Below are 126,560 nucleotides of genomic sequence, written 5' to 3'. Positions count from 1 at the left end.
GGTGACAGAAATATTGTTAAACAGTTTTTTCAAATCTCAAACCCAGCTTATTTATTATATTTAAATAAGAACAGATTTTTCCAAATTTGCAAGCATGTCTTGGTAATAACCCACAGTGCATTAATAAAACATGTTTTGTTGCTTGCAGTCACTGTATGTTTTCCAGAGGTTGTTCCAGTAACAAAAGCATATCCAATGTGTTCTTTAAGTGAAGTAAAGAAAAACGAGATCAGCCCAGCAGAGAGATTTCAGCTGCACTCCTCAATGTGTACAGCTTTCAATTCTGATCATTGTTGATTCCCCTAGTTCAGCTGAGGAAATGCACTCTGTGCCTTTGTTAAGGTTTATTGAGAAGAGGTCAATGCAGTACCCACAGAGCTCAGGTTTTGTAGAGCCAAGGTGATGACCTGCCTCAAAACCTTCCTGGGTCTGACCCCTACATTCATTGCCCTGTGGTCCCCAGCAGAAGATGCTGCAGTCTGTGGAGGAGCAAATCCATGATGTTACTCAGCACCCTTCTTTCCTTGTGCTGGGACCAGGATGTAGGTCACCAAGAACATGGGACCTCAGACAGTTTGGTGGCCAATTCTCAAGTTACTGGGTCCTTGTGCCATAACTGTGCTGTGTGATACATGACACAGGTAATGTATACTGAATTTGGTGGTGTAAGTGCTGCAGTCAGTGACACGTCCCATTGACTTCATTTGGTTAGGGCTTTCATTTGGAAAGAAGAATAAATAATCCAATTTTCTGATTAAAAAAGAAAATAAAAAATTAAGCTTAGATGCTAATAAAAATTTACATAAACAAATGCCATGTTGAGTCCAGGCAACCTAAGCAAAGTCATTGTGTTGCAACCAAGAAAAATTCATTTTTATAAATGGTAGAGCCTGGGTTGTTGTCATTGTTATCACTGAAAGAAAGAGGGAATAAAAAGAAGAAAAGATTCCATTGTATTTCTTAATGTTCTAATGAGTCCTGAGTCACAGGTTTTTTCTTCTCAGGTTAGGTCATTAATAAGATGGTAATTTTCTAGCTGGCTGTGTGTCAGGAATATAATCTTCATACTGCTTTTTAGAACACTTAACACTTATAAGACTGTGATTATGCTATGTGCTAATCCACAGTAATTATTGCAGGAATTTGCAGAGACAATATCCTCAAAGCCCCATTGCTGCATTTAACTAACTTAGAATGATACAGCCAAAAAATCATATCCTCAGAACTCAGGCCATTGTGGATATGGTCCTTCTGAACAATAGAAAACCTCAAGTACTCTATTTGCAGGTATTTGCAATATTGTGGTGATTTAAATAAACAATTTCTCAGTAATAAAGACTCAGTCTATAGCACTGTCAGGCATTAAGCAGAATGAGATCAGACACTGAAAGTATTTTTCATTGGAAAAGAGATCTCATTTCACATTTTAGAGCTGAATTTTCCTTTTTTATTAACATAAAAAAATCAAACAGTTGATTATTGTGCGAGTAATACCATAGAAATCAGTAGAATCGGTCCTGTGTTCAACAGGAACACAAATTTCTGTTGTTCTGCTTGTTTTCAGATGTAAAATGACAGCTCTGCAAAGAAGACCATTTTGAAGAGGGTATTGACGAACACTTCAACTATGAATGAGAGCAAAGAGAGTAGCTCTCAGAATGATGTATGGAAATATAATTTCTTCCGTTTTTATTTTTTTTATATAGTTGTACTTGTCCTTTAAGTTTTACATCAAACTTTGAAAATTTTGACCATACACCTGACTTTATTCCTTTCATTCTTCATGCAAGTCAAGGTTTAGAAATGTGTATGGTATGTTACAAAGAAACATATATGAAATGTATATGGGGAGGTGTTATGTACCAGTACAAAACCAAAAGTAAGTATAATGTAATTGATTATGGAAAATGGTGTTGGAAGGGGAGAGGAAGTTGCACCAATAGGTTGGGATAAATAAAGGAGAGTGGGAGGAAAAAAGAGGAGAATGGCAAGAGCACAATGAGCTGTATTATTTTCTTAAGATATGGGAACATCCCCGAGCCTTGATCTCTAGGCGGTGTAAATCTGTGGATGTATATTGATTCCAGCTCAGCAATGCCAGCACAGATAACTGAGTATTCCCCTTGCAGACTCTCAGCAAGTCCCTCACCAGCTCTGCCACGCTTCAGGAATTTTCCTTAAGGGACTGGGAACGGGCCTGTGACAGCAGCAAGGGGTGATAAATGTTAGGGTTTGGGGGTTCGTTGATTTAAGTTCCCTGGCCAGTGCGGAGAAAGCACTTTGCAGGCCTTCATTTGGATAATCTGGCTCTTTGGAAAGTTATTTTAAGAATCTGAGGAAAATCGAGCCTATCATTTTGGAGTGGCATGCAACAGTTGCCTTTGCAGGCTGGAGAAAATTACCTTGTTGAGGCTCCCAGCCACAACACAGGGAGATTTTCCTTAGTGGCATCAGCTGGTGTTGGCAAATACCCTGCGCATGCCAAGGTGAAGAGCTCACACAATTTGGAGTGAGACAAATACAAGAAAGAGACCAGCTGCAGGCTAGGGACCTGTCCTGGGCTGTGCGGCAGAGCCCGAGCAGCAATGAAGTTGACTTTTTGTTCCACTTTATCAATGGTGTCCAGCGCAACATGATGGCAACTGGAATTGTGACAGTGTCTTTTGTCTGTACCTTTTGCTTCACCTATACAGCTAGTACTCAACTACTACTTGACAAAATTTGTACCCGTTTCCTTCTAAACTATCAGGATCAGCCTCATTCTGCTTCCTTAAACTCAGCAGAAATGAAGACGTTCTTGGAATAATGAGGCAAAATAATACCATATTTTATAAAGACAGTTCCAGTCCTGCCATCCACAAAATGATATCATTATGTAACTGGACAAGTGCTGGATTTTTAATAGAAACTGTAATAAATACATTAAATGAAAACATGTGGTGCTAATTTGTTCAAGACCTGCTCTGTTTTCTTGCACTGGCAGTTCCTCCCCCTTTAACTCAGCATAGGTTTGGTATTTCCTAAGAGTCTCAGGTGCTGGAACAACAAATGCATTTTTATTTACATAGCATTTGTCATGGTAAAAGCATAGAAAAGCCTTGTTTTAAGGTCAAAAGTACAAGTAGAATCTCATGTGAAAATAGATGAATGCAGATACCTGACCTTTGAGGAACACTACCTGTCCAGTAACCCACTCACCTGCAGCAATGAGGCCAAGCCATGGACTTGTGCTCACTGCGTAGGCTTCCAGCGTTTGCCTTGACCCTGGAAGAGGGCTGGAGGTCAGCCATCCACCCGAGAGCAAGGCACACCAAGTACTCGTAGCAGCCAGCCCATGAAGAGCAGCACCTCACACACTGTACCACTGAGGAAAGGTTTTATTACAAGTCACCTGGTAATGAATATTTTCTTTAGAGGTCCATTAGCTAAACTGATTTAATGTGCAAGAGTCTCAACTTTCTTTTTAAAAGTTCATTTCTAGCCCACATGGCTGGGAAGGCAAACATGAAAACGAAATAGGAAACCCATGGATAACAGGGAAACACGAGCTTCAGAGAAAGCTCAAATGTTTTACTTTAATTAATCTCACGTTTCTTGGGATTGGACTCATTTTTTTCAATACATGGGATTAGCAGCAGCTCACACGCAATAGATTTTTTTTTTTTTTTTTTTGCTTTTAATTAAATGTCAATTAGCTGAAAAGATAGGATTTCTTATGTGACCAAATGTTCTGTAGAGATTTTTCTCTTTTCTTGCAGATACACCACGGTCCAAAGTTGGAAATCCCCCACCTTACCCAGGAGCACCCAGCAGCACTGACACGTACCAGAGGTCTGAAGCAGTACCTTTGCAGAATGAAGCATCCTACTGATGCTTTGGCTGGACCATATCTTTTTTAAAAGTTAAGATGCTTTCCTGGATTTTCGCACACAGACCCAGCAGCGCTGTCTGATAGTAAGGACTGCTAGGAGCTGAGGATTAGTAAGAGATATGTAATAATGTCAATTAAAAACAGTATTTTGGATGGATTACTAGAATCAGTCTAGTATCAGTAATCCCAAGTTAACTTTCAAAGACATTTTTTAATTTGGATCTGTGTACAGTCCACTTAGAAGCAGCAAAATAATTCACATTTGATTCATCTAGTTAAAATTCTAGTTGGATTTTCTTCCACAAGCAATGGATTAAACTGGATTTCCTCTCAATCACTTAGCATGGAGATCTAGTATGATAAATTGCCCTTGAAAATAAAACTGTGAGTCTCTTATTAATGGTAAAAAAGAACATATGCAGAGCGTGACTCTTTCTTAGCTGAAAAGGCACAGCATTCAGTAGATGAAAACCAAGATTATTAGAGGAGAAAGTTGAATCGATAAGTCTCAAGATGCAGAATGTGCACGGTTGTGGTGGAAGTTCTCTCCTCTTTCCCACTCAGAAGACCCAGAAGTTGGCACAGTGTTTCAGCTAGGTCACACACCGAGGTCATTTGCAGACCTATTGCTGTTGACATCTGAAAAATACTTGTTCGATATAATAAGTAAGTATAACTCCTCCCACTAATGACTAGTACATTGATGACGAGCAGCACAATTACAATGAAGAAAATGACATTTGGAAGCAGTATCAAACAGTACTTAACCACAATGAAGCTAAACATGGGGTGGTTCTCAGATAACCTGGGGAGACTTCAGAGTTAAATAGAAACAAGACCAAATCTAAACGAAGCAATAATGAGCTAGAAAAGGTGCTTCATTAGAAAAGAAAACTGAAAAGCTGGCTGTGATGCTTATTAAGACAGAGACCAGCGGCAAATTTCTGCATGGAGTGAGATTTCAGCAGGAATGTATCCCTTGGCTTGCAGGTTTCCCTGGTTCCAACCAGTTTCATAAACAGTTGGACAGTTTCATAAACAAATGGTCCATTTTTAGTTTTAGCACAATAGTTTGTGCAGCAGTTAGTTATAGTAGCTAATTAGCATAACAGTTTGGAGCCAAAAAAAGAACATCTTACAAACAGACTGAGAAATGTAGTTTAAATTTAGTAGGCAAAATGCCAGAAATAAGCAGAGAGGAACTGATAGAAAATGAACTTCCAGTGTGGCTGAAACAAATATTGGCTTCAAATACTTTTAAACAGCAAGACCACAAATTCAGCCAAACAGGTGGAAAACATTTGGATGCTCATTCTCTCAGACATTTCTGATACTTTAAGAAAGGGAAGGGGGATTTTAGTGGCTGAAAATATAACTCAGTATTTAGGGTTGTGGTATAAGGTTTAGTAAAGAAAAGAAACCATTATAGTGACCTTGCCATGAAAATTATGCTGTTCATATTGCTGTGAAATGGAGGAGAAACTCAATATGTTGGTATATCGTGCTCTGTTATCCCAAAGTTTACAAGAGAAGAGCTCCCACACAAAAGTAATTCAATCATTTTTAATCTGCCATTTAAAAAGCGGGGAGGGGAGGCTGTCATTAGCCTCATCTTTCAGCCCTAAGGTGCTGAGACCTCCAGCTGTGTTGTAGCCATGTCAGCTGAGCTATACTGCAGAACCGGGAAGGGTGGGGGGGCTGCTTTGTTTACCATGACTACATGTGCCACCCAAATGACCAGGGTGCCAAGCCCACACTGGCATGGGCATGCTGCTGAGGTGCAGAAGGTCCAGCAAGAAATTTATTAAAATTGTCCACTAACATCAGGCCAGAAAAAAGGAGAGATATTTTTTATTCCCTCATCTATATTGACTAACCCAGAATATTTTGGATCTTCGAAAAGCCTTCAGTCACGGATACTCACGGCTGATAGTTTTTTCTGTTAAGACATTCTATATTTGGGTGTGAAATTGCCATAAAATACTTTTTTGATATATTGAAAGTACTCTGATCTCCATGCTGGCTGTTTATTTTATCCCACACACTGGGATGAGGTATGGATAGGCTACGGGAAGGAGGCCATGGGGTGTCTGACCCTTCACAGGGCATCACTTGTGCTCTGGCTGCAGGACCAACCACCAGCGCTGCAGAGACAAGGACCAGGAAAGGGTCAGATACATCTGTCCGGCTCCTGCCTGCTCCTGTCTCCTTATCCTCCAGTCTGACCCGGCTGCCTGCTGGGGGCCATGTTCAAGTGAAAGGTTGAAGTGTTCCACACTTCCCGTCAGAAAGCTCTTCTTACTCTCTGTCAGCTCTGCTTGCAGCTTAGCTCTACTCCCCCCACGGGAAACACAGAGCTATATCCTGCTTGGGACTCTTGGAAGTCTCCCTGAGTACCTACACGTCTTCGAAAATCTTGAGAGTCAAAGACTCCAAGTGAGAAAAAAAAAAATTTAGCACTAGACCTTGGACTTGTCAATCACAAATATTTGTGGCTTCTTTCTGATGAGCCATCCTGGGCCAGCGGTTTCAAAATCTCTTCTGACCCCATATGACATCTCTACAAATCTGAAGGGCTTAGACTGCCAAAGGACTCAGACCATTGCTGGCACTGAACAACCCCAACCTACATGCAAGGCAATGGGTTTCCAACACACACAAATCTCGTAGTCATAAAGAAATTATATTCCTGTTGACTTACATGATGCTGGGTTAACTCCTGACAAGGTGCTGAGGTGTACCCTCCATCCACTCACACGACGTAAAACATTCTGCAAAGGAACCGGTGACTGGGGCTGGATACCAGGCATCTTCAGGGAGAAGTTATCACACCAGGCTTTCTGCTGCAATAGGTATATGGGTATATATATATGGTATCTATACCAATATACAGCCATGGTATCCCACTGCCCCTTTTTGATTTCCAGTCTCCTAGCAGAGGGGACCCAGAAGGGTGCTACGACTCAGGCTCAGGTGCTGAACCGCAAAGGATGCCCTCACAGAGCCAGCAACCCCCGAAGGACCCGCTCTGGGTCTGTAAATGCCGTCCATCATGGTTCCCTAAGCACAGAGGCAAGCAGCAAGCATGCGCTTGGCAGCCACCCTCCGTTTTAGGGAGAGCTTTTGTCAGGGAGGTGAGGGCAATTTTTTGCAGATGGTTTTATTTATTTATATCTCAGCAGCCCTTTCTCGGCTTTATTTATATTTATTGCAGGGGTTCTGTTTGTGGTTCAGGGATTGCACCGGCGCTGGGCTGGTACATTATAATTAGTGCTGATCGTTTTGCTTGTTGAACAAATGACAACTGGCAGCCTTTGTGGTGTTTCCATGTTGTAAGCACTTACCGCTGTGCCTCTCCGTGATGAAACACATGTCAGCTCCCAGCAGTGTAGGACCACCTGGAGCACATTAGCATCAGAGTGATTTAACAACCTGATCAGACCTTTTCCAAACAAATGGCATGTGGAGGAAGCAGGACATGGAAACTTTACCCGGTTGTCCCAAGCAAGCACACTTCCAAGCATTTCCCTGGTTTTTAGCCCTCCGTAACTTCCAGGTTCACTAGGTAGCTGTGTGGCATACAGTGTATCAGAGGCTCTGAAAGCTGCCAGAACTGCAATCTTGCTGCCAGAAGAGCAATTGTACCTGTCAAATACTACCAGAGCTGAGCCAAAGAGGGGAGCAGCGTCTCACCCATCGGCACGAGGAGTGGGTTGCTCACAGGAGTCAAGGGTCCTGTTCTTCTAAAAGGAAGACAGACTCTTCCAGAACCTGCAACGATCTTTTGATCAGGTTCTTCATACAACAAACAGCCTGCCAAGGATAATGTGGCTATAGCAGACCAAAGCCCATTCTGAAATGGCACCGTCATTAAAACCTCTCAGAAGGTAAAAAATGTCAGCATCAGCCCATGTGTGTCTGTGTGCATGAGTGTGGGTGTGCAGAGCCTGTGGGACACCCTAACCTGGGGCTGGCCTCTACCACTCCGTGTTAGCACAACAACTAGCACTGCGGGTCCTTACTCCTCCCCTAGCATCCCCTATTATGCCCCTAGAATAATACACAATGGAGGAAGCAATCTGAATCATTACAAGGATTTTCGGGAAGGATGGAAAGAGTTGCAAAGGAATTAATGCAGCATTTTAAAGACCCTAGAGATCTTTAGCAATAGCTAAAGCCCAAAGATCTCTTATTCTTTTCTTAAAGACTCAAAATACATTTTGTAGCTTTGGAAAATGACTTTTTGTACAGCTGGACTGGAAAAAATTCAGCACAAATAGTAAGCTTTTCTTCGGTTTATTTTTCATGTAAAGGCAAAACGTTATTTTCACTGGGGAGGCAGATGATAGGAACAAAGAGATAAAACCTTCTTTTAGCATAACGGTATTACAACTGGTATAATCTTTACTGCATGAAGGCTTCCTCATGGCAACGAAAAAGATCCCTAGAACAGCAAACATTTCTTTCACTAATTTTCTTTAATGGGAAGCTGGAAGGGACCACTTGGGTCATCAAGTCCCGTCCCATGTAACGCCAGGTAGCCATATAAATGGATGTTTAGTTTAGAAGGGTCCCTAAAACCCCACCTGAGATGACCTACACCCTGCACCACCTATCCCAGCAACACATTCAGGACCTCAGCTCAAAGGTGATGTTATAAAGTACACCAGGGAGAAAGAAGGAACCATGTAGGAAATTCCGAGTTACTCTAGTTTCCTGAAAAAGCAACAGTATTGCTGTTGGATAAAACTCCCAAATGTGTATCTAGATTTCCATATATTTTAAGTAAATTCCTGAGTTTTAATTTCTTCCTTTGTTTTTTTTTTTTTCCCACACAAGCAATTTGTGATATTCCAGTCTTTTCTTATTTATGCATCTGGAAATGCCTTGTTTATAAAACAGCAAGATCCCAAGGCCATATAAAATTTTGATGAGACATGTTCTCCTGGGGGTGAGAAGATTCAACATTTCACCTGAAAGTGCCTCTTCTATTAAAACTAGGCCACTTCAGCCTATCGACTCACATGGCCGAGACAGCAGCCCAGGCTTCTGGTGGGACTTGCTGGCTGGTAAGAGCAAGCTTCTGCTGTGAGAAGTGTCCCTCCAGCAATGGCCAAACACCTTCCCACTCACCAGATGGCTCCCAGCAGATGTGCTGGATGCACATCTGTTTGCTCAGGACCTGCTGAGCTGTGACCTGCCCTCGACATGTGGCGGGACCACCAGGGAAACACCTCCCACAGCTGGGACCTTCTGCTTCTGCAAACAGCCAGGTTGCTGCAGACCGAGGGAGTGGGCTTCATGCCATCCCACCCTCATACATAAACAGAGAGGAAAGAAAGTCTCTTTGTACCACAAGAAATACCCAGAGGAGGCCCAGGTCAGACCTTTGGAGAGCTTCCCAGGAGCTTCTGTTGTTCTCTGCATGGATGACTTTGGTGCTGCCCCACCTTCTCCTGCTGTCCCTGTGCAGCCACCCCACATACCCCATGGTGCACACCTGGGGTTTATCCCCCAGAGGGATGTCCATGCTGATGAGAAGCAACGCAGTGGCACCATCTCTTACCCATCATGGGACTGGTGTATATAACATGCAGGCTGACAGCCATGAAGGAGTGATACAGCTCCTGCTCCTAGTCCTTGGAAAGCCACTCTCTGGTCCTGCCTGCTAGGTTTTACTGACCCGCACTCAGAAGGCACAGAGGGGGACTTCATACTTGTCCGTGGATTGCCAGTAGAATTATTTCCTAAGCAATAATTACAGGGCCAAGAAGATACATCTCCACAAAGTGCACCCCAGCGTGCATAAATGTATCAGAGGGCACAAACAGATCCTGCAGGTCCTGGAGCTTCACTGCTGCTTGTGTCGGTAGGGGTGGCGTATAGAGGAATCTTCTTTTTCCTTCTTTTACTGTGACTGTATTGCATCTTTTCATTTCTTGCTGCTAGTCTGCAATGTTATTTTGTGTAGCCTTTATTTTCAGAGCGGAACTTCAAGCGGCTGCAGTTGAAATACTGTCTTGTGATTTTGTTTGGATTTTTGATTAATCCTTAGCCAGTAAGAAATCCTTTGAAGCAGCAGAACTATGCTTCTCTGCAGGTTGATCTGGACACACAATAATCAGAGATAGACAGCAGGCAAATGTACCGGAGCAGAAATCACGGGTTTGCTGCTCAGTCCCTGACAGCTCCAGGTAGATACTCTGCTTTAGTTTTACTCACTTCCCCTTGCACCAAAGAGAGAAGCAACAGTGAGAGGACATTGCCCCATTAAGTCCCCCTTACTACTGGCCTTAGACCAAGCAACTAATCCTTACTATAGGGGCTGCCAACAGGCTGAGTAGGTGTTTTGTCTGCACAGAGCCCTGCTCCAAAGCAGCTCATCACTGTCGGAGACCTTCCTGCTACTCTCCCCCTCCCCAGTAGAGCTTCAGGCTGGGACCACCACGGTAAGAACCAGCTCACGTTTAGGCGAGGGAGGGGATAGCTGATGTGGAGCCCCTCACTTCTCCTCAGCCCTCGTTGTTCCCAGGTCCCCCTCCTCTCTCTGCCAGTGGGGGTGGTGGGTGGCGAGCATTTAACTGGAGCAGCACGTGCAAATGGAAGAGGAAAAAATTAGCTCAAGGTGCATAAGTCTCAGCTGCGGCTGCACAGCGGCAGCTAACGTGGTTATGAACCAAGAGGGGATCGACCGGTGGCATGCTCTGTGTCCGCCGCCTCTCCTAAGAGCGCCTTAAAACCCAACTGCCCATTACACAAGTGCCATAAAGCCTGCAAAGGCAGAAGCACGACAAATGGCTGGCGCTCTCAGGAAATGACGCCAGCCAAATGGATTTTCCCTTTGCTGAGAAAAAACTGGCAGCAAAGGGGCTGCTTGGATGAGAGGGGCAGCCTGAAAGTAATGCCTCTTCTCTCGTTTCCATCCCTCGCTGAGGAGCATGGTGCCCATCACGTGGGTGGATGCAAGACAGTTTTGCCCTTCCCTTGGGCTGCTTTGCACACTTCAAGAAGGTGAAAATTTCCTACTTGCAAACCAGATCGGTGCAATGCAGAGGATAAGTGCAGGGCTTCGGCTCCGCTTCAACTCTGGGTGTGTTTCACCTCATTTTCATGCTGGTACAACCTGAAAACAATTCTTCTCCCGAATTTCTTCAATAAATTATAAAAAGCAGATAGTACATGCTGGAAATAAGTGTTGCTGCCCCTTGCCGTCCTATTCAAATTGACTTTAAGCATGTGAAATGATTTTTAAACTGCAATGAACGTAACTACATGTACATTTTAAGCATCTAAGTTTGCAATTGTGACCCACTCAGAGATGCTTTTCTTGTGTAATATCCTCTAGGCTTGCATCTCAGCGTATACATTTTCTTTATCATGGAAGAACTTTGAAAGACTGTAATTCAGGGAAAAAATATTTATACTTCAATATTCTTCCTGTTGTGTTACAGAGTACAGGAAAAGACTTTGGCATCAAAACACTCTGTGAGGTAGCAGCTCCAAGTTCCTCTCCAGGCATCCAGCCTGGCTCTTTTGCAGCTGTGCTGGCACTGTTGGGAGTGTTCATATTCACCTTTGGCCTCAATAACCTTGCATTTGTGTTTAAAGAAAATTTGCACTTTATTTGGGCGACACTTGTTCTACTGAAGATTTCTTCAAGTGGCACCTTGAAGAAAGGCATGGTGCAAGTATCTGCATCAACCCGACCTGCAAACCCGAGCCCATGTTAATTTTCTTACATCTGCTCTTTAATACTGGGCTAGTGTGAAAATGCTTTCAGGATAACCAGGAACCAGCTCAGCTTATTCTGGGTACTTGTGTGAGCTGTAGAGCAGAAAATCTGCAGCATGTGTCTAGAAATCTGTTGCTCTGGGGAAAAGTAGGACAAACATGTTAGGAAAACCAGGCCTGAATGGGGCTATATAAAAACAGGGTATTTCTGCATGGTAAGACTACCAACATATTATAAAATCCTCTAATAAATTCAGAATTTTTTTCTTCTTAGGCACCTGGTAGATATCATATCATCATGTTAATTGGAAGGCCTTCTAAAAACGTGCATAATGTAAGGCTGAAAGCTCCTGTATCTATGTGAATATTGCAAAGTATCTATGTCAATATTGCAAAGATCTCACAGAGAAAACTTGAGGTGGTGCACTGGCAACCGGTGTGGTTAATCACAGCACTAACTATGCTGTCTAAAAGCCTGGAACTTGGTATTTGCTGTGGAAATGGGAAATGTTTCACAGCTTTGCCTCCTTTAAAGATAGCTGGTCTTCTGTACTATTCATATAGACAACTCCCCTCTTTTTTGCTATAGACCCAGTGTAACAGCAGATATTTCTTTTTGAAATGCAGTGAGGATCTAGTTTAACTGTTGATCAGCCGTAAGGAGAAGAGGGGAGGGAATGGCTGCAGGGGAGAAGCACACAAAATTGCAGTTCCTGAACAATGTGCATGTTTACAGGTATAGAAAATAATAAAAAAATCCCAATTGTTTGGGGTTTTTTTCTTGGTTCTTGGATTTAGAGATAACCAGGTTTCGGCTACCTTCACAAAGCTTTGTAAAAAGCTATACATATTAAAAAAATCTCAGGATATTGTTCAAGCTACATATTCTAATCAGTTATATTCCTCATATTCCCTTTTGCCTTGTTCTTTTAAAGCTACCTGTCAAGAAAATACCAGGCTGGTTCCCTGCAGCAGAGGAATTTCTCCTCGTGCCTTTACGCAAGCCCTGCCAAGCTCTCTAGACTCTCCTTCACTCTTCCCACCTGGAGCTACTCCTGCCCATCCACAAGCCAGGTTTCCTAAGTAGCTTTCTATTTTTCTTCCCGTGCCAGGTTATCTCATGAGACAAGGGATGTTTGGTGATGTTTTACACTCAGGGGGAATATTAGTTTAGGCACAAGGCCAAGCCAAGGCGGCCGGTTTGCCTCCTGATGTTAGCCAGCCTTGAGGGCAGGCAAGGCGAGCCCCCCCGGTCTGTCCTGTTAGAGGCTCCCCTGAAGTCGGACGGGGGTCTAGGAATGACACGGTCACGGAAATCCTCTGAGTCCCAAGGAAGTACATTAGCTGCAAGATCATCTTCCTTTCCTTTAGGTTCGATGGCTACAACCATGAGCTGGGTATTTTATTGTCTGGGGCAAACCCTTGATGCTGCGCTCTGGAAAGTAAAGTAAATGTGAACAACGAAGAATATGCAGCTCTTCGAAAAGGTAGTCCTAAGAGCAGCAACATATTTTTTAAATGCCCACAGCTGAGGGCACTTCAAAGTTTAAAGATCTACAGTCTAAAATTTCTTAGATAGCTGCCAAGACAACAGTGAGCAGTGCACGTTTCTCACTAGCTGCTTCCCTTTACGGTTGCAGGACCAAATCACTCGCACAAGCCAGTTTCTCTAAAAAAAAATCAACTTATCCCCACTCCTGCTAGGGCTGCACTGAGAGCTGTTCATCTCTTTCTGCCCTGACTTCTCCCAGTCTCCAGCACTTCAGTTCCTGAACTTCAGAGTGTTAAAATTCCCAATTTCCTGGCTCTGCCAGCAGTTAACTTCAGCAAATCCTGCCTCCCACGGTGCTGGACACCTACAGTTTCTGCCTCCCGAGGTTTTATCGTACTCATGCTAGTACACTTCTGCTAGCCCAAGTGCTTTGAACCCTCTGGCTTCAGAAGCTCAGGATTTTGACTGTTTGCTGAGTTGTTCTGTTTCAAATACCTGTCTTAGCTCATGCTGTGCTGCCTTCAGCCCCCCAGCCTTTAATTACGCAGCAATACGTACCTACCGAGGTGTTCGTTAATTAATGTACACTTCTGTAGCACATACAGAAGAAAGGAAAACTACTGAAAAGCAGCTTAACGTAAATGTATAAATTCAGTACTTCCCAAATACAGTATTACAAAAGCTCAGCCACAGTTGGAAGGGCAGGACTGCTCTGCAGCACCGCCTGCTGAAACCAAATACACTGAGTAATCCGGTTTCAGAAAAGCACACATTAACTTTAATTAATCAGTCCAGACATTATGCACACTTGGCTTTGGGTTGGGAACAAGCATTCCAGGATTCACTCTGAACTGTCTGACACAGTACCGTCAAGGACTGACTCATGCACGCCTGTTTGGAAGGTGTTATTTAAATGTAGAGGGTGTTTTTTCTCTCTATGAAACTTTTTTTTCACGTGTCAATAGTAGTACCAAAGCAAAAGATGCTTCTACACCACTCAGTTTGGTAATATCACTGTGAAGCAACAGAGCATTATTATTGTTTACACCTATAAATATATATATATGTAAAAATATGTATGGTTATATATTTTAAATTTTTATATATATAGGAAATATGTGTTTTATATATTGGAATTTCATTTATACATATTAAAATACATATTTTTATATATATATTAAAACTGTTTAATGATTCAATAACTACTGAGCTACTGCTTAGTGTGCAACTGTCACAGAAGGATTTTTCCGTGGAGATGAACTGTTCATATGTCCTTTTCCTGATATATATTGTGCTACAGGACAACTACGTAACGCACTGAAATAATAAACTCATAGAAGCTGGGCTTATGTTTGCCAGTCACAATGAGGAAATGGGATTTTTATTTGGTACCTTCAAAATCCATATTAGTTGCATCGAGGTTTGAGAAGGGATTTGCATTTGACAGCATGAATCAGCGTGAATGTGAAGGTGTGGGGACACCCCAGCCCCGACAGGCTCACGCAGGAGAGAGAAGGTGCAGGGTGATGCCAGTGCTTCTGCATGCACAGCATCCATGCCGTACGGTTGGACCCAGTGACCTTAACGGTCTTTTCCAAGCTAAACGACTCTACGATTCAGTGATTCTGCGCTGCATGTAAATTGCCCTGCTGTGCGTGTTTCAGAACTGTTGCATAGTTCTCCCCGTGCTTTCTGTGTTATGTTGAGTTATGTAGGAGTTACGTACAAGTTCTATCAAATTAGCTGAGTTACGTATGCACGTATGTTATGTAGCACGAGAACCACTTTCCCTTCGCTGCTTGGTGCGATGCTGGGGAACTCTTTTTCTGATAAAAGCTTTTTGTGAGTGAACCTCTCGCCAGGGCAGGAGGCTTTGCTCACCTGGCTGCAGTCATCATCAGACTTGTCCCTTCTCTTGCTGCCTCCTGGGTGGCCTTCGCTGTGGCTGCGCTGCAGGGCAGTGGCCCTGGGTCTGACCACGGCAGCCAGCCTTCCCAGCTGCAGCTGCGTTCCCAGCTATGCCCTGCCCTCTCGTGGTGTGCTGCTGGCCTCATTTCTTGCTGGGAGAGCACCGCTGGAAAAGAAATGCCTGGTGACGTCCCAAAGCTGCAGCTGGGGGGGATGCGGGGGGCAATGTGCAAACACGCTCCAGGCAGCTGGGGTTTGGCAAGTGTCGTGCTGCACCCCTCCTCTCTGCCCCTGCCCCACATTGCCTCCGTCAGCAGCATCGCACCCTGCCACCTAAAATCATCACTACAGTTTCCCACAAACACAGGCTACAATAAAAGGCGTATTGTATTTTTGCAATCTGTTACATACCCTCCGGACCAGAGTCCTGCCCTTGCATGGGTCCTCCCATCTCCAGCCTGCACGCAGGGACCTGAGAAACCTCCTAACGCCAACCTTTTTCACTTCCCAGCTATAAATGCAGCGGTTAGCTTCTCTTCGGAATCTTAATCCAGTCAAGTAGCTCCTGTTCTTATTTTAGCTCCCCCCCCCCCCCCCCCCAATAAATTATCTGATCCCTTTAATAGAGTTCAGTCCTTTGCAACCCTAAATGAAGGGTTGGACTGTGCTGTACGCGCTGGGCAGAAGAAGGTGAAGGACTCACATTTCTGCGGATCCCATCCCTGTTCCTCCTGACTCGGAGGTTAGACCTCCCAGTGCAACATGCAACAAAAGCCAAGTCTGCAGTGGGCTCAGCCGATCCCTTTCCAGTCAAGCCAGCATAGTTTCCCCAGGTTATACCATGATTTTCCCTCCCTAAGTCTTTTCAGATAGTCAAAAAAACCCACCTTTTCTTTTCATCTGACAGCCGTACATCTCCTTCTGCTTATTTCTGTCTGATTTCTTCTATTTTTTGGCTACCTTGCTTGGGTTTACCTTCTTCCACGCAATTTTGCCCAATCGATTTGTCGCATTTGTCCAGGATCTCATTTGACCCAACTGCAGCATTTCTTTCTTATTTCCCCCCTCCTTCCACCCCTTTCTGTAGCTGTTGTATCGCAGCCTTTGCCTCCTCGCCCTGCTGCAGGGCCACACTGCCTGGGGTGCCCTGTTTGCATCAGTGATCAGCATTTTGCATTGCTTTCTGTTTCTGAATTCAACAAACTAGAGGAAAAGTTACCATGTGTAGATCCAATTAACCACCCAGGTAACTGGGGCCACGCAGGCAGGACAGCACAGAAGGCAACCCTTGGCGTCTTCCAGGTCTGGGATAACTTGGCTGGAGATATCCAAGTGTATTTCTGCTTGAAATGCCTATTTAACGGCAGTGTGATTGTTCTCCAAGTGCGGGGTTGGTAATTGCTCTTCTCATAGAAGACCTGAGAAAGCAGCAGTCACTTAAACGAAGTCAATTCAGGCCCCGAGTACTGTGTATAAATAAATCTGCGCACGCCATGTGTCACCACGAGAGCTGAGCTGGGAAGACAGAAAAGCTGGGCATGACCTAAATTATATTGTGTGCTTGTCTGACTTACAGATGTGTTCGACAAGTCTATAGACCAAGGAAAAATAAACACCGAAGTTTTAAACATAAGGGTTTTTTTCTACAAGCTCTTTTTTCAAGATTTCGCTGTGGAAGAAGACCCAGCTTGGTTGGCTAAACTGTGACATCTCACTACAGGTATGATGCAGGCAGCCCCAAATCTTTGGTCTCTGAGAAACCCAAAATGTTCAATAATCAGGATGCACTGCTTTTAGCTTCATCAAAAGCTGAACGCCACGTTATTTGCAAGTCATCTGTGGCTTAGGCCTCTGTAGCCTAAAATAAATAGTTTTGGGAGCTGCTGTGAGGCTTTTCTTCTACTGCAGGGCTGAGTACCAGCACAACCCTTCCCTTTCCTCGTTCCCATTCATTAGTAGAGGAAGAGATCGTTCTGTAAGTGTGCAAGACGTACACAGACTGAGGGAAGTGCTGTGAATTATTCTGCCCCTCTTTTTGAGAGCAAAAGGCAATGTTTGCCCGTGTTCTTCTTGGGAAGATGCCCCATGCAGCAGCTTTGCAATGCCACCACTTCCACACAGTAAGTTGTTACTGCAGCAACTGCTACTTCAGCAACTAAACAGTATTTTTAAAGCTCTTAGAGTTGTATTTTCAGCATTTTTCCTCTAGATCTTCCACAGCTGTGAGCCATAGCCAAAGGAGAGCAAGCAAGTGGGGAGGCAGGGAAGGAGGGTGTTATGGTGTGGGGGGGGGGACCCTGCTGCTGGGCTGGGGATACAAACTGAAGCCAAAGGGCATGGCTTTTCTTCACTGGGGCCAGTGCTGGGCTTTCCAGTTCAGGAGAGACAGAGAACTACTGGAGAGGAGCCAGCAGAGTTACCAAGATGATGAGGGGACTGGAGCATCCCGGATATGAGGAAAAGCTGAGAGGGCTGGGCCTGTTCAGCCTGGAGAAGAGAAGGCTGAGGGGGGGTCTCACCAATGTCTATTAAATATCTTAAGGGCGAGTGCCAAGAGGACGGGGCCAGGCTCCTTTCAGTGGTTCCCAGCGACAGGACAAGGGGCAACGGGCAAAACTGCAACAACGGGGAGTTCCAGCTGAATATGAGGAAGAACTTCTTTACCTTGAGGGTGAGGGAACACTGGCACAGGCCACCCAGAGAGGCTGTGGGGTCTCCTCTGGAGACATACCAAACCCACCTGGACGTGGTTCTGTGCAGCCTGCCCTAGCTGAACCTGCTGTTAAAGGGAGCTGGACTACCTGATCTCCAGAGGTCCCTTCCAACCCCAACCATTCTGTGATTCTGTGATTCTGGGGGAAAGCAGCCAGGTACCAGCTGCACTCACATCACCCACTGGGGCTTTTTACTCCAGGAAGCAGAGGTGATGAACCAGTCACATCATGGGTTTGGGGCTTCTCACCACTGCGAGCATCAGAGGAGTCAAACCACAGTCATCATGATACAGATGTGCACACAAATCTTACTCCCTTTTCCTGCAGCCATCATTGGAGAAAAGTACATTTGGTGGGTGATACCAGGAGCAGGCACACGGACACCCAGGGAGCCTGACGTGCCCAGGGGTGAGAGCAGCCCCTGCCCCTGCCAGCCCACATGCAAAGACACCAACGCACCTACACCTGCTTGGAGGAGCAGCTTTTCCACCCAGAAGACGGGTGCTCAGCAATGACACAGGTGACGGACGGAAAGTGTGTCTTTCCTCTGAAATGCAATGCGTTGATTACTATTCGTGTCTCTTCCAAACCTTCTTTTCTGCTAATTGTGCCTTAATATGTACACAGCAGGCCTCTAATTTTCAACGGCAGCTTTCAGCCCGGCAGTCCATTAAGCTCCTGCCATGCTGGCAATCATTTTAAGGGCCTTTCTATTGATTGAGGCAATGCAGAGAGCTGGCAGAGTTTCCACAGGAGCTGTGACTTAAAAGCAGGGGTCCCTAGCAGGACACAGCCGAAAGTGTGGAGGCGAGCATCTCCCTGGCCTCACCCACTTGATGACATCTTTCCCTTGATATAGGCAAAGAGCCTTTATGGACAGAAGTGTGGATCAACGCCCTTAGCAGCATCTTTGCAAACCGGGATTCCCAGGCCACAGCCCAACAGCAGTTTGGTACCTGCTCTGAGCTGACTACTCATTAATAACTAGAAGTACTACTACGATAACACAATCTAACAAATTCCTTCCGTGCAGAGGTAGGTGCTGCACGATGGTCTGCACTGGTGTCGGCAGGTCCCTGTGGGAGGCTGCAGCAGTGCAGGCAGGCAGGACCCTGCGGCAGCTCCCCAGGAGGGACCGCAGGGATGAGGTTGTGGCGAGGTGGGGTCGGTCTCTGCTCCCAGGGAACCAGCGACAGGACGAGAGGGAATGGCCTCAAGTTGTGCCAGGGGAGGGTTAGGTTGGATATTTGGAAGAATTTCTTCACCAAAAGCATCATCAAGCCCTGGCGCAGGCTGCCCAGGGAGGTGGTGGGGTCACCATCCCTGGAGGTGTCTAAAAGGTGTGTAGGTGTGGCAGTTAGGGACACAGGTTAGCGGTGGGCTTGGCAGTGTTAGGTTTACGGTTCGACTCAAGTGATCTTAAAGGTATTTTTGAACCTTGATTCCATAATTCTATGATGCTGGGGGCTGTGCGGAGTCAGTGCTTCTCCGTAGGCTCCCCATCTCCTGGGCTGCGCTGCAAGTTTTATTCCTGTGCACATCTGAAAAGAACTGAAAATTATTTTTTCTTTTTGCACACGCCTTTTTAAAATGTAGAAAAAAAAAAAAAAAGAAAAAAAAAAGAAAAATCATGTATGTCCACGGCACGAAGTATTGCCTACCTAGACCACAAGATGGTACTGCAACACAAGCATTTCTGTTAGAAAACACTGCTCGTGAAATGCCCCCTTTAACATGCCTGCGTTAGGAGCATGTATAGCATGTAGCAGGAGGAACTTTTGGTGACACCGTTGTGCCTTGTCTTTAATAAATGAGCGTCTGGCTTAGTTGGAAGATGGATTAATTTCTTGGCAGAAAGATATGTTCAGAACGGTGACAACGTCACTGTTTATCTTCAGTTCATTAAGCTGAAGCATACAAGCCTATGGACCGGACTCTACAGGTAACAACAGACTATTTCCCATGTAAACCGGTGCCTGTTTTTCTTAGCAGGAGATCTTCTGACTGTGCTTTTTCCAGCCAGCCAAGATGTTTGGCCCGAAGATGCAAGGTCTTACAGAAAACACATTTCACATTCATCTGCAGTAGCAGCAAGAATATTTGGAAGCGACCCTTCCCTCCGTGCCCTTGCGCTCAGGAAAGCTGCATCTTTGCCCAATTACTTTTGTTCAGCAGAGACATAGTATGAGAGACACATTTTCTGATATCTTTGCGAAGAGCCACTGCTATGCTTTGGCAAACGTGAAAATATATTGTGTTGATAATAAATCTGATTTCTGAGCAAATTACTGTTCTGGGAACGTAGGCAGCTCAGTGCTTCTGTGAATAATACTACTACTACTACTGAATTCTTTCACAAGTAGAATTGTCAAGAGGGGTAAAGGGAACTGGAAGAACTTGGGGTGAGCCTTACCCTATGTAGAGCTTGGCTGTGAGGCTGGAGCGAAGCCACTGAATGGCAGTGGCACGCCGTCTGCTCTGCAGCTGAAGACCACGGGGTCTGACACCCAGTGCTGTCATATCACTCAGGAAAATCAAATGCCGTTTTATTATATTCTGAGTCACCAGATCAACACTATTTTTATAGTCTGGACTAGAGAGCAACATCCTTACCTCCAAGATGTCCCCTTGACAGTTAATTTGCTATTTTATGATACTTAGTCATGCCACAACCCAACAGTATAAAGTTGCAATGTGCTACACCAAGAGATCATATTTTGGAGCTCATGAAAGAGATGACTTTTATAAAAGCAGCCTCGTTGGAGACTTCACTTTCAGAAGGACCACAGGCTCCTAAGCGATGATCTATAGCCCCTTCCCTATGTGTTACTGCGCTACACACGGCATGAGGACACTCCCTGTTGATTTTATCCACACTTGGACACACGTGTCCGCCACCATACAGAAAACATCCAACTTTCTCCTGCCACCGAGTCAGAACTAGGCAAGACCTCCATTTAGCAGGGTGCTGGGTATGATTCAGCCTAAAGCAGAAATTCTGACCATGAAGGACGCTTTGATTTAGATTATATACGTAGGCAAAGGGCAGAGAGAATCTCCCCGACCACCGGTGGACTGCATGTGGCTGCTGGCCAAGACGAAGAGTTCCGTGCCACACACCAGTGTGTGTGTCATTTGGTCATGGGATTAATGCTCACGCTAAATGATAATGACAGGTACATTCATTAGCTTTTAGGTAAGATAATATCGTTAGGTCATGGTTCTAGCTGACAACTACGTGGAAATATTTGACCATGGCAGACCAGGTTAGCAAACATTTTGTATAGTTATCCCGACCACAGAGTGTTGACTCTAATTCCGAGCACAGCTGGCAGAAATCCTTAGTGTAAATAAATTGTTGACTGAAAATTTTACATTTGCAAACACTGGTGAATTCATTCTAGTTTTCTGATTCATGCTGCCATGCTACTATTTTTTACACTGCTAAAACATGTCATGCTCAGTCAGTTCTCTAAGCATTTCTGGTCTGTAAGCATTTCTGAACCAGAACTAATCTGTTACGGTTGTCTAGAACTACTTCCCTAAACTACTTACGTTGGGCTTTCCAAATGCCAGACCCAATCCTTTTTAAACAGCACGTTACCAGTCGGCAAAGAACCTAGAAATGGGCTTCTATTGCAAAAAATGTCACGTCATCGATCATATTCATGTGTGAAATGTTCAGGATTCATTAAGTTTTCAGCATTAATTCTCAACTGGGAAAAATCTGTCCCTGTGGAGCAGGACGGTGAATAGTTACCCTTAGTACTTTTAAATGTATCTGCGACTCCATAGTAAGCTCTGCTGTGGGGCTCAGCGTAGAGGTTGAAAGGGCACATGAAGGCAATTAGAGATAAGTCTTTGGGCTTTTGATACCTGCTAGCTAAATATCAGTTTCATTTGACCCACCCAAGATGCACTCTGGGAAGAAACAATTATTTTAGCCCTTGACAGCAAATTATCCCCAGGCAGCATTTTCATTTGTCCTCAAGAGTCCCCAGCTCAGGTACACCACGCTGGCCAGTTCCACCTGCAGGAAGACTGCAGCTAGCAGTGACCCTAACCAGGTGTGTTGGAAATCAAATATTGAACTACTGTGCATTTATATAGAAATCCAGCCATTTTAGTCAAATAAAAAACTTTCAGATAGTCCAAAGTTTCTCCATAACTTACTTTTTTTTTTTTTTTCTTAAGTGTGCATACCTCAACCTTTTTAACTAGATATAGACGTTTTTCCTGAAGAGGGAAACACATAACGTGCAACTAATTTATTAGGTAACACATCCTTGCTATAGGATGCATTTAATAACAAGATCTCATACTGATTTTAAACTACATTTTTCTTGGTAGTGGAGAAGAGTAATTGTGTAGAACCTAACAGAAAACTCCATAAAAGTTCTCCACGGCCAGCGATGGACTTCACATCCAGCCCATTAGTGCTTTCCTGGGAAAACATGTGAATGATATGATTAAATGATAGGTATTCATATTTACATGAACAAAATATGGAAGACAACGGATTTGTTATACTAAATGCTAAATGTGCCCTGTTGTTTAGATTTCAGTCATCCATTCTTACCTGGAATATACGATTTTCTTTTGCAAGAACTGTGACTAGGAAAGTCCATTTATCTTGAAGATATAAATTAGACTTGGAAATTTATGTAAATGCAATTATCCCTTATCTTTGTTTCAGAATTAAGGAAACATAAAAACCTGAGTGCAAGCGAAGACCATTTGTGAATGTGCTGACAAAAAGAAATGAAATTTTAGGTTGAATTCAATTAAAAATTTTAATGACTAAATGACATTGATAGTTTGAAAAAATGAATGAATAACATATATTGAAAATGAGATTATAAGCGTAATTGTAGGAAACTGATGCTATTTCTGTGTTGCAGCATCTTAAAGAAGGTTAAACTTCAACATCCCCGTGGAGAGTTTAAGAAACCACCTTTGTACTAATGTTTTTCCACTCCATTCTTTTGCCAGGGTAAAAGAAGTTGCAATAAACTGATAAGCAAAATGCTTTACATTCTCACAAGGAAAACGTGGTATAACTGTTGTGAAGTGTGCTGACTGAAGGTGAGAGTCTCAGCTCATCAATCGGCTTCTCTTTGGAATGGGAAAAATGTAAATATCCACACACAAAAATAGAATTTAAAAAAATAAAAACTCCTTTAAGCAGTGTATTTGTGGCACTAAATTTACATATTATGTCCTCTTCCATAAAAAAGCATCATCAAAAAGAACTTGTGCCAGTTTTGTATTAAAAGGCCTATAGAAATCTCTTAAAATTGCCTTCGTTGTTGGTAGCATAGGTCCCAGACTTCTGTCTTCAGGTCGCCTAGTGTTTGATGCAGGACTCTTCGTAATCAGAGCTTCTTGCTTCTCACTTAGAGGTTCTGTGGAAAATAGAATTTTTTCTCAAAATATTTCACAAAAAATGGCCATGGTAAAGAAGCCAAACAAGAAGACAAATGACTAACTCAGAAGGCTTGCCAGGGGAAGACAAATGGAATTTGCCTTAGCAGCAATGATGTTTCAGAATATTGAATAAAGTCTTAGATTAGCAAAATAAATCACTGTTAGTAAATATGGATATAATATCTTTTCCTTTCACGTTAATTAATCATCTCTAAAACAAGCAGCATAAATCATTTCTGGAGGGAAAAAATCTGTTTTCAGAAAACAACTATGACATTGAAAACAACTGCCTCTCCATTCTAGAGTTGCAATTTTTTATACTGCTATTTCATTTGATGATGTGACTTATCTAATACCTGGTAGAAACGCTACAAGCCTCACTCACGTAAGCCTTCTTTTTGTTTGTTTTGGAGGCCGTCAATGAGATCAAAGTGGTACACAGGTATAGTGATGCCCCCCTTCCAGAAAGAAATGTAAGCCCTTGACAATGTACTTCAGCAAGATAGAATCCCACAGACTTTTCCAGTGTAAACCATATTCAGGAAGAAGATGCCAAGCTCTTCATCTGTTCAGTCTGCTACACTCGAACTTTCTCATCATCTAGACCAGTGTTTGGACCAGCCAGACTATTTTGCAGCCACATTTTCATCCTCTCGCTACTGTCGAATCAACATTGGGCAACATTTTGTCTGCCAGCGTTTCTCTGAGGATTAGCAACAGATGTCTCAATCAACACAGCAAAAACACAATTTCCCCCTTCTCTCTGGCTAGAAACACAACCTTTCATCATATTCAGATTTAGAGTCTGGATTGGTGCATGCTGGCAACAGCATGCACACCGTGGTAGCGTTTCGATTTAAATTGCGTGGGATAGATCTTGCACCTATGTAATCCCATGACAAACAAGCCCTGACTGCCTTCAGAAGCAGGACTGGCTTCTGTATGGTGAGATATATCCCTACATTCTGAATGGTTTTGATTTTTTTTCTTTATAGAGTCTTACTAAGATCTTCCAGCACCAGCCTTTCTATGGGAATTTTAATTTTGCTTGCCTCCAGGCAACAAGATTAATGCATCCTTCAAGACAGATTCCCATGCTTCTGTTTTGTCTCTTAATAAAGCAAAACTGACCTAGAAGAGGGATACTAATGATTTTCTTCACTTGTCTCAAAACAGCCAGAAGACACCTACCGAGATCCAGAAACTGGAACACCATGTGCATGGTGTATTTCACATTTGATGCATGGTCCTCCAAGCGAAGAACGAGTATCTGATCTTTGTCAAAAACCGTCAGCCAGTCCAAAAGATACACAACATAGAGCCCAACCTGTAACCTTACCTGTAAGCACACCAAAAAAAAAAAAAAAAAACAAACACCAAAAAACACAAATGAAAATCAATTCATGTACCAACGCTTCTAGCAGTAAGAAACCAACACCCACCTCCGTCTTCTGAGCAAAAATCCCAAATACCTGCTTTTGAAGCACCATGAAAAGACAGCATATCCAAAAATTTTTAAATTTTTTTTCTTAGTTTTAGTGCAGCTTAAGGAAATCTTTGCAAATGACCTTTCTTTTGGTGAAAGGTCATTTCAGTAAGGGCTTGGATGGGCACTTGCTGCTTCAGTCACAGGTCTGCATGAAAGCGCTGCACAGAGACAACCGTGTGCAGAAGGATGTTTGACCACCTCAAGCTCCATGCTCCTCCGTGCTTGGGATGACCCAGCCTTCATGGAGACACTGAGGGCTTTCATCCCTCGAGAGGCACAGCAGAGGAAGGGAAGATGCTTATTCCTGCTACCTTCTCCAGGTTTTAGGGCTGCTTAATTCACCTTGAATATCAGCTGCACTGGATCATGCTGCCACCAATAGTACAAACATTCTGATTTGGTGTCAGGAATTAGATTTGGGTGTGTTTGCATGTATTCTCTGATTGCAATAATTAGGTTTAGATCCAAGCTGCAGTAGCAGCGGCGGCTAGACAGTGTTAATGGTGCATTGTCTGAGAGGCGAGGGGAGCACCAGGCTGGGTTAGACCAGAGATGCGAAAAGGCAGTTTTTCAGCCTGTCCTGACTTAATCTCTGTTTTTCTTCCCTCCTCAATTTTACATAACAAGTTGAAATATAAAAAGGGTAGTCTGGTGTTCTTAAAAGTCCAACCTCCAACTGTGCTTATAAATATTTTTCTAAATCCCTCCAGGCTCAGAGGAGAGAAACATGAATCCCAAGTCATAAGTATCTTTCATAAAGGAGACTTAACATCTTCAAGTCGCGTTACCGCAGAACCCATGAAGTCAGATAACAATAGTCTCTTTCGCTCCTTACACTGACTCATACCCTAAATTGATACCTAAATTCCAGTAAAATAAGCCATATTTTGCATTATTGCCAAGTCGTTATTATCATAATGTATGATTCTGATGTGTGTCTTTAGCTGCTTGTAACAGTAACCCCCCATATTTAGCAGACTTGTTTACGTAAGTGCTACACAATAATTCAAAACATCATATTTGTTTAACACATCAGCCTAATACATGTTAATCCTGGCAGGGCAGCACTCCAGACCTCAGCAACACCCCACTTCACTGAACACGGGGGCAAACACACGGCTCTGTGATGGGTTTTGCTTTTCTTTTTCCCGGGAGATGGAGGTGAGCGAAGGGCAAGCATCGGCTGCGTGGTATCATTTGGGACTAAAGTGCTTTCCCACACGGGCTTAGAACCTTGTTTAAAGCATTTCACCAGAAAGAGGATTTTAACTAATTTTACTTAATATTATGGAGGCATACGAGTTAAAATTATGGGGAATATGTTCCCCCGATTTTCAGTTTTCTTGGGATCAGCAAGAACCTTGATTTTCTTCCCTACACAGTGTGTTGTACTGACTTCTTTTTCATCTGGCTGGTCTTCTCAGCCTGACAGTCTCTTTTCCATAAAGCCCCAGTGTTTCCCCTATACATCAAAGGCAACAGTAGAGTTCCCCGAGACATTCCTCCCTCCACAGAACCCATTTCTGCACGTTCAGTTTGATCGCCCTGGCTCGGCATGCCTCTCTCCGAGTAACACGCTTTTCACTGATTCTAAGTGAGGATAAGGTGACAAACACCCTTTTCTTTCCAGGTTAGCGTCTATCAGCAGCAACGATGTCTATGATGCCTCCCTTGTTTCAGGAATACACTAACAAATGGCAAAACAAAATCCTTCTAGCCTCATCACCCTATCAGCAATCTAATGATCTCACCGGGGAAAACGATATCTACTTTTTCAATATGTAGCAAACCACGCACATAACAAACTTCAGCAACTTGGCTGAAGAAGCAGCAGCTCAAAAAGCCCACTGAGGAGCACAGGGAGCATTTGTGGTTTATTACAAACACCTGCCTGTGGCTCTTTGGCAAGAGGCATCCTCTGTTCATTCTCAAAAACATCTTCTCCAGAAGGCTGCCTAAGACAACAAATGAAGATTGGTTCTGCATCCCGAGGAAGACAAGAGGAAAATCTTTCCTTCTGGATCTCTCTCTGCCTTTCTGTCCCCACGCTGGAAGAAATGCATTTGTGCAAGCAGGCGGCTGGAAAATCGCACCTCCGTGAGGTCCTGGAGGCTATCATCAAAGCCCAGCAGCTCCAGCCTACCTGCCAAGGTAGGAAGAATGTCCTTCTTGCCCTCCTGCTGCAGGCTCAAGCCTGTACAACACACTCTTTTATGGTTATTTTATCGAGTGGAAGCAGCAGTAACTTCACCCTGGAGACAAAGGAGGGAAGTACTCCCTCAGAGTCCTTTACAGCCTCAGCAAATAAAATAGGATCGAGTGGCAAACCAGCCAGACGTGACGCTTCCAAGTCAATCTCTTCCCTATTATTCTCCCCCCTGAAGAAAAACTTGAAGTCAGTTCTACACTAAAAATGTGAATTTTGGAATACTGAGCCTGTAATACTTACCCATTCTCCAGCCAGAAGTTTCTGTATTTCCCGTTATCATTTTCTGATGTGCACAATTACAAAAAAAATTAAAGTTTTATCTAGTTATTGGTAGCCCTTTCTTGAGAAAGAATAGATAATTTATTCTGATTTTGAGGCAATTTCATACCACAAAGATCCTTGCCAGAGCTACTTTTTGGAGACATCTGCAAAAAGCTTACACATTAAACTGTAATCTTCACTGAATGTGCTCCCCATACGCTTGCACAATAGAAAGACCATATTATTGCTGTTGGCATTCATCGGGGAACAGACTGAGGAGACAGCTGAGCCAGTACATCAGCTTTTACATGTTTACATATATATTTGTCATCCGCTTTAGAAATGAAAAGGGAGAAAGTTTTATTTCTTGACGCTGATCTGCACCGTATTTCAGTATTTTAATAACCTCGACACAACGTCCCGTTAAACAAGCAAGGAATCAAATGTTCTTGGAAATACGTACGGGCATGGCATTGTTCAGGGTGTTGTTGTAGACGCAGGCTCTCAGTGAGTAATCCAGCACGCAATTCTCAAACAGCTGCAGTGATTCTGCCACTTTTTCATGAAAATCTTCCGCAGATTTATTAGCGCTTGCAAAGTACAGATAATCCGAGTACAATCTGCAAATGAGATACATGTAAGTAAATGACAGAGGAAGTGAAAGAAGATTTGTTTTCGTGGCAATGGCTAACAGTTACATGAATTGAGGGGAAGGGTGGATATGGGTAACATTGCCCCACCGACAGCCTGCTCAGCCACTCAGTGCTTTTCTATTTTTTCTATTCACTTCAATGGGTTTTGGCTCAAAGTAACACCCACTCCAGGGAGGTGCTAAACATCCTCCCCGCTTTCAAGGTCAGCATCCCTTAAGAACCTGTGTCGCGGCACTCTCCAAACTAGCCAGCTGCAACAAGGTCTTTTACTATCACATACCAAGATACTCTTCACACTAGTTCCTCTGCTGCCTTCTCCTCGTCTCTCCTCATCCAGGACATGTGCTTTCTCTCTGCTTCTTCCTCCTCTCTCTTCCTTGGCTGTCCCTCTTCGTTGGCTCTCAGCCACTTAACTTAACCAGCCACAGCTGCACCTTATCTACATCGGGCCAACCCCCCAACCCTGAAGCCACCGCACAGCTGTATATTACCAATGTTAATTAAGCCAGCTTCATTCCTCTACAAACCTGACCCTAGTAAACGTGTGAGCAAGTGTTTTATCCTGAAAGCAATTTTTTTCAAATATATGTACTTTAATCTAGTATCACCTATGAACAGCAGAACTGGTCGTGGCTGGCATCGGTGCCCCTCTGAATCTAGTGCTCCACACTCCCATGGACAGAATTGGCCCTCACTGCAAAAGCTTAAAGTTGATTTCGAAACCGACACAGGAACGGGATGGGTTAGAAAGAGTGATTTTTATACAATTCCCTAAGCTTGGTACCATCAAGAGGAGAAAAGAGTCCAGATACGCTAGTTTTTGGCAGAAAGCTCCACCTCCAATCCTACATTGACTTTCCATCCCCAAAAAATCCAATTTCCAGCATTCCAACTCCTGGGTTTTTTTAAGCTGAAGAATTACAGCTAGGTGAATGGCTCACGATTGCACCCAAGCAGTCCCACCGCTGCTCCGTGGGCAGCAGGACACCCGCGCATGCCTGCAGGCCAGCAGCGCCCCTGCACCTGCTGCTGCAGCCAGCAGAAGCAGCAGCAACAGGAATTCCCCCAAGTTACAGCACAGGAGTATCCCCTCACTTCTTATTTTTAGCACAAGTTTTACAATTGCTTAATAGAACTTAAAAGAGATTATCTAAGTCTTTTTTAAGGGTGATGGTGGTGAAACAACCCCAAACCCACAGACAAGTTAAAGACCTACTTTAGCGTTAATCCCTGAAATCCTGACTAAACTTTTACAAGATAAACGTGGCTCAAAGGGACAAAGGAAATGCTCTGACGTGGCATAAGTATTAGATCTGCTGAATGTGATATTTTAACTTTATTTTGTCTTTAGGCTTAGAGTCTATGACCAGAACCCCAACAATACTGCAGGATTTTGTAGACAATTAACACTTGAGAAGGAGTCCCTTCCCTGAAAGTGCAGCACAAACATTACACCTCCATAGCACCCACCTCTCGACAAAATTCCAGAAATCCTACATATCTTTCAGCCCCTTTCAAAAAAACACAGGTGACTAAGAAATGACCTAAAAAAATCAATCTATTTAGGTTTCATTTTATTGCTGTAGTAACCTGTTGTATTGCACTTCATTTATTTTTCAACTTCCCTAGATTTCCACAGGTACTTAAAAATTCATCATTTAATTTAGAAAGTTTAGGTCCTAATCCAGCAAAGCACTTAAGCACAGGAATAGCCCCTCTACACTCATTATTTATGTTACTGTTTTGCAAGAACGGGATTTTATTTACCATATGAAAAAAATGAAGACTCTCTGATCATTTAAAAAGGAAGAAAAAGGATAATTTGTTGCAGGACGCTTTTAATTCAACTTTTATGCATATTTTTTTATGCATTATGTTTTATAATGAGGCAGAGGCACCCAATACTACCTATAGGAGTCCCCAGCTAAGAAAGACAAAGATTCCGATTTTTGTCCAGTTCTTCCCAGCCTGGCAAATGCATTTCAGACAGTTTTCTTTAAATGAAAAAATTCCCTCTCAGACCAGAGGGAGGGTACCGGGATTGGACTAGACTGGCTGGGCAGCCTGTTTCAAAGTGATGCCCACCGGTGCTTGAGGACCACAACCACAGCATCACGTTTTTCCTCTCCCTCTGCAGTGGCAGACCTGGGGTCCCTCATGCTGCACCCACCCAAGAGCCACCCCACCAGCACAGGGTGCGAAGGCGAGCTGGGGAGAAGCTAAGGGACAAAGCCAGCCGACTACAACTAATTTAGGCACACAACAGTACCTCCTGCTTGCGGAAAAACATGTACCTCAACCAGACTCGGGCTTGCTCAGCTCGTCCCATGGATGGCAGGACGGACTGCTCCTGGCAGAGCAGGTGAAAAGCTTCCTGCTGGGGGAAGTCAGCCAGCAGGCATCATGTACAGCATGGGCCTGGCTGCAATTTTATTTAAAAGGTTTAAAATGCCTGATTAGTATTTCTAATCATTCATTAACATAAACGCATCATTTTTAAGGCTTGCTGACATCTTATGGAAAACTAAGTTCTTGAAGACAAGTTCTCTCTCTGCAGGGTAGTTGAGATTTTCTGTTTCTTTCCATCTGTTTTTAATTCTGGGGACATCTGCCTTGAAATAAAACCTTTGCTGATTTAGGATTTCAGCTGTTCCAGCTACTTGAAGTCCTTACCTTCAATTGCCATCCATTACAAAGAAATAATGATGCCACTGACACTCAACATCACGAAAATTAACATCTTCCACATATCCCCCGTTGGGGGACAACCCAGACCCCATGCAGTTTAGATCAGACCCTGTCCCAGAGCCCGTGCAGCACCCACGTCCTCCTGGCTACGGCAAGGCAACTGCCCTGCTGACCTGCATCGCTGATGGGGCTGCCTGGGCTGCCCTTCTGCCGCGGCTGCTTTTGCTCCTGCGGTTCAGATGAGCTATCAGCAACAAGGGCATAGGGGATCGTAAACAAAAAGAAACCGATTTATTGTAAATACAGCGAGGGAGAAGAAGCTGACTTTTTATGTCACCCTTATTAAAGCTGGCAAAGAGCTACACCCACATTACACAGGGCGGTTAAAGCAATCAGGGAATTTGTCGGTAATTTACATGAGGAAGCCACTTCTGCCAGCTCTCTCGCATAAAATTACCATCTGTTAAATCCTGAGGTCAGGAGATGCCATTAGAAGTTGAGAGCTGTGCTTTCTGACACAGGAGATGGGAAGCGCTCTCACAGCTCTGCCTCTCACCAGGAGCCACGTCCTACCCCCAGGGCACCCAGCCCTTCCCACTGCCAGGTTGCTCCAGGCAGCTGCTGGGCAGCAGGGTACATGCTGCCTGCACAAGCACCCTGTACCCACTCTTCTCCCAGTGCCTGAGCTTACACCAGGTCCCCGTCATCATCTGCATCTCCTTCTCTCTCCTTGCCCTTGCGCACTGACCTAGCCCCAGGTATCCTGAAGATCCCCATGGAGCTACAGAGAGAAGGAATTCACACCCCCTCGGTCTGATCCTTTCGGACTCTGCCTTCATCCCTTCCACCCTCCCCGTTACCCTCATCATTATCATCACCTTCCACAGTGGAAAGAAATGTCCCAGGAATCTGGAGGAAGACTGGAGAGAAAAAGTGAAACACAATGCTAAAAGTGAAAAAGCTAACGCAATGGAGAACCACTCCGGAACAGCCCATGCCTTTGCAAAAGCACAGCCCTTCCCTGCAGGCAAAGTCAGGAAGACCAAGGTGGACTCCTGTGTAGCTGCTGGCTGTGCAAGCTACAAGCGCCTAGCAAAGCCTTGTATGAATGTTGCACCAAGCGTTTTTTAGATCAAAAATAATTTGTATCATTTGCTGGCTCTGGAGCTATTTGCGATCTTTCAACCATTTTGAACAGTATACCCCCTGAAGACATAAACTTTATTATTTAACGTGAATTGGAGCACTTCATAGGACCACTTATGGTGCAACCTGTAACTACAGTGCCATACTCAGTCTAGTGAGCCCTGCCAAGGACCAGGGCATGCGTATCAGCTCAGGTAATAATCACATTTGGCAATGTATAAATTATCTTTTACAAAGTAGCTCAGGTATCTATGTATGGCACTCAACTGTGGCATTTACACTCATGTGCCCCTCTTTAAAACACTATCACAATTACATATGCCAAAATATGCGGAATAAACCCCCTCATCATAAACCAAGTAACTGTGAAATAAGTTGTAAACATGTATTTGCATCCAAGACAGCAAGAGCAAATACAATTATTATAATAAGAAAATTTTCTTGTGTACTTTAGCAATGTGATCCTTGCTCACCTTTCAACAGGGTCTCTCAACATGATGATGAGTTTGGCATTCGGCTGGAAGGCATGGATAAAATCTTGGATTAAGAAGGGAGGTTCTCCTTCAGTACTGTTGTCATAAAAGAAAATCCAAGCGTTGTTGTCCCACATTGTTGAGGCACTGGCCTCCCCTGGAAATCAAAAGCATCTCTGCTAATAACTCATTTCATTCTTTGTATTGGAGTGGAAATTGGCTGAATTATGAACTGGTGTAGGCTGATTAAAATTGACTCTATTAATTTCAACAAACCTTGGTTCCTGCAAATTGATCAGGCCAATGTGCCCCAGAGCCAGAGCAATCACACCGCCTTGAACCTTTGTGAATGCAGTGATGGTTGAGGCAGTTTTTATGTAATTGCACCAGAAATATTACTGTCCACTAACCACACTGCTTCCTGTTAGTGACTGACACATGCAAATTTGATCTGGGCTGCAACAGACTGCTCAGGTTTGGGCATCCCCTCCAGAGCGGAGGCAGGAGCTCGCTGCTGCTGAAGACCTGCTGTGCTCTCCATAGCACCCCAAAGGTCCGTTCTAATGCTCCCGATGTCAGAGAAGTAACTTGCTAACAAATTGTATAATTTGACACAAACTAAAGAAAAAAGTGGAAACGACCACTCCAGTGGATCGATATTATTTAGAACACAAAGAGGAGACGTTGGTGAGCACATGGGAAATATTAAAAAATAAATGCACTAACCAGCTGAATTGTGCCACTGCAGTTTGAAATAACCCTTTTAGAGAATTATCCATTATCAGAGATTTTTTATATAACTACAATTATTCATGTAGATTAAGTTAAATATAACTATTCACTATTAGACAAAAGGTCTATAGAATAAATAACACATTGGGTTAAATGCCAGATTCGGATACCCTTAGTTGCTGAAGCAGCTTGCTCTCAATGGAATGCTACAGAGAGATACACAATCAGTAACGTCTCTGTGAGAAAAAGGTAAATGATGCTTCAGCTGCTAAATAAATTATCTGATACGATGTTTTGAACTGTTTAATCTTCCCTGTCTTTTAAAGTAATGCTGGCATTTATGTGGCACACTGCTGTTTAATAAAACATAGAGAGAAACTTTTTGGAAACTTCCACTCTTTGACAGTCTAATGAGAGCTAATTCTTGTTAATTAGATTTTTCAAATCAAAAGGAATGAGATGAAAAAATAATAATGTTGTAGGCTTACAGACTTGCACATGATTTCCCTCTTTTTATTTTTTCCCTTCTCCTGGGAATGTCCAATAAAGATTTTAAAAGATGGCCAAAACACAACATGAAAAAGATACTGGCTCCAAACTTCAGCTTAACATAATGTGATTCATTAATAAAGTCTGGGAGTTGTTAGAAAACACATTAATCTTCTGTCATGTTCATTTTGCCTCTTTTCAGAGCAGGAGATCAGGTCCATTGGCTAAAGCTGGGTGTCCACAACAGCTCTGCTTTTTCATTCTAAATTAATTAGCCAAAGCACTGCCTAATCATCGGTGGGCTTTGACTTGTCAATTAAAACTCAGTTAGCCCAGCTCCCACGCTGGGTGAAGCAGAAACACAAAAGACTAAATATAGACAAGAGCTGAGAGAGCCGTACCACAAAACCACCACGCAGCTACTCCTGCGCTACCAGAAGGCGCTACAATGCAGATGGCACGAGCACTTCCATCCACGGACGGGCAGAATGGTGGTGCCAGGGACGACAGCGACCTCGGAAAGGCACTGCTACATCTCTGTTACAGGCACGGCTAGGCTTAACGGCTCCCTCCAAAAGGTTTGCCTAAATCACGCCAAAGATTGAAGTTTATGACCTCGCCAAGCCATCTAGTCCTCTCTAGAATCAATTTTCTGGTCTTCTTTCATACTTCTCTCCCCTAGAGACCTCTGGGCATATTTGATGCTCTATTGGAGTTATTCCAATTAGCGCATACATAGCGACCAAACCTAAGAACATCTGCTTACATGTGTGCCACCTGAACTAAATGAAACCAGTGCATTTACAGAAAAATGGGCAGATTCTCCTATCACAGACCCAACCGCTCCACAGAAATTGCTCCAGCTGCATCAGCTGCCACCACCACAGATCTGCAGGCAGCACCAGGGAAGAGCACAGGCACACGACCGAATCATGCTAAAGCATTAACAGGGACTCAGGGTGCTGCTCTAAGGCACTCAGTCCGGGATAGCCTGGGTTCAACAAGGCAAATCTTCCCAAAACAACATGGCTGTCAAGAATTAAAAGGGGGCGGGGGGGGGGGGGGGGGTAGGATTTAAAAAAAAATCATCATCCTGGTCTCTGCAGACTCTTATAATTTTAATTTCCCGAGGCAGCCAAAAATACTCCTGACAGTTTGACAGTGTTCCTTTCTGTTTCATAATACGGATTTAATATCTGGAAAGAGAACAAGCCATACTAAACCTGAGATAAATTAATCACTGCTATAGTAATTATGTAAAATTACTGCAGTGCAACCAAAAATATATTGTTTTTTCTTATGGACTGAAAGAACATATGAATTACTAAATTGCCTGAAGAATGGATATGTAAGCTGTTTATTCAATCATGAATGAATTAGCATCATACTGTGTTTTCACAAGACATTCCTCTGAATTTATCATATTAATGATCACAAATAAACAAGTCCAGCTCAGAATGCCTCAGGCTAGATCAGTGCTGTCCTCTTTGGTTCATCTCTAAGCAGATGTTGGATTTTATGGGAAAATGCAATTATTATCCCCTAAGTACAATAACCACAGAAGCCTAACTTTTCAAAATAACGTAACATGACGGACTACTGAAATGTTTATAGTTCTAATTCAATTTTTCTTTCTAGTCATCCGATATAAGAAAATGAAGAATTCTAAGCAAACTTGATATTCATACAGATTAATTTCCAACTAGGTAGCCTTGGTTTGTTTTATACCAAGGTCATAAAAGACTGACTTAATAAGTATAATCATTCAGGACTTTTCCCGTAAACTTAATAAGAAAAGTGAACAGATCCTTAATGAAACAAGAAATGAGATTACAGGAAAAAGAAACACAAAGTGAACTCTAGAAAAAGCTGTAACAGGAGGTAAGTAATCAAAGATGTACATTGCCGATTAGATTAGTGAATTTAATTAGTATAAGCATTTCACCCATGAAAGGACAGGAGATATTATCATAAGCAGGAGGAAAATATGCAGGTGTCCTTGATGGCAACATTTCTTAAGACCCCATCTTGCAAATTTTTCTCAGTGTTGAATATTTAATAAAGCGAATGACAGACTTAAATGGAGGCTGAGGAAAGTGACTACAGCCAAGTCTCTGGTTTAAACAACGTAAGACCACCACTATTTTATCAAGCCAACAATAGGTTAAACTTTTTTGGTTAGAATGAGACCCCAAAAAATTATTCTGAGGGTAGGCAGCAAAAACCTTGTCTCTATTTTGTGCAGAATAATGACTTCGGGCCTACTTGAATTCTTTTTCCGACAGGGAACTGTCTCTTGCACAACTAGTACTGTCATGGAATGTGTCTAGTTTCCTTGGGAAACTTTGAGGTGACAGTGTAAGACTGGTAAAACTCTCTACCCCTCACTTTTCTGGTTTTAGCAGGCAGCAAAAGCAGAATTTAGAAATCCCTGCTGCTGTTCCTCATGGGCACTGCAAACAGATGGCACCACGGACCACAGTGGGCGAGCGCAGTGGATTGAGCACTGTGTGCCACGGAAAGCAATCCAAGGTGCCCTCCCTAGAGCCCGGTCCTAACCATGGACTGCCACAAGGTACAGTACAACAGCACTTCTAAACCATCTTTAATGCTAATCAGGTAATTTAGCATCAACTGAAACTGTAAGATTATCTCCAAATAGTGTCCTGTACTGTGCCTCTGGGTTCCACGCCTGAAAAGAAATACCGGGCAGGAGAGTTTCAACTTGACTCTGTATATTCCTGCTCTTGAAACTTCCATTGTCTTTGCTGTTAATGAAGCATCTCAGGCTACATAGGCATGATGACACAAAAAATAGTGGTCCTTCTTCCTACATGTATCTTATGTTGCATCTTGAGAAGAGAGAGACACTTGGAGCTATCATTGTCATCAAAACTGTCCCCGGTCAGGTACAGGATCTCTACAGCACCTATTTTACGTCATCATACCTGAATTAGTGCGTTATCCCAGACACATTGCTACAGCATTTGACCCTGAAGTTACAATCCCATCACTACAGGCAAACCCCTCATAGTGGAATCAATGCTTGAAGGAGTCACCAAGGTCATTCTCCCTTTTTTTTTTTTTTAAAAAAAAAAAGATTTCATTAAATCCTAATGTTCATCAGACATCCATCACTTGCTCAGGCATTTTCTAAAGATCATCACAACATTTTAACAAAGCAAGTAACCACCCTCCACGAAAAGGGAAGAACTTCTGCACTATCCATGCACAGCAGAGAAAACCAATGTCACGGGCTCAGTGCTGGGAACTGTTCACACGTGGGAAAATGCCCCTCTCGTGCCTCAGCTACCAATGTTGCCCACCTGGAGCTACAGGGACATATTTCAGAGGCTGTATTTGCCCTACCAATTATAATGTTGTTCATCTGGCCACGCTCATTTGCTGCTTCGCTCTGCAGCACACCCTGGATCTGATGTGCCGCTAAGTCAAACAGATCAAGGTAATCTTCCACCGGGTAACGATCATGAAATCCATCCCTCAGACGAATGATTCCTACAAACAGTGAAAAAAGAGAAGTTAAAAAAAAAGGGAAAAAAAAATCACAATGGCATGCTGGTGTAAACCAAGACAGCTTCATTGACATGGCTGGCACTGAGCCAGCCAACATCAGCACAAAATTAGACCGATGAAGTGTAACACTCAGATAAAAGTGCCAATAACAAAGTAGCTGAGATTCAAGATACTATACAATCCAGCTATAAATCCACAGCGATAGCAAATATCTTAAGTGTTCTGGTTTATAGTTCCTGCATGAATAGCTTGCATTTATTTTCTTCTAAATTTAGCTTTTGGAACGAATAGAAAAGACCAGATTCTGCTTTCATTTGCACCAATATAAATCAAAGTAATATTGGACTCCCACTAGATTTACTGTATTGAGACTGAGAACAGGCTCTGATGCCAAATATGCAAATCAACATAACTTATCAAAATTAGAAAACTGGGAAATCATTCATGTATTTGTCTTTCACAAGTATGAAAACAAAGCTCCACGAGAGTGTCTTATTTTAATCCCCTCCTTCCCTACGCCCCAGGGTCTGTTTCAGTATCACCTTCTCACTGCATTTCTCAGCATCTTGAGTCCCATTTATGATTTTTATGCTCCTTCTCCCACACTTCTTTCCAAATCTAGTCTCACTTCTCCATTTTCTGCACACGCTCCCCAGGCCTGTCTGCATTCTTGTTTCTTACTATGCCACAAAAACAGTTTCTCAAGTGGGCAGTGGTCAAGGACAGCCTTGGGAAGGCAACAGAGTAGGAGCAAAGCTAAGAGCATAGAGCAGGGCTTCTCAGCTCTCCCGTTCTTGTTCCTGCAAGGCCAATAATTATCAATTATGTGAGAGGAAAGCTCAGCAAGGGAGTTCTTTTTTCCATTCCCTCTGATGTTCCCCTCTAGGAAAGTGGAATTTAATGAGGGTAGAAGAAAGATCAGCAGTATATTTTGACATGTTTTGAGGGGGGAAAAAAAAAAAAGCACAAGCATGGTGATACAGGCTGCCTTGGTTTGTTGCCACCCCACTCACGGGAATAGAAATTGTGGCTAAGAGCCAGGAAAGAGAGACAGTCAAGCTGGGACAAAGTCCTGTAGAGCATCAACCACCCCAGCAGAACGGGAAAGTGGTGATTTGTGAAATGGGGCGTCCCCAGGAGGGCTGTTTAGCTTCAAATGAAATTAGTCAGTCTCATAAAAATCCACTGAATTAGAGGATGCCATAGAACAAAGAGAATTTCTTGTCTAGATAAGTGTTACAAACTAAACAAAGTTAATAGCCAGGAGCATAGCAGCCATATCCACTAGCGGACTCATAAAGGCGGCTGTCTCAGTTTCACTTGTTAGTCTATTTGTCATATTCTCCTTTTTTCTTTTTTTTTCTTTTTTTTTTTTTTTTTCAGTAGTAACCATTAGCTAATGAACTGTTGAGGTAAAATGAAAGGACTGAGCCACGAGGAGCAAACTTAATCTTTCATTCTCAATGGCAGACAGCTTGAGACGATCGGAAAGTCATCGCTACAGATCTCCCTCCCATGAGTTCCCAAGTGCCGCAATCTTTCCTCATTCTTCAGCTATACAAAGTAACTTTAAAAAATTTAATTATGCAAAGAACGTTCTCTTCAAGGATCTGCACTTGATCCCCAGTGGCTGGCCAAAAGAACGTGCAAGTGGAGGGTTTGCAAATGCCAGCACAGAGAGAGGAATTCATCCTTGTTCTCAAATTATTTCTTACACTCCTCTGACTGTGCGGTAGGTCCACTTCTGAGCTTTAGCGAGTTCAGTCTTGCTTTAATAAGGATGGGTGCACTACCTCCTCCAACATTAATTCCAAATTTATTTTATTTATGCTTCATTTATTAATTTATTTATTTATTTATTTGTGTTGAGGCTAATGTAGATGTTGAGAACTATTAAGTATAAAGGATTTTAGCTTAATGAATCAGTTCAGTTCAGCCTTCCCTGCCAGCACCCTCATGGAAGACAAAAATCTTCTACAGAGGGTCCCTGTAGCTACACACCCAGGGACAAGCAGCACAGTATTCGCACTGGGAGGTGTCCACGTCTAAAATCCCCTTTCTTCACTGATCTGACTTTTCACCTTCGGGTCAGGAAGTAATTCTTATCATTTGTCTTCAGCCACCTGCTGACTGTGATGAACGAGTGCCTTCTCAGGGGGCTTCAGGGGGCACCACCATGCTTCTCTTGTTTGACCTTTTTTGATTCCTCCATCCACACTGGTACCTCTAGTGTCTCCTAAACTGGACCAAATTATTGTAAAAGCAAAACCGTACTTTCATCATACCGCTTTAACTCTTTGTTTGTAACAAACATGTAGAAAACGTCTAAAATACTTATTTTAGCCACTTCCTTACGGCATTTTCAGAGGAAGAAAATACCAGCTCTAGGAACACAGCAAGACCATGAAATCCTGGCTCTGGGTCTAAGCCTTCCTCCTCACTGAGCAGCAAGGAACAAAGCCCCATCTGCAGGAGCTCAGAGGTTCTTCTGGGCTCCAGGGCATGAGGAAGGGAGATGGAAGTGGCAACACCACGTGCAGGAGAAATAAAGAATTTAAAGTACAACCCCAAAATTAAGAACTGAAGCAACACTGCAGGTGTCCCACTCAGAAAGTGTCTTTCCTTGCCTTTAGCCACAGGAGATCATTAGAAGAGGTAGTTTCCCATTTCAAGGAAGCTTAGAAAAGCACCAAGGGAAAGCAGTGATGCAAAGCCGTTATCAAATGATCTACCCACAGAGCTAGGTTTTCCCCTGCTCCAAAGGCAGCGTCTGCAGTAAAGCAAAAGCAAATGAGAAACAGAAGCGAAGATGTCACCGTAAAATAGCCACTATCTTCCTCCTGAAAATAGTAATGTCACTGAAAAGCCTGTGATCTGTGATACCAAAGTCATATAAAGCAAGGACATACCAGTACTTAACAGCTAGACCCAATGGTGGGAAAACCCAGAGCCTGGGTGGAGTACAGCGAGCGTTACATGCATCAGCATCTAGAGGAAGGCACTAAGCACACAGCAGACAGGACCAGAAGTCTGTCTTCTCTGCCTCATCTACTCTCTAACCACGAGTCTGACCTTCCTTGGCACCCAGGGAAGACACAACAAGAAGAACATAAACACCTCAGACAGATAAAACGATGTGCTCAGCCCCACCACCCTCAGACACCCTTTGAAGGTGCAGCCACGATGGCAGGGGGGTGCATTTCGCTCCAGCAGGCCGTAACCTCAACTTATCAAGTCTGCCTTCAGAGCCAAAGGGTCACTTCATGAAATATTGATGTCACCCAGGAAAAGAGCATCAAAAGTATGTGCAGGTTCCTCAGCGTGAGAGCTTTCTCCTGCAGAGCATCTACTGTTCAGTGCTTTACTAGAGCTGCAATACTAACAAAGCTCCTACCACAAAGCAGATTTGTATTTATTGAACCATAAGAACCAAAGCCACTCACGTTTCAAACATGGACCCATCATTTATTCATGTAGGAAAGGCTTTACAGAATTTTGCAATGCAAAACTGTCACTGCTATTCTTTAAAATTTTCCATCACGACCTAATAGTTCCTCTTCCTGCTCCTACAAATTCACAGGGTTGGTTTTATCTAGTGTTTTTATTTTTTTACTAGATTTTTCCAAACCACTGCAAATAAATGAGATGTGCATCATCTTGAAAAGTTTAACCCAAAACACCATTAAACAAAAGCAGGCTGAAACCCACTGAGCATCCATCACCTGGATCTTTCAAAACTGAACTCCAGTGGTTTCAAGATAAGCTAGTATGGCGCAAATCCATAAACTTCATCCCAAATGTATACAAGAAATGTCAAAGTTTAATAGAGACAACTTGCTTGGATACCCGAGGACACGTTTACTCACCAAACCGTTTTCTTGTCCACCAGTGTGGCTCTTTGATCGCTGAGAACCGAACGTCGGGGTGCAGCCTGAGCCGGTCATACAGGTCTGTCGTCCCACACTTGGGCTGGCCAATGATGTAGAAATGGGGGAGGCAGCGCAGGCGGTAGTGTTTGTCCTTATAATGGTACAAGTGGTTCCAAAATACCTTCCTGAGGTAATCAAATATGGTTCGAAAGCGCCTTGAATACAGTGCATAGGAGTTTGTTGCATAAGGATCTGTGGTGGTGTTTCCTCTGTACTCTTCATACCAACATGGGTTCTTGCTATTTGGAAGGAATTTGTTAGGAATTACTGAAAACATCTGCAACATAAAGAACAACAATTTCAGTCAAGGCAGCGAAAAATTCACAGTTGTACTATTCTAACTTAGCACAGTAAAGAGAATATGATAGAAACACTAACTGGACATTTTTAACCTTAATTTTTTTATCCACAAAGTTGACCTAACTTATTTCTTCTGATGACAGCGGAACCAAATCCTGTAGTAACAGTTGGACTGGGAGAAGAGGACATTTAGTAGTCCTTTGATTTTAAGGCCAGAAAGGACCTCAATAATACTCAACCCCCCTGCAGCCCCAGAAATTAATTTTTGAAGTCAAACACGGAATAGTCAAATCAACTTGCAGGTTTTAACTCTGAAATACAAGGTTTGCAATGACCAGATTTTCAGGAAGGCACACTGGTAACCAGTTATTAGAAAGGCTCTTCTTTATTTATCATGTAAGATGAGTGGCAAATCAACTCAGAATGATTTTGCAGGAGACAAGGTATAAATTCAATGAGGTTGTACAGCTGTTGGAGGACTGCTTGATTTTTTTGTTTCAGGTGTCAAGACCATTTATAGAACCCATCCATTCTGCCCATGACTCAGGACATAATCTACAACATCACCCTTTCAGCTGGTGTAAATCAGGAGGCTCCAGATGGTGTAAATCACTATACGAACACCTCAGCAGCTCCACTTATTTTATCTCAGTAAAGGATTGACTCAAAGTCTTAAAATAAGCACACAGCAGTTTAAAACACAGTTCAACTCATACTTACATGTGGTTCTTGTTTCCTCAGCTCTTCTAAATCAGGGCGCTGTCTCGTCATAAACTCTATCTTTGAAGTAATAGTGTCAATAATTAATTTAATGCTTGGATAATCCTTTACATATGAAATATTCATTTTAGAAGGCTGGTAATGGTCTTTCATGTCACTAAGGCTTTCATTGTCCATTAAGCTTGGATTGCTAGTAAAAGCTCCGTAATGGAAGGGAGATGGTATTAACAACAGGCCGTGCTTGGCTCCAGTCAGTATGTAGGATGCCATCACTAGAGTCATTATAATCAACCCAAACATTAAGCTGCATAGCTTCCCCTTCCTCAAGCAGAAAAATCCATTCCAGCTTTCACTGTGATCAGTCCTCACTTCCAAAACTGCAAGCAACTTCATCTGCTTGCTATCCGTGTACAAAGGGATCTTATTTTCTCCTTTGCAAACAGGACACTTCTGGTTATTGTGATTAGATCCACAGCATGTGAAACACTGTCTGTGCAAGTCATCTGGTAATAAATGTATGCAACAATTAATGCAATACCTCATATTACTGCTGTTAAACTCCTGTGTTAATGAGCCAAGCACAGCCATAAAAATATTTCTGAAGCATACGAGTCATCTTCTCTAAGTCTGAAATTATTTAATTCCTTGAGTGATTCTACAATTACTCAGCAATGCCAAAGGACAGGTTCAAGCCAGAATAGGTAAATGCACTCAAAAAAGCTACATATGTCACATAAAGAAAAACAACAAAACAAAACAACCAACACAAAAAAATAGATGTACTGTGGATGTGGCTTTCAAGAATTTGGCTTGGTAAGAAGAATGTGGCAAAGTAAGAATCAGCTACACAACTGGCTCAAGTTTTTCCCATTGAACAAAATGAGGGGGAAGAAAAATTGTTACATAGCGTGAAAATATGCAAAGAATAAAAATAACTCATTGTCCTCTGATTTATGCTGGAATAGGCAAATATGGGTAGAAATTTCCAGGTATTCTTAAAACAAGTGGGTTCCAAACCAGACTGCTGCTACTGGAAGCTTCATCTTCCCAGAGATGGTTTCAAAGATTTGCATTGTACAACCTAAAGAAACAAAAACATATATATATATATATATATAGACACACACAGAACAACAGAGGGAATATCCACACCCACCTCCATTCAAAGCCATAGCAAAGCACCATCTACTGCAAGTAACTGTGAAAGCTGTCTTCCATTTGCCAAGTGTATTAATTACAGTGCTCACAATGTTAAGCCCAGGAAATGTTTGTCTTCAAGTTCACGGCGAGCTGCCCTTTCTGTTCATCACCCACCTGCTCACATCAGTGAACAGCTGCTACGACAGGTAACACGGCACAACTTCCCTGTTAGCTGCTCGCTAACCTTCTAGCAGACCTTAATCTGCTCTTTATATATGGGAGCATCTAACCTGTACATGGGGACCTTAAATTAACTGTCCTGAAGTGGGGTAGGACCCTACTTAAGAGAACAAGGCAGGGATAAGACAACAGTCTCCTTTCAAGCATACAAGATAAAAAGCCAAACAAAATACCCAAAAGCCATTAAGTAAAACATTCAGCAAATTGAAGGGATTAAATAATAGACAGGAGTAAAGGCTCACGACAAGATCTCTGGTTTCTGGACCAAATGATTCTGGGACGACAGCAATCACCTGCAAGGCACTGCAAAGTCACCAAGATACCTTCAACCACCACTTGCCAAAGACTTTGAAAACACAGTACTCACTAAAAATGGCAAGATGTATTACCTAAATAAAACTGACCCAGTTTCAGATGGGACAGAGTTAGTTTTCTTCCAACCAGCTGGTGCAGTGCTGTGTTTAGGATGAGAATAATGCTGATAACACAGTGATGGTTTGGTTGTTGCTGAGCAGGGCTTACACCAAGCCAAGGATGTTTCAGCTTCCCAGGCCCTGCCAGCACAAGGGCTGGGGGGGGCAGAAGAAGCCGGGAGGGGGCACAGCCAGGGCAGGTGACCTGAACTGGCCCAAGGGGTCATCATGCTCGGCATATAAACTGGGAGGAGCTGGCTGGTGGAGAAGGATGGCTGCTGGGGGACCAGCTGGGCATCAGTCAGCAGGTGGGGAGCTACTGTACCGTGCATCACTTGTTTGGGTTTTTCGTGAGTTTTATTTCTTGTTCTCTTTTTGTTATTTCCCTTTCCATTACAATTATTAGTATTACATTTTACCTTACTTCAACTATTAAACTGTTCTTATCTCAATGCATCTTTTTTTTTTTTTTTTTTTTTTTTCCCCCCCCCACAAGCCTCTTCCTCATCCCACTGGGGAAGCAGGGAGGAAGGGAGCAGCTGCGTGGTACCTAGTTGCTGGCTGGGGTTAAAGCACAACAGGAACATACCATCAGGGCTGCAACTTCAAGGCAAGACTCTGGATTCAGCAAATGCCCCTAACGGTCTGCACTTTGGTACCAGAGAGCCCAGGCCGAAAACGCAGGAGCAGGTGTCCCCTTGGTACAAGGCAGGCACCACAGGCAGGGACTTGAGCATTGATGGGTCCCGTGAAGGTCTGCCACGTCCACACAGACCAGGGGCTGAATCATCCTGTGGCACAGGGTATGTGCCATTCCCCTTTAAACACCTCCACACTGCAGCTGCTTACAGCCAAAAAGCAACCAGTGCTGTTTAAAGTATTTATGTCAAGCTTTCGTCTTGGTTGGAGCTTGTCCATGGCTTGGTTTTCCAGGCAGCATTCGGAGCAGAGACACTTAAAGTCACAAACAAGTCACGAGCTTAAGGATGGCCTTCATTAAAGCATATTTATGCATGGTTCCTCTAGAATTTCTGTTTCCATGGTTTATTAAATATCCTACTGGCATTACCCACATTTTTAAGCTCAAAATCAACTCTTTGTTTTGAGAAACCAGATTATCAAATACAAAACTTCATAGATAATATACCTTCTTCTATATACCAGAAAATATTTTTATTTTCTAGAATTACTTCTCTGGGGGAACTAAGCCCAGGAAATATTTTAAAACAAATCTTGAAAAGTCACAAGCAAAACAAGAAATTGGCATAGGATGAAAAAGGAAAGAAAAAGATGGGGAAAACCTAAGGAATAGTAGTAGTACGTGGCTCTGACAGGCAACTTCTATTTTGCCTTTTGTCACCTGATAAAGACATTAAGGCTCCAGTGCTGTGATGCTCCTTGTCCATCCTGCTGTGGGCACCCCTGAAAGCAGCGACTCAGCTCCCGCCTCCACACCTCTGTTTCCTCAGCATCCGCCAGGACCTGGTCTGCCACAAGGCACTTTTCGCTGTGCCACAGACAACCCCAGTACTAACCCCAGCCATGGCCCTGATGGGTTGGGTACAAACAGTTTTAGCTACGCTGGGACTGCGGAGAGCAGGGAGGGGACTGCTCCTCCTGCGCGAGGCCGACGGAGGGCACACGGACGGACCGCACGCGTGAAAGGCAACACATCACTGCAGATAGCAGCGGCACTTGAAGGAGTTGGAAGAATTCAGGAGATGACAGCTTTACCGGAAGAAAAGGGTATCTTTTGCCCAGAAGACTATGGATGATGAAATGCTAATTAATTAATAATATTTTTCAGAGGCAGCTAAGCTCTGTTATAATTAACTGCACCAGTCCAGAGAACCAGTTCATTGCTTTATGGGATTTCTAAAGGTCCAACATCCACTTGTACTACTTAAATGAAAATACATTTTCCAAGTCACCTTAATCAAAAAATGAAATAGATGTTTGAGAATTCACACTTACAAAACATTAGTGTACAGCAATAAAAAAAAAAAAATCTGCACCACTATAATTCTTATATAGGTACAGTTTCCTAGTTTAAACACACATCAGTAGCCATGTACAAACTTTTTTCTCATTATCTTTTGCCACTGGCTCCCTCCTCTGGACCCACAGTACTTGTTCCTTCTCTACATTCATCTTTCCTTTCAAGGCTCAGAAATGCTTTTTCTCTGCATTGTTTCCAAACACTTTTCTTTCTTCTCCATCCTACAGCGCTCTTCATTCCCCCCAAAAACATCGAACCTAGCTCATTCTTTTGACACCTCTGTCTCCAGCAGAAGCCTTCCTGCCTGACTGTGTCCCTTGGCCCCTGAGAAAGAACACTTACACATTGCTGAAACACACATTTGGGTAACGTCCAAGACACCAACAATGACAATAATTTCTCATGACTACACAATGGATACACAAAGGGCCCTCTGATTACCCCTACAACACACCAAATCACAGAAGTATAATCACTACTAATTATGAGCCCCAGAATCTGGTTATTTCGCTTTTAGCTCTTTCAACGTATCTTAATTCTTCAGAAACACTGCTGTCATTCGAGATAGTAAGTTCTGGTTTATTCCCACAAGAGCGTCCAGATCAAATGGGTAGTCACTTCAGATCCTGCGTTAATCATTGTTCTTCTAGCTGCATTTTTTTATGAGACAAAGTGCTTTTGTAAAATTATCTCTATTCTTGATGTTCCTCCCACCTAACACTGTCACATATTGGAGGCTTTCTGCAATCAGAGCAAGCGGGCTGTGCCTCAAGGACTCAAGAATAATTATTTAGAAAAATACTGAACAAAAGTATTTGTAAAATCCCTTCCCACAAAAAAAGGTTCATTTCCTTAATGAGTTTATTCTACAAGTCAGATGAGGCAGACAGAAATCGCAGCATAATCATTACTGACTACATTTAAACCAAAGGGAAATAAATCAGTGTAAGACCTTTCAATGAAACTAGTATTTGAAACTTCTCTAAAGAAATGGACCTGTGATGATTTTGACAGAAATTTGAACGACTATAGGGAGAGTAAATCAGATTCATATGTGTAATGCTAAACCCAGAAAATTTATGCTTTCTTAAACATAAAGTATCGCCCCCCTGCCCCCTCAGTGAATGTCCAAAAGAGAGAGACATGGAAAGGAGCCAAGAGCTCGTCAGTTGTCCAGCCACCATGGATGTTCCTAATGGCTGGAGAGAAGAACGAGAAAGGGGGGTCCTGTCAAGAAGTGAAAAATTTCCACTTTGCAAGTCAACATTTCAGGCAGCCATAAGACACCTGAGCAAAGATTTTCAAAGAGGAAGCAAAGCAGAACAGAGAGAGTTCAAAAAAAAAAAAAAAAAGCCAAAATACTGTAGAAAAAGAGAGGCTGGAGATGAGGGCCTTATAACGAGCAATAAGAAATGGGAGGTGAAAAAAGCACCTCTTAAAAAAGATGCACAACGAAGAGACTACAGGTTACAGTGGTAGCTATAAAAAGATGTGGTAACCACAAGGTACTCTACAGCATCACTTCAGTTAAATTTATCACCTGCTACATGTTTGTTTTTGCGTAATTCTTCCACCTGAACTCCTCCACTTTGACACCCAGCGAGTACCTTGTCATTGCCCCCGACCGCTGCTCTCCAGCTCCGTGCTGTTTATTTTCAGAGGGACCAGTCACTATGTACTGTCTATTTAGGAAAAAAAAAAAAAAAATATATATATATATACATATATATATATATATATCTCCAATTTATTTTCTAGTCGTCTTCTAACGGGGATCTGAAACTTGCTCAATGATAGTGACTGAACAGATTTATCTGAGATAGTCTTGCAAAATCAATTCAAGCCTTCTGTATTTGACATTAATCATAATTTTTTTTAAAAAAAAGAGCTGTCAGAGATACATTGATGAATACAGAACGCAGGGTCTTAGAAAAACCACATAAGCTTTTCTGTCCTATCTTATGTCCATTTGTATGTTAATAAAATGGACTGGAACTGACTGAATCCTCCCCAGGTGCAGACACTTCTCATTAAACTGTTAGAAATATTACAAAATCCAGGAAAAACAATGTTAACTGCACCTTTAACAGCCGAGGAAAAGGCTTTATTGAGGAAAAAAAAAAAAAAGAAATATGCTTAGGCTACAGTAAAACTGATGTGAAATGAAAACATGAAAGGGCAGTGAGGCTGGTAGAGTAAAACCTTCATAAAATTTTCATAGAAGAAAAAAGCAATGTTTAGTAACAGTGCAGCACAACCGCGTAATTCCTCTTCCATTCCTCCATCTCCAATTGACATGTGGCCCGTGACAGCCAGGACCAGCACTCTCCCAGTACAACAGCAATTCTTCATCCCATGGAGGATAAGCTTATGACCTCTGGACATAAAAAACCTGCAAAATTTTACCATTATGGATACTTTTTAGCTATCAAGCTTACTGGAAATGATGCCAATTGAACCAGACTACAGGCTGCACAATGATTTTGTGCCTAAACATAGTCTCTCCAGAACAAGCCAAAGTATTTGTACAAGTGTTAGTGAAGTATTTGTACAGCATGAGGAAGTTCATCCTGTTGGTGGGCAGGTTGCAGTGCTTCAATAAATAAACAGTACAAGTATTAAAAACATGACCAAAAAAAAAAAGAAAGAAAGAAAGAAAGAAAATGAGGTCAGGAAAGGAAAGGAATAATCATAGATTTTCTCTGTCCTGCTTATCGTGTACATTTGGCTCAAGTTAACATTTTCGGAAGAGAAACTTTGCTTGAACTCATGTCTGTTTACCTCAGAGAAAGCTGCTGGAAAGAAGATATGTCAATAAAATGCGAATCATGAACCACTGATCTCTGCAACCTCCTTGCAAAAAAATAAAATAAAATAAAATAAAATAAAATAAAATAAAATAAAATAAAATAAAATAATAAAATAAAATAAAATAAAACCCAAACCAAAAGAAATTGCAATGGTTTAGAAAAGCCACAGGATTCATCACAAAGTTCAGCAGCCTCCTGCAGACTGAAGTTATGTAAAGCTCCACAATTTGCTTAAAAAAACTAATTTAAAAAAAATAATCAAAGCAACTCCCAAGAAATTGTATAAACCTACTAAGAATATTTTTTTAAGGCAATCACTTGAAGAACAGTTATATTTTAAAAGCTAGACTCTGTGGTCATAACCCATGATTATACATTCAACCTGTTGAACAACTGCTGAACACTTGTTCGAGTTTAAAATATTCTTTAAAGAACCCAGTTCTGGAGCCTTTAAAGCCAAAGAAAACCTCCTGAATCACCACTGAGGCAGCAATCTCGCCTCAATAACAACTGTGGCTTACTCCATAACGCAGCTGGTTTCTTTCTCAAGATCTAATCCAAACACGCTCTGCTCCTTCCTCATAAAAGAAAACGTGAGAACGGAACAAACGACACCATTTGCCAAAAAAAAAAATAAAAAAATCAGCAAACTCCCCTAAAATCAGTGTAACGTTAGTCGTTTCAATCCAATGAGGACTTGCTCTTATTATCTGTGCTGCGATGCTCAGGAAATACTTACTGAGCTTGAATCACCGCTGCATTAGGGCATAAACGCTGCCCGAATAAACCGGTTATTGCAAGCAAGGAAAGAAGGGGGACATGGGGAGGGGGAAGGGGAGCAGGAGGCTGTCCTGGATCAGCTACCATATGGCCATGCCTTCCCCAGGAACCTGGCATCGCGTCTAAAGCCTTGTGCAGGTTCTAGAAATTACCGCGGTCCCGCTTCTGGTGCTCCTAACATGGCACACCCACACCTTCCTATGCATTTTTGTTTGATTTGCCTTGAAAATGTGAAAATAATAATAAATCTCGATACTACCCATTTTTATTTACACTGGTTTTCAGCGGAAAGAGTATCACTAAAAAATTTCTACGACTTCTGTCTTGTTTTTACTATTTCACCTGATTTAAATCAGTCTAGAATCAGACCTATCACTTATTTTTGGGCCACTTGCAGAAGAAAAGGTCCAGACAGAGAAACAGAACAGAACCAAAGCCAGACAACTTCTGGCCTACTGATAAACCCCAAACTATATTACGGTCTTCCAATGAGATCTAAAATAGCATACAGGTTTAGAAGATAACAGACTGGTTCCTCCACACCTAAGGCAGGGACAAGATCTCGCCTGCAACTCCTCTGCAGCAACACCTGCCTCAGATCCACGCTAGGTCATTTTCCAAAAGGAAGAGCTGTGCTGAAGGTTTTGTGAGAGCTGAAGAGAAGTGCAGGACTTTGGGGCATCATCACTGTAATGGCTTCTCCAGAAAGGCAGGTCCAAAAGCCCTGGAAGAAAGCAAGCACCACTGCCAGCTGCCCAACCTGTGGCACCATGTGTCCCAGGCACCACGAAGCCCTCACCCTGCATCAGGGTAGAGCTCCCATCAATGTCATTAAGTCCTTCTCCTTGTACAAACATGGAGCCAAATTATGTTCTCATGTTTTTATAAGGATGCTCAGTGTAGAATTTGGCTAACGGTACACACTGGCTTCTCAACTCTCGATCAAAACTTGCTGCCTACGAGGTGCAACATCTCCGGCAATTCATCTTTTCACTTCACTTAGTTTCTATTCATCTCACATAGCATCTTGCTACAGAATCAGTGACAGATTTATATTGAATATGAAAAAATTGCACACTGTAGAAAAACTTTGCCTTTACATAAATTACTCCAGTGCACGTCTTTTCATGGAAAAGCCATTTTAAGCCACTTTCAGAAATCATCATGCATGGTTGAGGTTTCATATCTTTTCTCTTCTTTTAATTCTCAAAGTAACTGTAAGCAACCTCCCAATATATCCTACACAGTCCTTGAGGTCATCCCAAGAAAACAGAGATAAACCAACGCATCCATCCCGTGGGGCTCACAGACTCCTCTCCCAAAAATCTGGAACCAGATTAAAAAGTTCTGGTAGCCAAAATGCAACCAGAAATCATGCCTAATTAAGAAAAAACACTCAGCCCCTCTTCAAAATGGTCAAGTCACCGACAGCCAGAACAGACATAAAATACTGATGCTAATGGCAGTTAACTTTTACCCCTTGTTAAGAAAAAAAGTATATTTTCTTAAATCTCCAGAAAGACACCCAAGGTCCAAATAAAATAAAGACAGGGATAGAGAAAGTTAAATAACTTATTCAGTGATTTAATATCACTGAGAATTCTTCAGGCTGAATTCGCCTTATTGATTTTCTTCTGCAGAAAACAGAAAATAACAAAAGAACTCGCAGTAATGGTAAAGGGATCACCTGAAATACAACTTCAGGTGCAGAGAGCGGGCGTGAGAAGACTGGTTCTGCCACAAATGTTTTTATTACATTTTTAATAAGATCAAGCAGCTGTTGAAGTTTCATTCCCGACACAGGGTATCCCATTACTTTACAATAATAGAAAGTTTTACCTACATACTCTTTCAAGGAATAAATCATTCCACAATCATTCCACCATCATTCCACAAATCAGCCAAATCCCTGCTATAAGTACTAAAGCAAGAGGGACACACGAAGCTCGAAGGCTGGATCTGTTACGAAGCTCTTCCACTCCAGATAATTTTATCAAACAAATCCAGGGGAGTTGGGGGTTGGCAGGTAGCAAAAAATATTGTATCTAAATACCGCTCCCATACGCCCTGCAGCCAGGCTGTAATCAAAAATACCTACTTCAGAGGCAAATAGCTGGACTGGTATCGACAAGTTCGCTTATCAAACGCCAGCTATTTTTTGTTATGCATTTCCTTCTGACAACTTGCCTGTCCTGTTTTATTTTCAGGCTGCCACGTCTGCTTCATTGTTTGAGTCTCTGGACAGATATTGCTGTAATTTACTCAAATAGCCCTTCTGGAGCAACTTGCTCAATAGAGATATGGGGTTTCCCTTCATGCAAAGCTCGGTTAGGTGAGGACAGTACGCTCGTTTGCAACACCTTATCTGAACAGGAGGAAATTGCTCCGGACAGCCAATTTCCCTGTGTCAGCTACAACGTGAGGATTGAGTGACTGCCTCAGCTTTAGGCGTCTGCCACGCACGCCTCTCAGGTTGGGTGAGATGAACACCAAAGCCTCGCTGTGCTAAAGAAAAATAAATCTTCCCCATCAGAGTGCCAGCTGACTTACTCGAGGAGGAGATGGAGAGCTAGCGTAGCACAGTTGCATTTGCAGAAAGAGATCTTTCAGTGCTGAAGAGCTATTTTAAGCCCAGGTCTTTGTCTCTTGCATTGAGTACTGGTCCCGAACCAGCACGTGGGAGAAAAATGTTTGGAGAGTTATTTCCAACGGTCCTGGCAAGCATTTTCAGCCTCAGCATGCTGCAAAATAGTGGGCATTCACAGTTATGTTACTCTGATTACCGTCTTGTTCTTTTTACACATTTGATTTTGCTTGATTTTAGCAGCTGCTTCCTCAGGTTCGTTTAGAGTGAGAAACATATTCTTTCTACCATCTGAAATCTAAGACTTTCTGCCACTTTGCAAATGGTATACAGTACAAATTGCCAAGTCTTGTGGGTTGTGAGAGATCAGCTGCTAATTTAAGGCTGCTTTGAGGGGATGAATAACATTCTATAGAATAAATAGAATATGCATAATGCAATGCCTTCAGTGCCTGTTTATCTCATGGCATGGTAAAATGTTTTTGCATGCAATAATGCAACCAAATGGTATCTACTAGAATTCATTTGATATACCTTCACGCTTCATAAATAAGCAGTCTTTCTGAAAGGGATGGGTCTATGTGATAGTTAACATTGCTTTAAACACAATATTGTTGTGACAATTCTAGAGAACGTATATGCTAACAGCTGCTCATTTGATTTTTAGTGACTGAGAAGGGATTTTCCTCCACCTCCAAACTGAATTTTCTCCATAAACTCTACTATCTTAACACAGTCAACTGAATTTTTTTGTTATGAGTCATATATGGTACTTCTCTATGAGACATACATTAAAATGGATGGAAAAACATATCTCATCTGTACCTAAGTACCATGTAAGTGCTTTTTTCATGAATAGGGCATTTAATCTTTCATCTAGTGCTGAGTGGGTGAAAGGAAACATACACAGCTGCATCCTGAAAAGACAAACCCAGTATTAGAGTCTGTCATTAAAGTTTCTTGTAAATTCAAACAAAAATTAGTCAACAAAAACTATTCATCAGCCAAATCACAACTGTGGCTTTGTTTCAATACTTAGGGAAAAAAAAAAAAAAAGTGTTCCAAGCTTGGTAGTTACTTATAAATGTTCAACAACTTTAGCTCTTTAAGCAACGACACAGCAGATAAATCTTGGCCCATTAACCAAGAAACCACTCACTCGTTCGGAAGTGAAGTAGACTCAAAGGCCAAATGGAGAACCCAAAAAGCTCTAGGTACTCTCATGAAATTGCTAATTAGTTATCTCTGTAAGAGTAACACAGTATCACCAGATAAAATTCTGCAGGTAACTTCTGGCGACAGTTTATTAAGCAAAACCTTTCCAGCATAATATATTATACTACTTTCAGCATCTTAGGAAAGTCTTTATTTTGCATAAGTCAATCAACATTTACTTCCAAAGTCTTCTACTGCTACTCATAAGTGTTTCATCAGAGGCTTAGACTCCATCCTTCTTCTGTATCACATGCTCTTTAGCGACACAAACGTGCAACAATTTTTACTAACCAGCTTACAAGATACCATCGTTCTGAAGATGTTTCTGCATGGCTATATTCTGTTTTGCTAACAACATACATCTTAATAGGCAGAGACACACTTGATGTGGAACCTAATGCCATCTGAAAATGGATTAAATCCTTAGTGCCCTCTCATATCGTTAGACCATCACAGCTAAAGCACAGCACTTCTATCACAAACTTCAAAGAAATCCAAACAACTTCTTTTGCTGATTTCCAGTGTTGCCAGGAGAACCTGTTGCATTCTTTCACCAGCCTCTCAAAAATATCCCAGCTCCCAATACAATTTTCATAACATGGTAAACATGAGCCCAGTAACCTTGCAATTTCACAAAGACCCCCGTTTACAACAATTACAAAAAAAAAAAGGGGGGGAGCAGAAAGCCATGTTATGTTTGGGACCCAGTAAGCTAATACTGTAATATCCAGAACAATAATAAGATAAATTGGTTCCCCGGCTACTGAGTCGCCAACTCCCTTGACTTGACTGTGTGTTCCTCCAGGATTTGCCCACGTTTGACTTCAGTGTACTCATTTTCCACTTGGAAAGAACACAACCACAAATACCTTTTCATGCTTTATGCTGCACTTAGCTGGGTTGGAGATTGTAAACAAACAAGATAAAAATCTGAGAATTTTCTTCACTGACTTTCCAGGAAAAGAAACCAGGAAAAATAAAACAAACCAAAACCAAAACCCAACTCTGCATAATGATGAATGTACCAAGAAAAATTTGGCACACACCCCCTCACACCCTGCCTTTTCTGCAACATTTTCTACAACATAAAGGCAACATTTAGCCCAGCAAACTAGATGGTCTTTACTTGTGGCACAGAATCCCAGGCAAGCTAAGAGACTTTTTTTCCAATTGAGATGTTAATTACTTCTGTTGTAGGGAGACTGTCTTACACCAGTCTTCCAATCTTATTCTGTGTAAACTACACAGGGGTCAAAATTCGCTTTTTAAGGCCTTGCGTTGAGAAATTATTTTTAAATATATATATATATATCTCCTTGATGGAGCTCCCAGATGTAACAACCAACTAATTCACACAGTGGTCCTTACTGATCCCTACCTGAACACCACCTGGGTGCTATACAGGGATGCCCGGGGCCAGGATGCTCCTCTCGCTTGCTCTGTGGGACAGCCCATCTCCCAAGATGGCCCAGAAGACACAGTTTTAAGGAAAAAGGGAGAACAACTGTTCTTAGATGCTCTGCTCCAGCCAGCTCTCACTCTGATGAAAAATCCCTCTGTCTTTGGAGGCAGCAGGGCACAACTCACAAGTGAACAGTGAGAGGTAAAGTGATGGTTTATTTTCAAACAGCAGTGCTTGTTGACATCCTTGGTTCTAAACAAATACAGGACATAGAGTTGCCATAGGACATAGCAGCTGAAATCGCATCGACACCTGTTCTGGAGCTCAGGTTCCACTTCTTGAAACAAACCATTTACTGAAGCAATTCACAGAAGAAATGTGAAGTGACACAAATTCCATCAACTGCAGTTGGCAGCCAGCTTTTCAAGAACAGATGCATGACTGTTAATGATAACCCAAAAAGCTTAGTTTCTAATGCAGAAAAAATTGAGATAGCAGAGAACACTAGCATCTCCAGAATACACCCCACAAAATAACTTGCAAGGACTTATAAACTCCAACTTTAGCAGAATTAACATATCTAACCAAAAACCATCTCCAGCAAAAATTCCTCCCAAGTTTTTAAAGCATTTCCATATGTTACATTGCTCTGTTGCCAATAGCATTTACTCTACCTTGAGTCAAATGCATGAATCTTTGATTTCATGGGATTAATGTAATAACTTGGTTTAGGCTGTTAATGCACCCAAAGCTTTCAGACAGGCAGGAGACTAAGATGGCATCAAGAGCATGCAGATGCGTTTGGAGGGGACATTTTTTTATGTGAAAGAAACTAGAAATTCCTTAATATATGTCTGCACCAGGGACTAGATTGAAATAAAAGCTTGCTAGGGTGTCTTAGGATGGAAGAGATGGCTTTTAAACCCATTTATGGTTTCTAAGCACTAGTGTATAACATAAATAACAATAAATAACACCACCAAGGAAAACCCCTAAAACTCTTATCAAATAAGTGACAACACAAGCATTCTAGGAAAGCGGGGTTCACTTCTCAAAAGCAAGACCCAACCACTACAAAACAATGAGAAATCAAATATGTACATTATCTGCAGATAACAGTATAGAAATACGCTGTATTTGTCAGCAGAAGAGCTCGGTCCAGGTGATGCATCAAACTGCAACTCCAGAGGCAATGGCTCTTTCAGTGCCTCAGATCCAGGGAAATGTGAAAAATGGGTCTGTACTGACCTGTTCTATCCATAACACCATCCAGTTGCACATGTTTTTTTAGTGGCCACCAAAAGGAGCTGTATGGTTTCAGAAACAAGGCGCTATAGGAGCTGGCGCACACTCGGTTTCCTCTGACACTTTCCACCCTCAAGAAGGGTTTTAACAAAACACAGCGGTTGCCACAAGAAGCCGTTATTAATCATTGTCTTCCACAAAGATCACTCGATGCCCACATCTATAGACAGCAACATGCAATAAAGTGCCACAAAATGCCACATCTTCCATCAAAGCATCAGGACTGCGAGAGCAGCTCCGGACACCGCAAGCCCTCCGTCCTGCATTACGTCCTCTACAGCCAAGGTCCCAGGAGAACAAAGCTGCCTCCACCCCAACGGCTCTGGTTTGTCCTGGCTCCAGCAGAAACAGTTTAACACCAATCCAGCAGCCCTGTCACCCAGACGCAAGAGCCTCTGGGCCATGAGGCCATCAACCAAATTGGGTCTTTCAGTTGGGTTTCTTAATCATGAAGTGCTGCAGTGCTCTCCCCATGAAAGCCCTCCACCCTTTGGCCACATAATTGTTCGAGCTCATCTCTTCGCTTAGGCTTTCAAAGGGGAGTTGGCATCTTGGTTGTGACCATCCCCATCTGCATCTCCCGTGTCCTTCGGCAGAGCAGGTCCCGCTTCGCACAGCTGGAGCAGAACCTTGAGCCAGGCAGGGCCAACAGGGGAAGGCGCCCAGGGATCAGCTCTCTGGCCCAGATGGACAAAGTCTTCCTAGTGGACAAAAATGAAACCTACTACATGAATAACTGAGTCAGTCCTGCTGCTTTTATAGCAGTTACCTCACCAGGATGTGGAGAAATTAGGCATGCTAGAAGATCATTCATCCTAGGTATGTAAGAGAAATAATAGTCTCACCACTGACCATTTGATTTAATTTACAATTTCCTTGCATGTTCAAATCCTGGAAAACATCTTCAGCATCCAAAACGTTTATAACCAAACTAAGTGACTTCAGAAGTTCAGAATAGTCTAAACTCAGAAAATTTCAGTTCTCATCAAGTGAAAAAATAAATTATATGCTGATAATATACCTCATTTTATTTGCGTGAATGGCTCAGTGTTGTAAATTAGACTTCAATAATAGTAGCAAATCAGAGTAAAACCTTACAAACACATGCTTTTTCTTCCTTTACATGTGAAAACTTTGAAATTATTCTTACTTTTCCTCCTAAAGGTACAGGGCTAAGCTACGCCAACAAAACTAATCTGGAACTGACAAACTGGTATTCTCCAAACATGAATATTTAAATACAATGTATGCATTATTTCATTAATGTTTTTATCTAGAAGCTTCTGTCCAACCTGAAAAATGATTTAAATGAGTAAAGGCAGCAGTTTCACTGCAAACATTCATGCCACACACAGCAGACTCAGGGGGATGCTAGAGTGCACTCAAGTGTATCTCAGAGTTTGGTTAATGTCCATGTGTATCCGACCCTTGGGGCAAAACCAGTATTTGCTTTCTTGGAGTAACTCCCAATGGCAGATGTCAGAGTGCTTTTCAAAGGTGCTTTTCAATTTGTGGATGACAAAATGACAGAGTACTGACATGCGTTACCTATACTACCATATGGCATAAAATGGTAGAAGTCCAAAAGAAATCTAGTTCTCCCAACTCACCATGCAGAATCCCATTACATGGGGATTGAGGGACTTTGAACAAAACGCAGATATGTATTGTGCATGATAGAAAGTCACCGGCAATCCAATTTCTAAATAAATCATCTAAGGCAGAAAGCATGGAATCTGAATTTCCCGCAGTAACCATATTAAAACAGAGCGAATTTCAGTCTTTCCATAGGCTCAAAAGACAGGGAGGGTAATTTCCCTAACCTTCCCAAGCTGCACTCACGCTCCCCATCCCAGAGCCAGGCTGGGACCCCACTGCACGATGACAGCAGTGAGCACTTTGGGGGGCCAAAGCTGGCAGGTGGCATTTTCGGGAGCAATGGTGCAAGACCTGCAGCTAGGAAGTGAAACCCCTAGTTTCATAAGCAACTCTTAAGAACTGAAGCCCTCAATAATTGGTTTCATATTATCTGCTAAAACACTAATTCGTTGCATTTAGAAGTCAACACTATTTCTGTTAGTTAAGGAGTGCTTTGCTCACCTCCGGTTTTGCTCAAGCAAAGAAGAAAAGGAGGGGGGGGGGGGGGGAAGTCTGTGCCATATACTCTGCCTCGAGTTAATGAATGCCATGCTAGAGCACATTTTTCACCACAGATGAAAAATGAAGGTAGCTAGTCTTTCAAAACAGCTGCTCCTGAGGACTCAAAAGGAAAATAATTTGGAGAGCAGCCCTCACATAATTCATTCGGAGCAATGGATTGACATCCTCCAACTGTCATGAGATCCACAGAGTGAGTACAACTCCATCTCAAACTGAAATCTGAAGTAGAAGACACATTCAAAACATGAAAACAAACTACAATACTACCACTGGGGACAAAACCCCAAACATTAATCATTATCCTTTAGCAAATCACTCAATTTTCAGCTGTTCTGCTTCAAGTCCAGAAAATGAAATTTCCCCTTTCTAATGGTGCTGCCTTTGAGCACAGACCAAAAAATAAATGAGCAAGAGGCTTATGTGACCAGAGAACAGAAAGAAGGTCTGCACCTGTCGATCTAGCATCTCTAGTAATGAGAGGAAAAAAACCCACCGTTGAGCACCATGACCCAGATCACGAGCCCTGTGCTCGCTCTCACTGGTGAGCAATCCGTCATCTCATCCCGCTCACTGATACTGCTCACACTCACTGGGGTCGGGAAAAACCGCTTTGCACTGGGTACCAAGTGTTCCTTTTCCACTTTAAGAGATATATCACCATTTATGTTTATTTACCCTTTTCTCTGAAGCCTTTAAACCCTGTGGATCAATTGCATCGTTCTGTAAGCGGATGCTGTTCTCTGATTCTAGAAGTGGTCCTCCCCCCATCTGCACACACTTCCACCTTGCTTTCAGTCCCATGTGACTTCAAGACTCATCTCACTGCTTTTGACTTGGCTGAAGAGGAACATATATGCCACTGGTTCAAGTGTCTTTAACAACAGTATAATTCCTAACAACAAAACTGTCCTTTCTATAAAAGGTACTTTCATCCTATTGAAAATCTAGAAAGCCTATTAATTATTTTCTTAAAGACTGAATTTCAAAATGTCACTGCTGACATTTAAGGCTCATAAAAAATGCAAGCCTATATTATCTGTGAGAAATGAGTTTATACAATCTATTTTAAGATGGAAATACTTATCAAGGAAGACAGTTGCCCATTATGAATAAAAACAGAAACAAAGCCACTTATAGCAAGTTTCTTTTTTTTCTTTAATCTTTTACATACCAGGGGTGTATTTCTCCCAAGCACAGTGGTGCACAAAATAAGTGACATCTGGTGGCTATATGCTGTAATATAACAAGGCAACTCATTTCAAAGCTGTTTACCAATTCAAATTTTAAGTTTACTGCTTCTTAGTAAAGCTTTCTAGATGTTTTATTTATTTATTTTGACACAAATACTTCTGAGACTCCTAGGCATCATGGTCCCTATGCATGGTGACAACTGCTGTAATCTAATTAAAGTGGGATTGTCATACTCACATCAGGCAAAACATGACTCAAAAAAGGAATTAGCAAAACAGCAGCAGGAATTAGCTGGGGGACACCAGAGAGAATTGTACAGGGCCAGACTGTAAGAAAAGGCTGCACAGACTTCTGCAAAGGAAATCCTTCAAGTCCTCAAAGTAATTAATATCAGCCCAGGTTTCTCTGAGCTGTTTTTCATAAGGGTTTAATTGAACAAAAAAAGAAACAGCTGCAATTTTGATTCTGAGCTTAGCAGCGTCCTGGTGACTTACACTTATACAAACCTGAAGCAGCCTTTCCACTTTCCATACCTTGTTGCTCCTCAGCAATGGTCACATCTAATCCAGCCAAGCCCACTGCACCCAAACCTGCACTCCAGACACAAAGCGAGCACAGCTCCCCTTCTAACTCCTACAGCCCAGGAATAAAGCTCTCTTGTAGAAAGCTATAAGCCTCTCTTGGATAATTAATATATATACTGTCAGTCAGATACAGTTAAAATTACAAAGTTGCTAGCACTGCATTTTCAAGGCTTGTAATACCAATTTCTTCAGTAATAAGTATTTATGGGAAAAAAATCTCTAAGCACTAACAGAAATGAGATTAAATATAAACAGACTCTAAATATTTATCAGCAGAGGAAGTCCAAAAATATCCCTGCAAAACTAAAGCGGATGGCAAGCTAAATCCAGAGCCATTGAGCATTCTTCGAAGGATGTGCCAGGAGGAACTTCATTTTCAGTTTGACATCGCTAAATCAAATTAATTCCTTCCTCCTATTCAATTGCTACCTAAAAATCCTTGATGCCAAAAGGACAAAGATAAAAATGTCCCTCAAACCATGCCTGAACGCTGCACTGGGTGCAAAAGCCTGCCCAGACTCCCACCCACACAATACAGTCGTGCAATACTTTAAATAAAGAGGCAGACTTTGGGGCTTTCCATCACTTTTAAGACCTGAAAGTCCCTACCAGGAACGTCCACCTCCACGGTCAGCTTCCCTTAGCGTGGAAAGGAGCACACGTCTGCAGGATCTCAATAAAAGGGGACCTCTGGGATAACACAACTACCGATAGATTATTTCAAAGAGAAATATTATTTCCTTTACACATACCCTCATCCCCACCAGACACGATCTTCAGCTTAAGGCTTCCTCCTGGCTGAACTAAAGAACAGATGCACAGAAAAGTGCAGCTGAATGACTTCAGCTTCAGTCACTCATCGAGAAGAAAACTTTTTAAGATCCCATTTCAATTCTATTTTTTTTTTAAATCTTGGCATGCTGAAGTCAGCAGGAAGACGTTTCATTGACTTTAATGAAGCCAGAGGTTCATCCTGAGAATTGCCTTTTGGAATGAACACAGCATTTATATTATCTCATTTCAAACCCGCAGTTTTTCTGTTCAATGCAACTTAATGATATTTGCTATTTCAGAATTACTTGTTATCTTTAAAAATACACAAAGAAGGTTATTAAAATGCTGCAGTGTGAAATTTTTAGTGATTATGGCTGGGATATTCTTATTTCATTAACAGGCAAGTATTTTTAATGCACAAAAATACATTGTCATAAAGTTTCAGTTCATTTTCTATTATGGAAAAGCTTTAGCATTTAGGAATTGTAATAGTCCCACAAAAATTACTGTTGATATTTACATGCTTACCTGCATTTTCACAGCACATTTCTTAGTGGCTTTTTTTTAATCTTTCATTATCCAATGTACTAGTGCAGCAAGATAAAAAACTGAAAAACAGGATACGTTACTACACCCACTTAATGGGTACCATTAAAAAAAAAGCTATCGAAACTCAGCTGAAGCTTTTTATGCATTCCCCTGTGTTACACCACACTGAGCTATTGCAGCATTGTAACTATGATATCAAACTGCAAGAATACTCCATTTTTAAAGCTTTACACAGAAATAAGCAGCAGGTGATTCAAAGCCATCTAAGAAAGGCATTTTACCCAAAGAGTTACTGGAATCTGGTTTTTAAAAAGAAATGTAGTGGTGGCTTAAGCTAAAAACTACTCGCTGTCCAGTACCAGAGCGTTATAGCACTGGTTTTCCAGCCTTACCGCTACAGCCGCACACTTTGTCGAGCAGAGGACTCTGACCTTCTCCAAAACAACTGGAAAACATTTTCAGTGCCCACAGTTTGGAGGAGCCAGATTCTGGTCCCCCTTACACCACTGAAAACCAAGAGCTGATTTACTCTCCATCTACCCTAATGCAAGAGAAATCCACTTGGGATTTCCATGGATACCAATATATATTCTATTTTACTATGCTGTGTGTTTTTAATAATGCTGATCTCCTTAGCAATGTTCAAAAATCCTCTCTACAGAGTTAAACACTTCAATATTTAAAATAGCCTCATGTCAGACAAATGAATTTTTCCTCTTTCCTGTAACGAGAGGTTCCACTGTTCCCTTCTGTTCACCTCTCACATCTCATCTCTTGTTGAAACTGTTTTTAAAGCTGGTATAAATAGCTTTGCAAAGTAATTCTAATACTAAATGTCAAAAGCGATCGTGCTTTCATTCTAATTTATCCTTATCTGTTCCTCAGGCAAGTTAATCCTCAACCTGAGATACTGTTTTCATAGCTCTATAATTTATGAAATTTTTCATCTAAATTATTTACTTTATGAATGGCTCCAACGAGTTGCTCAGGGCATAAAGCTGTAATACTCGATGCTGAAGTGCTCAAGAATACACTTTTGTCTTTCTAAACGAGGAGACCGCCACCACACCTTGTGCTGTAATGGCTATTGGTAGCCTTTAATGCACAGCAGTGGTTTTACCCGGACTTTTTAGCTGACCTCTGCACATAGATGCAGATACAACCCAGACACCGCAGTGTTACCCCAGGTCGGAGCTCCAGGGAGCCACAAAACGAGCAGAGAGTCCCTGATCCTGAGCACAACCTCCCAGGGTGAACCCATGCTCCACCGGGGAGCTGGACAGGCACCAGCTCTGCGCAGGGTCAAAACCGCTGCACGTGGGACCTGCTGCTCTTCCACCTCAACAAAGCGACCTCCCAAACCCCTTCCAGAAACAGCCCCAGGAATCTTCCTCAGGCTTCAGTAATCAATCCGGAAGGATGAGCCGTAGAGCAGCCGTCCTGCAAATGTACTAGGCACGGACTGAAGACAGAAGAGGAGCACGACCGCCAGCCTAACGTGGTGAAATAGATTTACAAAAAGCTGGGCTTTCAGAGTGCTCCTTGAAAATCCTAGAAATTTCAGGTTCATTATCCATTTAAATTATTTAACATTAACGATATCTATTGAACATTATCTCTTTAATAGCTGCGTAGCTCAGCCAGAAGACAAATATCTCAACCGACAAGTAGCCAAAATCAAAGAGGCTGGAAAGGAATATTAGATAAGGCATCTTATGGACTTGAAAAAAAGTGTTGGTTTTAAGACCTGTTGAAAGAATTTTCAGGAGATGAAGCTCCCCTGTGAAGAGCTGGCCCTGCAAGCAAACCCATCTCATTTCATAATATATACTGCTAATAATCTATTAAGCTACCCTTCTCCATTTCCTCCCGTTTCTAGCTTTATACAGTGAAACCTCCTGGCTGCACCAGTGAGAGTCCCTCTTCTCTGGGCTGACAAATTCCAGCGCTCACAGGCCATTTACATCTTAGCTTCGGTGCAGCAATGTGAACACCAGGTTCTTACGTTTTCTTCAAATCACATGCAAAATCTTCCAGAATCCTGATTTCTATTACTTTTTTTTTTTTTTTTTTTTTCCTGAGGTCTCCCCTATTTGTTGTTCTCTCCCGACTAGTTTGGTGCCAGATCCAAAGCACTTTAAAAAGTGCTTTTTTTCCCCACGCTGCCCCAGGACATGAACCCCAACTAGGCACGTAAAGCATATAAGGAGACCACGATCTTCAGTCGTCTGATACCATCCAATATTGCAAACTCACATCCAACATGCCGCCTACTTTCAACACTACTGGCCACCAGCTTTCTTGTAACAGGTGCCCTAAGTACACACATTACAGATAAACCTTTATTCTTTTCCCTCTGCATCTTACAGAAGCTCACATTTTTTCAAACTGGTTTTATCTTTTTTTCTCTGTACATCTTTGAACCTTGCATTTTGCTTTCACTCTTTTTGTTTGATCTCACAGTTCTCCCCAGTTAAAACTCACCTGTAACACAAAGACCGCCGTTATTTGCAAGAAATGTCCTTCCCTATAATCCATGCAATACTGAGAAGCTACCAGGTCTAACTTAAACTTGGTTTATTTAAACCGTGCACCAATATATGCAAAAAAACCTAATAATGCAAAAGTCTTTTTCAATCTCATCAGTTTTTCTAACTTTACGGTAAGATAGCAGGGTACATTCAACCACACCGAACATCAAGGTTTTTTTACAGGAAAAATACCTCCTCGTGTTTTTTTTCCCTACTGGAAGGTGTGAAGCAAATGAAAAAAAAAATGTCAGTGTTAGTATATGGTATTTAGGTACAGATCTACACCTTGTACAGTGAGGAACAAGCTACCTTAGATACAGAGATGGCATAAACCCTCACACACCTATTTATAAAATGGTGTGCACATTTGGTGAGTCCAAATGATGGCACATGAAGTTTTAGAACAGAAAGTGTGTATTTAGTCGCGCTTGGCATATAAAAGAATAAAGACGTTTTCACCTCCCTGCCCCTCCATCACCATCGTTCTCCTCAGGACTGCGCTCCTTTCAGATGAGCCCCATCACAAGAAGGCAGGCGCCTTGGCAGCCAAGCGCCTTTCCCCACCCATAATGCTGCCGGGGCCGTAGCGGCTCCCTCCAAATCCCGGGAAGAAGGTTGGATGCACCAGGAGCTCCAAAAACGTTTCCGGAGCTGGGTTAGCTGATGTGTGCCACCTCATTTCTGGCAGGTTTGTAAGGAAACCAGCAGGATTGCCACTTCAGAGATTTGGAAACCGTGTTCCAGCCAGTTCCATGTCTTGGGGGAATTTTAAGAAGCTGGATCTGTGAATGAGAAGAGGCAGGGCGATGGGTTGGGGTGGTGAGTCCATGGCCTCTGGCGTGCTGCCACAGAAGTAGAGTGTTGGGACAGAGCCTGCCACAGACCTAGTCACCTTCCCCATCACACCTGGTCACCACCACAGCTGCCTTGTCATTGCCACCAGCCACCCGTACTCAACTGGACATCATTTTTCTTCCCGTTTCTTCTCACAAGGTACCATGGCCATCACCTGGTTGTCTCTTCTTATAGCGGATGCCACCCTCCTTCAAACTAGCGCTTACAACCCACGTTCAACAGCTGCTGGAAACCAGGTGTAACACAAATCAATAAATATTCCATGGAAAAGCTACATTAACTGCTTGCCCCTGAAGTGCTGTTTAGGGGCATGTCAGGCACAGCTGTGTAATCAAAGGATTACAGCGCTGCAACGCGCCTGCCGCACGCAGCTCGTCGGGAGCTTGCCGGTCTCCCTCGCATGTAAAAACCAACACGAGTAACCAGGACAGAATTGTAATCATGTCTTTCAGCCTGGGAAACACAAATGGAAAGGTCGTGGGGACAAACAGCCACTGCGACTGTACAACACGCTTTCTTTTAGATATATGGACAGCCCTACATATTTTTAAGGGAACGAGTCAACAATGGTATACATAGTTAGTCAATAGTAGTGAAATTGCAGTGGAAGTGGAGACATCAGTGTAACTCAGGCAGCTTTGAGATAAGAACTTGTAGAAGCTTACAGAACCTTTCCCCTTGCGTGAATAGCTGTATTTAGACTCCAAATCTGGCAACACACTTTGTCAGTAAGAAAAACAGTCCACTTCGCTAAAAAACATAAATAAATAAGAAATACTAATTTGTGGGGGAAAGCAGTGCAGAAAAAAAAATGCACTCTTATTGGAAATCTACCTTGTCTCTTCACAGCACTTTGGATTCTTCCAGCTGAGCAACATGACTCCAGCCAAGCAGTGAAGTGGGAATTCAGAGTTACCTCTCACTGTGCAAGGTACGGAGGAAAACAGGTGGGTTAAGGGTGGAATTGCAGCCTGTAGACAGCAATTAAGGAGCCTGGTTCAAACCAGGGCACAGCTCCTACAAACTTGATGAGACATTGGAAACAGAGCGATTCACATCACCCAAGTCAAGCATCCAGGGTAGCACTGGATGATTTAGCAGCACATTTCCTTGGTGTTTCTGATTGTGGGATATACAGCCTTTTAAGGACACAGTAACTGCAAGAGTAATTAAGAGATAGGAGGGAGAGGGAGCATACTGGCACCTGCTTAAGTCATGGCTTTCTTCACCCGAGTGATGTATCAATAGGAAAACAGAAACACAGTTGCATGTTCTAACTGTCTAAATCAATTATGTCATTCAGGCAAGATCAGAATGCTTCTGCTAGCTTACCTCTAGAGAAAGTATATCGGAACGAAATGGTAACGCAACGCTGAGTTACAGCTCTTCAGAATTTTGCTCCCGTGAACACATGAGGAGCCACTCAGCATAGGAAAAGTAGTTAACAGTAAGAAGGAATCCCTTCCTAGTCCACAGAGGAATTTGATAAGAAATTCGTATTGGGGGGTTGAGGGATTGCAGTATTGTGCCTACAATGCCTCATGAACTTTGGAAGAGTTTGCTGTCGTCCACCTAACAACTTGGTCTGAAACATAAACCAATACTTTGAGAGACACTTCAGTGTTGGGACACAGTCCATCTTTAAAAACCTGCGCAATAACACTGACATCACCTGGGCTACCAACGTAACCTTCGCCCACTGAAACTCCTGGTACTCACAGAGCTCCTGCCACAGGTTGCTTAAAATAATGTTGAAATATAAGCAGGATTTTATCTGCACCTCTGTGACTATGCCTACGTAATCCTATCCTTCCTAACGCTGCTAGTGGATTACATAACTTCATCTTTCAATTTAACCACATGAAATCATGAAAGTCTGCCTCAACCTTCTCATTTATACTATTGCCAGATCCCTAGTTTTAGTCTAGCAACAAAGACAAAATCCATTACTGTCTTCCACTGCATTAATGGAATGGCATGTACATCTCCACTGTTTCATCATATTCCTGTTACAAACCACCGTATAAAATGCTCTAAAGTAGAGATTAGTCCTCCTGTTACAAAACCTGAACCATAAAACTATTCTGTTATTGATTTCAGAACTGCATGGTGACTGCACTTACAGACACAGGATCTAAGGGCCATTTAAGAAAAAAAAACCCACGTAGTTTCACTACTAAATCTTCGTACAAGTAGTTTCCTCTTTTCTGCATTCAGATTGATTTTCTTTCTTTTGGCGTGTGAAGAGCCAGATGAATCCTTTGACTCAATGCCCAAGAGTGAAATGGCACCAGCAGCAGCAGAGAAGCTCTCAGGACAAGAGACGTGTGACCACATTTTAATCATTGACAAAAAGAAAAAGCTTCAGGACAACTATTCCATTAGTATTTACCGTTTATAAGGGAGTGCATATGTATATATGTGTGTGTGTGTATATATATGTGTGTGTGTGTATATAAAATACATATATCAATGTATATAAATAGCATAGATATAAATACATATGTATAGTCCATATCTACATGTTGTGACCCCTTATTGACGGAAATTTCCCTTTTTGCCAGAGATCAGGTAGTGCCCAGTTAGCATCAAGTGCAGTGCTGTTCAATTAGGCGTTTGTTTACACAAAGGAGTGCATATGATTTTCAGCTAAACCTTAAAAATATTTACTCTTCATGAACAGTTCCAGCAAACTCTGAGATTTAATCTGTAATCTGCTCAGCTGACTACTCTGCTTTTTTTAGTCACAAGATACAAAAGGCACACATTTGTTCTGCAGGAGATTATCATGATGTTTGGTCTGGTTAACAAATCAAGAAGTGAAACCAGTTGTATGTCATATGCAAGCAAATTAATAGTGAAGAGAACTTTAGGCCATAGAACTATTTAATAATAAGAAAAAGATAAAACCAAACAAATACATTCCTGCATCTGAAAGTTTGGTAGGTGTTGAGATGCACCATCCAAGAAATAATACTATCTATTAACCTACAAATCTACCTGTGTCTCAAAGTCAATTCACTGCAGAGTAGGGCTGTAGTGTTACAATGAAGCAGCACAAGGAAAAAAAGAAAAAAAGATAGGAAAAAAAAATAACCAGCAAACAAACAAACCCCCCCAAAAAAGCAAAACCATCCAGGACACCACCAAAGTTCAGCGGGCGGGTTGTTGCTTAACAGACTCTAACCATAATAACCCGGCACTGAACCCTGACTGCATTCCCAGCAGAAGCATGCTACGGGGCTATTTTTAACAGCCAACAGCTTGCATTTAAGAAATATCCCTCTTTCCTTAAAAATCTGCATCGCTGAAAGGCAACATCCATCCACGGCTTCATTCCAGGTAGGATGCGCTGCCGGCATGAGATGGACCCTCCAGTGAAAGCCGCTTCCCCAGCGCCAGCCCACCCCACCAGCAGCGCAAGGAGCCGGTGCGCCCCGGCAGGCGGCGGGGACCAGCCCCGCACCGGGCGCGGTGACAGCGAGTGGCTTTATCCCAGTCACCATCCCGCCCCCTCCCCCGGGGCGCCAGCCGGCTCGGGGGCACGTCGGGAAAAGTGTGTGTGTGTGTGTGTGTGTGTGGTGTGTGTGTGTGTGTGTGTGTGTGCGCGCCCGTGTGCCCCCCCCCCTCACCCCGCCGCCAAGCACCGGGGGATGCTGCACCCGGGAGATGCTGCACCCGGGGGATGCTGCACCCGGGGGATGCTGCACCCGGGGGATGCTGCTCCCGGGGGCGCCCCGAGGTGCCCCAGGCCCGCCCCCGGAGGTGGGGGGCCACACTCCCGGCCCCCCCTTTTGCTGGGGGTGGCACCGCCAGGCTTCACCCCGCAGTCGCACGGGGAGGGGGGGGGCAGCCGGCCGTGTCTCCGCACCTCCCGAGCCGGCTGGCGGCGGCGGGAGCACCGCGCCCTCGGGGCCGCCCCCCCGGGGCTGCCCCCCGCCGTGCCCAGCCGTGCCGAGCCGCGCTGCCCAGCGGTGCCGCCTGGCTGCCCAACTTCCCGCAAAGTCCCGCCGCCTCCAAACTTGGGGAGCAGCGGCCCGGGGAGCCCCCCCCTCCCCGCCTCCGCCTCACCTCCATCCCCGCGGCGGCCCTCGCACCTACCTCCGCCAGCTCGGCTGGGCTCGGCCCGGCTCGGCTCGGCTCTGCCCGGCTCGGCTGGGCTCGGCTCGGCTCCGCGCCGCGCTTGCCCGCCCGTCCGCGCCCGCCGCCTCTGCCGGCTCTACCCCGCGGGGGGGCGGAGGAGGAGGAGGAGGAGGAGGAGGAGGAGGAGGAGGAGGAGGAAGGGGGAGGGAGGGAGCGGCCCGGCCGCGCTGCGCAGCCCGGGAGGCGGCGTGCTGCCGCTCGGCTCGCCCCCCCCATCCCCGGCCGTGCCCCCGGGGAGCGCGGGGGGGGGACAGGGGCACCGCGGGGAGAGGGGGCGCGGACCCCCCTTGGTCCCGCCGGGGCGGCGGCGGGGGGTCCCGCCGGGCATCGCCCCCTTGGCTGGCCGGTCCCGGCACCCGCTGGGCTGGGCTGGCTCGGAAGCCGTGGGAAGGAGCCGCGCCTCCACGGCAGCGGCGCGGAGGTGGCACCCACATCCCAGGTTGCGGTGGGGGGTGGTGGGGTGGGAGGGCAGCCCGAGGAGACCGGGGGTCACATGCAGTCGGGCCCCCACCCCCTGAGCAAGGCAGCCTTGGATGCCATGGACTGCACACAGCACAGACGGCCACAGCCCGGGTGTGCGATGGCAACGCTGCCGACGTGGGCTGGGAAGCCAAAACCTTCTACTCAGTAAGTGCAAGGTTCGTTCTCAGCCCAGAGGATCCTGCCATGGGCACTTAAACATACATACATGTTCCATATACATATCTAAACACGCCGGCCGCTTACTGCACCAAGCCACGCAATGCACGCGTGCCCTCTGCGGCGCTGCGCGCATCCTGAGGGTTTAATGCCACGCTCATGAAGTTACCAGTGCCAGAAGCTGTTGGGCGGCTGTGACTGCCCGCGGCTGCCAGGGTTGTGGGAGCGCACGGGAGGAGGAAACTCCTCGTATTTCCCTCCTAACACTGAGTGAACCCAGCGCTGGGCTTAAATCCACGTGTTTCATAGGCAGCCGCATCCCTCCTGAGAAGTGAAGGTGACGAAGCATGAGCTAAACACGACGGAGTGGCCAATGCTCTGTTCCAGTATTTCCTTTCGTGATCAGGTCCGTCTTTGGTTATAACTTTCACAGGCATCTACAACTTCACACAAATTTGTGGGGATCTGTTTTGAAGTGGAACCATATGTAACTCCATAGCCAAATGCAAAACAGAAGCTTCCAAATTCCACAGCTGTGGTCGGGAGCTGCAGCCCCAGGATTTCAGGCAGAACATGGTACACCTGTAAGATCATACATAAATAACTGAGGGACTGACTTAAAAATCACACATGCGCACGTTTCCCACCGCACAGACTGTCTCTCAGTTCAGGTCACATCTGATTCTCACCTAGTTCTCAGGGAAAAATATCTCACAGAATAAAACAGCTGACGAGGTGAAACCTGTGATTTATAAAATATTCATGTATTTTCAGGGTTTCTGGTCCGGGTTAAGTGTGCTGCCTTCCAAGGCCTTTGTAGGCCTCCTGGAATGCTCTGAATAGCAATTATGCTTAGCCAGATTCCTGCATCATTATACTCCCTTCCTTTTAATGCATTTTTAACAAAAAATAAAAAATCAGAAAAGCTGTCACAAAGACAAGATCTTCATTCCCTGGGGAAGTCTCTCTCCATGCTATTCCTCACCACCCATCGGCTGGAGTAAATATCTTGATCTACACTTGGTAGCCCAAACTTCCAGGCACTCCATAAAGGTTGTGTCTAACCATGTCACAAACTATCTTCAACATCACCTGGTGAGACGGGGAAGGAAGAAAATAGAAAATTTTATGGCATAATAAATCACTGTCCAGGAACTATTTGTGTTACCATGAGCAATGATTAGACAGAACAGTCAGAATAAATAGTCTGAAAAATCTAAAAATGAATGCTGGACTTTAATTGCCATGGGTCAAGGTGTTCAAAGAGGGAGGACATGAAGAGACCTCAATACAGGAATTACAGGAAAACGTTCTCTAGATGGGTTTTCATAAAACGAGAGCTCCTGACCTCCACCTCTGTAAATATGATTGCTGCTGGTCGCCACGCTTACTCCGCCCCATATAAAGCATCATCTCACTTTTAAAACAAGTCCATACATACTTCTTAGCTCAGAGCAGGGTCCTCTGGTAAAAAGACGGGCAAGCCCCTCAGCAGCCTTGCAAAGCAGGCACGCGACTGGTAGGGCAAGTGTGGGGGTTTTAAAGGTGATTTTTTTAGGCAGCGGAGAGGTCCAGTGGCTGGGTCTGACAGCAGCAGAACTGTGCCTTTACAACCAGATTTAATTCCGGGATAAACAAATTGGCTTACGTCCTCAGAGCGCCGCTGCAATGGGATGCTTATCCCAGGAAAGGGATCGCTCTTCCTCCATGTGCCAGTTACAGCACCAGCATCTTTAGGTTGTTCACCCAAAGGGGGGTTAGAAATGCAGATGTTTCTGCTTTGTGCTTCCTCTCCCAAGCTCAAAAAACAGAAGAAAAAGTTCATTGCCCGCAAGCGCTCCGGAGACTTTTTCTTCCCACTCCTGCTGCTTTTGGGGAGCCCTTTTCCCATGACCTCCCGTCAGCAGGCGCCTCTTACCAAAGCTTTTCTCAAGGGATCTTGCTGCAGGGTACCAGCATGAACTGATACCCTTACGTCAAATTGTGATCTCACCAGAAACAGATGTAACTTGTGACAGGAATAGGCAAAAACTTCCCCAAAACCTCCCTGTTCCCCTTCTGCCGAGAGCTGCAAGGAGCAAATGGATGTGCCGAGTTCACCGTGGGAGCTGCCCAGGTTAACAGGTTCAGGATTCCCACCTCACGCAGCAAAGCAAAGGGGCAGCTGGAACTGGAAGCAAATATTTTACTGGGTGGGGACCTCTAAATTCAGCCAGGGAGTTTCCATGCAGTAAGTTTGAAAAACCACAAGGTGATACGTACGTTGTACTTACCAGTTTTCGGACTCAACACTGCTGTGCTGCTGAGCCGCTCTGCTGCACCGCGGCAGAGCAAAGCCCCATTTCCCGCAGCCCTTCAATCCTGGCGGACACGGTTGCTTTCTAACACAGGCTGGGGCTCAGATGTGCAACCGCAGCACCCCGACACCTGCCGAGACTATTTCAGCTCTTCTCCCAGCTCCGGGGCTGAGCTCTGAGCTGTGAGTTGGCGCTATGAGAAAATTGCAGAAAGATTTACTATTCTGAGTTGCCTGTTCTCCCATTAAAACGTTGGTACAATTCTCACTGGAATTAATGGAATGTGTATGTTTTGAAGAAATGCATTTCCACTTTTATTTTCCCTGTGGTATCCTGGCAACCGACACGTTCCTAAAATACAGATCACTTATTTCATACCTTATACATCCTTCAGCTTTCGGTAAAGGGTCTACCCGCCTTCAAATACTCAGAATGCTTTTTTTCTCTTTTCCCAGCTTGGGTCAGGAATTATTCTTCTCGTCATGCACATCCCTGGAGTGCACCTGGGAGTTCTTGCTCCGTCTTTAAGTGAAGACTATGCCTTTTTTTCTAGAATAGGCAAAAATTAATACTGAAACATGATTAGATGAATGTGTTGGTAAGACACATTACAAATGGTCTGTAAGATTTTAGTGACGTGTGTCGAGAGCCAGTTTTCTTCTGCCTAACGCCACCCTTTTATTCCCAGTTGTATGTCCTTCAGCACCCTAAGGAATTCCTTTTTTATTTGTGATATTTATGCCCTGCAAGTACTTGTTGAAGGGTATCGTTTCCTTCTTAGTCATCGTTTAGCCAAGCGATATGTATTAAGTTCTTTAATCTTCACTCATAAGTCAGTCTCTTCAGACCCTTAATCATTTTTATTGGTCTTCTATGAATTTCTTCCAATTTGTCTGCATCTCTCCGGCAATGAGGTACCCAGAATTCAATGCCTTATTTTAGGTGTAATCTCCCTGCAGCAATACAAAAGATGTTACCTCCTGCTACTTTTATCTACCACTGATTTAACAATATGCTGGAGTCATGAAGTAGCCGGGAATCAATTAAAATAGATTTTAAATGGTTCAGTGCTCAGAATTACCATAATGCTTTTGTGGCACCGTATGCAATGAGGAGGCTTGAAGCCAGGGTTGAAGCCTGCTGCTTTTGGAAATACATGCGTGTGACTTCTAGGGCAGGCAAAGCTTTTAAAACCCGCTGCATGAGCAGCCCTGTGATTCTCTAACTGAATATGAACGAGGAGTTACGATTTAGAAGACAAACGGAGACGGGTTCAAATTGGCACCAGAAATAGCTCGTGCATGCTGATGGCTTGAGGGTTTCACACTGCTCCTCCTATAGCTCTTACATACGTGACACTAACCCAGGGCTCATCACAGCAAGGGTAAACCGAGGTGAGCCAGCAGCCAAGGAGCTCGACATTAGGTTGGTTCCGGCTCTTATTGAAATCATTTACTTTAATACAAAACAAAAAAAGTCTTTAGAAATCTGTTACACATCATGAGTGTTGATTAAGAAAGAGCTTAAGATAGCTAAGGAGCAAACTAAATGGGGAAGGATGCTCCAAGACCTTGCAGACCTCTGCTGAAATGATCAGGTGATGGGGGAAGATGGTCCAAGACCTTGCAGATCTCTGCTTAAATGACCAGGTGGCTTCTTTGTCACCACTGCATGTGGTCGCTGGTGAAAGGCACGTATCGCTGCCGCTAAAGCTGATGGGAGCTCCGCTCCTGGCTTCTCCTTTCCCATATGAACAACCCTGTTGTTTCCCTCTTGCTCTTGTGAATCAGGAGGGAAGAGTGTTGCTCTCAGAGGCATTTAGTTTCTGTTACAGAGTAATCTTTTCCCCCCTGTGCCATATATTTAAACTGTCACTCTCCGGTTCTGGTATGTATGTTAATATATTTCATCTCTGAGCCACTGACAGGGAATTGTAGGTCACTGGGTCCTTCCGTGTGTACTCCAATGCCCAGGGTTTTTACTTTCATGTCATTTATTACTCCCCCTCCAGCTCTTGAATTCAAAACTAAGCATTTAAAATTTGACCAGGGATGTCTACTAACGACTGCTTGCATTATATGTGTGCCTTATTTCCTTAGGCCATTTTTACCATTCTATTTACCTCAAGAAAAATCAGATTAATTTTATTTTATAAGGTCTTTTTGCTTTATGCTCTAGTCTTTCCTCTTTCCCATCTGTTGTTCCTCATTCATGCCTAAACCCCAAGTTCCTTGCAAGCCCCAGCCTTCGGCAGGGGCTTCAGAGTTGAAAAAAACAGATTGTGACATGAAGGAAATATACACACAATACATGTGCTTGGATGTGCATGCACATATGACTCTTTCCTTAAGAATTACTTACATTCCGGATAAACACCTCATATTCCTGGGGGGGGGGGGGAGAAAAGGGAGGGGAAAAAAAAAAAAAAAAGACTGTTTCTTTTAGCCATAATATATAAATATTTCAAGTACCAAGGGTGATTTGTTAATGTTGAGTTTGTGGGATGAGTGCTCACAACATGGACTTGCCGTTTGTTGTGATAGCAATTCCTGTATGAACAGCAAATGCTGTGCTTGCACAAGAGGGGACCCAGGGGGGACCCCCAGCATCCCTCACGCCTGATAAGAAGTTACTACCTGGCCAGTATTAGGGAGGGAGTGCCCAAATCTGGAGCCCAGAGATGCGCTCCCAGCCTGCTGTGCCTTTGCACGCTCTGTTCTAGCCCGGACGGTACCCGATCCAGGGAACAGCATGGTCAGCAGCTGTTCCCGTAGGTATGATGTCACCGGTGAGGTCAATGCATGAGGTCAGCCTGCGTTTCAAAGAAGAGTTTTTACTTGTACAGGGATGGCCGTGCCGTGTTTCTTTACTTCAGGACCAGAAGATGGTCCCTGACCCTGTACAGCTGCAAAGAGATGCACTTCCAAGCATGCTTATGGTACATCAGCCTTCGTTTTACGTATACAATTAATGTAATTTAACTTGCTAGATGTTAGATGAAAACTATCAAGATAGATCAACTGTCTTTACCTTCAAAGTTATGAAAACCATTATTACAAAGATAAATCACATACCTCCTTGCTGACATAATGATAAATGTTTTCTCCAAGTGTTATTCTTTCTGTTAATTTCAGAAAAATGAACATTCCTTTTTTCTGCCTCCTTTTTTTTTTTTTTGGCTAACTGAGGCTTTGTTACAAAGTCATTTCAATCTGCAATCATTCTTCCAGTACCTGAAATGACAGAACTGATAAACACTTTCTTATATTATAATTTTTAATGACTGCCAGAGTTGCCACAGAATTTTGACTTTAGGAAAAATACCAGAGATGGCAGAAAACAGAGAGATAAAATTTAGTCTCCATCATACAAGCTGAAGAAATAGCACTGGAGGGATGGATTTCATACCTACATTATCTATTCTTTTTTTTTTTTTTTTTTTTCCTGATAAGTTCCTACACATATAGTTAAAACGCTGCCATACTCAAATCTGTAAAGAATCTCTGAGTTTCTCTTCGTGCTGGTTGCTTCCTCTCGCCCAGTGCCTAAAAGCGGAAACATAACAGCAGAGCTTCTGCACACTGGTAATATCTTGCTGAATCAGGCAGTTTGGTGCAAAGCCAATTCCTGTGACTCCTGTGGTCTCGCATGAGAAATTACTTCTGTTGAATAAGCGTTGACCATTTAATATACGGTGCTCGTGACTCAACATATATATTCAAGAGCACCGTGAGATATTTCGATACTGTCTCTGTATTTTTACAACCTAAACGTATTCCCGGGAGATTTATTCAGCTTTGCATTCTTTTTCACATGCACATTTTCAAGGGGGTTGTGGGGGAGCGAAGAGGGAGCCTAACTATTGAGGGCAGCTCCCTTAATTTAGCACAGTCCTGTCCTTTCCAGCTCACCCACCTGCAAAATGGGAATAATAATAAGCATTTAAGGGAAAGTATTCTCATGTCTAGCTTGAGACCTCTAATGTTAGTCTCTCCAGAGGCTCAGCAGAGAGAAATAGCTTCTAATTCACATGCTTTGAATGAGCTTCTAATGGAGCCTGGTTCTCCCTGCTGGCCGTAAGGGAGACCAAGTTCTCAGCTCAAGCACCCCTCTATCAGGCGCTTCAGTAACACGCCAAAAGCCAGACACTGTGAGCATCTTCTTTCATACCTCATCCCACAACCATCTCCATGCTCTGTGGAGCAATATCTGATTAACTCAGCGGTTTTTCACGTACACAGAGAGGAGTGGGATGCGGGATGAAGACCGTGCACACACCCCGTGATCAGTGAGAGTGAAAGAAGTAGTATTTCAACAGCACTTTACATGGATTAAGCACAGTGAAAATGCTATTAATTATCAATATGGTCAGTCATTATTATTCATTAGTGGTTAGAGAAAACTACCGAGACTCGGGATTTTTGCACTTCAGTCCCAGGATTGCTTGCAACTGTGTGATATTGAGCAAGTCGCTTCGCTTCCCTTGTCCTCATTTTTCCTGTCGTTAGAATATCTGCTTCATTCTTAAGTGTGATGTGAACCTTAATTAGGCTTGAAAAGAGCTTTGAGAACTTCTGGTGAAAAGTGAAATATTAATGTCAAGGATTACTATACAGCAGATGAGACGGAGCGATGGTCTCATCCCTATTCAAAGAGCTCAGACTGGTGCCATGGAGCACTTCGACGGCTTGTGAATTCTACCCAGAAATACTGAGGGCAGAGAAGCACACGGAGCCAATTCTCCTCAAAGTGACAGCCAAGAAGCACCACCGGGGAATTCACATTTGGAAAACCCATCTCTCCACTGCTTTCCTTCCAGTTGCACAGGCAAACTGCCCATCGGTATGCACAAATGGATATTTAGGCACCTAAATATCCGCCCCTGGACACAAAAATACAATTTGTGAGTGTGTGTCACATAGAAGGACTGGCACAGAAATCAATCTTTATTTCAGAAACTCTTCTCTGGTGTTTTTTAGCCTTTGTGTTGCTTATATGAATTAGGTCCCTAATAGAGATGAGCCTCATGTCCCAGAAACTAATGTGCTTTGCTCAAGAACCAAGACTTTCTGCATTTCATCATCATTCTGTTCGTTAATGATTCGGCTTTCCTGGCAACGATGAGAAAAGTTTATCTCCCCTGAGTATTTCTGGATGGTAAAATTACCACGTTAGTTGTGGGCAATTGATGCTGTATTAACTCGCCAAGGCTATATTGCCACATTTAATCACAGCGTTTAGAAGCCTGGCCACCTTCCTTCACACCTCTGGTTGCAATGATACTCTTTGTCCATTATTAATTTATTCGATTTGCTTTTATGCCTAAGATAGTGGCTGCCAGCTTCTGGCTGCTTGAAAGTGTAACAGCAAGATAAAATGAAAAAATGACAGTGACATAAACACTACTGAGAGGTCTTAGTCTGCATTTTAAGGATTGCTGTAAATCAGAGCGGTGGAGAGAGACAGGTTAGCAAAGCCAATGCGGAGAGGTGAATGTGCGTGCTGGAATCTACGTATTCCTGTAAAGCACATCTACATTTCACTTATACCCAGTGCTAATAACACTGCCATAATGTTGTGGAAAAGACGGCTGTGCTGATAGCAAGGTCAAGCTCTTGCACAGTTCCTTCAGCTCTCCAAGGGTCATTGACTGAGTTACTACACATTCCCACAGTGATACAGCCACATTTCCTTATTTACAACTACCACCCTTCTTAACATCTGCCAGTCAGAATCAACAAAATACATTACTCTAGGCTGTCACGTACAATAAATTCTTCATTTCAAATGTCTTGTAACTTCTGTTTTCTAGTAGTCTCCATCCCATTGTAAAATCCAGCTAGCCTGCCCAAACTGGAACGCCAAACCCGAATAACTGAGCTGAGCTGAGTTACATGCCCACACGTACACACTTTTTGTCAGGACGTCGCTGTGTTTTGGGCAATGTAGCAGTGTCACCTCACGCAGGTTCTCTCTGAATGTGACCACCTGCTTCCCTCCTCCAAAAGGCTGCACTCAAGAAAGTTATATTAATGCAATTTCAGGCTTGAGATGTGCCATCTGCTAAACTAGGAGACCCTAAAGTTAAATTCCCTACCAGAACCAATGCTTGGCTGCTCTGCTGTTGCCATCTGTATTTTTCACATTACTGTTTATTCTGTTACATGTGTGCCATAGTGTGTCAAAATGTTCACAAACTATAAAAGCAAATGAGCAATGTGACAGGGTTCGGCGCAGTAAAGACAGTAACTTGAAAATGATCAGATTTTGTAGACTTAAAAATCTCAGGGCTTAACCTTATGTAAACCCTTGGTTTTTCAATTTCAAATCTCTACTCTTAGTATTTGAAATCTTGCAATATCCTTATTCCCTCCGCACGTTCAGCAGATCGGCATACCTCTCGTGTTAGACTAACAAAGTACCACACGTTTGAGAGGTCTTTGTTCAGAATAGATCATTCTCTCTGTTGTAGAATGTGCGACTACTGGTATCAATTGCTCCTGCAGGAGTTTTTAGGTCAGCACAGCTACTACGTGCTGTAGCAAAATCATGCCAAAAGCTTTGGTACTCAGCTTCATGTGCTTCCCATCTCAAATTCAGCTTACATATGAACAAAGAAAAATGCTTGGGAAATATACAGGGATGCAAAAATCCCCACATTTGATGATTTACTTGGAGGTGACTCTTTTTTTAAAACATGCAGAGTCACACAGTATTGGAGCAAACTTCTGTGTGGTTGATATTTCTTAAATGAGTTCTGACATGCATTTGCTTCCGCAAACTTTTCTTCTTTGGTGGGCTGCAATTTCAGGATTTTGTTCAGTTGTCCAGGATTTCCAGTGGTTTATACCAAGGAGAGAGAGGCCTCTGGAAATGTTTGATGTGTCTCCCGCAGTAGTGATCAAATGTAGAGATCGTTCCCAGCCAGCCCAGCGTTTCTGGGCCGTGCCAGACCAACGGCTCTTGCCTCACCTCGAGGGGCTGGAGATATGCAGGGGGGCTGATGCACCTTGAGCCACCTGCACTGACCGTGCGCTTGCAGGTCACCCACATTTGCACCTTCCTGGAAGCTCTCAGCTTCCCGGGTGGGGGACTGTCCCGGGATGTGACCTCCGGCTTTGCTTCATTTTACCAGGCAGGAGCAAAATCCCGTGCTAGCACAGTCAGCCGTGTCAAATCGACATGAGGTTGGTCTGACATGTCCTGGCTACAGGCTCAGCTGGTGTACAAACCATAGGGAAAAATAATGTAAAAGAAAAGCTGTTCGGATGAGAAAATGCCGAACTGCCTAGAAAGGCTGCTGTAACACCATTGCTTTTTTTTTATTTCTGGATCAAAAAAAAGAAATGCCAGTCTGACCCATATGCTGGAATCCATGCAGAACCCCAAAAGACCTATATACACGCTGGAAGACAAGTGCCCATATGGCGTCTTCATTCATTCATTGCAGTGCTGGTAGGCAGCAGAAATACCGCAGGGAAGAATTGGGGCTGAGAAGATATTTTTAATAAAACAGACTGCAGTGATCTATTATAGGAATAATCACTGAGCCTTTTTCACAAATATCTAAATTTCTATCTCATATACTTTCCCTTCCAGTTCTGGCAGAGAAAAAGCAGAAAAGAAAGCTTTATTGTACTATAAAACACTGAGAAAATTTCCCAGTTACCAGTGTTCTACTGTATCAAGGTTACCGTTAACTTCATTAATATTCATTTTCATTTACACTACTGCAAAGTCATTAATGTGATAAGAGTGTTATTATCTTTATAACAATAAGTATTTATTAAAAGCATGTACAGTGAAAATTGGTAATATGATGAAGCATTGCAAAGTAGAATGCAATGAATCCCTTAGGAAGAATAATAAAGATTTTTAGCTCTCTTTATTCCTCCCAACAACCTCACAGTATAAAAAAAAGCAAGATAACAAGGCAGGCTTGAAGTCACTTATCAGAATTTGCAAGTACTCTGAGTGTTTATCCTCAGTGAAAGCTGGAGGGATACATTTCTAGAAAATTATTATTGTCTGCCCTTTTAGCAAGAAGCTGTCTTGCTGGTTTTGTTTAATTAAACCACCACTGTCAATTACTGCCTGCAAATAACATAAAAGTATTGAATGGTGAACTTGGGAAGGCACTCGGCAGTCACCAGGGCGCTGGGAGCTCCCTTTGCACTCCCTGCCCATTTATCGAAGGTGGGAGGTCTGGTGCGAGATAAAATTCCTCATTTCTGTCCATTCACCGCTTCCTTCAAGGAAATAAAAATGATCCATAATTGATGTGGCACCATTGATCAAAACATCAGCATTTGCACCCCAAATTGCAATATTTGCTTCAGTCCCACATGCTCCATGTTTGTCGAGCCTTTCCTGTTGTCCTGGCCAGGGTTTCCTCCCAGGGGGGCTGGAGCAGGATGCTCTGCTCCGCTCTGACTCCCGCTCAGCCCTTTGGAGCACTGCCCCGGCCAAATCAGGTGCTCCTTTTCCCCTCGCTACTGGCACATCCCTCTATTTCCCATTCTGTAATCAAGGTTTTATTCCTGCACTATTTTTATTTTTTTTTCCCCCTCCCCCCAGGAGAAGAAGCGGTTTGCTTTATGCTCCGCTATTTACCCAGGCTCTAGGGCCAAGCAGTACGTGAAGGTAGAGCAGTCCCAGAGCACAGGAAAACAAAGAGCCGTCCTTTCCGCCCGTACACTGTGTTCCCTGCAGCTCGGCTGGAGACTTCCTTCGGCAACAAGAAGTCTCACCACCGAGCTGCAGCTGAGCCTGGCAAGTGTTGCTGCGTGAAAAATGACAATCTTTTTTTTTTTTCTTTTAAACCGGTCACCAGCTGAGCAATGGCTCCTGGAACTTTTCTACTGCCAGAGAGTTGAAAAGTTGACCTCTGATAAACTTTCTGGGCCAACAACCTCATACTCGCTGCCACTGCGCTGTAGGTGAGGACTGCAGCGTGGTTCTGGCTGCCCCAGAAGTCCTCTCCTTTATTAAAGTCTCCCCTTTTTCATCCCAATGCTATCCCCAAAAAAAGTGTGAGGACAAGTGTTAGCAACATATATGGTCTTAATTGAATTGGATGTAACCTCTGACCAAAGTAACTGAATTCTCAGGAAGATGCAACCAGAGAAGTTCCACCGTCAAGTCGTCTTCCTTTTTGGAGTGTAATTTTGCTGTAGGAAAACTCCCCTTTTCAGTGGCATTGAAGGCATTCTTCCCTTTCCCGTGGCCACCCATAAAAAGATTGTTCCCCATCACATCCATAAAAAGATTGCTCCCCATCAACTTTGGATGTTGAGGACAGTTGAATCTGGGATAAGATTTTCCGTGATGTATGTGGGCTGTACAGTCAAGATAGGATGTACCTGGATCCACGCTTTATTTTCAAGGTGTACAGAGATATGAAATACCATTACAGCAGAGTTTAGTGTTAATTAGGTTCAGTTTTCCTCCTGCCGGTTTGCTCCACCACAGTTCACTTATTTTATTTCTGGGTAGATTGGACCAATGTTCAAGTACTTACTTGAATACCTGCTCATCCCACATACCCATAAATCTGTAATGCCATTAATTTTTGTAATGCTCTCATCACAGGAGGAACTCCAGCGTCCCGACCCACTCTTTCCCAGAGGTGTGCTGTTGCCCAGAGCCATTCCCATGCTCTCTCAGGGTTTGCTGCTGTCCCCCAGCTCTGCTCACCCTGCCCGAGGTTTCGCTCAATCTTTTTAGCAAAGAAGCCTTCTGTTGCAGCAAAGGCAAGCCACGGGGGCCTGGGACTGCAAAAACATCTAGATAAAGTGTGGGCTCATGGGAGCTCCTATGCTCACAGAGGTGACGTTCCCCACCACGGGCATCGGGTACCGCATGTCACACCTCCTGGGGTGCTGCCCTGTGCTTGCAGGGAAACGTGGCGCCTGTGCTCGCTCACATGTCTGCCCTGGAAGATGGAGAGGGCTGGGTGTCCTGGCCTGGGCAGTCTCGTGAGGATGTAGAGCAGGAGGAAAAGGGGCAGCAAACACTGCTCAGGCTGCGCTTGGGTACCAGGACAGTCAGCACGGGGCGGGGGGACTCTGCCCTTTGAAACCACGACTTCCAGCAGTTACAGCACCGCTGTCGATGCCATTCTCACGTGTACCTTGGGAACATTGTTCCGCTAAATATTTTCTGAAGTATGCTAACTTTACTTGTAAGGTTCTGAGCAGCTTTGCCTATTTCAGGCACTAAGCTGAATTTATATCAAACCTGAACGCGATAAAACATAGAGGTGAAAGAACCACAGCTAAAGCGATGCATTCATTTTATGTCCCAGATGCCTTCACTTATTCCTTACTGTTTGAATCCTCTCTTCTCTCCTTATTGCAGATTTAGCTTTGATCCATCCTGGCAGAATCAACAATCTTTTGTAAAAGTTCTTTTCAGTCTGAGCCCTTTTTGTGATAACAACTAAAACAGTACTGAAGGAAGATTTGGATTATATTGACGAGTGACTAGACGATTGATCTCACAGCCCAGGAAATGAAAAATACGCTGAAACTAATGTGATTTTAAATTTGACCAGGAGGAGGGCATCAGGATGAAGCCAACCACAGGTCAGTGTGGAGTGTCATTCTGTGGGGACTCCAGCCACCTCCGAAAATCAGGTTGTGGTGTTTGTATGGCATAAATTCAGCTTCTTCAACTCACTGTGGACCTGGTTTACTCCAGGGAACATTTTCAGCCTTTTTAATGCACCTTACTCCCATCACCTACACGCTGTGGAGAGGCGGCAGTGCATTCTGCCTCGCCCGGGATGATTCCTGTCTTGAACACCTCCTTTCCAACCTCTCGTTCACCAAAATCCAGTTTTCATCCCCCTTTTCTGACCGAGGGCTTTCCCCCGGGGAGGGCGGGGGAGGACTCAGAAGAGGTTCTTCTCTGAACTCCAGTTGTTCTGCGGTGAGGAAAATGCGCCTGTTTCTGGCACAGGGTCCTCAGATCCCACCGTCAGCTGCTCAGGCCTCTTCTCATCTCCGCTGGGACTTGGCTCGGCACAGCAATCATGAGGCAGGTTGGTCTGAAGGGAAACGGCGATGCCTGTCTGCCAGTGTGCTGGGAGTTTTTTCTTCCTTTTCCTACTGTAAAGCATTCTTCCTTCCCCAGGCTGCCCTTAAGAATCTAATTAGTGGCCTAATTACCACCCCCATACTATGCCCTAGCTGACCTTTGCTGGCTCATGTTCTCAGCCTGCCTTCCCTTGTCGATATGATTTTGCGTTGTAGGTCTGCATGGTCTGCGCTGCTTCCCCCGTGCATCGCAACGTCACTGCGCTCCACTCAGTCGTTGTTTTTATTCCGTACTCCAACAAAATTGAACTCTGAAAGGACTGTAAATTTTCGGCCTTGAGAGGCTCTTCATTAAGTAACAAATAACTCCCTGCACCTACTCGGTATTACCCTGCTGGTGGCGGTTTGTCACGCGCTGTGCCTTCCTCCCCGCTCAGCCCACTGTGACAGTTCCACTCAGCTGACGGAGCTGCTGCTTGCCAAATAACTGCACGTTCTAGCGTGTTTTCTGATCCTCTGGCTTTAATATAAAGGCAACAGCAACACTTTTATCCTCGTTGCATTCGGTTCAAAGACTTGCGCTATCTCACCGGTGTTATCAGATGTCGGCAAGCAGTATTTCCCAGGACCAAGATCCCCGTACTGTCCTACAGGAATAGCTTTTTGTGGCTTCAAGAGCACTGCTGTTGCTAATGGCATTTCCACACAAAGAGGTGCTGTCCAAAATAATGGGCTACATTTAATACATCCGCGCTGTTGTTCCTGACACTGTCTCGCCAGGGTGCCGGGTAGCTGGGGTGCCTCTGCAGCCCAGCTGCCCCAGGTCTGGGGAGCAGTTTGAGCTCCAGCTCCTTTGCAGATCCTACCTGCCTTTGGGGCAAGTGGTATCACAGATCTCTGAAAGGTGCATTATTGATTTTCCAGGCACAGTGCATCTAAAAACCAAACACCACCCTGAGAAGTATGCCATAAAACAAATATTTCTTTCCTGCTGAAATGCATTATTGAAGCCTCTACCCTATAAATCCCAAGTAGATAACCCTCTCCATGGCACCTTGTAAAATAAGCAATTTTCTGCTACCAAGGAAACAAATTCTTTTTCTCAATCCTATCTAAACTCCACCAACATGGTGACAGACACAACATTGCATCTGAGTTTGTTTTTGACAGTCTCATACATTTCTAACACTGTCAGCAAAAATAAATGTATGAAGCTTTTCACTTTGAAGAGCTCTGGAGCAAAAAGGACTTTCTGGGACCTGCTTCACCCTTGCCTATACCAGACTTTATGCCCTAACCTTTCTCACGATTTCCACCACTGCTTCATTGCGAGGGTGAGGTAGAATTGAAGTGCCAAGATAAATCCAGCCCAAGCTGCCTTTTTGAACAGAGGGAGTGAGGCTGGAATTAGAAAGGTAGATATCACAGATTCCCATAAATATGCTTCTTTCCCCCTAGAACACGTCAGGATGAAGCTCACCATGCATCGTGCGGGGCAGAAAGAAGGAACATCTGCCTGCTGCATCCAACAGCCCAAACTTGCATGCACTATCATGACACAAGGGCTTTAGATACCAGCACCTCGAACAGTATTCTTGGAAAATTCTCTGAAAATGCGGTTAATGCCTGAGAAAAGCAAGCTGCAGGGCACAGTCTCGGCCATCGCAGCCCCGGCTAAGAGACATGGAGCAGGACCTGGACAAGACCAGTTTTGCAGCAGCAGGGTGTTTGAGGTGACAATAGCAATTTTGACTACATTTTCTAGTTTCCTCATGAAATTGTCAATGGTTTGTTTCAGTAAGGCGTTAGCTTCATTGTTTCTTTGATTTGGGTTTTGTGGTTTGTTGGGTTTTTATTTTAATGTAACACTACAATACTGTTTCTTGATGATTATTATATCAGCAAATGTTAACAATTTATTTCAGTTTGGAATTTAAAAAAAATTAAGAAATTCCAGAATTTGCCTACAAAATGGAAGTATTTTCTAAAAAGCTCTAATCAGCTACCAAGACATCTGAAAATATTATCCTGTTTTCATCCATTATGAGCCTATGCAAGTATACAAATTTATTTCTCGGAGTGAGAAGTCCATGGGATCATTCATTTCAGAAAGCTATGTAATGTCTCTCTCCAGTGTTCATTTCTAGAGCAATCAGGAGAGTTAACTTAGCAGTTCATTGCTATTTTTCTGTTCTTTGATGCACAGAGTGTACATGCCCTGTACTGAGCAGCTGCCAGCAAAGGATTTGGTATCAACAGCCATCAGGGTCCACATGTGACCGCAGATTTTCAATACAGATATTTCCTTTTTCTTTTAAAGCTGAAGTTAAATTCAAGAAATCTTTATCTACATTAACATGTATTCAGGGATCAGCTGGAAGCCAAAATAAATTTGATTCATATTATGGGTGAAAAAATGGCTTGTTCTCCAGCTCGGCAAAGACAGATCATTCAGCGTAAATCCCTCATATTAAAGCCCTTGCTTCTTACTACCAATACAGAATTCCCAATGAGAAGAAAACATATTTTCCTTTTCCTCCTCATTCTCGCAGTTCACAGAAGGTGTAGCCTAAGCATTTGAAAGTATTTCTATTTCAATATTCAAAAAGCAAAGCTTAAGTGGGTAGATATTGCAGCAGGCTCGTGTAATGGTGAAAAGAGCTGGACTAGAACCACTCTGCATTATTATACCGGGATACTGGGGCAAATTCACAGTCACCTCCGAGTCCAGCCGGCCCATGAAAGAGCTGCATAAATATTTGAGTAAAATCTTCAGGGAGCTGATGTACTGACTGACAAGGGTGATACCAAGCAGCTTATCATATATCTATCCAAGGAATATCTTCAGTCTGAAAAAAATGTATGAGGGACTGCAACCTCACATGGGGATGGCGAGGTTGCCGTTTTGTTTAACTAGTTAGAGCAAGAAAGCGAAGTATGCCAGGTCTCAGAACTGACTTCTCTTCAGCGTTGCTTTTCCCCTGATAAAACTTGTAACAAGCTGCTTTCCTTGTGTCTGAGGAAGAAACCCAGAGCTACATCCATGAGAAAGGACCCACAGTGTCACTCAGTCCTGCCACGAAAACCAATTAAAATTCCTTCGCAGGGAAACCAACTTCGGGTTGTTTTTTATTTTCAGCCTGCTATTATAAATAATAGCAAGGAAAAACAAAGTTTTTAATTTGTGCAAAGGCTTTGACAAAGTTGTGCTTCGTCTTTATGTAAATATTGCTCCTGTAACCCTGCCAAGGAAAGGCCTTGAGTGTCTGCAGCCAAAAAACCCAGACCTGCTCCTATGTGAGCCCGTGAGCCCTTCGTATAATTCCTGCTTGCGGCTGGTATTCCAGCTCTTCAAAAACTGCCTACGAGCCCCTCCTGCCTGGGAATCCAGGCTGCCGTTCCCTGCCTGCTGTGCAGCATTGCAGGGGCAGCCATGGCAAGCTTTGCAAGGAAAAATACTTTTGTTAGACCAACTGACAAAGCTGGAGAGAAAGGGCAAACTTTCAAATAAGCAATCCCTTTCTGAACATTTGGACTTGCATGCCTGGGTGCTTATCTGTTCTTTTACAGTAATCCAATAAGAGATAAACTCTCTTCCCCTGAAAGCCATTACCTCACTTAAACCCTAGACAATCATGGCTAAAATACGACGGCTAACTACAAAGATGATGGCAGAGACAAGGAGGAGGGAGTTTGCTTAACTAGAGACAATAACTTTATACAGAATGAACAGAAATGTAATAGCTCTATTGCGTAACCTGGCTGTATTCCTCATTTCAGCTTCTCCAGTGGGTTGCAGCCTGCATTGAAGTGGGGAAGGGAGAGAAACTCCAGGCAAATTCCAGCCGGAGGTGGTATCTGTAGGATGTGTCTCAGCTCTGAAGTTTCCGTTGAATCTCTAGCTCCTGTATCTCATTTGATAGCAAACCCGAACTGTCAGGCACAAGGCTTTTCCCAGTGCCTCTGGAAACGAGGGGTTCAATTAATTTTTGCGAAAAGTGATGTGAGAATCAACAGAAATATCGTGGTTTTGAAAAACACAGGCTGAAGCTTGAAAACCTGCAGGCATTTTGTGATTCTGCCATTTCATAACCCATGAGCTTGCAGATTTGGAGATAAAATTACAGATGGAGTTGAATTTTAAAATCCCATAGGATGAGCTCCTTGATTTTGATGAGGCGTCCAGACTAGACTTCTCATTCCAAGATAGGACTTGCTTACATTCCAATCTAAAATTCAGTAAAGCCACACATGGGGTAAGCCTGCTGTTTTCCTGGGTAGAAGAATCACCTCCTCTTGTGTATAAGCAGGCTAAGGAGAAACCTCCAATAAAGTATGAAAATCTTCTAAATTCCGCTCCTGAGTCTACGCTGCAAGCATGACTTGGACCATTCTCCAGCAAATCATTGCTTTAAAAAAAGATGGTTTTGTACAGGAGATGTGTGCAAGTGGTTTATTACTCTTCTAGGTATCTGCAGGTGATTTTGTGATCATAAAATTTTGCACATAGAAATTTTCTGAACATGCCTTTTGGTGCCAAGAAAGGTAAATGCTGGGGAGCACTATCTGCCAAGGAATTTGTAGTTCCTCTGTTATAGCCAATGCTTTCAGTAGATCTGTTAAATAAGTCAGTAGACATTCCAATAAGCAGGGCTGGCACTACAGCATCTTCCTGCATAGAAAAGTCTGTGGGCACATAATGATGTGGGGGTTTTTTTTCCAAATGTCTGTTGTTGTCCAGGAACAGGAAAAAAAATCTAGTTATGGTTCACTGTAACACCATATGCAAAACTGGAGTTATTTACAAATTCTCGTAGTCAAAACTACACCCGGCAAAGAAAGAGAGAGGGAGATCTATTTGTAATGGAAATCCACAGGAAATCTGAACTTAAAAGATAAAATCTTGTTTTAAAAGGCAAGATGTGGTAGTAAAAATGCCCAATTATTTCTTTGTTTTCATATGCAACCTGGTCTCACTCGTGAGTGCTGTGATATCCCCAAGAATAACTTCCCAAATGCCAAGAAGATGGAAGATTTCCTTGCTATTGTCCTTTTACCGGTTTTCCATAGCAGTTATCATTTTCTGCAGAAGCAGGAGAGCAAGCACAGGTCTCCATCCCACAATCACTTCCACCATTCACGTGTACAATTTTCTCTTATCAATTATAGTCCAGGGAAATGAGAGAACTAAAATTCTCAGGTTAAGTAAGCTGTGCTGACAAGCTGTGAGTGGGAGCAAGGCCTTAGCTCCAAGTTATCAGTTGACCTTACTATGGCCAACCAATTGAAATAGTTAAATTATTCTGGTTTTTAAGGTCAGGAAACGGTGAAACAGTGAAACTCTTGCAGGAAAGCATATTTTACATAATGCTGCTCTCAGCCCTGAACCAAAAACACTGAGAATAGCCTGGAGGAGATCATGGTCTTTCATCTAGTTCCAAGAGAGTCTGGAAACACTCACATTTAAATTTGTTAACGATCCTTTAACTTTTTCTCTCTTTCCCCACCTCCCTCCCCCCCTCCATCTACCATGGTCTCTCCATATGTGCCTCCTTCCTGTTTATTAGTTTATTTTCTTTTAATAAAAGAAGGGGAGATGGCTACGATACCTTCCCCTGGCCTCAGCTTCTTTATGATGGGCTCACTCCACCCATCGCTGTGAGCACCGCTGTCCCTTCTCCTGCTGACATGGCCACCTGCTAGATGGTTTCTCATTAGGTACGAAATCCTGGCGTCATGCTTACTGCTTGTACCTGCTGCCCCATGAGCAAGATCCTGACTTTGCCTCCTCTTCCCTAGTGCAGCCTGGCTAACTAGTCCTCAGACAGAGCTTTTATTCCTTCAGAAAAAAATAAAACCACAAACCCCACGCAACCGCAGCTCCCATGCTGTCACTTTGGCTGCACATCTCTGCACTTCCAGCTGTCCAGCCAACACCTTCCTTAACCTCTCCGCTTTGGTTTGCCCATCTCTCTGAAAGCCATGGAAATGCTTTTCCTCTCTCTTGCTTTGCAGCATCACAACAGTGGGAAGTTGTGCAATTTTATAGCCTAAAAGGTTTCTCGCCCTGCAGGGCTGCTCAGCTAAAAGAGAAATCAATGGTAGGGTTGAAAAAGGTGTCGAAAAAGGTACGGGGGTGTGTGTCTCTGCAAAATGAAGGGGTATTTGCCGCATCTGTGGGTCACACGGCTAACCCAGGAGAGGGGAAAATTGTCACTTCAGAGTGCTTTCCAAGTGATAAAAAGTATTTTAATATGAGCAATACACTCTTGATTCTTGTATGGTATTTGCTGTCTCCAAATATTTAATTTTAATAACAAAGTGCTTAATCCTCTTAATGAACTCATTACATGCTGAGTCCCTTGGTTTACAATCAGAAAATTAGAAGAAAGTGAAGAGTAAAATCTGGTTTCGTCCTTTCTTGTGCTCCCGGTGAGTGAGGAGGGTACAGCAGCCGCCAAGGAGCGGCTGGGCTGGTACAGCGGCTCTCACCCACCTCCACCTCCAGCACAGCAAACAAGCTGCCAAATGATACCAAAAATGGAATAAATTCTGAATTTCTTTATCTAGTACGCATGCTCTGCCAGACTACCAGAAGTGAAAAGTCATTAAAAGTGGCAGAGTATTTGAGTGCTGAGTTGTCACCGGATGTACAAGAGGCACTTCACTTTTGAGACAGAGATGCCATCTCTTACATCGCCCCTGCTCTTAGTTAACCAGCTTTTTAAGCATGCTGATGTTGTTGTTCTTGTTAATGCATTCTAATTCCACTCTTAATGTTTTTGCACACTCATGCATAACCAGGGACATTGCCCTGAAGAACTGTTCACTGGGAAAGGGTGCAAGAAGCCAAGCCAGCAGTGGGAGGGGGAGCATGGGTTTCTTGTAGCATCAAGTAAACAACAATAATGCCACATACCGTGTAATTACCACCGCTCCCTCTTTGTGCTCCTTGTCTGCGGGCTGGGTTCATTCAGCAGGGAGAAGAGGGAGAGGCGAGAAGGGGGGAAGGAGAGGGTGATACCTGCTCCGGCAGCTGCCCGTTCCCCCCGCTGGTGGGACACCCACGAGCTGACTGCACCTGACGAGGCAGCAAAAATCAGGGGGCAGCAGGTTCAGAGAGCTGGGGGGCTGGACTTGGAATGGGATGGGAACGGTCACCCTATTTTGTTACCTCTCCCCACGGGAGCACTCCGGGGTGAGCAGCCGTCAGGCCCCCGGGGCGAGTGCTCGGCCGTGCTGTGAGGGGCACCAAGAGCCAAATGTGCTTCCACCTGAGGGGCACCAAGAGCCAAATGTGCTTCCATCATGCCAGAGCAACATTCCCAGGAGGAGATCAGCTCTTGCACAGAAGACATAGCGGTTTGATATCCTGCTGGAGCAAGGAAGCACTTTTACAGAGGATCATTGCCATGGCGATTGATTTCAGATGTTAGAAGGAAAGCATCTTGTGTCTCCTCCAAACAGGCGCTGGAAGGTCGCTCCCAGGTCAGCACAGGCTCCTTTGCAGCAGAGCAAAGTGCACCATATGCAGGCCTACCTCTAATTAGAGACCTGCAGTTTCCCACATATGTATTCTTAAAACATCTGTAAGCATAATTGCAGTACACCAGTTAAGCAGCTTAATATGAGGCAGGCGTTCTTTTTCACCAGGAGATTGCCTTTAACGATGCAGCGTACAGTAGAGTTTGCAGATAAGGCCAGAAGTGCAACCTAATTATCTCTCTGCTAGCAGCTACTGTACTTAAACTTACATTTCCATAGCGGTATGCCAAGCTTTTTGTTTTCTTTCACAATGACTCCCATCCCTCTTAATGCTTAATTCTCCACGCACTTTAAAAATTAAGGAAACAGCCCCCAGCCTGGGCTCCAGCTATCAAATTAACTGCAAAAAATGCTCTGGAGCTCGGTACCATCTCCTTATGCCTTCCCTCTTCATTGCTTTGACGCGTGCTGATAGCGCTCTTTTGTTAGCTGAGGAGTCTATTTAGTGTCTGTTTTGCAGGAATTATTCTATTTTTGCCAAAACACGGGCCGTGGTGTCTCTAGTGTGGCAGAGGGTGTTCAGGAGGAGCGTTCGGCTTTCCTCAAGACTTTCAGCAAGGCAGAGTTGTGGGGAACTATTTGATGGCTGAGACATAGTTCTCCCTTGTGGGATTTTTCAGCCTGGAAAAAGAGATTAAGGAATCAAATTAAGGTTGTCTAAAAATCTGAGCTGTTTTCCAGGGACGTTTTATTTTTAACTGGTTTTCTGTTCTCTTTCCTGCTTGCCTGAAGTGTCACCCCATCTCACCTGGGATGCTTGCAACCTCATGAGGAAATTGTTGCTTCATAGCACTGGTCTGAGGCACCTTTACAATCTAGGACCTAAAGCTGGGGACCACCTGGGGATCATTTTGGGGGGAAAGGAGCCAAAGATAGGTCCTTTCTCAAGACAGGAGTCCAGTTTTCACCCCAAATAAAAAGACTTGAAAGATCTGTTGGATCATCTGTTTGATGCCACGGGGGTGGGAGACTGGAGTTTCTGCCTTTGCTGGAGAAGGCACTGCAAGGCTTGAAAGTAAAAAGCAGAACTGTGAAGGTTTCTACCATCACACAAAGTCTCTGGATTTTTTCTTTTTTCTTTTTAGCATGGTAAACAGACAGAATGAGAAAAGCAGCTGACTAAAGGAACTGGATTAAGAAGAAAATGTTTTATGAAGAAACTGTTGTCTTCCAGGAAGAGGTCAAAGCTAGGCTGGAGAAGAACATACAGAGTCACTTAAAAGTCAGAGATGCTAGATGTTGATATGATTGAGAGTGGAGAAAAAGAAATCAAGAAATCAGTGCTTGCAAAAACCAAACGGAAATACCCGGAGAGGTCAGAAGGAGAGGAGGCAGCCGGGCGGAGGATCAAGGCTGTTCACATTTTGTGCGGCTCCTTCCCTCCTGTTTGCTTGCGAGGTGGTGAGCGTGGTGTGTGCTAGGGGAGTGAAACATGGGTATTGCTGCTTGCCAAACAGATGAGCACCTTGCAGCCCAGCAGCTCCCTCCGCCCAGGCAGTGTGGGAGCTTTGGTTTGGTTCGAATTTGTAGATTTTTTTTGTCTCTTATGATAACAACCTTCAGTAAGAGATAAACCCCTGCGTGACTGCATAAGCTTCCTGGGAAGAGTCATCTCTTGCGTGTACCTTCCTGTGTCACGGCCGAATTCTCATCATCGCCGACACCAGTTGCACAATCCAGCCCCTATTTTCCAGCCCACAGAAAAGCAGTGCGTGTCCAGCTGGCTTACCCTGGCACGAATGTGACCTGTGGGAACTGACAGAATATGCAACTTCCATCCCCCCACTGACTCATGGACCTCCTCCCCCGTCTCCGATGAGCAGACCAAACCACCAGCTATGTTTGGAGCAAGGGTTGCGCTAGCACCTTCTCCATCAAGCAAAGACATGATCAGAGAGGGATGTGGGAAAGCTCCCAAAGACCTCCTTGCAGATCTCTAACTGCATCTGCAGAGCCTGTGGAGGAAGGCACAAGCGACCACGAGGATATCAGCACTGCTGCTCTTCTAGTTTGCAATATGCACAATGCCCCGATGGGCCAGATTTTGTCTTTAGTGAAATCTTATGGTCACATCCAGGACATCTGCTACAGCGCGGTGACAATCCCATGGCATCGAAGGCTGGGAGCATGAAAAATGGGCTGGACAGTCCTGGTGCCAGGTGTCCAACCTCTCCAGCCTCTCCTGATGCTGAGGAGGAGCTGCCACGGCACTTTACACCTCCACCCCCAGCAAAGGGGATGGTCTTCCCAATGGCAGGTGATGAGCATTCATCCGAGACTTTAGGTTTTGGCTTATTTTAGAGTCAATGGGGAGCAAAGGATGGCACAAGTGGTCTCGGGGAAGTTCTTCTCTACAGACTCTAAGGAGACCTTAGAGTGAGTTTAAATACAGATAACTAAATTTTAAGATGTGCGTTGCTCTCACGCCACATGCCTTGAGTGTGACCTGTTGCGTTTGCTTCGTCCTCATCCAAAGCCTGAGAATATACACTGGGGATTAATTTCTCCCCTGGAGTTCTGAGCATCAGAATTGCATCCTAGTAGTCATACTGGTAATCTTTTTACACAGCCTTACAAAAAGTAAATAAAAACATAAAATATTTCACTGAAAGATTTGGACTGTCAGAAATGACACTCATCTGCCTCTGATGGTGAGCCATATTTCAGTGTGTTCTTCTGAATAACAGAATAGAAATAGGCTATATGTTTGTACTAATCAAATTGGGAGACATTTTCATCCAATTATTTTTTGCCTGTAAGACCAGTGAAAGCAAGAAAAACATACATTAGTCTAAATAACTCTAGTTACATTTTGTGTGGATTCTGTTTGGAAGCAGATGGTTATGAAGGCAAGTCTTAGCAAGTATTTTAAAAGAATATAATAAATGCTGTATAAATAAGATGTGCCTGATGTCTTGCTGTATTCCTGCAGGATCTGAATTCTGTTGTGGTTCAAACTAAAGGAAAATAGAATTTTGCAAAATAAGCTAATGTGTCTTCTTCCTCTCGTACTATAATTGGAGGCAGAAGCTAATTTAAAAGCAGCTTTACTTTTTAATAATCCATTAAACACGAATTTTCTCTGAAAATATTTCTCTGTGTCAATCGGCCCATAATAAAACAGGATACGCTACAGCTATGGGTCCAGTTCCTGCTCCCGGGAAAGAAGTTTAACAGTTTCAGCACAGGTCTGGGCTTCAAGTGGTCTGTATCTGCTTCTGTACCTACATCTGCCATACTGTGTGACCTTAGATAAGTCAGTCTCTGAAACTCAGGTATCGTCCTCGAATAATGAAGGTAATTCTCTCCTAGCTCACAGGGAAGCGATGCACTTTACCCAAGCAGGGTGAGGAGATACCAGTTTCAAGAACAGTGAAGAAATACCAACAAAATAACAAGTTCCATTTTTTCAGTCGGGCAAAATTCAGTATTGGCCTCAATATCTAAGAAATGCAGAAGGGAAACTTTTGTTTGCAAAATCAGAGAAACACATACACATCAGTGGACAATGTCGTTTCAGCATTATGAAATGCTGACTGTTTTTTTAAGGATCTAAAGAGAACATCCTTTGCAGATGTTTTTGTTCCATGAATCACACTTTTAAAGGCTTATTCAGTATTGAAAAGCAACTTGGTTCCACTTGCATGGTTTCATTCAGCTATATGTGAAGAAAGAATTAGCATCCATCAATCTTTCTCAGCTATCTTTGATCTGGGAGCTGTAGCGATCCATAGGGTGTGCCACCTACATCCTGCTATAGTAGGAGCAATGCGCAGTTTTGCTGGGGATCTGGGTTTTCATCATTAGACAAGATAATATTAACAAATTAAAGATGGTTAAGGCTAAGGCTATTGCCTTTTTGCCCATCCTCATTGGTGTCACTTAACAAAACACCCACTCTTTGGGTTGAGTGATGTGATGGCTGCACAGTGGCCAGCCAAATGAAAACAGCACCAGGACACTGGTACAAAATTTAAAAGAAGAAATTTTTTTCACTCACTGAGCAGGAGAAGCTGGTGGGCATTGAGAAAGGGTGGGCCCCAGTGAGGGTAGGCATGGTGTGGAAGGCAAAGGCATGCAGAAGGAATGAGGAGACAGTGTGGGCTGACATCTCTGCAGCCAGGCAGGCAGGGAGGGAGGGAGCAAAAGCTCAATAATTCTACCTCATCTCATAAAGCGCTCATCTGAGCACTGGGAGCAATTCACTAATGAAGAGTCTCCAGGCCATAGGTAAGACACTTGGCTCTGACAGACTGCCATGGAGAAGAGGCACTGACCGTGGTGAGATTGAGCAGCACACTGCAAAGAAGACCCTGGGTGCAGGGAACAGCCATGAGAAGGAGTGCTGTGGCTGCCAGGAAGCCGTGAGCGAGGGATGAGAGGGAGGGGAGCAAGAGGGACGTGGCACTGCAAACATGCAAAAAGTCCAACAGGACCATGGCGTACCAGGAGCAGCTAAATTTAGATTTGGGTCAGTTTGGGGAATGAGCTGAACCTCAGATGGACCTTGTTAGCATGTTCCTAGAAATCTAGGTATGCGTGTCTTACAAAAGGGAAGCCGGAGAACAAGAATAATTTGGGAACAAGCGCTTGAGGACTGATCTATTCAGGGTAATTGTAGCTGCAGGAGATTTTTATCTTATTGTGTCACAGTTTATTACAAAAATCCTTCTAGGTAACTTTGACCATATGTGGAAACTGCTCAGTAGGATATTTTATCAGGGGGAAAAAAATAATATGAATTGTGTCTGAATTACAAATGTTATTAAACAGGAAATCTTATCACAATATGTGATATTGCAGTGAACCATTGGATTATGTTACCCCAGTCAATGATTCCAGCTGGGAAGTGATTAATACAGCTCGCAGACATGGAGATTAGCTCCATCGGCTGGCCAGAGGGTGAGCTCTGATACCAGCTGCCACTGGGTACCACATAACTGGCTCTCCCAGTAGCCGGTTAGATAATACGATAAAGATTTTGGAACATGGTAAGCTCTTTCCGTTTGGCAGAGTTACAGTCATACCTCTTCCTGACCAGTCCAGAGAGATTTTACTCGTGACCACACATTTCATATTAACTATTGGAAGTTATTGGATTACAGCACTGCAGTATGAAAGGTCAGCCACAGAGTGGACTGTGAGCAACTCTGGTTTTGCTGTAGGTCTGCATGAGGATGGGTAATCAGATAATTGTTCTGCATGCTGGTTTTCTACTGATTTCTGTTCTAGTAGCTCAAAGATATCTGTGTAGTTTAGAGCAATATTCTAGTGCTCTTGAGAAAGCACTTAAATAAGCCCTTTCTCTAAAGTGGATGTAATATTTCCATGCAATTTTCCTTTGGGTCTGAAATGTTCTGTGGCTGCAGAGGTTTTCCTGGAAAGCTAAAGGGGAAAGTAAATTTAATTTGACTGTTTCTTGGTTACCTGACCTTTCATTTTCTGTGGCATTGGGATTTTCCAATAGTCTAGAATCTTAATTAGCTTCTTCTCTTGCAATTACCTTTTTTCGTTCTCAATTCTACCATCTTTCCAGTTGCTTCCTAAGAACTAGGGTTGAGGTCCACAAAGAAAAATCCAAAATCAAATGGGGAAATCGTCACCTGGAGTAACTCATGGTGTCTCTGCTGACTTCTTCCTAGTCCAGTATCGAAATAAAATGAAAAATACTGACAATTCAGCTGAAAAAATGCAAGTATCCTGATTTTTCCACATGTTTTCTTTCAAATTCATTGAAGGCACAGGGATGGCCTGTGCACTTCTCTGCCCCACCCACCCCCCCACCCCCCAATTATTGTTATTATAGAAACAGACCAAAAGGACAGGATTTTTCTACTTTTATATTTGTGTGCAGTAATAGTTCATCATATACTCCAATGGCCTTTCTGCTGTAGACGGGACTTAAACTCTACAGAGGCTAAAACTCATTAATTTTTGACTTAACTGTGGTTTTTATCCTGCTAGCTTTCACAAGCTATTTGTTCCTTCCCAAGATAGCTTCCTCCCATGAAGCAGATTATTTTTTTTAACCTCAGAAATTAAACTCCAGTTCCAAGTATAGACAGTTTTATTTCATATGCTAAATTTTCACAATCAAAGGCAGAATCTCTGCAGAACAGGTTTGGAAACATCTGGCTCTTTTCTTTTGACTTTTGAGTCTAATTATCTCAGTGCAGATTATGATTGCTAAGTATGAAATCAAGCTGCCCAGCCGCAACAGTCTTGGAGAGTTTGGGGTTTGGGTGGTTTTTTTTTTTTTCCTCCCCCTTTGAAACTATTTTCCCCACAGCCTTAAATCATGTTGAAATGGAAAAAGTAAAAAATATGTACCCAGAGAGCCGTCCACATGTGCTGGCACTTGGAAACACCACCACAGGAATTTTCTTGCTGTGTATTACAAGAACCGGCCGCTTTGTGCAGAAACCAGGGACGGTGGAGGGCTCGGGCGTTGGAACAGCGATGGAATCACTGCGCTCGTGGGGGCACTGCCCTCGAGCCGGTGTGCACGGGCAAGGGACAGGTATCGACCCAGGGAGGTGAACATCCCTGGGCTGATACAGAAAGTGGTGGCTGAGGGCTCCTGCTGTAAAGGTCTGCCCAATGCGGGATGGAGAATTTCTCATCTGCTGCATCCATGGTGGCCAGGGGGGCTTGGAAAGCTCAGGTCTGATTCCCTGCTTGCTGCTTTTGAGTACATCACCCATCTCCGGATCTGCAAAGCAGTGGCCACAGATCTCACAAAAGAGATCTCAGTCTGTGATTCACTCCCTGTCCATAAAATGAGGGCAAGGAGTTACCTGACAAGAAATATATTAAAAGCCTGTGGCACTGAGGTAGCACAGTTAGAAGAATCATGGATAGTAAGTGAAATAGAAAAGGAAATAGAAACAAATTTCATTATTAAACTGGGGGGAGGATGACATGGCCTCCAGTTGCATCTGCTGATGAATCTCCTGCCACCTCCATCAGTGGAGCATTGCTCCGCTTTGGCTGTCTGCTTTGAGGACAGATGCTCTGCTTGGCAGCGTTGCCCCCAGAAAATTCAAAGAGAATGGATTGAAAATGTGTCAGCTTTGGAGACACCAGGCACCTTTTTTCCCCCCCTCCCTTTTCCCCCAAAAGGAGCAGAAGTGCTGAAGGAAGAGAGACTGTTCCTTCGTCATGTACAGAGTCCCATCTGCTCCAGCTTCAGACCCACGCCCCAGCCTCCCCTCCTTGGCTTACCTCGCTCTCTGCCAGGTAGTGTCTAACACATCCACCCACGCCGAGGAAGGGAAAAGGGAAAACAACAACAATGAATCACAAAGAACCAGCCAATCTTTCCATACAGCTTGGAAAACTCCAAGGAGACACTGCTGTTATTTCTGTTCTCAAACAGGAGTGCAGACGTGAAGGTGAGGACCAGGGGAGAGTGAAGGCTCAGAAGATGGGAAGGAAATCCTGAGGGAGGAGAGGATGTGCTCCCTGCGCACAACCCAAATAACGCTGTGGATGGAGGGTCAGTTGGGGCGTGCATTTCCCAACTTCAGCAAGGTTTTCAGGAATAAGTACATCTCTCAGGCAGAGGCACATGCCAGTGACACTCATTATTCTAGCCAACAAACACCTGACATTTTTCTGCACTACCTGATTTATATATCCTGGGAACCAGGGAAGGCTTTCTGCCATGGAAATAAAATTTAAAAAAAATCTAAAAAAGAATGAAGTTAGTTGAAAAGCCAGCTTTCTTTGTAAATGACAGATGGTGCTTGGTTGTAAAGGGTGAGGGGAGTCATCCATTAGTGCCGCTACTTAATGCTGCATTCTTTGTTTTAATTATGCAAATGCACTCAGACACCACAGCACAGATGCAGGCTTACGGGGGAAAGTATTTCATCTTCACTATTTTACTAATGTTCACCATTGCTCTTTAAGATATTAAAGAGCCCGAGTCAGAAGCACTTTGTAGGAATGCAGACATAAGCATAATGAGAGAACACGGCCCCAGTGGGACCTGGTGTCTCAAGGCATCGTGCTGCCTTCAGTTTGTACATGGAATTCGCACGTCTGCTCTACTGTTGATAGATGACGCCAGAGCACATAGACATAAACTTTTCTTAATCCCATGTGCAGTTTAAGGAAGTCACTAGCAGTGTTACGTGATGTCATCCATACCTTCCGAGTGACTCTGGAGAGACTTTAGTGTTCTTTACTAAACCCAGAGTATTTTGGGGGCCCCTTTGAGCCACTAAGGCAAGGTCAGATCGCTTTGCCACAGCTCCACACGTTGAGATGTGCAGTTCCCAGGTGCCGTGCACACAACCTGCGAGCAGGAGTCAAAGCTCCTTTACCCCTTCCTCTCCCCAACGTAGCCCTCCAACCTCCACATGCATCCTCTCGTTTGTACAGCACGTTATTTCAGGCTCAAATACGCTTCCCTTGGGCTTACATCAAAGCCTTCCCATCACACAGGGAATATCCACGGCTCTCCTGCTAGCCCTGTGTGAGCTGCTGCCTGGGGAGCTAACCACAGCTCTGCTTGTGAGTTTGGGAAGAGGAGATCCCATCGTCTGTGTGGCTTAACACGGCTCTGTTTGGCATTTTCGTTTAAGCTATGCAATTAAAGGAGGCCCCACGATACTTCGGGCAAGAGGTTTGGGATTTTCCTTTCAATGAACTTTCGGGTCATCTTTAAAGACAAGTTAATTAATCACATTTTAAATCAGAGGCTGTCTTCAGCAGGTCTCAAACACAAAACAACTGTGGCCACATGTCCCTTTTTTACCCTGCTTTGCCGATCAAATCCTGCTTTCTCCACCGAAGCCACCTGTGGCTTCACTGGCAGATGCTGCAAGTGGAAGTCAGCTCAGAGGGCTGCTGGTAAGAAGTAAGGGAGAAGGCTTTAGCGTGAAGACCGTAACTGCTTTTTCTTAGTCTTTGAATACTTTCCACCCTGTCATCACGTGGAGGACTTGCACACTTCAGTTGTGATTTTACCTGCCCAACTCTGCATTACTACCAGTCCATAGACACCTGCATCCACTGGCTGGAAGCACACCCAACATACCCCAGGTCAGCAGCTTGCTGAGGTTTGTGACCTTCTGGGGAGGCTGAGTGCTGTGACACCAGTTCCCAGGAGCTGAAGTTGTGCAGAAGGGAGAATCAGACAGGAGGCGAAGGGACCCACAGTGGTGTTAGTAAAAGACCAAGCCCCAGCGCAAATGCCCTTCTCACCTTACTCAGGTCACCTTTGTGAAAACTGTCTTACAGTGTATTTCGAAAGACAAGTTGTGGCATGGTTGCACAGAGGAATTAATACTAAATAAGGTTAATGTGGCATAGGCTAAATACAGGGGAAGACACATTTGGTTGCTGGTGGGCTACAGGAATTTTGAAACAGTGGGTCCCTCAAAGGCCCATGGCTTGCCAAGGGTCATTCCTTGGCACAAGGCACAGCAAATGAGACCATTTACAGATCATTAGTCCGTGGTGACTTGTGCAACAGACCGTTCTTCCACCATATTCTGACTTTCTGCACTGTTCAACATTGATGGTGGTGTCTCCACCCCCACACTTCTGAGGCTCTGATCCACCTTTCCCCTCACAAAATTCAGTCCCAGGGTAACTGGATGGTGGTGAGAAACCCACATCTGCAGAGGGCAAGGATGAGGAGGAAAATAAGGATGAGGGGAGCTCACCTCCCAGCTGCAGGGATGCATGAGCCCCAGTGCCCATGGTGATCCAAGCAGTGGTGGGAAGAGCAAGATGTAGCAAGTGGTCCAGCCCTTGCTGAGTCTCATCTCTCCCCCAACAGCTGCTGCTTCACAGGTAAGAGACAAGCTTCCAGAGGAATTTAGCCCTCAGGACCCTGGGCTGGCTCCACATTTGCTTTCCCATGGTACCTTCCCCATGCCAAGCACCACAGCCATCGGCACTCCGCTGTGCGTGTTTATATTGCCAAGCTGAGAGGAGGCTTAAGAATAACAGACAGGAGGACCTATGGTATTTCAAAACACTTCAATGTCAATTGCAAATGATGTTTAATGAGGCTCCTGCTGTGAAACAGTTTCCAGAGATGGGTGTCTTAAGTTACAGGACACTCAATGTTTGGGTATAGGCTTCTAACAGAAGGACTCGAATCAATAAAAGAAACCACTTCTCTACTCACTGTATAAAAATACAAATACCAATTAGCCCATGAGTAAGCCCTTGAAATCCTATGTGAATTAATTATTTAAGATCCTCTTATTGCCTCCTCCTTTCATAATTTCAGCCACTTACAAGGCTAATTTCAGAAAGTCTTCATCGTTATTGTCACAGGGTTTCTGCTCAGCCAGTAGAGGAATGCTGTCTCACTGGGTGTCCCTTACCGCTGCCTGATGGTCCACAACCAGCCAAGGAGGATGGCCTAAGTGGCACTGCTCTGTCAGAGCTGCTGGAAAAGCGTACGGCAAAACCAGCGGAGTGTTTCGTGTCCTGCAGCAGAAGCCGGTGGCTAAACCAACTCAGCTGCTCAAGTATCATGGACAAAGCCAGGAGATGAAAGACCGATGATATAATATTTATTTATTTGTCTGTTTGTTTGTTTGTTTGTTTATAATATATATATATTTCATATATAAAAATAAATAATTTTCTGTAAAAATCATCTGGGAGACACCACAAGAATTATCTGAAGGGAAGGGTAGTACAAGAGCAAATGTATGTATGTAGGTAGGTAGGTAGGTAGGTAGGTAGGTAGGTTGGTCGCTCTTGAATACATTTAAGCATGGAATTAAAAGGTCTCTAATCACCAAATTTTAGAATTTTAGAATTTTTGGAATTTTAGAAACCCTCCATTAAACACAGCAGTGGAAGAAGGAACCTAAACTGTTTTAAGATGGATCTTGGCAGCTTTCTGGGTGGGATTTGGTAACAGAACAGAAGGAAGCCTCAAGTTAGAAATTAAAGGCTTTGAAAGAAGTTTTCCCCACAAGGAGCTGAAAGGAGATTTGTTGAGTAGTTGATGAATTTTGATTGAACCATATTTAGGCTATTAATTAATTCTGTTCTTCTGACCACCGGTTGCTTGAAAGACCACAAGGACTTTTTGACTAGGAGGGGTTTGCTTGCTTTCTTCCAGATCAGCAGAGACTGGTCACACTTTGAGCTGGGATATTTGGAGAGGTGTGATGCCACCCTACTTGCATTCAGAAATATTTTCAGGATGCAGATAGTGCAGATGGTTGAAGCTACGCAGCCATCAGACCTCAGGAAGGAGCATCCTTTCAGCCACGCCTGGCAGGGACTGCCTGGGAGAGAGGGAGGGAGGGAGCAAGGTCCATGCTGAATATCAAATGCACATCTCACCCAACAACTTCTCAGCTATTGCAGTCATGCTGGAACACTCCTATTGGCCTTGTCCTCTTCCTTTGGTATGTTGGCATTTTAGTGGCTTTAAATTTTTTGTACTGATCATAGTGGATTTTTTTCATAGGGCTTTAAAAAGCTCATAGAAAGTGTAATTCCCACTTCCTCTACATTCCACTGTAGGTGAAAAAGCTTGCAGCAGACTAGCCACTGCAAGACAATTTTTGTAAATTATACCAGTTTTATGATGCATTTGATTTAAAAGAGTCGTTTTCATTAGGCATCCACGAATTTTACTATCACACTGATCTTGCAGGAAATAAACAGCGTTTGCAGGACCTTAGAATTTTAATTATCTTGCTCTATAGTCAAGGCTATCCTAAGAAAGAACAAATCTGAGGAAAAGATACAAAGAAACATTACATTATTTAAAAAGTCAACCAAACAACCAAAAAAAAAAGCTCCTTTAGCCATTATTTGCTCTTTTTTCTTTGGACCTATTAATCTCTGCAGAGCTGTACAACCGTGCTAATAAGTTTCTGGGAGAGGACTTGGTAAATCTGAAATGAATTCCTGGCCTCAGATAATGAAAAAGGCTGAAGGATCATTGACTTATAAAAAAAAAAGAAAAACAAAAAAAAATAACCCACACCACCAAAAACCTTTTTAAAAAAGCTGCTTAGAATAATTTGTTTTTTAAAAAGCCACAGAGCAGTCAGACCTGCCATCAATGAGGTTAGACTGAAGACTATTTATATAATTTCCATAAGACTTTGTACGGGTTGCTAAAATTTCATTGCCGGAGAGTAACTTCTCCTTTCAGCTCCCAGCCTTCGTAACAATCTCAGGTTAGTAAACTTTCAGAAAGAACAGGCTTTCACTTATTTTTACAGTTTGCACTCTTCAAGCTTGACAAAGATGAAACCGTACCATAAATTACAAACTGCATACATAAAGCTCACAGCTCACTGACGTCACTGAAACTTTATGTTTTTATGAGATAAAACATAATTAGAACATTTATTATTTTCTAGGATCTTAAATTGCCTATAGTTTGTTTGTTTAATATCTAACTGAATTAAATCGTACCTTGCTGCAAGCAAAACAGTATAAGCATCTGAATGTGGGACAGAAGATGGTCGGTGCTAGTAGGTCAGTGTTTGAGAGTAGGAGCATAGCATAGATATCCTGCCATTGAAAAATCTGTTGCATGTCTGTTTTAAAAACCCAGTCTAGAAAGAATTGACCTTGAGGTGCGCCAAAGGAATAACAAAAATATGAAAACTGATAAAAGTTTGCCTCTCATCTTCGATGTGCGTAATTGGTAATTTTGCATTCGCCTGCTCTAATCTGTATTTACTCCGTTTACGATGAAGGGCTCCTTCGTGTAGTCTTACTGCCAATTTCAATCTGTTAATGCAATTCATACAACTACTTTATTGCTTTTATTTCTGGGCCATCTGAAGGCCAGTGATTCGAACACTTTAGGATTTATACATGTCTTCCTAGAAGACTTCAGAGATGAGCTTTTTTTGATAAAAGATAGCTTAGTTGTCGTTTCCAATTCTAATAAAACAATTTGTGCTTTCAAAGTACATTTTCATTTTTACAACAGAGGCTTAGTTTGGCTCTTGAATTTTGAATACAACATGTTAGAAACCCTGTGTTTTCATAATACCAGTTTTTAAAAAAAACATACATTTTAAACACTTTTCAGCAACCAAGTGTGAAAAGTTGAAGGAATCTGTTAACATATTGATTGCTTTGAGCACTGCTTTAAATTAGCTTTCTGTTCCTCTCCATATGGTTTTCCATTAAATTTAAATAAATTAAAGTTCAATTATCTGGAAGAGAGGTACAGAGTCCTCCTCAAGTTGCCGGATGAATTACCACTCAACCTTCGCTGTCAGGAATTCATCAGGATGTCTGCCTTTGGGTATTGTGGACCTAACACTTTCTCTTTTAGACAAGATTTCCACACAGGTGCCAAGCACACTTTCAGAAATAGCCCTGCGATTGGAAATTACTTTCTTTCTGCACTATTATGTGAGTCATGCCTGTAAAAAACAAAAACAAAAACAAAAACAAAAACAAAAACAAAAACAAAAACAAAAACAAAAACAAAAACAAAAACAAAAACAAAAACAAAAACAAAAACAAAAACAAAAACAAAAACAAAAACAAAAACAAAAACAAAAACAAAACAAAAACAAAAACAAAAACAAAAACAAAAACAAAAACAAAAACAAAAACAAACAAAAAAACCCAAAAAAAACCCAAAACCAAAAAAAAACAAACAAAAAAAAAAACGCAACAGAAGTTCATCAGCTGGAGAGGCTCCACGCTGACACACACAACAGTTTTCAGTCTGCAGAGATGCAGCAGATATAAACAGGAGGATATGCCACAGATGGCGTCTTTCATTCTGAGAAAAAAAACCATAATAAAAAAACCCCATAGCTTGTATCTGCCTGTTGGATGCTCAGCATGCAGGAGAGGGGGGAGGAGAAGGGCAAAGAGCATCCCCAGTATTCACAGAATTGGATCTAAACCAGCCCATTCCCATCCAGTCTAAGTTTGGGATATATGCAGAGAAGGTGTTTTGCAAGAGCTTTGGAAGAATATTTGGAGGATGCAGAGGGTTATCCTCTTTCAAAACACAGTTTGTCATCTATTTGCCCCTCGTCCATGCGTGTCCTTCCAGCTCCAGCCGGTAGCACAGCAGCCCTGGCACCAGCCAGCTGACGGGAAGCATGAGGAGCCGTTTGATCTCTTGAAGAAAGATGGAAACATCATTCCGAGATCTGTTGCTCTCATTCTCTTTTTCTATCTTCCTTATCCCGGAGAGCATAAAACATACCCGCCTCACAACTTCTGTCAGCAGCAGAGATGCTCCCAGAAGGCCAAATCTCCTCATTATGGTCTCTGCCTCAAAAGTCTCATTTGCCTCAGAAGGAAAATGCAGCTGTGAAAGCATTATCAGAAGCAAGAATAACTTAATGGAAGTGTGACCTGTGAGAAAAATGCTGCCTTGAGGAGCTGAGAGGCCAGCCCTGTTTGCGGGAGAGGGCACCCATGGTGGTGCTGAGCCCCGAGGCCAGGGTGGTGGGCTGCCAGGGCAAGCGGGGCACACAGGCTCCTTGCTGGGATGGAGCTGGGCCATGCTGCCTGCTGGGAGCAATGGGAAGGGGCAAGCCAGAAGGGTTTAGCTGTCTTTTGAAATGATTAGAGAGCCACAAAAATAGCAGGACAGCAAAACAGGGCTGGCAGTAATTTCCACATAGTGGTTATCTCTACAGAATAGCTCTGCGGCTACATAAAAAATGCAGAAAACTGAATTAGGGAACACACGCTGGTGTGTGTATGAGGTGTTGGAAGCGAGGCATGCTCTCCCTGTATAGATACCATAGACAGAGATATATCTATATTGTGTACATCTGACATATTGCTTCATTTTTTAAAAATCATAGCGTATCAAGCCTTTGTATGAATGCATAGGGAAATTTTGGAGGGTGTGCGGAGGTGCAGACTGCTCAGCCCTGCACTGCTGTGAAGTGCCCATTTCCCTCTTCCCTCTGCCTGAAACGCGACTCTCAGCCTCAAAAGTCTGTGCCCTGCTATAAAACTCCCCGTACCTCCACCTCCTTGAGACTCACCTCCAGTGGCCCCAGACTGGTTGTTCCTTTCCCTGAACATGCTATTCATCCCCAGCAGCAACTAAAAAGTTTTATTATGTGAAAATGCATTAAATGAGTGAATCATTTGTTTTCAAACAACTTGCTGTGCAATTGCTCATTTGACAAGAACCCTTGGTGCCTTGCAATTTGCTCTGCACACGTGGCAGCTCCAAAGGAGCCCTTAGCAGATGGGGGTCAATGAACAAAACACCCCTTTTAGCGAGCCTTGGCATATTCACCCCCAAACAAACCACGGAGTTTATTGTCTATTGTGTCAGGACTCTGTATTTGTGTAAGAGGGAAATCATTCATAGTAATGGGTCTATCCAATTGACAGTCTCCATTTTTAAAATTCCCAGAGTATGCATTTATTTTAAGAGATAAGACAATTAAAGAGGTTTAAACTGGCTTTTATAGGACTATTAAATTTCCCAATAGGGCCGTAAAAATTAATAAAATCAACTGCTGCTATTGTACTAAAATATAAACAGGCCTAGCATTAAGGACTGGGCTTTTTTTCCCCAAGGTTTTGTTGCTGCTGCTGTTTCTTACCGACAGGTACAAATGGGTTTTGTTCCCCGGGACCAGTCTCTCTCACGGGAACAGGGCTGAATTCCAGATGCACTCGGCTCCCTCCAAAGCCCAGCGATAGGGACCAGCGTGGGGTGTGGGGCAGGAGGAGACACCCAAGCCATGATACCGAGGACTCAGTGCTGCAATTGGCGTACATTGATCAGTCGGGCCATAGGTCAAGATAAATGACACTCATCTTGGCTAACGTACAGCATTGCCACTTCTGCTCATCACAGCTACACAGATTTATTGTGCAGGTGATGTGCCCAGCTGGGATCCATGAGGTCAAAGATTCTCTCTTCAGCTGGGTTCAGTGCTGTTCCCAAATATGTGTATTTACTGCTTTTCCTGCACCACGTAGCTCTATTTAAATTGGGTGGGTGGCTGTGCAAAGATGGATGCTGGTTTTCTTGTGTACTCCTGAAAATGAAATTTTCCATTCCTGTAATATAGCGCTACAGGTCTAACTCAGTCTTACAAAAGCAGCTTGAAGGTAGAAGCTGTCTAAATCATGCATTGCAAATTCTCTGCTCCATTAGTGGGGGGAAAAAATCCTTTCACATTACCTCACTCAAGCTGCTTTAATCACTTTAAATCGCTTCAAATGACTGCTATCAGTCATTTCATTTCCCTTGGTAAGGGTTTCTTCCCCTGAAACCTTACTGCTTTCTGCTACCGAGATGTTTCCAACCTGTACTTGGAACAGAACGTATTCCCTCCAGTATAATTTTCATTTTAACCTTTCCTCAATGGTCTAGAAATAATAGATTGCTAAAATTACTTTAATAGATTAGAAATTTAAACCTGGTAGAGGTAACCACCTAGACGATGTTGCAATTCAATGATAAGGCAAAGAATAACAAATCTTAAAGGTTACTGAACTAAGACTTATGTTTTAAGGCTGCTGAAATACCAGGTAGTTTTTACGGCCCTGCAATTAAATAACATCACCTGGTGTTATGGTTCCACATGCTGCTCAAAACCCTTCCACTCTGAAATTGCTTTCTTTGATGGTAACTCTAAGGGCAGTAATTACTGATGGAGGAAAACAAGTATTTTCAATATTTCCCCGTGGACTTCCCAATGCTTAAAGCACTCTGATGCTCTCTCCATAACCTTCTGGGCACTGGAAGAGTCAGGGCTTTCAGTCAAAATCTTCAAGCTAATTATGTGTCTTCATCGTTTGGAGTTGGGAATGTAAGCCATGGGAACCTAGTGAAAAATTATTGCAGCTTTAGTAACAACCAGAAAAAATTTTGTGAAATGGTAGAATTAATGGGTTTGTTTCTTGCCTCTGTAGTACCCGAAGGATGGTTTCTTATAGAATATTTTCTAGAGAATTGCTGATTTTAATTCATAACACCCCATGTGGCCAAGCCCCACCCCTGCTGTCTATGGCAGGGTCTTAGCAAGCTGATAGATTTTGTCTAACTGAGATGAAATTTAAAAATTATCCCATGATCTTCTTACGGTGGCCTATGCATAACTATGTATATGCAATTCATATAAAAAGGTGGCGAATTTGGGCATTAGCCTTTACACAACAAGCAAGGCTGTGAACTAGGAGCGGCCAAGCCCAGAGGCAGAGAGGTGGCCGGCAGCGGGGCAGCAGCGGTGCCCGCGCTGGGGACGGCACTGAGCCACTCAGCCCGTCACGGCTCCAGCCTCACGCAGCACTGAACCAGGACAGCTTCCCGCTTGACGTATGAAAATAGACAGGATTAGAGGTCAAGAGAGGCACTTTTCGGGGGGACACTTCAACCACACTTTTTCAACGGAGGTTTAACACCGATTTATGTGCACACATCCCCCAGATATGTGGAGCTAACAACTTCTCTTTGACCACCTGCACAGCCCTTTGCTCTGCTCCCTGGATGTATCGGTTGCCCCAAAAGATCCACTTCTGGTTGAGTCCAAGATGTTAATTCTGTCACACAGAAAAGCTTTGAAGGTCTTGCCTATATGTTATATAGTTTCTTCTTAGCCCCTTGCAGAAAGCTTCACGGTAAACAGAGCGTATGACTCCAGAAAGGTGACCAAAAGCATTCTCTGTCAACATTTTTAGGCTTTTAAAATTGCTGCACCCCATTTTGAAAATGGGGTGCGCAGAGCTGTGGGCTGTGATAAAGGTTTCTTTATCTTCTTCTACCCTGTGTCTAGGGCTGTGTGACACCCACAGCTCTGCAACTCCCCAGCACCGCAGCCATCCTCATGGCGCAGACTTCAGCCAGGGGCAACGTCCACCCTTTACATTCCCCCAAAGCGAGGTGAACCTTGGAAGCAAACCTGATAACTTGCCCCTCTAAGAATAGGCTCAAGTCTGGTTCCTTTAGCTGCCACCCCTGGTTTATTGTAATTGCCTGACTTCTAATGGGCTACTTGTGGTGTAAAATACCTTCTAAAAATACTTGGTAATTTCAGTACTTGGGCTGAAACAGCACGGTGCTATGACATTCCCTCTGCGTTGCGATTTTCACTGTTGCAACCAACAGCTACAAAGGCCCAGTAACAGCCTCCTGTACTCAGCATCCCTGTATTTATCTGCATACCATCTATTTTTAGCCTGCTTTTCTCAGATGTTAGCAGGGAGATAGTGCATTGTGCTGCACTGTGCTTTCCTTATTTATCAGTTCTAGAATCATGGAAAATACCACTTCATTCAGTTTACGTACTCCTCCCATGTAAATGCTTTAGCATAGATAGCCTAAAGTTGGGGGTTTTTAAGTTTGTGACATCTATAACCAATTATTTCCAAGATTTCCCATCTCCATCAGCAGTTTTCAAATGTTACTTTCCAACTCGGGGAAACAGCGTTGCTCTAAAGAGAATGGAAGAAGCAGCACACTTTAATTATATTTACTTCAAATTTTTTAAGAACCTACGAGTGAATTTGAGGTCATTAGTGAGTATTTCTTCCAAACTTCCTCCCTGACACAAGATTAACAAAACATATTGCACTAATTGACCTCATGGGAAGCACCTGAGAAGCAGAAACGAATTGTGCACAGCTTTTAAAGCCATCACGATCATACCAGAGCAATTGTTTGTCAGGGCGGGTTCCCACTTTCCCATTGCTCTTCTCCATAGATGTCAAGTGCAAAAGAGGTGCTCAGCGCAACATTTGTTAATTTTGCACCCAAAAAGAAAGTAATGGGAGGTTTGTTCCTGGCCCTAGAAGAGACAGCAGCCAGTGTAGGGTGACCGAGAGGTGGGACTTCCCAATCCCACTGGGACCCCCCGTGCCATCAGTGCTCCCCTTATGTCGCCGTGCAGCTGCAGAGCTCACCCGCGTAGGTGGGGTTACGGTGGCTACTCAGCAAATATTTGAGATGATTCAAATCAGCTTCAATAACAAGCTGCTGTATCGTGGGTTGACCTCAGCAGAAATAAACTGTGAGTGAATGAGTTATGCATATACCACGTGGCATTAACTCATCACAGATGTGACAGGAGGATGGGAATTTTGCAGCGTGTTTTCTGCTCTCCGGACATCCTCAAGTTAATTTAAATGTCACTGAGACACTCATAGCACGAATCATGATTTTAGAGATTTAATTTGGTGGGCTCAAACCCTTTCCAGGAGAAAGCTTAGCTGTTACCTGTGCTACTCCATCCTCTGCTTGGGATCGGCAGCTGACCAGAGCTCACCAGACCGGCAGGCTGCTGTGGTGCATCCAGGCACGGAGCCAGGAACCACTCTTTGTGCCAGCTCATCTTCTGGGCTGGAGAAAAGCTGCCAATGCTTCTGCATGGTGAAAATTCTCCCCAGCTGTAAATCACACAGTCCTGGCTATCCGAATGGACACCAGTGGCATCTGATGACACCTGCTTGACAAATCCAACACGCTGGGTATCTCATGCTTGACAACTCTACAAATGCTTCTGCAGCTTGTGATAATGGAAGGCTGTCAGTCATAACTCTCCTATATCTTTCATTCACATCAAATACTTGACTTTATCATAAGTAATAGGGAGTTAATTACTGCTCTGATGTGACCTACTACAAAGTTGCCCCAGAAATCTGTTACTAAACTGATTGCCTGGGCATGCTTCTAGACCCTTTAACATTTATTTTAACCTTCACCTTAGTGCACAAAACTTATGAGCAGTGCAAGCAGACTCTCCAGTAAGTAAATTCTCATTCAAGTAAGAAGAAAATATGTCCTGGGGCAGGATCCACCCACACTCTGAGTTGATCTCGAAACATCATTTTCATCAAGTTTTGGCACATAATGCAAATCCCTGTACAATAGTTGCAGGATATCAGTCAGTAAGGCTAAAAAAACATTGGCAAAATTTCTCTTTTTCCTTCCACTATGTTTACCTCAGTCGTAAAAATAAATGCCTCAGCCTGCAGTGGAATATTGGAAACATGTAAAAGGTAACTGAGCCTCCCATTGCACAGTTCAGCCAAACAAGGATAGAGATGGAAGAGTTTGCACTCTCATCACCACTCTCCTGCTTCTTGCTCAACTCCAGGGACCACTGACCCACTGCAAAGTTGGAGTTTTAAGGAGTCACGTGGCTCCAACCGCAGATTAATGTGTATCATCTAACAAGTCCAATGGCAGCTGAACGTGCATCATCCAGGGACAGCACGTCAACCCCACTGGGGATAAACTGCTTCCTCTAAATGCGGTGTGCACCCAGCCAGTGGAGGTGAAGATCATAAGGTCAAAATTCAGGCTGTTGTTGGAGCTGTGAACTTGTGGACTCACTGGGAAACCCGGCATTAATTTCCACCTTGGATCTGCTGGCGCCTTTGGAAAAGCACTACTGCTGTGTTGCTCAGCTTGGACTAACTCCACAAGCGCGCTGATGTGCAGAGGAACACTGCAACGTCGTGTGTGATTACTACACAGCATCCAACTGCCATGCTGCTGTTTTTGCAGAAGCAAGGGCTTCTCCTTGAGAAAAGAGCCATAGCCGCCCTGTTTGCGCTGGAGAGGGCTGGCAGCAATGGAGCCATTGACCTTGCTTCCCTAAATATGTTGTTCTTGCTAGTTAAATGCAATATGTGAACTGCATTTGAAATATTTCTCTGCTTCTCCTGCGGTGTGTAAACACTTGCCCTCATATATCAGTGACTATTAAATCACCATATTCTCATTTATATGTACACTCCAAGATGCTGATGGAGTCAAGTACTGTTATGTGTATGTATATGAGGATCTAATTTTACTCCGTGTATTATTTTATGGTTATCAGGCTGGATTCTGCTGACTTAATTCTACTGCCATTAAAAAAAGAAGGGTGGAAAAGTAATGGATTTTGCAGTCATTTGATGTGTGGAATGAAAATGTTCTGTCCAAACCAAAACTGCATATGGACTTCAGCTATTTGTAAACATTTGTGTTGTTTACTTCCAGTAACACTGTGGCTTTTTTTTTTTTTTTTTTTACAGGAAATTCTTACAGGACAAAAACCAACAAGCATTTTTGCTAAAATATTAACACATTTCTGTTGATTTTGAAATCAGCTGAGCTTTTTTTTTCCAAACAAGCAAATCTGTAGGTAATTTGACTTAAAATTAGCAAGCAATGAACCTGTCTTTTTGATCAGAAATATTTTTGCATGGGCAAGCAAGCCATACAGACAAGTGAATTTGCCCTCAAGTCTGCTCTTGTAGGCAGTAAACACCCAACCTATCCAGTGGTGAGCCAGATCAGCTGAGGTCTTGTTTACACTGGTCCTTAAAATGCAACATTTTCTCACCTTTTGGTGATTCAAGACAGCCTGGGAAGGTTTATTGCTGCTGGAGGTAGGAGCTCTGTCTGGGGGCGCAAAGCAGAGTATGGTGGACTCTCAACATGCCCCAGTGCAAGGTGTCACCAGGGGGGAACCACACGGCTCGATTTCCTTGTGGCTGTACACTAAATGCTGGGTACATCCTTGATCAGGACATTTTGTGCCCGCAAAAAGCAGCAGAAAGAAGACAAAAACCTTTGGCTGAGGTCTGGAGTTTTGCTCTGATTCAGGCAGATTTCTCTCTTTCCCCCATTGTACCAGATGCATTGATTTTTTCCAAATTTTATATTGGAGAGCTGCAGAATTTCTGCTGACATTTATTTCTGTCAGTGTCTTTTTGCTGGAATTAGTGCCTGATACAGAGTCAGGAACTGATATGCAGAGATGAAAGCTGCTGGGTATCTTCACAGATCAAACCCCAAAAGCTTTTGGCATTTTGGTTTAAGATGCTACAAATCTGTTTATGGGTCCATTTTATTATTTGGGAAAGACTGTGTGATTGCAGAATTAATGACTCTTGTAATTTATTCGTGAAAGGGGCAGAGTCCCCGTTGCTGATGCAGCTTCACCATGGGTGCTAAAGTGCTTGTTATCATAACTTTGAGGATCAGGCTAGGAGCTGCCAGTGATTTATGTCCTTGGGACTGCCTTAAGCAATAAGATTTGGATGGCTCCCAGCGCGTGCGTGGGTGAGGAGTCAGTGATTGAGGAGCTTCTTCCTCTGCCTAAAAGGCAGCCTACACTGATTTAAAGATGGAAAGTTAATTTTGTGATACCTTCCACATTCCGGTGGTAGATTTTTATATAAACTTATTTTTCAGCTGAGATGGAAAGCCTTCCTCTTCAGATAAATCCACTTCGGTTAAGTAAATCTGGAAGCCTTTCTATTATGCCTGATTTTAATACCTTTAATTCATCGTTGTGGACTTAGAATAAGTCACACTGTAGCTTCTCTATGATTTAGACAAAATTTAAATGTTGAAAGATGGCTGCATGCTGTCTTAAAAAAGAACAGATTTTAGGTCCTTCTTAGAATATGCATTTTTCAGATGTATAAAAAAAATCACAGAAATCATGATTCTTTGTCATTTTGCAAGACAACATGCCCTTGGCTCATCTGGCTTGCAGAGACTCCCACCTCTTTCTGGGTTGCTTGCTTTGGGGCAGCCACAGAATGTGAGCAACTGCCATGCAGAGTGAGTGTGAAAAACATGCACAATACTTTTGTCTTCTTTGGGAGTCATTCCAGCTTTCTTGTCTTTCCCTTCTTGTATCCCAGAAAAATGGGGGAAGGCTGGGTTCCAACCAGCGAGCACTGCAGGAGCGGGTAGGCAAGCCCAGCGTGCTCACAGGCGTGCGTGTGTCAGGTTAGAGGACAGGACCTGCTGAAACAGAGCACAGGGAAGAGAGAGATCTAGAGAGCTCAGAGCAAGGGCTGGGATTCACCGTCCAGAAGTGGTTAGCAAAAAAATTTAATTACAAGCCAAAACCCTCTTTTTGGTTATGCTGCCATTTATAGCAGCCTTAGTTGTGGATATTTGTTTTAAGATGTTGTCCCTGTGGCAGGGGAGGATTAATCCCTTCTGTTTGCTGTGGAAAAGGAGCTGTTTTCAAAACCAGAAACACTGTGCAACCACCTCAGGCTCTCCGGGGTTGCTGGAGAAGTATCCCCAGCACCAACCAAGCCAGCTATCATATTATGGGCCCTTACTCTAGCTACACCTCCTTGTAGGTGACTAGCCTTGAACACTGCAATGCACTTTCATATGGTGTAACAGATGGAGAACCTGTTCTGGTGAACTAAACATCACATGGGCAGCACTGGTGTTTGCCTTCCTTAATGGGTTCTTGGGACCTCCAGGTGCATAAATGTTCTGCCTCAGTATCTGCAGTCTTACGTGCTCCCTCCATGCTGCCTTGCATGGGTGGCTGTAGTGTCAGTCCTGCCAGAACATCAGTGGAAACCCTGTGTGATCCTGAGCAGCATTGTGTTCTCTGCTATTTTTGCAAATTTTGAGCATGCAACTCTAAAACCCTCTGTAAAACATTAATTACAGGAAAAAAATGATGCCTTTTAAATAAAGACTGTCCCAGAGGAAAACAGAGCTGACAAGTTATTTTGCTTGTCTAATGTTCTAGAACTCTTTGTCATAAACAGATGTGCACAGCAGATACTACAGCCACACTGACAGATTAACTTGCATGAGAACTTCAGGCTTTTAACTTGTTGCACAGCAAACTCGAGTACAGGCTGACTTTTCAAGCTGGTTGTTGCTGAAATTGTTCATCGTCTTGAGCTCAGCCATAGAATCGTAGAATCATTTAGGTTGGAAAAGACCTTTAAGATTATCAGGTCCAACCATTAACCCAGCACTGCCAAGTCCACCACTAAACCGTGTCCTTAAGTGCCAATCTACACATCTTTTAAGTACCTCCAGGGACGGTGATTCCAGTGCTTCCCTGGGCAGCCCAGCTTGAATGCTGTGCCTTTGGCTGGCTTCGCAGTGGTGCAGGTGGCTGCCGGAGGTGCAGCAGGGTCCCACGGGTGCTGGGACTGGCACGGGGCAGGGCTGGGAGCAGCCGGGTGGGAGCGGTCCTGCCTTCACCCCAGAAAGGGGAGTATCAGCGTTTTCCCACCCTCCAGACAGCACACAGATAAATCCACTGTAGCATGTCAGTGCTCTCGCACCGGGGGGTCCCGCATTTGATGGCAGGGGGACATTTCCAGGCTCCCCCACAACACAGTCTATGGAGGGCAATCAGAAACCCATACAACAAAGCATTGCCCTTCTCATTTACCAGCTTGTCCATTCTTTTCCACTTTTGCAGTCAGAGAGAAAAAAACCCATCATGTCAGTGATTGATGCCTCCAGTAAATTGGTTTTGTCATACCCACCTTTTCCTAGCAGATAAATGTCCCCACGGCGGAGGGCACCCCGGTCTTGAACACTTACAACTGGCATCACCAAAAGGAGACAGACTGGGATCAGGACTTTGCCTGGGGTTTTTGCAGGGAGCCTGGCGTGGCTCAGACTGATTCCATGTGTGCCTGCATGATAAAGAGGACCTGGACCAACACAGCTGACAAACCCACCTCCTCGCGCAGCTGCTAAATTGAAAGCCAAACATAAGAAAAAGGGAATAAAACAAGTCACAGTTCTGCATCCGTGAACACTACTTAGTAGAGTGATTGTAATTAACGTCCAGAAAAGCAATTATAAGAGGATATTATATTTTTTATACTCAACCCATCTTATTTCTACATGTGCTCAGAGCAAAATCTGCCTACTTTAGCACCTTGCAGACCTGCTTTGCAGAGCAAAATTCCCTCCAGAAAAGTCTGAAGTTCTGAAGAGATGCTTGTTCTCTTGCTGGGCATGTTACAAAACTATTTTATCTGAAATTAATAACCAAAACGAATCTTCATCTTTTCAGAGCAGTAATGAGAAAGATTAAAAAAGGTAAGTGCCTTTGGAACCTGTGCATGAGCCTCAGCCCAGTAACAACTGGCACCTGCAAGGCTGTGCCAGAAGCTTAAAAGGACACATTTTTTGGGTGTTAACGTCAGCAGCTTCCAAAACCACCCAAAAGCAGCTGGGCCTTTCCCTGCTCATCCTGCAGGTGCTTTTCAAGACTTTGGAAAACTGCTAGCTTCAAACAGTAGAACTTTTAATTCAAGAATATCCTCACTGGTCTCTTTACCAGGGTAGAGCTAAGACAGAGTGACAGCTTTCTGCTAGATGACACAAGAGGAGGCTGGGTACAGCAGGTGATCTTGGAAATTACAGCAGCTTCACAGACCAAGACTGCTCCATAGCTCAATCGAGCCAGGCAAGAATCTATGTAATCCATGTCTTTTCCCTCCTTTCAGCTACAAAACAAGGCGTTCTTTTTCATGTCAAGAGCTTTTCCTATATTCACCTACTTTTCTCACCTTTCCATGTGTCCCACCTTCCTCGGGACAGAAGTCCACCCAGCTATGCACCTACACCATCAGGCATAGAAAGAGACTGAGAGCAATTTACAGGGGTTTAAGCATGTTTTCTTACTCGATTTGTATCAGATTAAATTATTTTTCTCCTTCCATTCTCCTCATACACAGACTTGTCATAACTGTGACCACACTGAATGATGTTCTGAATGTCTCTGGAAAGCTCTTTTGCTCGGGCTGTCTTCAGTGGCTTTTGTGCCAAGTCGTGCTTTCTGCCGCTCCGTAAAAATTGTTTGTGCAGCACATCATGTCCAGCCGCATCCTACCTTGGGCAATGTCAGCTCACGCCATCCCTCACCTTATTTCTTCTCACTCATCACAAAGCCCAGGTGTCAGATCTTAACCAACTTTATCTCTCTTTTTCAGCCTTTCTGAAGCCCCCAGCTTGTTCAGTTGTTGTTATCTTTAGGTATGCCCATTACGCACTTACACACGCTCTTAGAAAGGCTACTTTCTGGTGTTTAGTACCATGCTTTTGAATTTGCCTCCCTAGACCAGCTCCCCTCAGCTGAACCACCCCAGCTCTCTTCCACAGGGTAAGTCCACAGGCTGAAAGCTCTCTTCTAAAGGGTGATTATTTTTCCCATTTATTTTGTTGACATCTAATAAAATTTCATCCCTTGCAAATGAAATTATTTGACTCAGACTACTTGTGATCCAGTAATCGCGGGTTAAAAAAAAAAAAAGCAAAGAAAGAAAAAGAATCAAACATTTTGTGAAGTCTGTGTGTGGATAACGTAATTCTGAAGAAAATCCACTCCTCAGCCCTCCCCACTGGCTTTGCTATAGCTTTATGTGCACACGGATGACTTAACACAGGAGGTGCACCTCTACTGATGTGCGCGGCTGCTTCTCTGTGCGGCTTCAAACAGCAGTCGCACTTTTCCCTCATATAACTCAAAGCACCCTGCAAAGTAGCAGACCCATATCTTACAAGTCAAGAAAATGTGATGCTGACAGCTTGCTGAGAGATCGAATCAATGACAGAAGTGGAAATAAAACATCGCTCTCCCGTTATCCCAGTCATATTGACCATAACCACAGTAAGCCTGCCAAGTTACCTTTTTTCTGTACTTAAATACTCCCTAACTAACTGTTGTTAGCAAAGGTAACATGAACTGGGAGGCAGAAAGTCTCATTTACATCAAAAATCCATGACATCCACATTGACAAAGACAAAGAGGAGCACATCTCCTGTCGGGTACACCAGGGTGGCCTCACCTCCAGCTAAGCTGATGCTGCAGAGAGCTCTGCTTCTGTATCTGGGATCAGGCGCTGGAGGAGACCATGAAATTCGGTGTCTCTAGTCCCACATGGTTCTGCTGAATCAAAAGTCCCCTGTTTTTGCATGCCTTATGACTTCTTTTCTTAGCTCCTTCTGCAGACAAGCCAAGGTCTGCGTCTATGTCCAAGTTTTGAAGCTTATCTAGCAGGGGTAGGTCAGGAGTGTCATTAAAATTCACAAGAGTAATGCTGATTTACCCTGATGGATCCAGTTTTACATAGGAAAAGTCCTGTTCACATTTCCAAGGAAAGAAGTCCTGGACAGACAGGATGGCGTTTAGTCAACAATTCTCCAGGGCCCAGGATCTTGCACAAAGCCAACACAAAACCACTCCATGGCTGCTATTTGACCTCCAGCCTCTCCCCATGAGGCCACCTCCACTCTCCTACCCTTCAGCCTTAACCCTCCACAGCAGGTATGGTCATCAGCGCACACCTTATGCCAGCACATGCTTGCTTAAAAAGGGAAAGTCCCTAAAATCTCTTGCCAAGGTCCTGCGTGTTCTGCATACGTGTCTGCTGCTTTGGCACTGATTATAATTTGGTGTCCGAGCTTTCTGGAGGCAGGAGGGATGAGAGCTGTGCTCACTCCCAACTGCAGCACCAAGCAGGGCTCTGCACTCCGGAGTTCATCAGCAGTACTTGAACTTTCCCACAGGGGACTTCAAAACTTTCCCCTTTCCATTCATTGACTATTCTTCTGCAGAATTAATTAGCTGACTACAAATTGAATTAAAAAAATTAAGGTGCTTTCAGGTTATTCACTGACAGAAACAAAACTGAGAAATGGCAAGTTACTTGATGGAGTATGTCAAATACAGAACATTTTCCCATTTTCTCAGCTCTGACATCACTGGGAACCAGGAGCTTGCATCCTTAATTGGCCATTACTTTTTCTTCTTGTAGAAAATGGGGTATTTAACACAACACTCATTTTTTTCTGAAAATCTTCTTTGGGATGTAGAAATGAATGTTAATGTATGCAAGCCCATTACTGAGAATGGTAATGAAGAAGTCGTGGCCAATGGTTAAGCTTAAATTAAGCACGCTTCAGAAAACAAACACAACTCTTCCCAAATTCCTATTCAACATTTGTAATGGAATAAAAGTCCTAATAAAATGTTTTCCCTGAGAAGTAATAAATTCTGAAAACATGACTGTATTTATTTAGAGTTTTTGTAATGAAAAACTTTTTCTCAGACAGGAAAACGGCTCTTTACAAAAAAACCTCAATAAATACAATTATGCAACTGTTTTCTTGAGACTTGTGCAAATGTGTGCAGTTGTAAATGCTCAACACTTCAGTGAATTAGAGTCCCAGTCCCACATATATGCATGTGTTTTGAACTCAGAGAAAGTATTGCTCAACCATCGAAAGCACATATGTAGTTTTCTCTTTCTGTATCTCATTTATAGAATTAAAAAGTTTTCCAGGCCCTCAGGAGAGGCCTGAAAAGAATTGATTCATTTTTCATGGGAAGCAAGTTTGCTCATGCCATAAATCTTCTGAAATGCAATGCAGCAAATTTCCACTTGAAACTTCTTGAGAAATGCTATATGCTGTAATTTTTTTTATTATTTATTTGGGGAAGGAAATAAATGGATTCAAATTTATGATTTAATCTGGAAAAAAATGCATCAAGTATCATTATGATTGATTTTTTTTAAGTGGACGCTGACCACCTGAATGCTGTTACTGCCACCAGAGTTAATATCCAACAGGCAATTCACATGCACCCCTGAGCCGATGTGAGCTTTTTTAACGATGTGTGCTGGAGTTACACTTTGAAGGCAGGGCTCACCACTAAATTTAAGTGAGTTTTCACTGCTTGACTCCTGCCACAGGGGCTTCCACCGCCTCAGACTGCTGCCTTGTACCCTGTGCGGTGTTTCTGAGTGGTGTTTCAGAAAACTCAGAAGGCACAAAATCATCCTGATCTGCCCTCGCAAGGATGCTCAGGCACCTTTGCTAAGTCTTGAAGCAGGCTCCCTGAACAGCACCAGCTTTCGCTCAGGGTCATGAGAACCTTCACGTGGTTTTGGCAACACTTCATCTGGAAACAGAAAGAGAGAAATAAAGAGAGCTCTCCCAGTGCTCCACAGTGCCAGGTTCATTGGTAGGCTCTGGAGAGTGATGCAAAGCAGCGTACAAACCTAAATCTCTGCGTCAAGCCAAGTCCAGGGCTGCTTTGCATTCCCAGCACAGTGCAAAGCAGCTGGAGAGCACCTATAGCTTTGATCCCAAACAATAGAAGAAATCCTGATTATTGAGCTGGTGTGATTAGATATTGCTTTAAACACAGAAGCAAGCACATCTCAAGGAGTCTTTGCCCTGTCTCATCCAACACAGACTGCGCTTCAGAGGAATCAAAGCTCAGCAGCTGCATTTATGCAGTAAATAAAACTAGCAGCCTGCATGGTGCACTGCTGTCCTCTCGGCTCCAAAGGCTTTGTGGGATTTTTTTTGCTGCATCACTGAGCTCCATATCACAACAAGCATGAGATCAAAGCACAGGCAGTACGGAAAGGCATTGCATCAGCCCGGAGATGCCCCACCTAGCAGGACTCACAGGCTGGCAGGTGGTAGGTTTTGGAGGACCTTTGAGGCTGTGACAGCCAGGGCATGATTCTGGATCCTCTCTACAACCATCACTAGGATGAAAAGAAAAGTCACCCACCCCTCTGGGCACTCCGGGTGCAGCTGCTGTCACAGATGATGGCCTGTCGCATGGTTTCAATCATTTCAGTCTCCAAAGCACATTTTGAAGGAGGAGAAATAACGTAGCAAAGATGTTATTTAACATCTCTGTAGGGAATGCCATTTGTACTTCTTCTGATAATTTTTTGTTTCACCTCATTACAAAAATAAGGGGAAATAATTATTTGGGGTTTGTGGCATTTAGATAGGTAAGTTTCTAAAATATTACACAAACATGAAATCATTTTGTTTATTTTTTCTAGCTCAAAACTGAAGCCAAATGAAGATAATTCAAAAGAAAATGCTCTCTGAGACAACAATGGACTGGAATGGCAATACACTGTGCAACTCCTGTAAAAACTTTGGCTCGTGACATGATTTTCATGTATATTTTATACCTCTACTTACATCTTTGAGATTTAATTAGTTTCCTAACAATATTCAAAGAGGAAGTTTCAGCTCCTGAGGCAATTTGGAACAAGTTTGGCAAAAAGTATCTGCGTTACTTAAGGATGACGTTTTTACCCTGAAACTAAAATACCTTCATTTCTCTCCCAAATACCTAACTATCCAGGTAATCACAGTGTCAGAGCAGAAAGTTATCTTATATATAAATGCTGGAAAATCCATCAGTTAAAGTAGTTTAATGGAAATATTTTATAACATATACTGTAGATCATCGACTTTCGCAAAGACAAGATACTCATTCCCATTTCTCCTAACTGTAATTTCTCACATTTCATTAAGCTTTAATCAGAAGACTTAAGTCTTAATCTATCCCAAATTAGCTTTAAACAGAACATGAAGTACAAGTACTGCTAATTTGTAATATCTTATATACCCTTATATCTGCTGAAGAATGGACTGAAGTAATTACTGTTATGCCTTCCCTCTTAGTCCAAAAAAGCAAAGGCCAAAATTTAAAATTTACAAAGTATACTCAGCTACAAATATATTTGACGCCTAACTAGGTCCTCTAAAAGCTGTAACATTATAGAAGGACTTTGAAATTTATGTCAAGTATAGTGTAACTTATAACAAAAGCAAGCTGAAAACTCCAAATTAGCTGGTTTTTACATTCTGACTGAGGTGTTTCAACTTTCTGACAAGAAGTGATGCGATTTCTAAGCATTTCTTTTGAAAAGTCATTAAAAGATACAAGGCTTAGAGGGAAAAAGACCATCTCCTTACTTCATGTCGTGAGTAGAGCTGTTGCTGAATTTACTTCCATTTTTCTTTTCCAGAAATGAAAAGACTGACCCTCAAATGGTAACACAGCGGGAATATTAACACCGACCCGCAGGCACGCGCACGGGACGAAAGCCCAGTAGCAGCGCCCACCGCGGAGGGTCTCTGGTTCATTGCTTGTTTGCAGCTATCGGTGTGGATGCCGTGTGCTTTGTTTAAGAACCCGCGGCTGGCAGCAGGAGGGGAACCGATGCCAGCTCCCCCAACTGCTGCCTTGGAGGGCAGGGGAGATGGCAGCAGCTGAGCATTCTTGGCCAGGAGAAACGGGGCACAAGGGGCCGAGGAGATGGAGGAGGAGACGGGCAGGTTGGCAGGCTCCCAGCACCAAACGCCCACCCAAGCCACAGAGGCATCAGAAAATCCGATTTCTCCTGGGAGTGCAAAGGGAGGTGACTGTGTGGAGTTGGTGGAAAGCAGGAACCATCAAAAACTGTTGGACTGAGAACAAGATTGGAGGAAAAACATGTCCTACCAAGGGGAGATATGTTTGCAGCTCATCCAGCAGATCAGAGGTGTTCCGACTTTGTGCCCTAATAAAACATATCTTCAGAGTTCAAAAGCCTGCACGGTGATCTTGTTTGCTCTTCAAGGACTAGCCCTACCATGAAATGAGCCCCAACACAAAACACAAGAGCCTTCCTGCAGCCCATGGAGGACTGTTTTCACCTTTTAAGCTTACAGATGACCCCAAGACAGACAGATGCCATAAGGCATGCCCACGAGCACAGCTTCGATGGATCGTCTTGTTTGTACCAGGTCATTATAACATCTGCCCCAAGTGCAGTGGAGCCCTATTACCTTCCTGGCTGCAATGACCAATATTACCATAATTGCTTTATTGTGATGATGAACAGCAGGCTTTGGGACTCTTGGCAGATGAAATCTGCAGATGCTCCTGCAAGATTGCTCCAAGCAGCGCGTAGCCTAATGTGTCCTTATGCTGCTCCCATGCTGGTCTGGGAGGGAAGCAGGAGCTGGGGCCTCCACCACCAGCTACACGGACCTTTCACACATGAGCTAACGTAAACGGCTGTAAGCCCATAATTTGTCCTGTGGGCCCAAGCTGCTGATGTGTTTGCTGGCAGAGCCTGCGAGGGAGCACAGCCGTAATCTAGGCACTTTGGCCAGAGGGACCTCAAGAAAGGAAAATCCTCAGAAACTATTTAAATTCATTTAAAGAAGGGAAATGTTCTCTTCCTGGACTGTGACACTCCTTTGTCTCTCTGGCATCAGGTTAGTAAATCCTCCAAGGAATATGTTACAGAGGAGTTCTGCTGTGAAAACAGACTCGCTCAGGCTTCTCCTATGTTTATTATACCACAGTGATTTGCACATCATGATCCTCCAGTTATCTTCTCCTGGATCTGCATATAAATTTGTGTTATTTTCTCACTATAACCAGACTATAGAAAACAGGCAAGAGGAGGCCTTCCAGCCCATCACCATGACCTCCACCTCATCTTGTTGTGACGGAGCTGCTTTCCTTGGTGGAAACTTGAACAATGCAAAGAATGCATAAACAAGCAGTAACCTGATTACAGCCTGGGCTGGGCTGTCTCTGGAGAGCTAAAAGCCAGGAGAAACCTCCTTGTCATCCCACCAAACTGGGGGATGAGCACACACCACTTGCAAATGGGAATGGGCCCTTCCCATATTGGTCTTTTCCATGGCAGAGCCTCAGGCTGGATTCATCTGAGCACAGAGTAGACAGGGCAACTTTCAGCATCACACTGCACGTTTGTTCTTTCTTTAAAATGTGATCATGCAGACAATCACAAAAACCTTCACTGATTTTGTAAGATTATCATTAATCTTATCTTAAATTTTAAATTTTTTAATGAATACTCTGAGGAAGGGATTTAATGGACACTATATCTGCATAAGGGAGGGAGCATGCGTACTGCTGAAATCTGAAATGTAAGAACCAGTGAAGCAGGAAAACAATAAAAAATAGTTCCAGATGAGAAGAAATGAAGGAAGGAAAGATCTTTCTCCATCAGCCATGGCAAGGCTGTTAGGAGGCCCATAGGGAAAGACATGTTAGCTCTGCGAGGGAGAGACAAAGGGAACCAGAGAAGCCCAGTCCCAGTCTAGCACCCACATAAATGGGGACTGTCCCATCTCCTGCCGTGTTTCCCACCAGCAGCTCGGTCTGAATTAAATCTGCCTGTAGGAAGAATACTGCAGGACTGCTGGGCCACCACTGCCTGGGGTCAGGAGACAAAGACAGAGGGGTCAGTACCAAGACGGAGGAGCACAGACATCCAAGCGTACTGGAGGTACCGTGCTCACCATGCTGCACTGCTGCTCACACCAGCTGCACCAGGAGGCCATTTTCTGCTGCAGAGGCTGGAGGACCTTCATGATGCATTTTAAAACCAATATTTGAACCTTGAATTTGCTGAGGAGAAAATAAGGATGTTGTGAATAGAGGTTTGTGGGGTCCCCCTTGGAATCCAGTGAAGTCTGTGGACATGGGATGAAGCTCACAGACTTGCAGCACAAGGAGGGATTGCTGTGAGCATCTCTTCTTGCTGCATTTAGACATGACCTCCGCTGGCCATTTCTGCAGCTGGGTGATGCATCCACCTTGAGAAAGACCGTCCTGGTCTGTGGCGGGTTGTACCTCCAGCATCTCTCCCTCAAATTGCCTGGGTGCTGCAAAGCTGGAAATCAAGGTCAGGCCACAGCTTGTCCAAGAGGGGAATATACTTCAGCAGAAGAGAGAAGCAGCCTTTCAGGTTCAAAATCTGCACTTGAATCAGTTTATTAATCCCAAAGCACAAATCAGGAGAAGAGAGGGGAGGGGGGGAAGACGTGAGGAATTCAGAGAGCCTGGGACAAAAATAGCACTGTTAAACACTTCATTTCTTTTTTTAACATTTTCCCAATGACTTTTGAATCTCCTAGGCTTATAGAGAAAAAAAAAAAAAAAAAAAGAACGTTTACATCCTTTACCACTCCTTTATGTATGGTCTTGCAGAAGACAGCCATGTGTAGTGCTGTTGTAGGGGGAACTGCAGCTGCAGCTCTCCCACCCTCAGACCTGGGACCTCAGCACCAGTCCCAGCCAGCACGTCCTGTCTGTGCCCCCCCGAAGCAGGAGCACAAGTGAGGCTCCAGTTAGTCCTACAAAATAAAGGAAGAGAGAAATCCCACTCAGGAATAATCCTAAAGGGAGCGGGTGGGGATTATGTTAACAAAAGTTAAAAGGAAATGAAAGAGCATGCAGTCTTTTGTTCATCACGCGGGAAAATGCTTTTACAGCACTTTTTCTGAAACTATGACAGCTCTAGCAGGTATACAGTGTATATGAGAAATATGTGCAATTTTTCTTCCATTAAAAAAACCTCTGCCATTAAACGTTCATTACATGACAACCTGATTCAGCACCTGATTTTCATAGTTCTGCTTTATCTCTGTGCTTGCCAAGTGTAAATTAACTTCTATTTGTCTCCTTTACTGAAATACAGCTGGACCTGCATGTTCTTGGGTTATAAAATATAGCTATTCCTTTGCATATAGAAGCAGATGTTATTTTCAATGTTGAGAAACATACATAAAACGGAGCAGGAAAGGAATAAAGTGACTGGGATATATGTTGATATCTGGGTGAAGTGAAAGCACAACTTGTGCAAAAGCAGCTCTGCTGGAATGATTAATTATTATTGCGAATCACTTTCAGATTGAGATGGCTAATAGCTTGAGCAAGACAGGTTTTCTTGGAGTCCTGGCAAAGCCCCTTTAATCTGGTTTCCATAACCTGAAAGAGATCGAACGGGTGGCTGAAATACGATAGGATGATAACAGGAATAGGAGCCAGCACCCAAATCAGATTTGTGCATAATCAGCTCAGGCAATTCAAGCCTGTGAAAGCTTTTAAAGGCTCACATAATCCTAAATGGTTGACATGAAAGTGTAAGTGTATATGTCCATAAAATATGGAGTTTATTTAAATAGCTACCTTGTAAATACAGTTAGTCTGGCAAGCTTGGATTGCAGAGGACTGGTAATGGACTGGGGGGTCTTATATTTATAGATCTGCTCCAGTTCAAATCCAGTTCAAGCCATCAGTAGCTAAAAGCTGGGATTTTTTCCTGTGGCCTGCATGAACTCAGTCCAAGGCTGCTGAGTTATGAGCAGGCAGGAGCTCCTGGCCCATAAAGCACCGCCAGGGACAGGGGCTTGCAGGGAAGGAGTGCAGGATTCTGCAGGATGAAAGTTTGGAAGAGGCAAACCCAGCCAATGGGATGGGGGCACAACCTGCCCCAGAAATCACATCACTGGGAGAGGGGATGGATTTTCACCCTGCCCATCCTCCCCAGGTGCAATGCCTTCCACGCACCCAAATCCAGCTGCAGCCGCCCCTGCAGACAGCACGAAATACTGAGCATACCTAACATCTTCGAGGTTTTAGCTCAAGGTGCTGTTTGCACAGTTTAAATAAACAGAGCCCTGAGGATGTGGTTTAACACAGGAATGGGTGAGCAGCGACTCTGTCCTCTGGTCCGCCTGGCATTGCCACTGGCTGGTGTGCAAAGCCGGCGGCCGCGCTGGTGCAAGGCAGCCTCCACGCCGCAGAGCACAGCAAAGACCACAATCCTCCAGAGGTCACGGCTCTTTAAAATCACTGTTTCAGCAAGCTGCAAGCAAAGACAAAAGAGTAAGCTAAATCTGTACTTGGCAAAAAGAAGAAATAGAGGGGGGGAAAGAAAAGAAAAAGAAAAGAAGAAGGAGTTTAGCTCTTGATAAACAGAAGCCAAATAATTTCATGGCAAGGCAGAGCAATGCAGAAAGACACAAGCAAATGCCACCATACAAGAGGAGGAATATTAAGTGTACACGAGATGAGTTTAGACACTGAGGCCAGTGTTGGTGGGAGCGCACTATAACTTACCTTCAAAATACTCAGGAAGAGAGATGGGAGGACTGGGATCTAAGGTCAGACCTCTCAGCCAGAGGACATGGCTAGAGGGGACATGGGAGGGCTGAGCAGGCAACCCCTTTCCAAACACCACCTTTGGGGACTGGAGCAACAACAGGCAATTTAACCCATGCAGGGCAAGTCCCAGGATGGAAAAGGAGGACTGTGGAGGGCTCAGATTCAGGGTGGAGAAATGCTAAAAAGCTGGAGTGTGTGTCAGTGGTGAGAAGGAAGGAAGATGCGAGGTGGATCCTTCTACACCCCACTACAGATGCAGGGCTGCCACCCAGCCGTGCTGATACCCCACAATCTGCAGACAGCCCTGCAGCTTATGGCAGTGTTTCTGCTAACTGGGGAGGGCTACAGCAAAAATACTGTTGCAGTTTTGCGAAGTGACTAAATCGTCTTCCCTTCCACCCCTGCACTCAGCTCTCATGCACCTTCGAGGTGCCAGGTCTCCCCTGAGCACGAGGGAAGGATGAGCCAGGAGGCTGGGGGTAGGAAGGAGGCAGGGAAGGGGCACAGCAGGAGCAGAGAGAGGTGAGCAGACACCCAGACAGCTACGGTTCACACAAGCCAAATCCCTGTTTTGGATACAGCTGACCAGACTGTCTAGTCACTGTATATATAGGATAGAGCAGAAGCTTGCAATTACATTCCATTTATGCGGTTTACATATAGCCACGCTTTATAAGCGAGCACACATCAAGGCTGAGCATTTCAGTGGGCTTTTTCCAGGGAGTGGAGTTCTTATCTCCTCTTAGGAAATGAAAACATGGGCAAATTTGCTTTTCCAGGTTGAAGAAACCACAGAAATGTGAAAGACATTTGTATAAATAACATCATGCACCAAATTCCACCATTCCTTTTTACTTTTACTTATGGCTCCAGTTGCATGAAGTGAACTGTTTCTTATTGGAACAAACGTGTCTTTATTTTTCAAAAAAAGCCCCAGAGCAGATTTACACCAATTCTTCCTATCAATAAACTAGATGGAGCTCCCGATTCTCAGTTTTGTCACAACCAGGCATGATGGTCATCTAGTTTGTGGCCAGATGGTTTGAATTAGAGCTGATCCATTAGAGAAGCTGAGCTGAGCTCCCACCTCAGCCCTGCACCCATGACTAG

General features: G+C 43.6%; 1 protein-coding gene across 2 annotated transcripts; it reads right to left on the bottom strand.

Annotated features, from left to right (window-relative positions):
• Positions 1-22,490: 22,490 nt before the first annotated feature.
• CHST15 (carbohydrate sulfotransferase 15) lies at positions 22,491-68,517 on the bottom strand. 2 transcript variants are annotated; one of them, XM_037399372.1, is made up of 9 exons: positions 68,400-68,502; positions 47,166-47,240; positions 41,767-42,847; positions 40,684-41,023; positions 36,653-36,799; positions 32,063-32,219; positions 27,566-27,722; positions 24,335-24,482; positions 22,491-23,121 (listed from the first exon to the last, which is right to left on the bottom strand). In XM_037399372.1, exons 3-9 carry the CDS (start codon positions 42,352-42,354, stop codon positions 22,931-22,933), a joined length of 1,728 nt encoding a protein of 575 aa, XP_037255269.1. In that variant the 5' UTR covers positions 42,355-42,847; positions 47,166-47,240; positions 68,400-68,502; the 3' UTR covers positions 22,491-22,930. The 2 variants fall into 2 exon arrangements, with proteins under 2 accessions (XP_037255269.1, XP_037255268.1); XM_037399371.1 differs by lacking the exon at positions 47,166-47,240 and having other exon boundaries at positions 68,400-68,517.
• Positions 68,518-126,560: the final 58,043 nt, after the last annotated feature.

Source organism: Falco rusticolus, chromosome 9 (assembly GCF_015220075.1).
Source record: "Falco rusticolus isolate bFalRus1 chromosome 9, bFalRus1.pri, whole genome shotgun sequence".
NCBI classification, from domain to species: Eukaryota; Metazoa; Chordata; class Aves; order Falconiformes; family Falconidae; genus Falco; species Falco rusticolus.
The sequence above is the reverse complement of the archived record's forward strand: the minus strand, read 5'-3'. Positions and strand labels throughout refer to the sequence as shown.

Excerpts from the sequence above, each read along its gene's own strand:
- CHST15 (XM_037399371.1), bottom strand. The coding sequence starts at position 42,354 with ATGGCTGTGCTTGGCTCATTAACACAGGAGTTTAACAGCAGTAATATG. Across the intron at positions 36,800-40,683 it reads GTGGACAAGAAAACGGTTTG|GAATCATTCGTCTGAGGGAT; the intron begins GTGAGTAAACGT and ends CACTGTTTGTAG. Across the intron at positions 23,122-24,334 it reads GTTCCAGTTTCTGGATCTCG|AACCTCTAAGTGAGAAGCAA; the intron begins GTAGGTGTCTTC and ends TATTTTCCACAG.